This window comes from Oncorhynchus masou, chromosome 9, assembly GCF_036934945.1.
Source record: "Oncorhynchus masou masou isolate Uvic2021 chromosome 9, UVic_Omas_1.1, whole genome shotgun sequence".
Lineage (NCBI taxonomy): Eukaryota > Metazoa > Chordata > Actinopteri > Salmoniformes > Salmonidae > Oncorhynchus > Oncorhynchus masou.
The window spans coordinates 34453026-34574921 of record NC_088220.1 but is presented as its reverse complement, the minus strand read 5'-3'; the positions used below and the strand labels follow the sequence as shown (position 1 = coordinate 34574921).

Genomic DNA, 121896 nt, shown 5'->3' with positions numbered 1-121896 from the left:
CATTGAGCAAGACCCATTCAAGGAAGTGACTAATTCCTCCACACACCCAGCCACAGTAAATATTTGTTCGCTGTTTAGACAAAATGTGCATGCAGGCCAACTGTAAATTGTGTAATCTTTGGAATATGTTTTGACAGGTTAGCCTATACAATGGAGCCTGAAAAATACCTGCCTTTCTCCAACTAAGCTTGTGTACATGCATAACACAAAGATATGAGGCGGTGAGATCCTTGAGGGGTGTTTTTCTGTCAAACTGGTATACCCGTAAAGGCCTAGGGATAGTGGAGTTGTATTTGAGCCAGTCCAATATTTATTTTAAACTGACAAACCAAATGCTGTACACAGTCCACAATGCGGTTGATGTCAGTTAAACATTAAAAAGGAGTTCTTGAGGACGTGTTTGAGAACACAATTTAATATGCAGGGCCTCAGCGGATCGCTTCCCGCGGTCTTGATTCAGACATCATTTATTGCATACGCAAAAGAAAGCATCGACGATTGTGGACAATATGGAAATGTGGGCCTACATAGTCAAGGATCATTGTGGGTTACTTCTGGCCAATGATCCTGGAGGTACCACCCAAAGAACTCCACAGTCTCTCTCCAGAAAAACCAGCCCCTCCCTATCCTTCTCCATCTCTCCCACACAGTCCTATACAGAGGAGAGGGAAAAAAAGACTTTCAAACAAAAAATAATGGGTCTTGTCAATATAACTGGAACCACTGGTATAGTAACGTATTGGCCATGTCAACTGTAGAAGCATAAACAATGGTATTACCACACAGAAATCTGTCCATTCTTTTAATTCATTCAATACATAATTGATTCAATTGAGTTATTAAGAAAAATAGCTTAACCGCTCGTTGAGAGAATACGCCAAACCAGGAGTGTAGGGTTGGCAGTCCTACCTTGAGCAGAGCAGCTCTTTTACAGCCACTCTCTGGCCCTCTGGTCCTTGGGGGAGACCGGTAGTGTTGATGATGTCTCTTCACAGGCCATTCTCAGCTGCTGCAGCTCTATATCCAGCGCCGTCATCTGCAGAAAGGAACACGTTCATCGACTCCTAACCCCTCGTTCAGCTGTTATACAATGAAAACAGGGTCTCACTACATCAAAGTGCGCAGTTACCAGTAATAACATGCAATTATATTCACTGACGGGAATTAAGTCGGTTTTGTGTCAATACCTTTCTAAGTAACTACATGATATAAGGGCAACTTGGTGTGAGGTGATGCCAAGAATTGGATTTTGACGATACCACAAACTCACTTGATTGGCTTCTATTGGCTCGTGCTGCCATGGATTCCAGCGATCGACCAATCCCAGCCCCTTCTCTCCGTTCTGTGACGACCCGTGGACACATCATTGACAGCAGAAAAATAAAGACTCGCAGATGAGTAAGGAAGGTAATAAAGTAAAGCTTCGTGACAAACACTGGTCCTAAGGCCACCAAGTATGACATCTGTGGCTACCTTCACTGCCCGGATGTTCTCTGCCAGCGAAACTGAAGGAAGTACATTATTATTCAGTAGCAGATGAAATGTCCTCTCTGCATTCCATTCTATGTGGAACAGAAAGGTGTCTCTTCAAATCGCCACACGTAACCTTTTGTTATGTGCTTCAGTGCCCACTACTAATTACTGCAGAATGGGTCTGACTAGCTCTTGGGTTACCAAAATGAGGATTGGTACAAGGGCTCCTGCAGGTTCTGTACGTGGAATAGTTGAGTTGCTTTAACTTGGTATAATATGAACTGGAGTCATTTTGGATTACAGTCAACTCCTGATGTATGCAACTTTAACGCACTAAAACGGAGTTTGCACTTATCTGAAGTGTACTAATCAGAAGTCGATTGTGGGCCAAAGTTAACATGAGACAAAGCCAGTTTGACTATGTGAACACTTGCTAAAGTCTGCAGTTTGTATCTATGTTGAACTTAGCAGACACGGGGCCTGTGAAACGCAATAAGAACAAGCAGACACAGAACACAGGAAAATCTGGGACTCTGATGACGGCAACGGAAAACCTCATGACAGGGTCATTATCCCATTTCCTCATAATTTGAGTGAGAGTGTAAGAGAGAGTGAGAGAGAGAGAGAGAGAGAGAGAGAGAGAGAGGGAAAGAGAGGGAAAGAGAGTCTAAGTGAGCAGGAAATGTCCAGCTCCCCTCAATCAAGAAGGATTGTCTGTGCCAGTGTGGAGTCACGCAAGGTGGCATCAGCCAGACTCGGGCAGAAGTACATGGTTTTGGGAACATACCGCTCAGTTGCAACCAATAAAATGAGGGCACGCACAGCCAAACTGGAGGGGGAAATGAGTTCGGTACGCTCCAAGAATAAGCATTTGAAGTGCTGGTATTGCTCGGTATGAATGTAATAACATTATGTAACACCTATTTCTGAGTAAGCATTGTGTACTTGGAAGTGAAAAGAACAAAGGAAAAATAACTTTCATTACCTCTGTCTAAACTTAGTTTGCTATTGTAACCAACTGGTCCTTTATAATGACATTGTCAAAACCCTGCTCTCTGATTGGTCCCTTCATAATGACATCATTATAACCCTGCTGTCTATTGCCCCCTTCATAAGGACATTATCCTATTCTCTGATTGGTCCCGTCATAAATATATCGTCACCACCCTTTTCTCTTGATTGGTCCCTTCACAATGACATTGTCATATCGGTGAGAGAAAGTGTCTCGACCTGCAGTATTCCAACAATGTCTTCCCAGTCTGCATATCCCATGAAACCATGTTTATGAATCCGCAGGGACCAAGGCAGTAAAAGGCAGTGGACCACAAGCTCAGGGTCAGAGAAAAATAGTCTGGGATAGGGATTAGTGTAAGCCAGAGGTCAAACCTCCTCACCGGTGTCCAACAATAAAACAAGAACATGTCAGAGTCCTCTGACGACAACAACGAGTGTTACATGAACAAATGGAAGCTGCTCTTGGGCTTTGTGGCTGTAACAAGTTCGCTGTTGCGAAAGGTTGTTAGTGTATACATTGTCAGATTTGAGCACAGCTGCTAGAGAAGAGGCTCTCCAGATTCCCCCCTGTCCCCCCTCACAGACCAGAAGCAGAGACTGTCCAGCATGATCTTTTATCTGTAGTATTCTAAGACAGTGAATCCTCAGGAATCCACAGTCTATATAAAACTCATAGGTATGTCTATAGCTTGTCTATACTGCATGTGTTAGCGTGATACTGGATAGTGGCGCATGTAGCACAGTAAACTGTAAAAAAAATGATGAGCATCCTAGCTTAAAAAAAAGGTTCTCGGATTGCATGAAGGGGAAATTTGTACTTTTTCAACTTTAATAAAGTGATATTTTAACATTACTTATAATAAGCCAATGTGCTGGGAGTGTAATAAAAACCATGGCTTAATCATTTCCAAGGTAAAAAAAAGAAATGACGCTAGTTCAATTATATAGCATTTTTATATGTTCTAATGAATTCAACGGAGTATGTTGGGGAAAAGAAAAGTTTGGGAACTGTTGAAGTGGGATTTGGAAGAGAGCTATGTTTGAAAGAACATCACTACCATATGTTAGGTTGCCTCCATGTGATATGGTTCTGTAGGAAAGGACTCAAATAGGCAGCTACCTGGTTCTCTTCCTTTATTATCTGTAGGCCAGGCTTAGAGGGCGGCACCTCACGGCTCTTAAGTCTTAAGTCCACAGACACATCCTTCCCTTGTACCCTCTCCTCTTCATCTTCCTCCATCTCATACGCGGCACTCTCCTCCCTCAACCCCTCCGACTTTTTGGAATCTTCCACATCCGTTTCCCAAGCGCTCCTAAAACACAAACAGATGTGTTTAGCAAAAATTGGACAGACAAACCCCTGCTTCTTGTTATAAGGCTGACTGTTTCTCTGTTCTGGAAGTTCTCAGCACTCGACGCTGCCAAGAGTGAAAACACAGACGGGAAACTTCCCCTTGAGCTCAAGATAAAAGTCCAGATACTAATTCAATCCCAAATCCACTCCTACCCCCTTTACCCTTATGAAGACCGTAAGGGTTGCATAAGCGCAAGGCAGCAATATGGAGAAAATTCCACCTAAGCGATCACAGAGCAAAGTGGAACCATATATTTTATATCCATCTGATCCTTTCAGAGCTACAAGTGAGGGGGGGGGGTCATTACCCAAAGGCTGAGGGGTGTCGTCTCCCTGTGGCAAGGTCTCCTTGTTGAAGCAGCTCCTCCCGCTCAGTCTCCAGTGCTGCTATGCGAGCCCTGAGCAGGCGTCCGTCACTCTCCATCAGGGAGGCCCGCTCCTCCGCAGCCCCAGGCCTCCGTCTGAGAGACGCCACCTCCTGTAGCAGGGACTCATTTATCTGCAGAGCATCAGCCAAACGAGTGGTGTTACGGAAAATATTGAATAGCCTTATTGCGGCATTCTTATGATAGAGGAAACCGTTACTATATGATTGGTAAAACAGGGACTATTATCTACTAGTTGACAAAACACATGACTAATTGAAAACTGAAGGGTTATCAAATAATGCCTGGGTTAGATACTACTGAGATACACGTCCGGCTCTGCAAGATTACATGTACAAAGGAACAGCCTGCATTCATTTTGGGTCTAAATCCCTGTACCAGTTTAGTTGGTCTGGTCTTCCATGATTCTACCTGCTTGCTGCCATGTAGCTCTGCCTGTGTGGCCAGTGTGTTTCTGTGGGTCTCCTGGAGGCTGGAGCGTGCCTGGTACAGCTGGGAGTGAAGGGCTGTTATCTGGGCCTCCCTCTTCTGCTCCATCAGCTGCTGCTGGGCCCTGGACTCCTGCAGCAGACGCTCAAGGTTGTCTCGCTCCTGAAAACACCAATTTTTTGGGTGATGGCCAAGCACAGCAGAGTCAACCTCCCAGAACTTTTTTCCCTCAACTCAAGGTGTTTACAATGCGTGTCAGGTTTGTCATGTTATTAGTTTGAAAGGATTAAATACGGAGTGCTTTACTTTCAGAAGTTGTCCTTTGTCCACTGCTTGAGCAATAAGCTGAGAGGTAATACTCTGGTCCTCCCTCTGACACTGTGGGTGAACGGTACAGAATAATTTCTCCTGATTGACAGACAGAGGTCAAACTGATAGATTGAAAGACAACTCATTTCAGTAGACATACGTCTTTCATACTGGGCAACTTTCATTTTGCCACTGGAGGACTAGTTTCCTATGATTATCAAGGGCTTACAGGAGTCAAGCTGTGTTGTTGGGGTGAGGGTCCATTCCTGTAGAGACACTTTCCCCTAGAACAGAGAACCTGGTCCAATTGGGCGCTAATGATCTCTGAGTCCATCTCTAGCCTGCCCACTCTGAGGACATGAGACAGAAAAGTCTTGAGCAAAACACAAAAAGAGAAAACCAAAACATTATCCACTGCATTGACCAACAAGCACCTTCTTAATTACCTTGTGTAAAGGTCACCATATGGTGGGATGTAGATGTTCTCTGATAACAGACTGGGATAGAGATTTACTGGTCGACTGATCTGCCCAAGATTCAAAACAAGTATCTGTGGGGGAGGCCATTAACAAATATGGGTCAAACCATGGCACAGGTTATAGCACAGTGACCTTGTGAGAAAGGAAACCCACTCAGCTAGGTCTTTACTCAGATGTCATTAGCCTAAATTCCCTTCCTTTAGAATCCGTTTGGAGAAAAAAATAAAAATATGGAAAGTGTCATCAGTCGTCTTGAGGGATGCAGCCTACATTAACTACAACACAGGTGGCAGTAGCAGCTGTCTATTACCTGGGGTAGTTTATGTGGGCTCCCTGGGCCCATTCTCTGGAGCATTCTGACCCTCTGTTCCTGCAGTGCATTTTGGACCTGAGCCAGACTGACATCCAGATCTCTCCTCCGCTGCTCAGAGTCCAGGAAGGCCCGATGGTCAACCGTCCCAGGTTGGGAGAGTCGATGCCAGCCAGGTATCATATCGTCCACGGGGTCTGTTAGTGGAAAAGACTTCTGCCACTGTTACCAACCTGCGTCTCAACCGCCATATCACTGCCAGTGACTCAATTATACATTGTGAAACAGGGCTTACATTCACAGCTAACCACAAACCATTAGGTCACAATGGAGCACTGAAAGTGGCAGATAACAGATAGTATTTGTACATGGACTCATTGTTTGCACAGTAATAGGAGCAATGTTTCCAAGCCACATGAAATGGCTGACATGTTCACGACAACATACAGGTAATAGCTTCAAGCTGGTTGTCACAACTCATAACTGCATGAGTGAAACGATTGCAAAGATTTAGTAGTAACCTCACCTGGACAGAGGTGTTGTTTTTCTTCATTAAGCAAATGTAGACCAGCAGTTGGCTTGTCTTTCTTTTAAAAAAGGTCTTGAGGGTTACTCTGCTTGCTCCTGCACCCTTGTCCCGTCCGGTAACCCATGGATACGCTCCACCCATTGCACTGTGCAGATGAGACTACTGGCCAGAGGCCACACTGATCATTAACCGAGAGGACACTTAAGAGTTTAGCTGGCTGACCTAATGTTTGTACAAAAAGAATAATCAAATCCAGGAATAGGTTTAATCTGTATCTGGGAAACCACTGCTTAGTGTTCTGACCCAAGTTAATGAATGAGAAGACATTTACTTAAATCAAAAGATTTTAATTACCTAAACATGAGTTTCATCTTCACCAACATTCTCACAAACCAGGAAATGTAATTTTGAATTAAATTGTTATGACAGCAAAAGACATACAAAGACACATGCATTTGTAGAAATCACAAGCACACGTTGAATCATAATGGAAAACATGAAAAGTAAAAAGATAGAAGCCTTACAGATTAGCCAGCTAACTATTGTAAAACAAACCGAATTCACACTTGGCATATATAATGCTGGCTTTCTCAACAAAGGCCATTGTCTTTGGGAGAAACAAACCTGGCTTCAGCCAACCTATAAAAGACACTGGTTTTCAACGTTGAAAATGAATCTTTAGGTGGATTGAGAGAAGTATATAATGCTATGCACTGCACATAATGCAGCCCTGACTCTGCCTTTCCTTAGGCTTATTCAATGTGGCAAATACTCCCCATTTCGAGTATAGAAATGTGTAGCATAGAGCTGACAAACCTCTATTTGCTATGTACATTGTGCTCATTCTATATGAAGGATTTCTATTTGCAACGTTTCATCGTAGTTGAATAAGCCTGTGATGTGGCTTTCTTGACCGAGCCCAAAGACCCTATAGTTCAGCATCTTGGGAAACACTTTTGGGGAACAGCTAGGGAATTACTGACTTAGCTTTAGCGGTTAATGTACACCCATATCTCCTACTAATGTTTCAAAGTTGACCAATTCATTGATATTTTCAAGTTTATTTGGGTAAGGCAAAAATGTCTGTCATTTTACAGATTCTTCAAGGGCTGATTGCCATTCCTCTTCTGACAGAATTAAGAAGCGAACATGGAAGCCTAAGTATGGACAGACAATCACTCTGTTATATCTAGTCTCCAGTCAGAAATCGCAATGGCTTTTCCTCCCTCAATAAGATTAACTGTACATGTGCAATGCCATGCCTCATAATGCAATCTTGTGTAGTTTTCAATGTATATGAGGAACAAATGTAAATGAACCCCCCCCCCCAGACTTAAAAAAAATAATAATTACAACACCAGACACTCGTGATAGACAACAGCGCAGTATCATTTTACCTCAGGGTACACAATCACAACACCACCAGGCAATACATTCAGGTGCCTTTTTTCCAACTAAGGAGAGGCCTCCTTACAGGCTGCCTTGAATGGTGGTCTTCACAGGGAAGGGAGCTTCAGCAGAGACACTTTTCACATAGTTTAAAATACTCAACAAAAAAAACACAAAAACTATATGATGCAAAATGCATCATACTGGCTGTATTTCAAAAGTTATGCATCTTGAAAACTTGATTGCTGACATGCAATACATTTTCGGACTATATCAACAATAGACTAACGAAAAACAAATACCCACATATTTTCCTTTAAGGACCCTTAGCAGTGAGAATTAGAATGCCTAACGTAAATATCATGGGATTTGGCCGTTTCAACTATTTGTTTTTGGAATTCTAGGCCCTTTGGGGTAAGTTCAAAATCTTGATGGAACATCAGTACAAAAATCCTTTAAGATTGGTTTTGTTAAGAAAACCAAAGTGATTTCGTTTGTTATTGACCTCCGAATTGCAGAGTTCCATCTTTGGCCTGACCTCCTGCGATTTGATTGGTTGAAACTCTGCTCAGCAGAGGCATTAAAAAGGATTAGCAAGAAATCCCCCAGAAGTGACAAAACACATTATTTGAGAGTCCCTGATGCATAGGACAATCAATTAGACATTTCAATTAGACAAAATGGCTCACAAAAGACTTGGTCTCAGCAGCCGTCTCCAGACAGAGAGACTGGGGGCCATATCAGCCTGAAACCACCCCGGATGTCAACTCTCATTCCATTAAGGATCATATGATGGAAACGCTGGAATCCCAGTTCAATTCACCATCGGATGTGCAAAGACCGAAAATAAAGGGAATATTGGGGAACATGTTTGTTTGCTGATTAGATCAGTCATTCTCTATGGACCAAAGAGTCCAGGGCATAATATTATTTATAGTGTCAAGGCACATTTGGTTACAGCATCCACCACAGTGGCAAATTGGTTGTCAAGGCTGTTCAGGTTTTAATTGGTTTGCAGAGTCATTTTTTCCCCCACGTCCACAGTGATTTTGGTGTATAATTGATCCTTCTCCACTTTGACCACTTTGTACGACAGGGTTTTTATGCCATCTTTGTTCATGGTCTCCTTGGTGTGGGCGATGCGGTCGAACCTGGAAAGAAAAAATACAGCTCAACCACAATTCAATGACGTGGTTTAAGACCCAAGTTTTTTTTATTTGGTTAAGGTGAAGCCTATGGCAAACATCTCCTTCTGGATTTCACAAAAAACGTTGCTTGTTATACACTATTTGATTAAACGCTACTCAAGAAATCTAACCACGGCAATCAAACAAATCAAAGTGCTACTGAAAAGTAATCCGCCACACAGTCTAGCTAACTGCCGCCGCTGATCAATAGATAATCAATAGCCCTGATGGATCAGTGAAGCCTAGTGTGATAATGACCACATTTATTGTTATGGATGTTGAGGCTTCTATTGCACGTCAATGTTAGCCTAGGCTTCTATTGCACGTCAATGTTTGCCTAGGCTTCTATTGCACGTCAATGTTTGCCTAGGCTTCTATTGCACGTCAATGTTTGCCTAGGCTTCTATTGCACGTCAATGTTTGCCTAGGCTTCTATTGCACGTCAATGTTTGCCTAGGCTTCTATTGCACGTCAATGTTTGCCTAGGCTTCTATTGCACGTCAATGTTTGCCTAGGCTTCTATTGCACGTCAATGTTTGTCCAGGCTTCTATTGCACGTCAATGTTTGTCCAGGCTTCTATTGCACGTCAATGTTTGCCCAGGCTTCTATTGCACGTCAATGTTTTCCCAGGCTTCTATTACACGTCAATGCCTTCAGAGGTTTTTATTGCAGTGTTTGCTTCTGTACAGAGAAGAATGGCCGAGCTGACCAAGTCATCCAGTGTTCGTGAGAAATGACATCAAGGGAAACAGTAGTGAGTGACTGGATCCTTGTGTGACGAGGGCAAGGAGAGCCTGGGGAGTGTTTAACTGTGCACACCTTTTGTTTCCTCTCTTCTGCTCTCCTTTACAGATCTGATAGAGCTGGATAAGTGAAACCAATATAGCTGAAACTAGGTGGACCTAGAGATGTGCAACTTTCTCTTTCAAGGCGTTTCGATGTGATACAGGAACGATGTGTTTAAGTTTGAAACAATTCGGTTTGATTAGATAATTATTCGATGCACTATCATGTGTTGCATAAACACATTCCATTCTAAATTAAAATCTGTTGCTCATGAGCTGGGCCTCTGCGCGCGCGCGCTCATGAGCTGGGCCTCTGCGCGCGCGCGTGTGTAAATTAAATGTGTCTATGGTGTACGTACTATGTAGGCACCTCAGCTGAGCCATGGGGGAGACTAGTAGGGAATAAAAAGTTTAAGATACAAGTGAACCCCAACCCGATCCAAATGTAGGCTACTGATATTGCCTGGGGTTGTCCGGCATGCAAAATGACTTGCCGACCTCTAGTTGACAGTCATTGATCTACATGGCCGATTAATTAGGGCTGATTTCAAGTTTTCATAACAATCGGTAAACTGCATTTTTGGATGCCGATTATATTGCATTCCTCGAGGAAACTGGGTGGCAGGCTGACCACCTGTTAAGCGAGTGCAGCAAGGAGCCAAGGTAAGTTGCTAGCTAGCATTAAAAGTATCTTATAAAAAAACATCTTCACATAATCACTAGTTAACCTAGAAATATCAACCATGTGTAGTTAACTAGCTTGTCCTGCGTTGCATATAGTCAATGCGGTGCCTGTTAATTTATCATCGAATCACAGCCTACTTTGGCAAATGGGTCATGATTTAACAAATGCTCATTGGCAAAAAAAGCACAATTGCTGCAGTAATGTACCTAACCCATAAACATCAATGCCTTTCTTAAAATCAATACATAGAAGTATATATTTTTACACCTGCATATTTAGTTAAAATAAATTCCTGTTAGCAGGCAATATTAACTAGGGAAATTATGTCACTTCTCTTGCGTTCATTGTATGCAGACTCAGGGTACATGTAACAGTTTGGGCCGCCTGGCTCGCTGCGAACTAATTTGCCAGAATTTTACATAATTCTGACATAACATTGAAGATTGCACAATGTAAACAGCAATATTTAGACTTAGGGTTGCCACCCGTTCAATAAAATACGGAACGATTCCGTATTTCACATAAAGAATAAATGTTTTGTTTTTGAAATTATAGTTTCCGGATTTTACCATATTAATGACTTAAGGCTCGTATTTGTGTTTATTATATTATAATAAAGTCTATGATTTGATATTTGATAGAGCAGTCTGACTGAGCGGTGGTAGGCAGCAGCAGGCTCGTAAGCATTCATTCAAACTTTACTGCGTTTGCCATCAACTCTTAGCAATGGTTGAAACACAGCGCTGTTTATGACTTCAAGCCTATAAACTCCTGAGATCAGGCTGGCAATACTAAAGTGCCTATTAGGACATCCAATAGTCAAAGGTATATGAAATACAAATGGTATAGAGAGAAATAGTCGACACGTCATAATTTCTATAATAACTACAACCTAAAAGTCCTTAACTGTAAATATTGAATAACTGGGAATATTGAACCACCAGCTTTCATATGTTCTGAGCAAGGAACTTAAACATTAGCTTTTTTACATGACACATACTGCACTTTTAGTTTCTTCTCCAACACTGTTTTTGCATTATTTAAACCAAATTGAGCATGTTTCATTATTTATTTGAGACTAAATTGATTTTATGTATTATATTAAGTTAAAAAATAAAGGTGTTCTTTGTTCATTCAGTATTGCTGTAATTCTCATTATTACAAATATATATAAAAAATATATATAATAAATTGGCAGATTAATCAGTATCGGCTTTTTTTGGTCCTACAATAAACCGGTATCAGTGTTGAAAACTCATAGTTGGTCGACCTCTACTGTCAACACAGAAGCATGCAGTTCGACACTGAAGGAGAGGACGTATCAGTCCCAAAAGGTGATTTTGGAAGAGAGACAGAATGTAGGCCTAACATGAACTTAACATTTTAGTGACCCGTAAACGCTTGAGTCGATTTCTTTTTGACCGATACATGCTACATTTGGATCGGTTTTGGAATCCACGGAACGAGGCACTTGTATCTTAAACGTTTGAAAAAAACATCTGGGACCAGTGCGTATCGTTGAATCAGTACATCCCTTGGTGGACCCATTGCTTACTCCTATTAAATCCAATTTGTCTCGATTCATGCGAAAGCGAGTGAGCAAACCCAGAGAGGGTACCATTATACATGGAAATGCTCTCCCTGAGAGCAGGAGTTGGAATCTCACCTCTGGGGGTTGTCTTCGTTCCCACCATCCCGGTTGTGGCGGATCATCCTGCATTTCCCCACGGCTCCGCTGGGCCGTGAGATGGTCATCCCCTTGGAGTTCAGCCTGTTAAAACACAGCCGAAGCCGGAGTCAGAACACCAGTCTAACTAAAACACTGTGGGACGCAGTTACAACAGCTTCTACACCTGGGAGAAAATCTGCACATTTTTCTTACACCAGTGAAATAAACCTAAAAAAAGGTAAAGGAAAATGTAGGATAGATGTGAAAGGGAGTAAAACAGGTTATTTGGTTTCCATTCAGTTGCCTCTGTGCAAGAGATGCAAATAGTGCACTATTGCCTAACTCAATAGGTGTAACCAGAGAGGAAGAGTCAAAGTGAGAGGGTTTACTCTGCCTAGAATCTATCCACGTTAAGCAGATCATTCATCATTAAGCAAGTGAGGAGTTTTTGTATTAGGGGGGGGCAATGAGTGTCAAATTATATTAGAAGATAAAACTGAATTGCTATTTTGATACATGAGGCTTATTTCATCTAATAGAAGTTTTGTAATGCTTAGGTTGATATGAGTGCACTGATAAGTGTGATGCATGTGACATCCTGGCAACTTTGAGAAAATAAAATAGGCTTCTCATCATTATATCCAGAATCTCTGGTGTAACTACACTGGAAATTGATTGTTTGTGTTGCATGGTTCAGGGTCACAGCTGATAAAAGCTTCCAGAGCACAGTGAATAACTGAGTATGTCTGGAAACATCCTGTCTGCTATTGTTTACAGTATCCCTTTCAAAATGGATATGGTGACTTATCAAGCAAGCACTCCAAAGAGCTCAAAAACAGCAACATCTTAACACCTTGTGCTGTTGGGCATTCATCAGTATGTGTGGAGTTCATCTATAATTCACTTCTGGAGACAGTGTTCAGTTTGGCTGGTCTATAGTGAAGCTATTGGGTTACTCATGTCTCAAATGCAGAAGTTAGAGGCACAGTACACGTTATGTTGAGAGAATTTCATCCCAAAACCGTCCCTTTGATATTTTAAATACACATACATACATTTAAATACATTATTCAATAAATAGACTTGCTTAAGTGCCAAAATTCAGCATCATTTGACATGTCCCTCGTTTTCACCATCACTGTAAGGCCCTAGTTCGTGTTGCTTTGACATTATTTTAAGGCCTGTTATAAACTCTAATATTGTGAAACAATACATTTTTTAAAAACATTTTATTCTAAAGAAACATTGAATATCTAAGTGTCAAATTATAGTGTGAAAAAAAAAATTGCTCTACTGGTTACTGGACCCCACTTCCTCCTCCATAGTCAGAAAACAGAACAGCAAATAGTCCAATGCTCACAGCATTGCTGCCTCAAGCTAAACTGAATAGCATTTCAGCCATTCTGACAGCCGACCTTTGAAGGCAGTGCTGCTCATGTCAGCACGTTGATAGTCTAGAGGCAGGCTATTCGAAACACATGACTCAAGACAAATAAGGTATACAAGTTACATTCAAATGCCAAACTCCTTCCAATCTTTACAACACTGCTTTCTGCATTAGTGATTTAAAATGCTTGTTTGTCTAACTGATAGAGGTAAGGAGAAACAAGCCTTTGTGCATTTAATAAGAAGAAACTAAATAATACAGGATTCATTTGGCAAGTGACACTTTATATATAGCCTCTTTTTTGCCTGATTCTTGACTACTCCTTTATAGAGCCTGGTTTTGATCAGTCACGTGAAAAATAAGGGGGAAAAAGCCTTAGTAACAACTGTGTGCTGTTGGCATCGTTCATAAACTGGAGAAAGAGAGATAGCTGGAGGGGGTGTGTGTTCCGGGAGTGTCTCAGACAGGACACATCCTCACAAATGACAAGTTTGTTTGGGTGTCCCATCTGCTTGTGAAAGCGCCTCGGCTGAAATGGATGCTAACAGGATACTCACTGATGCATCATTTCCTTCAAGTGCAAATGGTGGTAGTGGCATACAAGGGCACCCTTGGGGGCATGTTGGAACAATGCAAAAAGTAGGGCTAGAAACAACGACGCACACCCCGTGTAACAGGGTTTGAACATGTGATGGCGTTTCAACATTGCGCACTCAAGAAAATATTTTAATGTGAAACCTTGGCTATCACTTTACCCAATAAATATGAATGATCTGATTTTTACATGGAGTCCTCCTATGGGCCACAGACATTTGTCTGAGAGTGGCTGTGCGGACTCTGACCTGTTGAAAATGTCATCGTCCTCTCCTCCCCAGCCCCAGTAGTTGTTGGGGAAGCCGTTGATCTTGAGGAATTGCTCCTTGCTCATTGACGACACGCCTCCGAAGTACTGGTTGTACGGCAATCTGAGAGCAAGAGAGATGTAGAGAGAGAGAGAGAGAGAGAGCGGAAAGAGAAAAATAAATGGAGAACCTTGAATTTGTTTATTAGAGTTTAAACTAGGCTTGGGCAGTATATCGTATACTGGGATATTTGGATAGAACTTTCAGTGAAAGTCATTGTTTTTTTTGATTCAATAGTGATCAGGGATGTGCAACTATAGTTTTTCCATTCATAGAAAAATACATTAGAGCAACACATTCGGCAGATAATGGCTTCAATTTTATCAGATGACAACAGAAGTGCAACGCTATTTGATTGGCAGCCACACAAGTAAATGAGCTTTTAAATGAAAAAGCAAGGTCGTTGTTGTTGTTGATGATGATGATGATGATGCACGGCCATCATATTTCTAAAGTTTAGGCCTATCATAAAAATAATGTAGCCAGCTACATTTTCTAATATTTTGCTTAAAGCTAATCTTGCATTTTACCAGAGAAAATTAGGCTGGCTACACCGAGATAAGTACCGGGGAGAAAAGAAGCGTGGTCTGCTGATAGAATGCCCTTCGTGAATTCTCATTCGAGTTTAGAAGTGCAACTGAAGCACAAAATGTGTCTGATGGGGAGCATAAATTACAATAAGTAGTATTTTAGATCTGCAGGTTATAAAACGCAACAAGAAATTAAATTTATGCTTTTAATCTTTGTTTCCTGTGTGAAAAAAAAGTGGGTAAATGACTCTAACAGAAACCTTTCAGTGCATTACGTTCTAGGAAAGAGGAAGTATCTGCCTAACAAATGAGGTGCAGCAGAAAAACCCTCCTCCTCAGTTTCTTATCACTGCCTTCTGCAAGTTACATGCTGGCTCTCTGTACAGTGTACTGTAGGGAAACATTGAGCCAAGAGACTGAAGCACCCTGGTTTAGCCTTGCCTCACTTGCCTGTTTATTTTGGACACCGAATTAGCCTTGGCTATCATGACATTCTTTAAATCCCATTGCTAACATTGGAAAGGTCAGCACAATTAAGAAAATCAACAAAATCAAATTCATGGTGGGACTTAGTCACCGAACAAATGACCCAACAATGGAAGCTTGGCGTCTTTCCTGGAGCCGGATTTCCCTGCCAAAATCCTGTTGGATATTGAATCCAGATGCTTGGTGAGCTGCATGCCCTTCAAGGAACATGACACACAGTATACAAGCTGTTGTCTGTGCAACAAAGGGAAAGGTTTGGTGAGAGTATGCCCATAAAAACCCAGTTACAAGCCGAGAGACCTGTACTATGACCTGCAACACAGGAGGAAGGCAGCACTAGGACGTCACATCTGGGGTCAGCTTACTTTACCAATCTAAATCTTACATCAGAAGCAGGCAACAGAGCCAAACTGACAGTAGATCAGCGCCTAGCCAAGCATAAGGTCTACAGCTGTGTAGGCCCAGAGTTGTGAAGCACAACAGAAGAGAAGCTCCCAAATCCTTTTATCAACCACGCAGACAAAGATAGGGAGGAGCTCTGTGATGCGTGACTGTCTGACATGTCACGGTGTTACACATGTAGAGCAACAGCTAAACCCATCTAGAGTTTGCTCTACTGGTCCACTTCCTCCTCCACGGTCAGAAAACAAAGCAGCCAACTGAACACTGTGTGACACTAGGCTAAACTGATGAGTATTTAAGCGATTCTGACAGCAGACCTCTGAAGCCAGTGAGCACATTGTAAGTGATGAAGCAGGCTATTCAAAAAAACAGGACTCCAGGCAAATAAGGTCCCAATGAGGGACAGTTTACTACGAAATAAAATGATATGCTAATTGCTTTCCAATCTTTCCAACACCACCTTCTGCATTAGCAATAAAAATGCTTGCTTGTCTTACTGTCAGAGGTACGAAGAAACAAGCCTTTGTTCATTTAAATAAGAATATATTAAATAAAATTCCTTTGGCAAGTGACACTTTATAGGTGGCCTGCTGTTTTACAGAACCTGGTTTTGATCAGTCACGTGAACAATAAGGAAGAAGGAAACCCTTAGTAACAACTGTCACCTGTGCTGCTGGCATCATCCACCTCCCCGGGAACATGGCAGTACTGACCCCATCACTAAGCACTGCTTACTGTAAACGTCTACACAGCTACAGAGGTAAAGACAGCCAGAACCGGAAACTCAACAACGAAAGATGACAAAGTCCATAGAACCCACAGGTGCTCTTTAAGCTTTTATGTGGGCACTCCCGTCCGTGTGTGTGTGTGTGAACGCTCATTCATGTCGGTACTATGGGCAGTGAACTGGAGAGAGACAAAGACAATTCCAGGGCTATCCGTTGGAGTGTTGGCTTACCTGAAGCCAAACTTGTCCATGGAAACAGACAGGTGCCTGGGCTGGCTGAAGCACCTGTAGGTGTTGCGGTCATCCATGGGGATGAGGTCCACGTCACTGAACACAAAGCAGCCGTAGTCGTACTCCTTCAGGGCCTCCGAGTAGCCAACGTTGAGGAGCTTGGCACGGTTAAAGACTTCATCACCGTCCTAGAGAGTGTGAATGGAGGGAATGTGGGGTTAGAATTGGAAGGTGAATCGTGTAGAAAGAAAATACTTATTGTTGAGTGTCTAGGACAAGGGTAGGAAACCATGGTCCTCATTGGTTGTTTGGCCACCCATTTCTCAAGGGACTAAAGCGCACACCAGAACTAAGGCTAAACTGAAGCATCCAGGGGGCTATCTATTATATAATGCGATGGACAATGCATACGTGTCAGAAACAGTACCAGACCTTGTTTAAATGAAAATTTTGGCGCATACAATACAGTACTTAGAATCGTTTGTCTTTGATGACGTTGTGTTGGCATCTTGTTGTTTGCTGGAAAACCTGTGTTTACCTTGAATGAGTAGAGGAACCTCTTAAAGAAGAAGTTACAGGTCTGTGAGAGCCAGAAATCTTGCTTGTTTGTAGGTGACCAAATACTTATTTTCCACCATAATTAGTAAATAAATTCATAAAAAAATCCTACAATGCGATTTTCTCCCCCTCATTTTGTCTGTCATAGTTGAAGTGTACCTATGATGAAAATTACAGGCCTCTCATCTTTTTAAGTGGGAGAACTTGCACAATTGGTGGCTGACTAAATACTTTTTTGCTCCACTGTATTTACTACAGTACTTATCTGTAGCATTTACAACAAGCAGTAAGTACTACACATGATCAAGGGATACTACAGTGTATAGTATACTAGAGTTTACCATATAATTCAATAGTAAGTACCGTAGTATTTGTTCATGTGGGTGAGTGTCTTTTTTCCCCTCTTCTCAGGCTGAAAAAAAGGCAAGGTTACCAGGGCTGATGTAGTTCGACTGGGATGATTCTCGGTGTCCTTTGGCAAAAGAACGGGAGCATCGTGTTCTGTCTCAGTGTGCCTTCAATGTGGGCGAAGTGCCTCTCAAAGGACAAGTCTCATATGTCAATGGCTTGATCTGATGGTCCTCCAGAAAATGTCTGCTTGAATACCCATAGAACCAAAACTGGCTAAAATATTCACCCAAAAAAATGGGGCAGATGAAACCTCCTAATAACATGACCCCAGTCCTTGTTTCGATTGCACCAAATAAAAGCGTGGCTAGTGTTCTTAAAATTTTATTTAAAAAATACAAGACAACTCACTTAAACAGAGCAGGAAAACCAGAACGAGGGTGTGTGATGCCAAGAAGCAGCACAGTTAATGTAATCTGGACAGGAGTCCCGACAATTGAATGAATGTTCAGTAAGTAGAACTTTGTTGTCAGTCACATGTCATGTTACACATTGTGGCGATAAAAGAGACCGTCATATGATGCCTGATTAAAATAAACTTTGAGACATTGCTATGGTCTGAAATAAACATCCGCTAAGGAGGTCTATGAGTGTGTTGCTCTTGGGAGTGTGTTTCCCCTCCACCAAGTGATGCATCCCACTCTCCTACAGTGCATGACAGCATCATCTGCATACAGGGCGTGGATCATTTGCAATGACAGAAAGAAGCAAGTGTAGAAGATTTCAGAAGTACATGTGACCAAAATAGATTTCTCTCAGTCAGTAATAAGAGAAAGAGACAGAAAGAGAAATGAAGCACACATTACCAGTAGAACCCCTCAGCCCATGGGGTCACGCAATTGGCCAGAGCAAGCAGGGGACAATTTTCTCCTCTTCCAGCGACCACAGCCATTGGCCAGATACGCCTGACATGCAAAAGGGGGAGGCGTTTTGAGCAAGGGGGCAGGGAAACGAGGAAGAAGAAAAAAAGGAAACAAAAGAGGAAAGGATAGGAGAAACAGAAAAGAGAAACAGAAAGATTGAGTAGAATTCCAACAAAGACCCAATAATTGTGTTTAACAGCATTGAAGAGCCCTTTAGCAATAGCTAGGTGACTCGACTTCGGAAAACGTCAGATTGACTCATTAGTATAATAGCAGCCATTAAAGCTACTTTTCTTTGCAGTGGACACCACCATGTCAAGCCTGACATCTTGAACCAATTTACTACTTGTGTTGGAGACAAGAGTATACTCTAAAAAATAAAATAAAAAATAATTATATATTCAAATAGAACCATGTATTTGCTCAGTATGACGTTCGAGGTGGGGCGTTCAGTCTACACTACAACATGTTGGTTGACACACTTTACCTGTTGGTGGGTGGGAGGCAACAAGTCCTGGCATGAGATGTGAACAAAGAGTCAATTAGGCCTTCAAGCTGAAAAACAGTACTGGCCTCCCAAGAGCCAATAATACCTACATCTGCAAAGAATCATGTAATTCAATGGATCATTAAACTACACCAAATAGGAACAGATTTAATCTACAATATGGTCCTATATGACCGTATTAACTTTGGCTTGTCAATAAATGTTCAAAAGTGACTTTGGTTTATCCCAGACAGCATTGATGACTTGAAGGATATTGAGAAGGATAGACAATCGGTCTCCTACGTTCAGGCCAGCCTTTGTGTGAAATGGGATTAGATGACCCAATAACTAATACATTTTCACATTGTCAACTCCGGGCTGTGCAGTGGTATTCATATTCCAGGTTGTCCTTTTACCAGATTGATTTACAAATACCCTTGAGGTCAACTCCAGTATTCACATAGTAAATCCCCATACCTGTGAGAATATAGTCTAACACTTTCAATGAGAGCACACACACACTCCCACACTGAAATCGTGAAAAAAAAAAAAAAAAAAACTTTCTGCCCATCTGTGGCCTCATGTTTCTACTGAGGCATAGCCGTCGGAAGTAGGGGTGCTGCTAAATCTCAACAACCAAAAAAGTACTCCTGTATGAGTGGAGAAAAATACTGATGTGGTTTAAGCATTTTTGTAGACTTAGAACATCCAATTTAGTTGTTTTTCTATAAAGGTTTTCTACAAAAACTGTGAAAGCAAAAAAAAAAAAAAAAAAAGTTAATCACTTACGCTAAAAAAGTAATTGATTTTAGAGGGCCCTATAGTGGCACCACTCAGGCTAATGATTGACACTGATAACAACCAAACAAACCAGGCCAGTTTGTAGCTATTATAGTAGTCTGACTGACTGAGCCAACTTGTGGCACTAAGTGCTTATCATGATCACTACTCTATGGTAAACTTGTCAGTCTTTAATCAAAAGTGTTGGCTAGTAGCCATCTAGATACTTCTCTGTGGAGACAAACTGATTAGAGGCAACATGATATTCACCATGTTGAACCAAGAGCCTGTAAAACTAGTGTAGAACTGTGCTTTGTTGATGAAAAAAACATTTAAAAAAACAGACTTGATATCACCTGAGCAGGTAACTACACACGTTAAACAATAATGCTAAAAGTAAAACATTAAAATTGATAGTTCCATATCAGAATATTATTTTTTTGTTAGTTAGCTGTACCTGCACCAAAATTACACTTTTTTATCCCATAATAGCTTGTTCTCAAATAGGGATCCAATTTGTTTTCAGAGCTTTCATTACCATGATTGATCAAAACTCATTTTTCCTCGTGGCTCTCTCTTCTCTCTGCAGCAGACAGCAGACAGAGCAATAGAAATCACAGTATCAAATCGCGATACGTACAGAAGCGCAATACATATCGTATCAGCGCCGAAGTCTCATGATATCATATCATGAGGTCCCTGGCAATTCCCAGACATACTAAACTAGACCTATATGATCACAAAATGGCCCGAATTAGGCCTACTGACTGTTTTTCGATCTAGAAAAGACAGGAAGTGTGTCTAGGCCAGGTTCCCCAAATGTTTTGCATGAAAGTTGAAGTACAACCCTTGTTGAATTCTTCCTTTAGTTATCTGTAACCAACTCTATACCTTGTGGTACATCAAAGAAAGAGTGTTCCATTACTCCAATAAAGGATCTTGATGAAAAGAAACATGAAAGGATAAAAAGAGCCTTCCAGACCGGGCTATTCTCGCAGGTCTTTCAAGTGACAGAGATAGACAGTGTGGCTTTCAGCGTTTTCTGCGTCACGTCCATTTGTGTTCGGTGATAGTCTCTTGGTTGTGCAAACACCATGAATAAATAAAGGAAACGGACAAAGAACATGGACAAAGAACAGACGACGAGACAAATGCTGGCACTACGTTTTAAGATCTGATTTCTTCCCATAAATACGGGAACACAAAGGACTTCTGCAAATTGTAGGAGTTCTTAAACAGGAGGGAGGCATCAGTTACTTGGATGCTAGCCTTACTCTTTCTCTTGACTGGAAAGCAAGAAATTCCTTCACTGAAAACGAGAGACACGTCAAACCTTTGACAGACTGGGAGAATAAAATATATATATATATATATATATATATTTTAAAGGGACTAAAAAGCTTCTCTGACAAGCAACACAAGGTTGAATCTGACTGAAGTTCGCTGTCCCAGAAGAGTTAGGCTACTCAATAAGCACACAAATCTACCAGCACGTCTCAACGAGCCAAGTCACTTGGCAGCTGCCATTACAGCCTGTAATTTGGGGGCTTGATGCCCTTTTGTTTTTACACAGCCTACCCATTCTGCTTAAAAGCGTAAAACCCAAATAAAATATGGCGAAAGTACCTGTGATGTACGGTACCAGTAAACTCCAGCTAGCCTATATTTGAAATATACAGAGCACCTTTGTTTATTTCTTGCAGTAAGACAGGCTAATTTAAAAAAAAAGGGCACTGCCTGCCTACACTGAGACATGCTCCACTGGTTAAAACCTTTTAACCTGCGTTTCCCACTACTCCATCCTGCTGTATGCAGACAAGAGAGCAGACGGGGGCCGGCTGGGAGGGACCCACCTGGTTGATGACATAGACGCCATAGTCCAACTGCTGGCGCTGAAGGATGGGGTGGAGGTAGTAGAGCCAGAACTTGAGGTGCTCGTCGCGGTTGCGGAAAGGGATGATGATGGCCACCTTCTGGAAGGCCACGCAGTCTTTGGGCTTGAAGCGCCCCCCATTCTTAAGATTGGGGTTTTCCTTCCTTACCACGTCCAGGCTGACTGGGTTGGAGAACTCAATTCGCAGTGGGCCAACTGGACGAGAACGAGAGAGGAGAGGTCATACATTTTTGTCAGGGCTCCATATCGACAATAGCCCTGATAATTGATGATTCGGTAGAGCCAATGGAAATAGCATGTCAAATCTAAAACTCCATTGGTCCCAGGCCTCCCACAGTGAACTTCACTACTTTCATTAAAATCTGCTTTCTCTGCCCTCAGATTTAGCCTCACATTGAAGTGTTTCACCATTTGCTTTTCAGGACAACAAGTAGAACACAAAGTAATTTGATAAACAGTTATTGACAAATGTCAAAAAACAAATAAGGTCCACTAAAAAAACAAAAAAACATTTATAATACTATAAGTACAGAAATTGGAGGGAAATTAATATCCAACTCGTCAGTGACAACTGTGTGGAGGTTGGAGTTTGCGACAGCAACTAAGTAATTTTATTATAGACACTGTCCTGGGATTCCTATGATCTTCTATGTAAGAGAACCTCTTACCTTCTAACGACTCGTGCAGTTTGTGAGCGCCACACAGCAAAACAGGTTACATGTGCTAGTTTGAAAAGCTGAAACTCTCACATAGATGGGATTTGTCTATTTCTTCTGCATCCGCTGAAACCAACCATACGTCTGTGTGATTCACGGGGACTGAGATAGAGACGTGTTTGTGAGGCCAGGATGTGTTTTTGGGAGCCGCCCGTGTCTCAAAGTCCGCTCTAGCTCAGCCACAGTTAAGCAGTCTGTAGCTCAAACAGACAATGTTTAAAATCATATCGTAGGACTAATATAGGTTGGGCAGGTTTATACTATAAGAAGGAAATCTAGCCGAGCTATCCATTCTCCTGACAATGTCTTCTGAACTGTTTTATTATTAAAAGCTGCAATATGTAACTTTTTGGGTGACCTGACCAAATTCACATAGAAAAGAGTGTTATAGATCTGTCACTCATTGAAAGCAAGTCTAAGAAGCTGTATATGTGTTCTATGTGCTCCATTTCTATGTGACCCATTCTCAAGTTTTGTTTTTGTGGCTTTTACTTCCAGTTTTATGCCCCAGCTTCACACAACTGAAAATACAATACCTCTGGTTATGCAAAATATATTTCAAAGCAGTTTAGATGGTACAATAATTCTCTACACCAGTGGTTCCAAAACTTGTTATATTCCCGTACCCCTTCAAACATTCAACCTCCAGCTGCGTACCCCCTCTTCTAGCACCAGGATCAGCACAATCTCAAATGTTGTTTTTGCCATCATTGTAAGCCTGCCACACACACTATATGATAAATTTATTAAACATAAGAATGAGTGTGTTGTCACAACCCAGCTAGTGGGAAGTGACAAAGAGCTCTTATAGGACCAGGGAACAAATAATAATATAATAATGATGCTCTTTATTTAGCCATCTTACATATAAAACATAATTTGTTCATCACAAATTGTGAATAACTCATCACAGGTTAATGAGAAGAGTGTGCTTGTTATGCACATACCTCTGCAATGTTGGGTTGTATTGGAGAGTCTCAGTCTTACATCCCTTCCCACACAGTTTGTAGTTAGTTTTCATGCTAGTGAGGGCCGAGAAACCACTCTCACATAGGTACGTGGTTGCAAAGTGCATCAGTGTCTTAACAGCGCGATTTGCCAAGGCAAGAAACTCTTGAGCATAGCCCTATACGGAAATCTGGCAGTGGCTTCTAATAAAATTCAATTTTCACAGAACCGGTTGTTGCAATTTTGATGAGGCTCTCCTGTTCAGATAACGGTAAGTGGACCTGTAAATCCTAGACACAGATCATTCAGGCAAGAAAAAACATCACCCAGACAGGCTAGTCATCATGCAAGCAATCAGACAAGTGAAAATGGTCAGTAAAAAACTAAGCTTTTCTCTCAATTTAAAAAAGAAACGTGCCAATACTTTGCCCCTTGATAACCAGTGCAGTATGCTGTAAAAGCGTTACATGGTCGCTGGCCAGATCATTGCATAATGCAGAAAATACACATGCGTTCAGGGGCCTTGCTTTAACAAAATTAACCATTTTCACTGTAGTGTCCAAAACATCTTTCAAGCCGTCAGGCATTCCCTTGGCAGAAAGTGCCTCTCGGTGGATGCTGCAGTTTACCCAAGTGGCGTCGGGAGCAACTGCTTGCATGCGCGTTAACACTCCACTATGTCTCCCTGTCATGGCTTTTGCACCATCAGTACAGATACCAACACATCTTGACCACCAAAGTCCATTTGATGACACAAAGCTGTCCAGTACTTTAAAAAATGTCCTCTCATGTTATCCTGGTTTCCAGAAGAGGATGTCTTCCTTAATTGACCTCCCATAAACATATACCAGGAGCTGTGCCAGGCCCGCGATGTCTGTGACTCATCCAGCTGTAACGCATAGAATTCACTGGTTTGTATGCGAAGCAGTAATTGTTTCAAAAGAAGAGGGCACAACAAAGCCTATTCCTCCTCAGGAAACTAAAAAGATTTGGCATGGGTCCTGAGATCCTTAAAAAGGTTCTAATGCTGCAACAGGCATCACTGCCTGGTACGGCAATTGCTCGACCTCCGACCGCAAGGCACTACAGAGGGTAGTGCGTACGACCCAGTACATCACTGGGGCTAAGCTGCCTGCCATCCAGGACCTCTACACCAGGCGGTGTCAGAGGAAGGCCCTAAAAATTGCCAAAGACTCCAGCCACCCCAGTCATAGACTGTTCTCTCTACTACCGCATGGCAAGCGGTACCAGAGTGCCAAGTCTAGGACAAACAGTTTTTACCCCCAAGCCATAAGACGCCTGAACAAGTAATCAAATGGCTACCCAGACTATTTGCATTGTGTGCCCCCCCAACCCCTTTTTTTACGCTGCTGCTACTCTCTGTTTATCATATATGCAAAGTCAATTTAACTATACATTTATGTACATACTACCTCAATTGGCCCAAACAGCCAGTGCTCCCGCATATTGGCTAACCAGGCTATCTGCATTGTGTCCCGCCACCCACCAACTCCTCTTTTACGCTACTGCTACACTCTGTCCATCATATATATGCAGTCACTTTAACCATGTCTACATGTACATACTACCTCAATCAGCCTGACTAACCGGTGTCTGTATGTAGCCTCACTACTTTTATATTCTTTCTTTGGCCTCCTCTCCTTCCAGTTCTCTGCTGCCAATGACTGGAACGAACTACAAAAATCTCTGAAACTGGAAACACTTATCTCCCTCACTAGCTTTAAGCACCAACTGTCAGAGCAGCTCACAGATTACTGCACATAGCCCACCTATAATTTAGCCCAAACAACTACCTCTTTCCATACTGTATTTTATTTATTTATTTTGCTCCTTTGCACCCCATTATTTTTATTTCTACTTTGCACATTCTTCCATTGCAAATCTCCCATTCCAGTGTTTTACTTGCTATATTGTATTTACTTTGCCACCATGGCCTTTTTTTGCCTTTACCTCCCTTATCTCACCTCATTTGCTCACATCGTATATAGACTTGTTCATACTGTATTATTGACTGTATGTTTGTTTTACTCCATGTGTAACTCTGTGTTGTTGTATGTGTCGAACTGCTTTGCTTTATCTTGGCCAGGTCGCAATTGTAAATGAGAACTTGTTCTCAACTTGCCTACCTGGTTAAATAAAGGTGAAATAAAAAATAAAAATAAAATAGACTCGCTGCTGTTATTTTTCACTGTTGTTTTTATTTCTTTACTTACCTATTGTTCACCTAATACCTTTTTTGCACTATTGGTTAGAGCCTGTAAGTAAGCATTTCACTGTAAGGTCTACTACACCAGTTGTATTCAACACGTGACAAATAAACGAGGCTACTCAGGCGAGAAAAAAAAAACCTCACCCAAATGTATAGCCCAGTTGGAAAATATAAAATGTACCGTTTGAAAATGTGAATAATTAAAATGTTTATTATTATTTGGCATACCCCCGATGGCATTGCATACCCCAGTTTGGGAATACCTGCTCTACACTATACTTGCTTGTTTTGTCAAACAAACTGAAATTAGGTGAACTATTAGAATGTTAGCAACCAGGAAATGGCAGAGTGATTTCTGCATAGTATAACTTTAAAAGACACAATAGTATGGCTCCTACATGCCAGTGACTTACACAAATGGGTAAGTACTTAGCAACAGTAGGTAAAATTACAACTGCCATACAAAAAAAGAAAAGATCATACTACATATATGAAATAGTTTACTTAGTGTTGTTTTCTGTAATGTGACCATGAGATTGACGTTCCTAAACCCCAAGACCGCATTGCTTTTCAATTCAATCTCCAAGACTGCTGAGGGCCGAACGAGCGCACCACTGTTATCCACAGACTCCCACCTCTGGAGCAGTCAGGGTTTTGTGGCAGAAGGATAGATCAGCTAGGGTCACAGCTGCATAAACATAACTTTTTTGAAATCTGAGTTAAAGGAGAAGGACACTGAACAACATCAATAAACCGGTGTGGAAATAAGATAAAACAAACCATGAATTCAAGAGCACTTGCAGTAGATCTATGCTTTGCATTAATAATGCATGAGTGGGGCTATAGATAGATAGGCCTATTGTATAAATAAGTTAAATATCCTACAGGGTAAGCGGTCATAAAATAACTGGTGGCTATGCACTCATCTATACTTTGAACTTGTAGTTTACATTAGGTTAGAGAATTAATGGACATGTAATCCAAGCTCTTTATTAATTCCTTATAAGAACATATGAATGATTGTGCCTGACAGACATGGCTAACAACTTGTATAATTGTTTGCTGATAAGAGACTTTGGCAAGACTGCCAACCAATCATCATACAATGCACCATTGATTAAGCTATGTTGATTAAATATGTATGTTGTTCGTTTTGGCAACATATCAGCTAACGTTACTTACCAAGCAGTGGCGATGTGTCAGGACATTTTCCAAGCTCTTTGGTGATTGTAGTCACGTTGTCTACAGAAAAGTGGTTCGTTTCAAACGCGTCCGGTACTGTGTCCTTTGATGCAGTTTGGTCGTGCTTCGCAAATGCAAAACGAAAATCTAACGACCTCACGTAAAAAATGAAAGTGACCGAAATATGGAAAAAACATAGAAGGACGACCAACTTGCAGGTCCTATGGAGAACACTGAAATTCACTGAATCCCGCATCTTTAACTTGCTATGTTAAATTATATGGTTAAACAAATCTAAAGTAGGTAACGTTAGCAAGTTATTTACTTGTTAACGTTACGAAGTTACAACACCATACCCAATGTCCGAGGATATCCCCTGTCAACTAACTAGCTAATTTACTAGATGCTAGCTGATGGTAAAAAAAACACATTTCCGCTCGAAACAACTTCAACATAACCTTAGTTATATCCTTGCACTTCCGTCGTATTCCGTCCAATAAAGAAGTTGTCTTGTTGTAAAAGCCTCCCTCAAGTTACTATCACAACGGTCCCAAATTTCTTAAACGATTTAGCTAACTATCAGGCGTTATCACTAGCTAGTAGCTAACAGTACAGCAGCGAATAATTACATAGAGCAGCAAGTCCGCGAAAGGCAAGATTCTCTGAATAATCCGTTTCCCATTTGCCAAATTGACTTCTACTAAACTCAATTACACACATATATCCGATGGTATTAAAGCTAGTGTATTTAAAATATGATCTTCCAGGACTAACGATGTAACTTCAGAGTTGTACAAATTCGAAAAAATAAAGTAATCCCTCTGACAGACATTTCCCTAACAAAAATTGTCGTCTAGTTCTAGAGGCATCTTCTTCATCTTCTTTAAAGTTTTATGGCAGACTACACCAATTGATGTATTGCCGCCACCTACTGTACCGGGTGTAACAAAAATACATTCCATTGCGAGAAGGAGGGGGACCCAGGATAATACTAAATAAATCAAACAACCATCCCACTCCTTCAGTCACATTCAAATCACATCCCTACACAGGCTCTGGTGCCTGTGAGAATGGAGTATTAATCGACTGTATTCCTTGTATGCCCCTGCAAAATAACTCCCAAAAAATGTTCAGCCACACACACAATGCCTATTTTCTTAGATTTCCTCTCCGTTTGCGCTGTAAAGTTAATATCCAAAGTAATAAACGCTACAAAGTCCACCTTGTGAACATGCAACATGTCAGTATCCCTCTGTTGACAAGGAATATCATCTTGTGTCTCTAGTCCTATTACCATTACTTCTTCAACTTCACTCCTTTCTTCCGCTCTTCTCAACGCCTCCAGATAGGAGACATTCCGAACAGCCCTTATTCTTGACACCTTCGTCTCCTTCACCCTAACTTCAGAAATTCGGGTGCATGTTCACCACCACAATTGCAGCATTTAGGCTCAGCTATCATATAATACTTCTCCCGTCTACATACACTTGACACATGACCAAATAATTTACATTTATCAAACCACATGGCTTTGGGCATGAAGGCTCTCACAGGGAATCTCATATATAACCCAAATACACGTCAGAAGGGAGAGACACTCCATCTACCATGTGGCTCTGTCGTTGTGCACCAACCACTTGATCCAATTCTTCACGTACATACAGTGCATTCGCCACTTTTTCACATTTTGTTACATGTTCTAAAATGGATTGAATTGTTTTTTCCCACTCATAAATCTACACACAATACCTCATAATGACAAAGCAAAAACAGGATTTTATCATTTTTTATTTATTTATTAGAAATAAACTGAAATATCACATTTATGTAAGTATTCAGACACTCAGCACTTAGTTGAAGCACCTTTGGCAGCTATTACAGCCTCTAGTTTTTGGGGGTATGATGCTACAAGCTTGGCACACCTGTATTTGGGAAGTTTTTCCCATTCTTCTCTGCAGATCCTCTCAAGCTCTGTCAGGTTGGATGGGGAGTGTCGCTGCACAACTATTTTCAGGTCTCTCCAGAGATGTTCGATCAGGGTTCAAGTCTGGGCTCTGGCAGTGCCAGTCAGAAGACGTTCAGAGACTTGTCCCAAAGCCACTCCTGCGTTGTCTTGGCTGTGTGCTTATGGTCGTTGTCTTGTTGGAAGGTTCATCTTTCCCTCGATTCTGACAAGTCTTCCAGTCCCTGCCGCTGAAAAACATCCCCACAACAGGATGCTGCCACCACCATGCTTCACCGTAGGGATGGTGCCAGGTTTCCTCCAGACGTGACGCTTGGCATTCAATCTTGGTTTCATCAGACCAGAGACTCTGGTTTCTCATGGTCTGAGAGTCCTTTAGGTGCCTTTTGGCAAACTCCTAGCGGGTGGTCATGTGCCTTTTACTGAGGAGTAGCTTCCGTTTGGCCACTCTACCATAAAGACCTGATTTGTGGAGTGCTGTGCTTCCACAGAGGAACGCTGGAGCTCTGTCAGTGAACATTGGGTTCTTGGTCACCTCCCTGACAAAGGCCCTTCTCCCCCAATTGCTCAGTTCGTCCAGGTGGCCAGCTCTAGGAAGAGTCTTGGAGGTTCCAAACTTCTTCCATTTAAGAGTGATGGATGCCACTGTGTTCTTGATGACCTTCAACGTTGCAGAAATATTTTGGTACCCTTTCCCAGATCTGTGCCTCGATACAATCATGTCTCTAAGGACGATTCTTCTTTGGTATCATTGCGTTTGCACATTGTGTTTGTGCATGCTGCCACCTACTGTGTTCAATCACGTTACCTTTTGTAAGACCATTTTTTTTTAAATTGCACTACAAACAGACATCTATACACTCCCATTACATACCACCAACTAAGCCTCCATCTATATACCTGTATTACGTACCACCAACTAACACCTATATACCACTATTACATACCACCAACAAACCCTCTACCTATATACCACTATTACATATAGATATAATAATGGCGCCGGAGGGTTTGATGCCATTTTACAAGTTACTAACCAATTGTGCTATTTTGTGTATTTTTTCACATTGTTTGTAACTTATTTTGACCATGATGTTGCTAATACCATCTCTTATGACCAAAAAGAGCCTCTGGATATCAGAACAGCGATTACTCAGCTCGAACTGAACAAAGTTTGCATCAGACTATTTAATGAATCTGACGCAAAGGATATACTGTTTCTCCAAGACCAGGCCCTAATCCTTGTCATTCACATGAAGAAAAGACGGAGATACAGGGGGCGCAGATCAGTGTGTAACCTGCCTCTGCCATCCATTCTATTGTCCAACCTGCAATCACTGGAAAATAAACTGGATAAGCTCCGTTTGAGACTATAATACCAACGAGACAGTAAAAACTGTAATATCTTATGTTTCACCGAGTCATGGCTGAACGACGACACGGGTAATATACAGTTGGCTGTGTTTTCCGTGCATCGGCAGGACAGAACAGCTACATCCGGTAAGACGAAGGGTGGTAGAGTGCGTCTATTTGTCAATAACAGCTGGTGCGTGATGTCTAATATTAAGGAAGTGTTGAGGTATTGCTCGCCTGAGTACGTAATGATAAGCTGTAGACCACACTATCTATATTTTTCGTAGCCATATATTTACCACCACAAACCGATGCTGGCACTAAGACCGCACTGAACAGGCTGCATGAGCAAACAAGAAAATGCCTATCCAGAAGTGGCGCTCCTTGTGGCCGGGTACTTAAATGCAGGCAAACTTAAATCCATTTTAGCTCATTTCGACCAGCATGTCACATGTGCAACCAGAGGGAAAAAAAACAACCTCTACACCACCTTTACTCCACACACAAAGACGCATACAAAGCTCTCCCTCGCCCTCCATTTGGCAAATCTGACTATAATTATATCCTCTGATTCCTGCTTAAAAGCAAAAACTAAAGCAGGAAGTACCAGTGACACGCTCAATACAGAAGTAGTCAGATGACGCGGATGCTACGCTACAGGACTGTTTTGCTAACACAGACTGGAAAAAGTTCCGACATTCATCCAATGGCATTAAGGAGTATACCACCTCAGTCACCGGCTTCATCAATAAGTGCAACAACGACGTCATCCCCACATTGACCGTACGTACATATCCCAACCAGAAGCCATGGATTACAGGCAACATCTGTACCGAACTAAACGCTAGAGCTGCTGCTTTCAAGGAGCGGAACACTAATCTGGACGCATTTAAGAAATCCCGCTATGACCTCAGATGAACCATCAAACAGGCAAAGCGTCAATACAGGACTAAGATTGAGTCCTACTACACCGGGTCTGACACACGTCGGATGTGGCAGGGCTTGCAAACTATTAAACTTAAAGTGAAACCCAGCCACAAGCTGCCCAGTGACGCGAGCCTACCAGACGGGCTAAATTCCTTTTATGCTCGCTTCGAGGCAGGCAACACTGAAGCATGCATGAGTGCACCAGCTGTTCCAGACAACTGTGTGATCACGCTCTTCGTAGCCGATGTGAGCAAGACAATTAAAAAGGTCATCATTCACAAGGACGCGGGGCCAGATGGATTACCAGGACGTGAACTCCGACCATGCGCAGACCAACTGACAAGTGTCTTCACTGACATTTTCAACCTCTCCCTGACTGAGTACATAAAACCTACATGTTTCAAGCAGACCACCATAGTCCCCGTGCCCAAGAAAGCGAAGGTATCCTGCCTAAATGACTACCGTCCCGTAGCACTCACGTTGGTTGCCATGAAGTGCTTTGAAAGGCTGGTCATGTCTCACATCAACATCATCATCCCGGAAACCCTTGACCCACTCCAATTCGCATTCCGCCCCAACAGATCCACAGATGACTCAATCTCAATCGTACTACCTGGACTTCTTGACGGGCCGCCCCCAGGTGGAAAGGGTAGGTAACAACACATCCGCCATGCTAATCCTCAACACGTGGGCCTTCAGGGGTGCGTGCCCAGCCCCCTCCTGTACTCCTTGTTCACTCACGACTGCATGGCTGAGCCCGACTCCAACACCATCATTAAGTTTGCTGATGACACAACAGTGGTAGGCCTGATCATCCACATCAATGAGACAGCCTATCGGGAGGTCAGAGACCTGGCAGTGTGGTGCCATGACAACAACCTCTCCCTAAACATGAGCAAGACAAAGGAGTTGATCATGGACTACAGGAAAAGGAGGGCAGAAGACACTCCCATTCATATCAACAATGGCACAACAATGACTTTTCCCCCTCAGGAGACTGAAAAGATTTGGCATGGGTCCCCAGATCCTCAAACAATTCTACAGCTGCACCATCAAGAGCATCATGACCAGTTGCATCACCGCCTGGTATGGCAACTGCTCGGCATCCGACCATAAGCCGCTACAGAGGGTAGTGCATACAGCCCAGTACATCGCTGGGGCAAAGCTTCTTGCCATCTAGGACTTATATACTAGGCAGTGTAAGAGGTAGGCCAAATTTTTTTTTAAAGACTCCAGTCACCCAAGTCATAGACTGTTCTATCTGATACCACATGGCAAGCGGTATCGGAGCACCAAGTCTTGGTGTCATTTTCGTTGGATATAGAGGAGACCAAGGCGCAGTGTGATGAGAATACATTCTTCTTTTAATAAACGAAGAACACTTAACAAACTATACAAAACAACAAAACGAACATGAAGCTATATAACATAAGTGCTGACAGGCAACTAACTATACATAGACAATAACCCACAAAATACCCAATGAATATGGCTACCTAAATATGGTCCCCAATCAGAGACAACGATAAACAGCTGCCTCTGATGGAGAACCAATCTAGGCAAACATAGACATATAAACCCCTAGACATACAAAACCCCTAGACATACAAGGGAGTGTCTGGGTGGGCATCTAACTTTGGTGGCGGCTCTGGCTCTGGACGCCGCCCCCCTTATTTACATTGAGCCCTCCGTCCTTGTAGCACTGACCCGTGGATCATCGCCGGAGGATCATTACTCCGGATCATCGCTGGCGACCCGGACTGGGGACCGTCACTGAATGGATCATCAACGGACGCTCTGGACTGGGTACTGTCGCCGGAAACTCTGGACTGGGTACTGTCGCCGGACGCTCTGGACTGGGTACTGTCGCCGGACGCTCTGGACTGGGTACTGTCGCCGGACGCTCTGGACTGGGTACTGTCGCCGGACGCTCTGGACTGGGTACTGTCGCCGGACGCTCTGGACTGCAGAGGCGCACTGTAGGCCTGGTGCGTGGTGCCAGCATTGATGGTACCGGGCTGGTGACACACACCTCAGGGCGAGTGTGAGGAGCAGGAACAGGGCGTACATTGGACCGTGGAGACGCATTGGAGATCGAGAACATAGAGCTAGCTCAATACATCCTGGCTGGATGACCATGCGCATCTCTGCATAACACGGTGCTTGACCAGTTACACGCTCCCCACGGTAAGCACGAGGAGTTGGCTCAGGTCTCCTACCTGACTCTGCCAATCTCCTCGTGTGCCCCCCAAAAAAGAAATATTGGGGCTGCCTCTCGGGCTTCCGTGCTAGCCGTGTCTCCTCATATCGTCGCTGTTCCTCCACCTACTTCCATGGCAGGGTCTTGTCCCCTGCCATTACCTCCTCCCAGGTCCAGGATGTCCTCCACTCCTCTTTCGCCCAGGTCCAAGATGTCCACTCCTCTTTGGCACGCTGCTTGGTCCTTCTTTGGTGGGTTATTCTGTCACGTTCGTCGTATAGAGGAGACCTTCTTTTAATAAACAAAGAACACTTAACAAACTATACAAAACAAACGTGAAGCTGACAGGCAACTATACGTAGACAATAACCCACAAAATACCCAATGAATATGGCTACCTAAATATGGTCCTCAATCAGAGACAACGATAAACAGCTGCCACTGATTGAGAACAAATCCAGGCAACCATAGACACATAAAACCCTCGACATACAAAAACCTTTTCACACCCTGACCTAACCAAAATAATAAAGAAAACAAAGATAACTAAGTTCAGGGCGTGACACTAGGTCCAAAAGGCTCCTTAACAGCTTCTACCCACATTTGTTTTTACACTGCTGCTACTTGCTGTTTATTATCTATGCAGTCACTTTACCCCTACCCACAGTACATGTACAAATTACCTTGACTAACCTAAAGCCTCGCACATTCACTCAGTACCGGTTCCCCCTGTATATATCCTCATTTTATTGTGTTACTTAAAAATAAAAATGTCTTTAGTTTATTTAGTAAATATTTTCTTAACTATATTTTCTTAAAACTGCATTGTTGGTTAAGGGCTTGTAAGTATTCATTTCACAGTAAGATCTACACCTGTTTTATTCGGAGCATGCGACAAATACAATTTGATTTCATTTGACATACTACCAGCTAACGTCTATATACCACTATTACATTCCACCAACTAACCCTATTTCATAACAATAAAAATGACCACACCATTCCACTACTTTTACCCTAACTGATCCTACACCAGGCCAATGGCCTGGGAGGAAGGGACTCTTTTGTTCAACACACCTTGTTGTAACCCTTCTGCGGTAAAACTTAGTACACCCAAGTACTTCTCTGCAGCTGCCACCACAACATATATTTTCTGTGATTCACTTTCAATTTCTGAGGTACAGCTGATGGCAATTAATGCTAAGAAACTAACCTTACTGAAGCACAAATTTGTATCACTTTGTATTGGCCTGGGCCTACCACTCACCCTTGACCTATCATACTCTACTCTCTTCACTGCCTCATCATACGACCCTGTCAATCTTAACCTGTCTCTCTTGCACGGGACACTTCTGATCCCCAGCAACATGGGCACTAAGACAATTGACACTCACTGTTTTTTCCACCGATACTACTCATTCATTTGTCCCATGCCTTCCTGCACACTTCTCACATTTCGGAATCTCCCTCCTTCACACTGCTGCAACATGAACATAAGCTTGACATTTGAGATGATGGCGCAGACAGAGATGAGCTCTTCGTGTCACGCGATTAGCGACCATACCTGTGACTTGCTATGCTCTCCGGAGCAGGGCGCCTTTGAAGGGAATGATTACTGGGGTGGCACTCAGTGTTGAGGTGGAAAAACTGAAATAGAAAATTCCCGGTGTCTGTGACCGCTGCTGTTTGTTGCGTCGCAGACCAAAACTTTCCGGCACCGACAGAGATGGCTGCCTTACTTCGCGTTCCCCATACTCCTATTCATTCCTTTACGCGTGTGTGTACAAGGTAGTTGTTGTGATGGTCGGAACTAGAAGCGCAAGAATTTCGCTACACTCGCATTAACATCCGCTAACCATGTGTATGTGACAAATACAATTTGATTTTATTTGATACAGTTGAAGTCAAAGGTTTACATACAACTTAGTCAAAAACATTTAAATTCCGTTTTTCACAATTCCTGACATTTAATCCGAGTAAAAATGTCCTGTTTTACGTCAGTTAGGATCACCACTTTATTTTAAGAATGTGAAATGTCAGAATAATAGTAGAGAGAATTATTTATTTCAGCTTTTATTTCTTTCATCACATTCCCAGTGGGTCAGAAGTTTACATACACTCAAATAGTATTTGGTAGCATTGCCTTTAAATTGTTAAACTTGGGTCAAACATTTCGGGTACCTTCCACAAGCTATCTACAATAAATTGTGTGGATTTTGGCCCATTCCTCCTGACAGAGATGGTGTAACTCAGTAAGGTTTGTAGGCTTCCTTGCTCACACACGCTTATTCAGTTCTGCCCACAAATGTTCTACAGGACTGAGGTCAGGGCTTTGTGATGGCCACTCCAATACCATGACTTTGTTGTCCTTAAGCCATTTTGCCACAACTTTGGAAGTATGCTTGGGGTCATTGTCCATTTGGAAGACCCATTTGCGACCAAGCTTTAACTTCCTGACCGATGTCTTGAGATGTTGCTTCAATATATCCAAATAATTTTCCATCCTCATGATGCCATCTATTTTGTGAAGTGCACCAGTTCCTCCTGCAGCAAAGCACCCCCACAACATGATGCTGCAACCCCCGTACTTCATGGTTGGGATGGTGTTCTTTGGCATGCAAGCCTCCCCCTTTTTCCTCCAAACATAACGATGGTCATTATGACCAAACAGTTCTATTTTGTTTCATCAGACCAGAGGAAATTTCTCCAAAAAGTACAATCTTTGTGCCCATGTGCAGTTGCAAACCATAGTCTGGCTTTTTTATGGTGGTTTTGGAGCAGTGTCTTCTTCCTTGCTGAGCGGCCTTTCAGGTTATGTCGATATAGGACTCGTTTTACTGTGGATATAGATACTTTTCTACCCGTTTCCTCCAGCATCTTCACAAGATCCTTTGCTGTTGTTCTGGGATTGATTTGCACTTTTTCGCACCAAAGTACGTTCATCTCTGGGAGACAGAACGGCTCTCCTTCCTGAGCGGTATGACGGCTGCGTGGTCCCATGGTGTTTATACTTGCGTACTATTGTTTGTACAGATGAACGTGGTACTTTCAGGCATTTGGAAATGGCTCCCAAGGATGAACCAGACTTGTGAAGGTCTACAATTTATTTTCTGAGGTCTTGGCTGATTTCTTTTGATTTTCCCATAATGTCAGGTAAAGAGGCACTGAGTTTGAAGGTAGACCTTGAAATACATCCAGAGGTACACCTCCAATTGACTCAAATTATGTCAATTAGCCTAACAGATTATTCTAAAGCCATGACATAATTTTCTGTAATTTTCCAAGCTGTTAAAAGGTACAGTCAACTTAGTGTATGTAAACTTCTGATCCACTGGAATTGTGATACAAGTTAAATAATCTGTCTGTAAACATTTGTTGGAAAAATTACTTGTGTCATGCACAAAGTAGATGTCCTAACCAACTTGACAAAACTATAGTTTGTTAACAAGAAATTTGTGGAGTGAGTTATAATGTCTCCAACCTAAGTGTATGTAAACTTCCGACTTCAACTGTACATACCCCAACCAGAAGACATAGAATACAGGCAACATCTGCACTGAGCTAAAGGGTAGAGCTGTCGCTTTCAAGGAGCGGGACTCTAACCTGGAAGCTTATAAGAAACCCCACTTTGCCCTCAGACGAACCATTAAACAGGCAAAGCGTCAATATAGGACTAAGATCAAATCGTACTAAACCGGCTCCAATGCTCGTCCGATTTTAGTTTTTTTTTCACCTTTATTTAACCAGGTAAGCTAGTTGAGAACAAGTTCTCATTTACAACTGCGACATGGCCATGGTAAAGCAAAGCAGTGTGACAGAAACAACAACACAGAGTTACACATGGAATAAACAAGTGTACTGTCAATAACACAATAGAAAAAAAGAAAGATTATATACAGTGTGCAAATGGCATGAGGAGGTAAGGCAACAAATAGGCCATAGCAGCAAAGTAATTACAATTTAGCAGATTAACACTGGAGTGATAGATGAGCAGATGATGGTGTGTAAGTAGTGATACTGGTGTGCAAAAGAGCAGCAAAGTAAATAAAAACAATATGGGGATGAGGTAGGTAGATTGGGTGGGCTATTTACAGATGGACTATGTACAGCTGCAGCGATCGGTTAGCTGCTCAGATAGCGGATGTTTAAAGTTAGTGAGGGAAATGTCAGTCTCCAGCTTCAGCGATTTTTGCATTTGTTCCAGTCACTGGCAGCAGAGTACTGGAAGGAAAGACGGCCAAAGTAGCTGTTGGCTTTGGGGATGACCAGTAAGATATACCTACTGGAGCGCATGCTACGGGTGGGTGTTGTTATTGTGACCAGTGAGCTGAGATAAGGCGGAGCTTTATCTAGCATAGACTTATAGATGACCTGGAGCCAGTGAGTCTGGCGACGAATATGTAGTGAGGGCCAGCTGACTAGAGCATACAGGTTGCAGTGGTGGGTGGTATAAGGCGCTTTGATAACAAAATGGATGGCACTGTGATAGACTGCATCCAATTTGCTGAGTAGAGTAATGGAAGCTATTTTATAGATGACATCGCCGAAGTCGAGGATCGGTAGGATAGTCAGTTTTACTAGGGTAAGTTTGGAGTTAAGGAGGCTTTTTTTGCAAAATAAAAAGCAGATTCTAGATTTGATTTTGGATTGGATATGTTTGATATGAGTCTGGAAGGAGAGTTTACAGTCTAGCCAGACACCTAGGTATTTGTAGTTGTCCACGTATTCTAGGTCAGAACCGTCCAGAGTAGTGATGCTAGTCGGGCGGGCGGGTGCGGGCAGCGAACAGTTGAATAGCATGCATTTGGTTTTGCTAGCATTTAAGAGCAGTTCAATGCAACAGAAGAGGTGTTGTATGGCATTGGAGCTCGTTTGGAGGTTAGTTAACACAGTGTCCAAAGAAGGGCCAGATGTATACAGAATTGTGTCGTCTGCGTAGAGGTGGATCAGGGAATCACACGCAGCAAGAGCGACATTGTTGATATATACAGAGAAAAGAGTCGGCCCGAGAATTGAACCCTGTGGTACCCCCATAGAAACTGCCAAAGGTCCGGACAACAGGCTCTCCGATTTTACACACTGAACTCTATCTGCGAAGTAGTTGGTGAACCAGGCGAGGCAATCATTTGAGAAACCAAGGCTATTGAGTCTGCCGATAAGAATACGGTGATTAACAGAGTCTAAAGCCTTGACCAGGTCGATGAAGATGGCTGCACAGTATTGTCTTTTATCGATGGCGGTTATGATATTGTTTAGTACCTTGAGCATGGCTGAGGTGCACCCATGACCAGCTCAGAAACCGGATTGCACAGCGGAGAAGGTACGGTGGGATTCGAAATGGTCAGTGATCTGTTTATTAACTTGGCTTTCAAAGACTTTAGAAAGGCAGGGCAGGATGGATATAGGTCTGTAACAGTTTGGGTCTAGAGTGTCACCCCCTTTGAAGAGGGGGATGTAAGTCGCTCTGGATAAGAGCGTCTGCTAAATGACTTAAATGTAATGTAAATGTAATGACCGCGGCAGCTTTCCAATCTTTAGGGATCTCGGACGAAACGAAAGGGAGCTTGAACAGACTGGTAGTAGGGGTTGCAACAATGGCGGTGGATAGGCCCTGTGGCAGGGCTTGCAAACTTTTACAGACTACAAAAGGAAGCACAGCCGAGCGCTGCCCAGTGACACGAGCCTACCAGACGAGCTAAATTACTGCTATGCCTGCTTCGAGGCAAGTAACACTGAAACATGCATGAGAGCATCAGCTGTTCCAGACAACTGTGTGATCATGCTCTCTGCAGTCGATGTGAGTAACACTTTTAAACGGGTCAACATTCACAAGGCTGCAGGGCCAGACGGATTACCAGGATGTGTACTCCAAGCATGCGCTGACCAACTGGCAAGTGTCTTCACTGACATTTTCAAACTCTTCCTTTCAAAGACTCCAGCCACCCTAGTGCCCCCGCACATTGACTCTCTACCGGTACCCCCTGTATATAGCCTAGCTATTGTTATTTTACTGCTGCTCTTTAATTATTTGTTAATTTCTTATTTTTTTAGATGTTTTTCTTAAAACTGCATTGTTGGTTAAGGGCTTGTAAGTAAGCATTTCACTGTAAGGTCTACACCTTTTGTATTCGGCGCATGTGACAACTACAATTTGATTTGATTTGACCACATGTAATTTATTCTCACTCTTGTCAGGTTCTGAGCCATCAGGGACAGCAGAATGTGATTTGGGCCTTCTTCCTCAACACACATCTTCCCACTCCACTCGGCTCTTCTTCTTCCTCGCTGACCATTACCACGTCTATCCATTCACCTCACTCTTGCCCTGCCTTCATCAGCTGTATTCCTTGCAGAGCACGCACTGATGGTGTTTCTCCAAAACCCAACTTCTGTTCCTTAGCCCAATTTACATGTCTGGCTATTTCTGGACTCTCCATTCTTCCCTTACTGCTAATCAAGTGGCATCTTGCAGGTGAGCAACAGGGAGTAGTATTCTTGCTGTGTTCAAAACAATTGGGAACTGGAAACTGGGAACTGTGAAATCTCCATCTTCCGACTTCAGTGTGTCCAAGACAACTGGGAACTCTGAAAAACGAGCTCTGACTGGGAAAAATATTTTGAACAGTCATCCAACTCAGAATTCCAAGTCAGGAACTCTGGTCTCTTTCTAGAGCTGCCACTTTCTGACCTGAATATAGATCACTGACGTTATGATTTGACCTCTTATTTTTCAAAGTTCCCAGTTATCTTGAAAGCACCATTAGCCCTCTGAAGAAGAGTGTGTACATGTAGTTAGGTGACAGGTATAAAAACATCTGCTTGTAATTGCTACTGGTTGGGTTGGTATCGCTTGACCCTTGGACTGACTGAAGTTGGTCTATCTTTACATGTTCTTTTCTCTTTGACAGAAGCACATAATATACAACTATGATATTCAATTGTCAGTGTAAAAGAATAGCAAAATATGGTAGGAAATATTAAAAGGCCAGTGCAGTCAAAATTCCATTGAGGCAGTGTCCCCATGTCAAATATAACGCACAAATGCCACCGAGTGGCAGACGACAATAAAACTATAAAATCCATTGACTTTAAAAAATAAAATGTTTAACTTTTGTATTGAACACAATACAAAAAAGGGAAGTAAACTTAATGTAGCCAGGGGTATTACAAGAACATTTACATTTGTCATAAAGTATTTTGGTGCTTAATGCTTTTTTGTTTTTACATTTACCAATGATTTCAACATAATGTTTCAGTTCCATCTTCAATAAATTAGGGTTTTTTGTTCTCTGCATACTTCACCTTATGAATAAAGAATCTTTCAAGAAAATAAACAAATGAACTATGAACATTTTATCGGGGTTCATATCAGTTGGGTCAAAATCTAACAAAATATCAGAATCTTCAAAATGAACATTTAAAAGTGATTTCTCCTATAACTTAAAGTCTTCGATCTCAATCCAAAATCTGTCCATTGGTTTGTGATACATTTTGTCCATGATAATTACATTTTGTGTTAGCAAAAACATATGCTTTTTATCTGATGACTGAATAATTCAATCATGACCAGAGGGTTTGTGTCAATTACATTCTTTTACAGGCTCACTCCCCCAAGGAAACTACGTATGCATCTGGTGTAATTCGTGACCTGCAGGCCTTGTGTTGCTAATAACACTTTCATCAAGATGAAAAGCTGTCTTAATTTTCAACAGACCCACAACTACACATTTGCACAGACCCAATTTCAAAAGTGAAGGCATGTGTATGCTCAGACTTCCTGGCATGGTGCACAAGGCTTTGGCCCCAACAGACGAAAGTGAGTTTTTGTGCAACAGTACACTGTGGACTAGAGAATGCAGTCTTGTGTGGGTTTCTTCCATGTTATACTTTTCTTTTGCATTTTGGCCTGGTAGATCCTTTGACATAACTTAACTGCCTTGCTCAGGGGCAGAACAGAATATTTTTACCTTGTCAGCTCGGGGATTCAATCCAGCAACATTTCGTTTACTGGCCCAACGCTCTAATTATATCATATTGGTATGGAAATAATTCAATCAAACCTATATTGCGGGACTTACGCAACAACTCTTTCCCCATGTTCAGTGTGGGCTATCCCCAGTATACCTGATAATGAAACACTGAAACATGTCAATTAAGATCCTTACTTTTTTATTGGCAAGACACTGATCTACTAACTACACATTCTTAATGTATATATTACACATAATCTAAACAATGTTTCAGGACAGTTTTGAGGAAATAACCAGTCCAGCCAATATTAAAAACACTAATGATTTATTCATAAATCGTTGTACTTTGACTTGTTAAATGTTATTTATATTTAATTCTAATGTTACATGTTTGTATTATTGAGATGTATATAGCAGTAGACACTTTGTAACTAGTTTTTCTCCTCAGTGTAATTGTATTTTTTTCATAAGAGAAATAAAACATTTTGCAAAATGATAATAACTCACATAATAATGCACATATTTATTAGAAGAACGTACAACAAGATTGCTTTGTTTGACCAATTGGACATTGTAATTTGGAACGAAGACGCCCCGGGTGTATGCCGCGTTCAAAACAACTGCGAACTCGGAAATCTCTGACTTCCGACTTCAGTGCGTTCAAGACAAAAATTGTTTTGAACGGTCATTCAACTCGGAGTTCCAAGTCGGGTACTCCGGCCTTTTTCTCGAGCTCCGATTTGCCGACCTGATGATCACTGAAGTCATGATTTTACATCGTTTTTCCCTGAAGTTCCCAGATGTCTTGAAAGCACCAAGAAACACCACAGAAGCTCGCGCTGACGTCAGCCAGCCTTCCCTGCGAACAGACGGAGCCAAGGGTGATGTGTAGGAATGTACAGAAACTTCTTCCTTGAACAGTTTGTCTACTAGTACTTCGATAATATTGACCGAATACCGACAGGGAGTGGACACATATATACGGTAAGTTGTATGTAACCAATTAACATATTAACTGCCTATTGTTTTGAATTTGTTAAACAAGCTAACTTTGACGAACAGTTTTGAAAATGGAGGCATTGTGGGGGTTGCTCATTGGGGTTGCTGAAAGGGAGAGGCGCTGTCCAGGGCTGATTTCAGCACGGAGATCAGGACCATGGCTAACACACGCTGTTCTAAACTTTCGAAGTGTTTACACGCCTAACTTTATTTATGATAGGATTCGTTTTTTAAATAAAACTTAATAACATAAACATTATTTCTAAATTGTTCAAGATTATAGAAGTTAACGTTGTATTGTTCGGAGTTTGCGCCTCCGCAAAACTAGTTTTCCGAGTTAAGTTTTGAGGGGCCTTGCTGGACAGCGACATTCTCTGCCTCTGTCGTAGCAAGCTTACATAGCGATATGTGGAATACTATTGTTGATAAAAGTTTGTTTTTTAGCTACAATCGATTAATTTGTTAACCATATGAAATATCATTTTTCTCCATACCCTAACCGGTACTGCAACTTTTTACTTGTATTGTTGAGGTGTAGTTCTAGGTCTGGTGGATAGGCTATAACTCAGAAATTGTATTTTTAGTCATCGTATTCTCTTTAGATTAGTTTGATACCAGCATGTTACAAAGTATGTCTACTCTACACAGTTTTGTGCTTAGAAAGTAAATATATGTCAAATATGTTTAGTAAATATTACCATTTAGGTCTATATTTTTTGTTTGGCGTGGAGATCAAACAACCCAGTGCACAATTGTATTTTTGTATTTCCAGTTCTTATTTTCTCTTCATACTAGTTCGAATGTAGGACAAGCTACTGTAGTTGTTGGGCGCTGTCGACAAAGTTGGTGGTGCTGTTTCAAAATGGCCGAACACACATTTCTGTGCATGCAAACACAGGCCTAGGAGACTGGATTTTACCAAAGCACTGTGTCAAAGTAAAAGTAGGTCCACAATGAAGTTATGAAACATACATTTTGAAGTGGTGGTATATTCTTGTTCGTTTTGTGTTACATTTTTATATATATTTATGATTTTTTTTTTCTTTATTACATTTAATAAAGATAAATATAATTTCTTACAAATGAAGAATACATACAACATTGTAATCGGTTATATAGTCACATACCAGTACATCACATCAATATGCACAGCAGACCGCATGAAGACAAGGAATCAATGCGATGAAGGTGTACTGTAATTGTGTTGGTTTAGCATACTTTCCTTATCTATTCTGACACTTGTTTTGAGGACATTTGTGATTTCTTTATTGGATGCACCATTCCTGGATTATCATAAAAACATCCTGTGCTATGAATTCCAAATAACTGATTCAGAGAAGGTACAATGACATGGTTGGTAGTAGCTTGGACAACTTGCAAGCCATATCATTTTAATGAGTTGGGACCAAGTGTATGTAACTTGAGTTGTCTGGTCTTTTGAAGGTCTATTAAAACGCAAACTCTCTTTGACTACTACTACTACTAACATTTTAGTCCTTAAAATTAAAACATATCTTAATTGAATTGTTTTGATCCATGACCTCCGGTTCTGCTCTCATCACCCACAGCAACAGCCCTGTCAGCATGGCTTCTCAGACGGTGTATCCAATGGGATTGGTCATGTTCTCCACCTCAGTTAGCATGTCCATGGTGGAGGATGCCCAGGGGTTGGCTGAGCTTCCACACAACGAGCTGCCGGCCCCGCAGCTGGTCATGCTCGCCAACGTAGCCTGTGAAAACCCAGCAGAAGGGAAGGAGATGATGGAGCTTCAAACCGTTGGCAGCTACTCTGATAGTGAAGACGAGAACATCATCAGATACAGTTACGATAGCCATGAGAGAGAGATGTGTATTGTAGAATACCCAGAGTCTCCACGGGCTGCCCTTTCCCAGGTTGAGGCGATAGATGAGGAGGAAGAAGGGATTGACCTGTCCAAACCCTCTGACCAGAGCCCTTTTAGCCCTTCCACCCCTACCATCCCTTCTACACCTCTGGGCATGATTGTGGAGTCAGCTAAGAAGAAGAAACCCTTCTTCTGTAAACCCTGCAACTACCAGGCCCAGTGCGAGGAGGAGTTTGTAACCCACATCCAAATCCACAGCGCCAATAGGATGATCGCAGTGAAACGCATGGTGGGGGACAAGGCACGGGTGAAAGAGACGTCGGCGGGACTAGATCAAGAGGCGCAGAGCGGTGATGGTGGGGCCAACAACAAAGGGCTGATCCGCTGTGAACGCTGCGGCTACAACACCAACCGCTACGACCATTACATGGCTCACCTCAAGCACCACGAGAAGGAGGGCGACGACCAGAGGGTATACAAATGCACCATCTGCACATATACCACCGTCAGCCAGTACCACTGGAAAAAGCACCTCAGGAACCATTTCCCCAGTAAGCTCTTCACCTGCAACCAGTGCAGCTATTTCTCGGACCGTAAGAACAACTACGTACAGCATATCCGCACTCACACAGGTATGTCAAATATAACCTTTTCACTCCAAGTATGCACTTAATGGTCAAAGTATGATTTTTTTTTTTTACTTTATAGCTAACTCTGTTTTTTCTACTTTAGGGGAGCGTCCTTTTCGATGTCCGTACTGTGAGTACTCAAGCTCCCAGAAGACCCATCTTACCAGGCATATGAGAACACACTCGGGTGAGTGTCTAACACAGGCTACATGACAAAGAAGCCTGACCATACATCTTTCTATTATGTGACACAAATAGGATTGATTGTGCATAGATATAGGTCTCTGTTTTGGTTTCCTCTCATAGTCAACTTTTTCTCCTTATGTTGCATTCGCTGGAGCAGATGGTTTTGGATAAGAACGGTAAAGTGGTTTGCAATACGTGCTGTGAGATGCCTAGTGTTCGACTTGTAATTGTTGCTTGTCTCTCCGTATTGTGGTCCATCTTCCCTGCATGAAATGTGTGCCAGTGTTCCCATTGATGTTAACAGCAGTTACAATGTCTCTAAACTGACCATTTTCCACATTGCTTTTCTTGGCAGGTGAAAGGCCTTTCAAATGTGACCGCTGCAACTACCTGGCTGCCAATCAGCATGAGGTGACACGCCATTCCAGACAGGTTCACAATGGACCCAAGCCCCTGTGCTGCCCCCACTGCCCATACAAGACGGCTGACCGAAGCAACTACAAAAAGCATGTGGAGCTCCACCTCAACCCGCGTCAGTTCCTTTGCCCTGTCTGCAAGTATGCTGCTTCCAAGAAGTGTAACCTACAATATCACATCAAGTCTCGACACCCTGGCTGCCCACAGATCGCAATGGATGTGTCAAAGGTCAAGCTGCGTGTCAAAAAACCTGATTCTGATGAATTCACAGATGAGTACACCATGGTGAATGGAATAGCAAAGTTTGAGCTGTCAGCAATTGATGGTGATGAGGGACCAGAGATCTCTGGAGCTGATAAACAATCAAGCCCTATCAATCTGTCGACCAAGAGCAGCAAACCTAGCCCTGTTCAAGCAGTAGAAAGCATGGCAACGGACAAGACCCCCAAGAAATGTGACAACGCTCCTGTCAAAGAGACCAAGAAGAGCAGCAAAACTAGCCCTGTTCAAGCAGTAGAAAGCATGGCAACAGACAAGACCCCCAAGAAATGTGACAACTCTCCTGTCAAAGAGACCAAGAAGAGCAGCAAAACTAGCCCTGTTCAAGCAGTAGAAAGCATGGCAACGGACAAGACCCCCAAGAAATGTGACAACGCTCCTGTCAAAGAGACCAAGAAGAGCAGCAAAACTAGCCCTGTTCAAGCAGTAGAAAGCATGGCAACAGACAAGACCCCCAAGAAATGTGACAACTCTCCTGTCAAAGAGACCAAGAAGAGTAGCAAAACTAGCCCTGTTCAAGCAGTAGAAAGCATGGCAACGGACAAGACCCCCAAGAAATGTGACATCTCCTCTGTCAAAGAGATACCTAAAAAGTCAAAGGACAAGGCAGAGAAAAAGGTAACACTGAAACGCAAGAGTACAGAGATGAACAGTGAGAATACAAAGCAGAATGTTACCCTGAAGGAGACAGCAGTTGTGGTTGAAATAGCAGGCAATAAAGTTAAGAGAGGTTCCAAAAAACAGATGACTGGGAAAACAAGTGTTCAGGATAAGACCGAAATAAAGGAAAAAGTTCAAAGGGCGGGTTTGGAAGAGGACAGTGTTGAGAAAGACAAATCAGTCAAGGAGAGGTTAGAGAAAGACATGCTAGAGAGGGAGAATATGGAGAAAGCGAAGGAGGAAAACAAGAGGCTGGAGGAGGAGAAAAAAGAGCAGCTGAAGACACTGAAGAATGAGAAAGAAGGAAAAGAGAACAAAAATGCAATAAAATCTCAGAAGAGTACTTCCAGAAAAATTGAGAAAGTGGTTGAAAAGACTGTTGAAAAAGCTCCCCAAGTCTGGAAGCACCAGTGAAAAAACAAGGAGAGAAGAGCAAGACAAAGCCAGTGAAGAGAAAAACTACAGAGGCCTTGGACTTATCAATGAAAGAATCTCCTGATGAGTCCTGCACCAACATTAAGGCCAAACGGTTGAAAATCAAGACTGCTGACAAGTTGCAATCAAAAGCCAGTACCCCCCGAAGCAAAACTACTGAGCCTTGCCCAGCGTCCGAACAGAAGGACCCAGGAAACCAGATGATATACTCTTCTGTAGTGAAAAAGCTGAAAAAGAGCAACAAGAAAAAAGCAAGCCCTGGAGAGACCGAGGCTTTCAGTGAGAACAAGGTGTGTTCCATCATTGAGAACCCCTTCAGCCCCCCTGAAAGCAAAACATGTCCTGCCACAGAGCTTCAGCCAACAGTTGTACAGGAAGAGCAGCAGGCATCTGACCAGGAGACTGTCCCTGGTCTGGATACATCTACTGGGCAGAGCCCTGCAGAAGAACGGCTCAGTAATGGGGAAAACAATCTTGCACTGCTAAATGTATCCCCAACCAAGGACACAACCCCACGGGCTGAGCAGGCTGAGGTCGCCGACAAAGCAGAGGAAACTCCTACTCCTGAAGGCTTCAGCAGCGCCGACGAGTCCCCATCTCCCATAGAAAGTGACGTCTCTCACGATTTCAGGCAGGCACAGGGAGAACCATCAACACCAACAACACCCTCCCTAGAGCTCCCTAGGCCAAGACGAAAGCCTACTGAAACCGAGGAGGACGAGGGCATCCACAGCCATGACGGAGGAAGTGAGATCAGTGACAGCGCCTCGGAGGGCAGTGACGATTCAGGGCTCAACGGGCTGGCGGCAGCCGCTGGTAAACTGGTGAATGACCCTGAAACTCCCACAGAAGAGATTCCGACTCCAACTGAACTCAAGAGTCACATGTGCGTCTTCTGTGACCGTAGCTTCCCCTTGGAGGCGGAGTTCCGTCGGCACCTGAATCGGCACCTGGTGAATGTGTATTATCTTTGACAATGCATCCAAGCCGGACAAGTGAGTGCCTGCAGAGCAGGGAGCTTTGATTCCAGCTGTGTATTTTGCTTGACCCTCTCCCCCTGTTATAAAACATATGTATAGTTGTCTGTGTCAACATATTAACAGTAGATATTCAGTTACCTTGCATTAGTGCTCATGGTTACTGCTGTATAAAATATGAATATTCTATGGTATGCCTAAAACTATCTGACCGTCTTTGTAATACCAGCTTCAGGCAGACTAGTTCATTTGATAATTGGTGTCTGGGCTTTCATATATTGGTTCCCAGACCATTTGACTATAAATTCTACAGTTCTTGTTTTCAAACATAAATAATAGAGGATATACGAGTTGATGCCATGTGAGGTCCAAAATCTAATATTCATGGTTTGGCATTTGGCTGAGAAATTATGAAAATATGGGATACATTTTTTTTTGCTTCTAAATCTCGTATGGTTATGCAACTATCTAAAAGCTAACCAATCTGTAATAGCATGGTATATACAAGTAACTGCCAAAATAAAGGTGTTGGGCCACCATAAGCTGCTATAACAGCTTCAATGCGTTTTGGCATAGATTCTACAACTGCCTGGAACTCTATTGGAGGGATGGGATGCCATTCTTCCACGAGAAATTCCATCATTTGGTGTTTTTTTTGATGGTGGTGAAAAAATGTTCTCTCAGATAACATTCCACAATCTCCCATAAGTATTTATTTGGGTTGAGATCTGGTGACTGAGACAAAAACACTTTAAACCCCCTATGCTGCTTTGATACCCCTCTTTCAAAGTCACTGAGATCTCTTCTAGCCATGGTAGCCAAAATAAGGGGCAACTGGGCATTTTTATACATGACCCTAAACATGATGGCATGTGGATTGCTTAATTAACTCAGGAATCACACTTGTGTGGAAGCACCTGCTTTCAATATACTTTGTGTCTCTCATTTACTCGAGTGTTTCCTTTATTTTGGCAGTTACCTGGATTTTGCAAAAGTGGTTGCTATTCAAGAAATCGCTACACCTTTTTTTTTAGTTCACAATCCGGTTGAGTTTTCTACAGAAGAACCCACCAAGAGATGAGTTGTAGCCCTTGTTTTAATCCATCAGCCCTGTTGAAGAACAACCGTAAATCGATTATGAAAGGAAGTGTTACACTTTTTCAATGAAGAACCAAAGAAACCCTAGGGAGACTAGATTAGAAGGACCCAGGTGGTCCATGCCAAATAACCCAGAGAATAATGGGGCTCTCACTCCTATTGTGTGAGTCCACTCCAGTGAAGCGACCTGTCTCCGAAATGGGGACGAGGACTACATGTTCAAAGTCCACCATTTTGGGAGCACTTGACAACTACTTTGATTTCTTTATTTTATTGATAACATCAATAGATAAAAAAACAACAACATTGTATATATCTTATCAATCTGTACAATGGACTAACTAATCTCTTCATTGCAAAAACCTTCTAGGTGATAATTGCCATGACTCTTAGTCGAATTGATGAAATATGAAATGGGGCGAGGTTTCTTTGGGTTCATCTGGCACAAGTGTGTATAGAATTGTTTCTTGCGTTAATGTTTGAATTATGTTGTCACTTTTTGTATATCCAATTTCATTTAGTCATACAAAAAGAAAACTCGTACTACTCATTAACAAATGCACAACTAATGTGGGAGGTAGGGTGTTACTGGCCCTTGAAATTTGTAGGCCTGTAGAACTTAAGATCAGGATGAAAAGGATACGATGTTGCTATCACTGAGAGAATGGACTGCTAACATTGAAAACAAGTTGTGAAATGGATGTTTGTGCACATATCTGAAACTTTGCCATTATCAGTTTTGTGTTTGATTTCAGAAAATGTCCAAAGATTATTATTTTTTTTTACAGTTGAGCCTGTGAAGATACACCAGTAGTTCTACATTCTTTTTTGCCTTCGACAATCATTATTTTCTGGTTTTGTTTTGATGTTTTTGCATATTAACAGTGTAGCTTTGTTAATTGAGTCACATTTTCCTACTGTAAGATGTCTGATTTCAATGATGTTATACTGTCTAACTTTATAACCATTCCCTGGAAGTTTAGGTGTAACTGCTTGATTACTCTGCAGATCGAACCCATCAACTTGATTTCTGCAGTTATCACCCCACTCATCTGTTTTACAGAATTGGGCCTCCAAAGCGTAGCCTGTTTGTGCCATCAGTGATATACTTCTTTCATCTGCATCTAGTTGTGTTCTGTTGAGGTGATTGGTAGACTTAGCTAATAAAAATGCCATGTATACCTTTAGTAAATTCAGTGCAATATTGTGTTTTGGGTATGATGCCAAAGTGAGAAGGTATAGAAATTTAAAGACTTATGTTTTGAGTTTGACTATTGGAAGGCATAGAATAGTACCAGGATTCCCTGGAAAACTGGTCGAATTTAGCCCGATGCACTCTTATCTAGACGGTTAGATTCCGTGTCACTGTAAATTCTTTTTGTTTGTTCACTTCCTGTATTGTGCTTTTTAGTTGATGGGAAAAGTTGTTCCTTCTTTGTAACCATTTTTCATTCACATAATGTGTAATCATATGTACCGTAAAACGTCAATTAAATGCAGTCTCAAATAGCCGCCTGTCCCTTTTAATATTTACGAGGTTACCATGGACACAGCTCTGATATTCCCAGTCATGTGCATTTAAACATTTTTGAATTCAGTCATTGTTAGCCATGGTGCTACCAAAAATAAAACACAATATAAAATCCATGGTGCTGAAGCACAAAATCAGGGGTGTATGATAGGCAGCCTTTGCAAGTCTGATCTGCGATGGATTTGTTATGTTTATACTGGTCGCAAACAGTGTGGATGTCTTTTCAACAAAAGCTGTTATTAAGCTATTAGGGAAATAGAAGCCTGGCTTTAATAAGCGGGCCATTAATTAAATAAATTAACGCCCGGGCCATTAAAGTTTTAGCCTATACCCGTAATTTATTGTTTTCAGTTAGTGAAGAAATGTACTATTTTTCAATTCAATAAATGCCAACTAACTTTAACACCTTCACCAAAGTGGGGAGTTATTGGACATTGTCCAAGACTTTGAAAACAATTGGCTGTTTAAAACCTTTTTGTGCATTTAAACAAACATCCTTTACCATTTTCTGCTCTACATTTCTAAATGAAAAGTTGTTGGTGCGTGATTCCTTTCCATTTCTAACATTTTCTGCAGTTACTAATACGTTTAAAAAGTATATTACGTTTCAAAATACTTCAAAAAAAGTGATTCACTAAAAAGGTTCCTGACCTGCTGTCTAAATGGAAAGGAAACAATGTAAATTGAAGCACAAGTCTACACATCGATAAACAAATACAACTGTTTATATGTAGGTTATTTATAATCGTTACATTTACAGACAATTTTACAAAACCCAGAGATGGAAAACAAAATCCATAATGGAAAGTGCTGTATCACGAATAAATATCCAGTACCAAAAGCCTCTTGACATGAAAACCCTTGTTGCTCCATAGAGAGGTTGTTACACACTTCATTTTTTCTTCTTCACCTTGAGCCTCTCTGCTCCTTTGTAGGACAGGCTGGTGTCCACCAGGGCCTGGGGTTTCCTGGTCTTATAAGCAACAGACTTCTTGATGCGCTCTCCCTTCAGGTTAACGATGTTGGGGAGTAGAGGTGGACTCCTCAGGGAGAGCCCTGCACCCACTGGAGCATGGGCACGCAGCAGGAGACTGTTCCCCTCCACTCCTGTCACTGCCACCCATCCTAAGAATATAATTTAAAAAATAAAAAGTCGGTAGCACTAGACTTTTGAAGAATACCAACCCTGAAACGTTTGGGTCGGCTGGTTGATCAATTTGTAATTATGTGTGTATTACCTGCAGAGGAAAACTTGATATCAGCACTGGCTTTCTGATAACCCTGCCCCTTCAGCTCAAAATCTTGGGAGACAAGAGGGGGGAATTCCTTCATGCGTTCTTCTCCACCCATTGGTACCTATCCACACAGAGTTCTTCATGTTGATAACATTATTTGTAAACTTGTTTGTAGTACCATTTCAGAAAGAGCTTTTATGTCCTTAACGGAGTTAAGTATGCAGCATCAACTTACTCCCAGCATGATTTGACCAGCATGCTTCTGGTAAATGCTGTCAGCCTTGTCCAGACTGGTGATGTGAATCGGGACCCGGTTGGAAGCAATGACTGAGAACCAGCAGGACTTCTCACCCTGGGAAATGAAGATTACCTCTCAGTCAAAGACAGAAGTGTGCACCACTGTTTCGATGTCACAGTTGAGCATGGTTATTTGTTATTAGGATCCCCATTAGCTGTTGCAGTAGCTACTCTTCCTGGGGTCCACACAAAACATGAAAGTGACATAATACGTAACATGAATAGACAAGAACAGCTCAAGGACATAAGCAACAATGAAAGGCATTCACCTGAAGGTAATCAATTCGGCCTAGAGCTCCCAGGAATAGCGACATTCCAGGTTTCAACACAAATGTCCTGGGCACGATGGCTTGTGTGGGCACCACCATCTTCACCTCCTGCTCTGTCAACAGATCGAGGACCTAACAAACATGAGAGATGGGGGGATGAATGGATGGTATTGTTCTGTTCAACACTAGTTAGGGCTTGTCTTATAAGAAAACCTTTGAGTGGTTCAATGCAATAATAAACTAAACATAAATCTACTGCAATGACATGCAAGTTGGTTGACCCATAAATCTGTTCCACTGCACATCCATAAATCTGTTCCATTGTAAATGTATCCTGGCATCCCACTTGTGTAAATGATACTACCAAACGTGATGTAGTAATAGGAGAGGAATAACAAGGGACTCCTTCTCCCCCAGGGGATAAGCTAAGGATCTACTTTCATCTGCCAACTCACTAGCATCAGAAGGGAAACTTAGTCAAAGGGTATTAATTAGTCCCAAGTGTTCTCTCCTAGTGCTGGTAAACAGTTACATCATGATAACATGCTGTTTAAAGTGGATGCAGGGGTGTGTCTGAAATGGCACCCTATTCCCTATATAGTGCACAACTTTTGACCAATAGGTTGCTATTTTGGACAGATTCCAGGATTGTAATAAGTTGCATTGCAATCTATGAAATAATATGGGCAAAGTTTTAGCCTGGCACTAACAGTGGAGCCAAGAGCGAATAGGAAGTAGCTCACGTCATGCTCTTTCATGATGCCAGGGGTGTCATAGAGCCAGTGCGCATCTTTCAGTTCGTTGAGCGTCAACTCCACTTCCGGAGAAGGGTTGGAAAGAGTACAGTCTCTCTCCTCCTTGTCAATCACATCCTCTCCGTAGGCTAGACTATCAGGATCAAACTCTATCAGGCCTCTGTTGGATTCTACGATGGTACGGAACGTCCTCCCAATGCGACCTAAACCAACATAGGATTTTTAATAATTACCCTGCATTAAGAGTACAAATCTATAAGCAACAAGGCAAGCCATTGAAAACACAGAAGGCCAAGGGCTAAGCTGCATGGGTTGTCCAATTCCACCCCTTGGTACTTAGGCTACCCTGTTGGGGTTACCATCAGTCGTGTCCCCAACAGCCAACACCAATCTCTTACCCACTAGGTAGCCCTGCTTGCTGAACTGCTCTAGTCTCTTGAGCTCCTGTGGAGAGAGATCACTCTCGGTCTGCTTGGAGGAGCTCTGGAGCCTCTCGGACCTCCTGAACATGCGATACGGGGTGGGGTTGATGATGGGGAACTTCAGGAGGTTCAGGGTTGTACCTGTGGATCATATTCAATTTCAAATACAATTTCAGAATTTGTTTTCAACATTTTAGAGAGACTAGAGCCTATACACAAATGGACATACTCTGAGTGTACAAAACATTAGGAACCTTTCATTACATAGACTGACCATGTGAATCCAGGTGAAACTCTATGATCCATTATTGAGGTCAGATGTTAAATCCACTTCAGTGAGTGTAGATGAAAGAGAGGAGGCAAGTTAAAGAAGGATTTTGAAGCCTCAGAAAAAATGAGACATGGATTGTGTGTGTGTGTCATGCAGAGGGTGAACAGGCAAGACAAAATATTTAAGTGCCTTTGAATGGGTTATAGTAGTAGGTGCCAGGCGCACCCGTTTGTGTCAAGAACGGCAACGCTAAGGGGACTCCAGAGTGGTGCAGTGGTCTAAGGCACTGGATCGCAGTTCTAGAGGCATCACTACAGACCCGGGTTCGATCCCAGGCTGTATCACACCCGGGCTGTATCACACCCAGCCGTGATCGCGAGTCCCATCGGGCGGCACACAATTGTCTCAGCGTTGAGACAAGATTGAAATTGGGGTGAAAAAGGTGGTTAAATACAACAAAATATTTGTTAAATTAACTGCATCGCTGCTGGGGTTTTCCACGCTCAACAGTTTGCCGTGTGTATCAAGAATGGTTCCCCACCCAAAGGACATCCTGGTCTACCACCCAAAGGACATCGAGACAACTTGACACAACTGTGGGAAGCATTGGAGTCAACATGGGCCAGCAATCCTTGTGGAATGCTTGACACCTTGTAGTCCATGCCGCAACGAATTGAGGCTGTTCTGGGGTGCAACTAAATTTTAGGAAGGTGATCCTAATGTTTGGTATACTCACTATAGGTGTTATTGGTTCAAGCTTTCCATCAATGTGACTGTAAAAGTTGTTGGAATGTTAAAGCTTTTTCAAGACTTCTGATTACAGCAGCATAGAAAGGAGAGAGTTCCATAAATAAGCTCTACAACACTCAGATGGTCTGTGTGCTATCACAAGGTCATGAACTCAACAAAATAACCTATTCAACAAGAAGCTTTTTGTTCACGGTCTTGTTTGAGTGTTTGTAATGCATCTTATAGTGGAACTTTGGGTTACAGGATGGGCAGAGCTCTATCTTACCAGGCCATGGAGATATGGTAGCTTTGTGGATCACATCTGAGGCCCTGGATTTGCAGTAGTCGGACTCCAGTAGACTGTTGAACAGTGTGGATTTCCCGGCATTGGCTGTTCCTACCAGATACACGTCTCCCTTGTACTTCCACGATCTCTGAAGACTTGAGATGAGATTTTCTATTCCGTATCCCGTTTTGGCACTGATTAGGTGGGTATCTTTGATATTATCACTGGAAATGCCTACATCAGCACAGTACATGGAAAGCTGACGTTTAATCCTTTGCAAGTAGTTTTCAGAGTCTCCAGGAAGTAAGTCCACTTTATTACCCAGAACCACTATGTGTTTGTTTTCTCCAACAAGCTCTAGCAAGTCTGGTACTATGGAGTCTGGGATGTCCAGAAGATCCACAATCAACAGTACCAATGCTTTCTCTGATTTGACCCCGCGGACTATATCCCGATATTCCTCCTTGGACATCGTGACAGTCAATGCCTTTTGGTGGTGTGTGAGCAAGTAGCAACGTTGACAAATTGCCTTTTTCAATTCATCTTCCTCTAGCAAAAGTTTATACTTCTCACTTGGAAGATAGCCTGCCACATCAGGTGCAATGCAGTGCATGACTGCGCCACAGCCGTTGCAGCAGGTGTCACTGACAGGTTCCTCCATATCTGGTGTACCATAGATTCTCAGCTGTCCTTTAAGTTTCTTTTTCTTACTTGTTTCCTTGAGAGGGAACCCTACATCATGAAACTCGATGAGAGAATCAGGGCTCACCGTCTCCAGTTTGGTGACGGTCCCATCTTTCAATGACCGCAGCTGTTGCTCCAGAGTCCTCTGCTGCTTCTCGGAGCCTGACCTCGGCGGCAACCTCTCGTCTTCTTTGGAAGTCATGGGGACAGCATTCAAATGGAGCTGACCACGAAGTTGGTCAACGTGACTATCTTCTGGCTCAATGTAGTCCATGAAAACAAATTCCTCCTCTTTTTCTGGCTCTATGGAGGCGTGTGTCCCCTGATTTTTTATTTTTTTACCCAGCTCTTGAGTTTCACTGCTTGCTCCTCTTGCAGTGATGTAAAACTTGGTCATCCATGTGCCATTCAATACAAAAGGATGTGCCTGATGGAAACCGCTACCTCCAAACACAGAAGTATACTGCCTTGGTAGAGCAGGTGATGATATCCATTTGGTCCTATGCTTTACAGATAGACATGGAACTGAAAGATGTCGAGAACATTTACAAGTAACAAGTTCACGTAACGGGACTTGCAACAATTTATACATCTTTACAAACGAATACAATTGAATCATACATTAGAAACCACAGTGTGATAACATAACCTTGAATAAAAACGCATGTGAGTCGCTGTTGCAAGAAACCATTAATATCCTGACAGGAACTTACGTATCCGGAAATGCCGTTTATTTACGTTTACAACTATTAAGATTCGACATATAATATAATAAAACATATTGTTTGTTAGAAAACCATTGATCATAATAGCTAATATTAGATCAGAGTAGTAAATATATTTAGTTAAGACCAATTTCTTGCACATTAAAATAATAACTTTGGTATAGGAAGTGACGTTCAGGCTTGACCATAGATATTTTATTTTGTGTGTTCATTTAGCAAAGTGTGTAACGTTAGACAGCGTTGAATCAGACACTGTTGATGATTTAAAGTCGGTTTCTGCTTATTTATGCGAACACGAGAGGGAATCAGCAGTAACCATGTATGACCAAGATGAAGGTTTGTTGGTATTTCAGCCATTTGAGTCGAATGCGTTATTTTTTTACATAATGTAGTTAGCTAGCTTGCTGCTAGCTATCTAGTTAGCATACAGGCTAATATGCGCATCACCAAGAATAGATAGCTACAGTAGCTAACAAGCATACTAGTGCAATGTAGCTTGCGAGGTTAACTAATTGGCAAGTTAATTAGTTGGCTGGTTTCACCAGACTAAACACCTCGCTATAATCACACCTTCAACTAGGTCTACTTATATGAAAATCACATCATGTCATGTTGAATAAACAAAGTTAGCAAGTCTTTGAGGTCTGCAGATTTAAAATACCTTTCTTTGTGTCTATCAGTTGTTGTGCTGTAGGAAACTCCATGAACTAGTTAGGGCCTTGGCTAATGTTATGTCACTGCGTCTATATGCACTTCTTTGATGTCTTTTCTGTGATCTGTTATCCAAATTCTGTGATCTCAGATATCCAATACGATGAGGATGAGGATGAAATCACCCCCGATTTATGGCAGGAAGCTTGCTGGATTGTTATCAGGTAAAATTATGCTCTTACCTATTATCTCTCCTATTTTTGTTGTATCCTCATGGAGCATACACTATACAGTTTGCTTTTGTTCAAATAATACTATCCTCTCTGATGCGCCTTACAGTTCCTATTTTGATGAGAAGGGCCTGGTGCGACAGCAGCTGGACTCCTTTGACGAGTTCATCCAGATGTCTGTGCAGAGGATCGTGGAGGATGCCCCGCCCATTGACCTGCAGGCTGAGGCCCAGCACACCTCTGGTGAGGTGGAGGATCCGGTGAGAGACAGACAGGCGCTTTCAGATATCCTGCTTTATGTATTGCCTCTCTCTATGAGGGCACTTACTAATGCCTTGTTAACGCTCCCCTTTTGTTGCTCTACAGCCACGCTACTTGCTGAAGTTTGAGCAGATCTACCTTTCAAAACCCACTCATTGGGAAAGAGATGGAGCCCCGTCGCCTATGATGCCCAACGAAGCCAGACTCAGGAACCTTACGTAAGTTTGCTCATTTGGGGCCATACTTTTATCACAATAAATCTCCCTTGCATATCATTTGCAACCTTCAGTGCTGCCAGTGCCAACTAGGGCCACATCTGTATTATACAGGTACTCTGCTCCACTGTACGTGGACATCACCAAGACCATCATCAAGGAGGGTGAGGACCAGCTGCAGACCCAGCACCAGAAGACCTTCATCGGCAAGATCCCGATCATGCTGCGCTCCACCTACTGCCTGCTCAGCGGCCTGACAGACCGTGATCTGTGCGAGCTCAACGAGTGCCCACTGGACCCCGGGGGCTACTTCATCATCAATGGGTCAGAGAAGGTAAAAGGAGAAAGAAAGTAGAGGGTGGACTTCAGGGCAGATTCCTGTCTTTAGTCTTATGTTTCAATCAGGGTTGAGGAGTAACATATTATGAAAGAAATATAATCTGTTATGTTACCAGAAAAAAAATATTGTAATCAGATGACAGATACTTAAAAAAAATGTGCTTTTAGTAATTCAGAAAATATGTTTGTGTAAAAAATCTTTGACACCTTCCTGTTTTGAATGATATTCAAATCAGCATTGAAAAAAGGTGCAAGTTTAGGTTTGTTCTGCCTGAGTGAGTCTGACCACAAGTCAAAGACCACTATAATGCCACACTAAATGATTTTGAAGGATCACAAGAGAAAGGCAAGAATAGGCTTCTGTAAGCTATAGTGCCTTCAGAAAGTATTCACACCCCTTGACATTTTTCCACATTTTCTTGTGTTATAGCCTGAATTGAAAATTGATTAAATTGAGATTTTGTGTCACTGGCCTACACACAATACCCCATAATGTCAATGTGGAATTATGTTTTTAGAAATGTTTACAAAATAATTAAAAATCAAAAGCTGAAATTAGTCTTAAGTATTCAACCCCTTTTGTTATGGCAAGCCTAAATAAGTTCAAGACAAAACGGGTGCTTAAGTTGCATGGACTCTGTTTGCAATTGTAGTGTTTATCATGATTTACTTCATCTCTGTACCACACACATACAATTAATTTATCTGTAAGTCAAGCAGGGAATTTCAAACACTGATTCAACCACAGAGACCAGGGAGGTTTTCCAGTACCTTACTAAGACGGGCACCTATTGGTAGATGAAAATAAAAAGCAGACATTCAATTTCCCTTTGAGCATGGTGACGTTATTTATTATGCTTTTGATCAATACACTCAGTTACTACTGAGTAATAGAACTGAGTAATAGAACTGAGGATGGATCAACAACATTATAGTTACTTTACAATACTAACTTAATTGACAGAGTGAAAAGAAGGAAGCCTGTACAGAATACAAATATTCCAAAACATGCATCCTGTTTGCATCCAGGCACTAAAGCAAATCTGCAAAAAATGTGGCTAAGAAATTAACCTTATGTCCTGTTTGGGGCAAATCCAACACATCATGGAGTACCATTCTTAAAATGTTCAAGTATGGTGGTGGATGCATCATGTTGCTTGTCATCGGTATGGATGGTTATGCTTGTCTTCAGCAAGGACGAGGGAGTTTTTTGGTGGGGGATAAAAATAAACTGAATAGAGCTAAGCACAGGCAAATGCTGGTTGTCTGCTTGCCAACAGACACTGGGAGAAAAATTCACCCTTCAGCAGGACAATAGCCTAAAATGCAAGGCCAAATATACTCTGGAATTTCTTAACAAGATAACATTGAATGTTCCTGAGTGGCCTAGTTACAGTTTGGACTCAACTAGGCATGCAAATCTATGACAAGACTTGAAACAATGATCGACAACCAACTTGACAGAGCTTGGAGAATTTTTTTTTAATTTTTTTAAATCTGCAAATCTTGCACAATCCAGATGTGAAAAGCTCTTTGAGACTTACCCAGAAAGACTCACAGCTGTAATAGCTGCTAAAGGTGATTCTAACATGTAATGATCAGGGGTGTGAATACTTGTGTACATGAGATTTCTGTTTCATTTTCAATAGATTTCATAAGATTCTTAAAAACAATTTTATTTTTGTATTTCAGGCTGTAACACAACAAAATGTGGAATAAGTTGAGGGCTTAATACTTTCTGAAGGCACTGTATCTCTTTAAATGGTCCTACTGCTGTATGAAATTTAAAGATGATCCAATTTGAATAAATGCTTTGCGGTAAGGACGACAGCAGTGATGTAGCCTACAAAATCATAAACAGAGTAGGTTAATAAGTCCTTCGTTTTTGGTTATGCTCAGGTAAAACAGTTTGGCTAATCTGTATTTCTATATTTACAAGTCCTATTCTTGAAGATCAAGGTGTATTAAATGAATTGGAATGACTAGAAATCTGACAGACTTTGGTTTTTAATGTAAAGATCTAGCCTAATCGTATTATTATCTGTGCTAGCAAGCAATGGGTTAGAAGAAGCCTACATAACCAACCAATAAAGTAACATACAACCTCCATTTATGGCCAGCTATGTAAACTCTAACACTGATTTATCCTGCAGTAGATGTCGTTCAATTGGTAATATTCATTTTTGTCTTCTAATGCATCTTAAGGGGAAAGTCATCTGAAAGTAATCAGATTGTTACTGAGTTTAGGTAATCCAAAAGATATGTTACTGATTACAGTTTTGGACAGGTAACTAGTAAACTGTAACAGATTACATTAAGAAAGGAACCTAGCCAACCCTGGTTTTAATGAGTGAGCACTAACACAAGCTTTTGCAATTGGGCTATTGATAGGAATTTCCTTGTTTGGTTTGCAGGTCCTGATCGCCCAGGAGAAGATGGCCACGAACACAGTGTACGTCTTCGCCAAGAAGGACTCAAAGTATGCGTACACAGGGGAGTGCCGCTCCTGCCTGGAAAACTCCTCGCGCCCCACCAGCTCCATCTGGGTCAGCATGATGGCCAGGGGAGGACAGGTGAGAAACATATATACCTCGTCCTAAATTTACTGGCAAATTTGCTACCGTCCCAGATATTTACATGTCAACATTTTGTTTTGTTTCTTTTTCTCCCAGGGGGTGAAGAAAAGTGCCATTGGTCAGAGGATCGTGTCCACTCTGCCCTACATCAGGCAGGAGGTGCCCATCATCATAGTGTTCCGAGCCCTGGGCTTTGTGTCCGACAGAGACATCCTGGAGCACATCATCTACGACTTTGACGACCCTGAGATGATGGAGATGGTAAATCTCCATCATCTCTAGATACATCTCTAGATACAGGAAACACACCACACACACACACACACACACACACACTACTTATCTGACGTGCTGTGCTGTGCTCCACCAGGTCAAACCATCCCTGGACGAGGCCTTTGTGATCCAGGAGCAGAACGTGGCGCTGAACTTTATCGGCTCTCGTGGTGCCAAGCCCGGTGTCACCAAGGAGAGGAGGATTAAGTACGCCAAAGAGGTGCTGCAGAAGGAGGTGCTCCCCCACGTCGGAGTCAGTGACTTCTGTGAGACCAAGAAGGCCTATTTCTTAGGGTGAGTATTTATTATGTTATATTAATGTAATGACCATGGAGCAGGCATTCCCAATCTGTTCCATTCCCGGGGACCACCAAATCACTTCAATAAGCTCTCGAAGGCAAAATATTTTAGGGACAGATTGCAATTTATTGGGGGGAGGGGTAGTCCAAAATAGGTAAGGTTGGCCAAATGTTTTTCTCCTAGTTAATTTTTGCTCTTTTACAGGTTTTACTATATAATGTCTTCCATTCTATCCACATTTCTTCATCTGCTTGCATGCACCCCTATATCAAGGTGTTGTGTCACTTCCTTTATGAACTACGCTTTTCCATGTGCTAACTTTTACTGTTGCAAAGGTCAATACAGTCTAACGGTCTCTCCTGCCCTCTATCCACCATTTATAGTGACATTAGTGGTAGGTGGATCATTTGTCCAGCTCTGCAACAGGCTAACGAGCAATTATACCACATATAAAAGCATTCAAAGCTGTGTCAATGTTTAAATATGAATCCACAAGAATAAATAGTATTAGCAGATAGGCAACGGACAGACCAGGTGCATCATTCAGTGGTGGGAAAAAGTACCCAATTTTCATACGGGAGTAAAAATACCTTAATAGAAAATGACTCGAGTAAATTCACCCAGTAAAATACTACTTGAGTAAAAGTCTAAAAGTATTTTGTTTTATATGTACTTAAGTATCAAAAGTCTAAATCATTTCAGAATCCTTATATTAAGCAAACCAGATGGCACAATGCCAGGGGCGCACTCAAACAATCCGATATATACAAACCATGCATTTGTGTTTTAGTGAGTCCTCCAGACCAGAGACAGTAGGGATGTTTTCCGTGCGTGAATTGGACCATTTTTCTGTCCTGCTAACAAAGCGTTCAAAATGTAAAGAGTACTTTTGGGTGACAGGGAAAATGTATGGATTCAAAGATTATTTTCTTTAGGATAGTAGAAGTTGTCAAATTTAAATAGTAAAGTACAGATACCCCAAAAAATGACTAAGTAGTACATTACAGTATTTTTTACTTAATAAGTACTTTACACCATTGGCATCATTGCATGAAAGAAAAGTGATGACATTAAACACACAACTAAGAACGCTCCCCTGTTGATCTTGTTTAGGGACAATACAATTATCTTACCAAGACTAGCCTACAACACCACAATGCAATGAATAATTGCATTATTGTTCTCAAGTGAGTAAAAAATCTACTCTAGGCTGCAGTGAAAATGTCATTTGAATAACAGTGCAAAAGCTGTGTGATTCAAATGTTTAATCACATTTGGATCAGTTGTTGGTCTACTCTCAACAGTTTATAAGGTCTAGAAAGGCCCAGGAGCAGGCCGGTCTGGCTGTATTTTTACTTCTGTTGCTGAATGTGCTCTCTGTAGATCATCCTTCTCCCAAGTCGTCCTACAATAATGTGGCCACATACGTCGGGAGTTTACATACACTTAGGTTGGAGTCATTAAAACTTGTTTTTCAACCACTCCACAAATGTCTTATTAACAAACTATAGTTTTGGCAAGTCGGTTAGGACATCTACTTTGTGCATGACACAAGTAATCTTTCCAACAATTGTTTACAGACAAATTATTTCACTTATAACATTTACATTTAAGTCATTTAGCAGACGCTCTTATCCAGAGCGACTTACAAATTGGTGAATTCACCTTCTGACATCCAGTGGAACAGCCACTTTACAATAGTGCATCTAAATCATTAAGGGGGGGGGGTGAGAAGGATTACTTATCCTATCCTAGGTATTCCTTGAAGAGGTGGGGTTTCAGGTGTCTCCGGAAGGTGGTGATTGACTCCGCTGTCCTGGCGTCGTGAGGGAGTTTGTTCCACCATTGGGGGGCCAGAGCAGCGAACAGTTTTGACTGGGCTGAGCGGGAACTGTACTTCCTCAATGGTAGGGAGGCGAGCAGGCCAGAGGTGGATGAACGCAGTGCCCTTGCTTGGGTGTAGGGCCTGATCAGAGCCTGGAGGTACTGCGGTGCCGTTCCCCTCACAGCTCCGTAGGCAAGCACCATGGTCTTGTAGCGGATGCGAGCTTCAACTGGAAGCCAGTGGAGAGAGCGGAGGAGCGGGGTGACGTGAGAGAACTTGGGAAGGTTGAACACCAGACGGGCTGCGGCGTTCTGGATGAGTTGTAGGGGTTTAATGGCACAGGCAGGGAGCCCAGCCAACAGCGAGTTGCAGTAATCCAGACGGGAGATGACAAGTGCCTGGATTAGGACCTGCGCCGCTTCCTGTGTGAGGCAGGGTCGTACTCTGCGGATGTTGTAGAGCATGAACCTACAGGAACGGGCCACCGCCATGATGTTGGTTGAGAACGACAGGGTGTTGTCCAGGATCACGCCAAGGTTCTTAGCGCTCTGGGAGGAGGACACAATGGAGTTGTCAACCGTGATGGCGAGATCATGGAACGGGCAGTCCTTCCCCGGGAGGAAGAGCAGCTCCGTCTTGCCGAGGTTCAGCTTGAGGTGGTGATCCGTCATCCACACTGATATCTCTGCCAGACATGCAGAGATGCGATTCGCCACCTGGTCATCAGAAGGGGGAAAGGAGAAGATTAATTGTGTGTCGTCTGCATAGCAATGATAGGAGAGACCATGTGAGGTTATGACAGAGCCAAGTGACTTGGTGTATAGCGAGAATAGGAGAGGGCCTAGAACAGAGCCCTGGGGGACACCAGTGGTGAGAGCGCGTGGCGAGGAGACAGATTCTCGCCACGCCACCTGGTAGGAGCGACCTGTCAGGTAGGACGCAATCCAAGCGTGGGCCGCGCCGGAGATGCCCAACTCGGAGAGGGTGGAGAGGAGGATCTGATGGTTCACAGTATCGAAGGCAGCCGATAGGTCTAGAAGGATGAGAGCAGAGGAGAGAGAGTTAGCTTTAGCAGTGCGGAGCGCCTCCGTGATACAGAGAAGAGCAGTCTCAGTTGAATGACTAGTCTTGAAACCTGACTGATTTGGATCAAGAAGGTCATTCTGAGAGAGACAGCGGGAGAGCTGGCCAAGGACGGCACGTTCAAGAGTTTTGGAGAGAAAAGAAAGAAGGGATACTGGTCTGTAGTTGTTGACATCGGAGGGATCGAGTGTAGGTTTTTTCAGAAGGGGTGCAACTCTCGCTCTCTTGAAGACGGAAGGGACGTAGCCAGCGGTCAGGGATGAGTTGATGAGCGAGGTGAGGTAAGGGAGAAGGTCCCCGGAAATGGTCTGGAGAAGAGAGGAGGGGATAGGGTCAAGCGGGCAGGTTGTTGGGCGGCCGGCCGTCACAAGAAGCGAGATTTCATCTGGAGAGAGAGGGGAGAAAGAGGTCAGAGCACAGGGTAGGGCAGTGTGAGCAGAACCAGCGGTGTCGTTTGACTTAGCAAACGAGGATCGGATGTCGTCGACCTTCTTTTCAAAATGGTTGACGAAGTCATCTGCAGAGAGGGAGGAGGGGGGGGGGGGGAGGAGGATTCAGGAGGGAGGAGAAGGTGGCAAAGAGCTTCCTAGGGTTAGAGGCAGATGCTTGGAATTTAGAGTGGTAGAAAGTGGCTTTAGCAGCAGAGACAGAGGAGGAAAATGTAGAGAGGAGGGAGTGAAAGGATGCCAGGTCCGCAGGGAGGCGAGTTTTCCTCCATTTCCGCTCGGCTGCCCGGAGCTCTGTTCTGTGAGCTCGCAATGAGTCATCGAGCCACGGAGCGGGAGGGGAGGACCGAGCCGGCCTGGAGGATAGGGGACATAGAGAGTCAAAGGATGCAGAAAGGGAAGAGAGGAGGCAGAATCAGGAGAAAGGTTGGAGAAGGTATGAGCAGAGGGAAGAGATGATAGGATGGAAGAGGAGAGAGTAGCGGGGGAGAGAGAGCGAAGGTTGGGACGGCGCGATACCATCCGAGTAGGGGCAGTGTGGGAAGTGTTGGATGAGAGCGAGAGGGAAAAGGATACAAGGTAGTGGTCGGAGACTTGGAGGGGAGTTGCAATGAGGTTAGTGGAAGAACAGCATCTAGTAAAGATGAGGTCGAGCGTATTGCCTGCCTTGTGAGTAGGGGGGAAGGTGAGAGGGTGAGGTCAAAAGAGGAGAGGAGTGGAAAGAAGGAGGCAGAGAGGAATGAGTCAAAGGTAGACGTGGGGAGGTTAAAGTCGCCCAGGACTGTGAGAGGTGAGCCGTCCTCAGGAAAGGAGCTTATCAAGGCATCAAGCTCATTGATGAACTCTCCGAGGGAACCTGGAGGGCGATAAATGATAACGATGTTAAGCTTGAAAGGGCTGGTAACTGTGACAGCATGGAATTCAAAGGAGGCGATAGATAGATGGGTAAGGGGAGAGAGAGAGAATGACCACTTGGGAGAGATGAGGATCCCGGTGCCACCACCCCGCTGACCAGAAGCTCTCGGGGTGTGCGAGAACACGTGGGCGGACGAAGAGAGAGCAGTAGGAGTAGCAGTGTTATCTGTGGTGATCCATGTTTCCGTCAGTGCCAGGAAGTCGAGGGACTGGAGGGAGGCATAGGCTGAGATGAACTCTGCCTTGTTGGCCGCAGATCGGCAGTTCCAGAGGCTACCGGAGACCAGGAACTCCACGTGGGTCGTGCGCGCTGGGACCACCAGATTAGGGTGGCCGCGGCCACGCGGTGTGGAGCGTTTGTATGGTCTGTGCAGAGAGGAGAGAACAGGGATAGATAGACACATAGTTGACAGGGTACAGAAGAGGCTACGCTAATGCAAAGGAGATTGGAATGACAAGTGGACTACACGTCTCGAATGTTCAGAAAGTTAAGCTTACGTAGCAAGAATCTTATTGACTAAAATGATTGAAATGATACAGTACTGCTGGAGTAGGCTAGCTGGTAGTGGCTGCGATGTTGACACTACACTAATCAAGTCGTTCCGTCGAGTGTAATAGTTTCTACAGTGCTGCTATTCGGGGGCTAGCTGGCTAGCTAGCAGGTTGATTGCGTTACGTTACCTTAAAAGAACGACAATAGCTGGCTAGCTAACCTAGAAAATCGGTCTAGGCTACACAATTGTCTTAGATACAAAGACGGCTATGTAGCTAGCTGACACTACGCTAATCGAGTCGTTCAGTTGAGTGTAATAGTTTCTACAGTGCTAGTGGACAGTGGATGTTAGCTAGCTGCTTAGCTAGCTGCTGGGCAGATAATTCACTGTATCACAATTCCAGTGGGTCAGAAATGTACATACACTAAGTTGACTGTGACTTTAAACAGCTTGGAAAAATCCAGAAAATGATGTCATGGCTTTAGAAGCTTCTGATAGGATAATTGACATAATTTGAGTCAATTGGAGGTGTACTTCTGGATGTATTTCAAGGCCTACCTTCAAACTCAGTGCCTCTTTGCTTGACATCATGGGGAAATCAGCCAAGAATTGTAGACCTCAGCAAGTCTGGTTCATCCTTGGGAGCAATTTCCGAATGCCTGAAGGTACCACGTTCATCTGTACAAACAATAGTACGCAAGTATAAACACCATGGGACCACACAGCCGTCATACTGCTCAGGTAAGGAGGTGCGTACTGTCTCCTAGAGATGAACGTACTTTGGTGCGACAAGTTCAAATCAATCCCAGAACAACAGCAAAGGACCTTGTGAAGATGCTGGAGGAAACGGGTACAAAGTATCTATATCCACAGTAAAACAAGTCCTATATCGACATAACCTGAAAGGCCGCTGAGCAAGGAAGAAGCCACTGCTCCAAAACCGCCATAAAAAGCCAGACTACGGTTTGCAACTGCATATAAGGACAAAGATCGTACTTTTTGAAGAAATGTACTCTGGTCTGATGAAACAAATAGAACCATTTGGCCATAATGACCATCGTTATGTTTTGAGGAATAAGGGGGAGGCTTGCAAGCCGAAGAACACCATCCCAACCGTGAAGCAAGGGGGTGGCAGCATCATGTTGTGGGGATGCTTTGCTGCAGGAGGGACTGGTGCACTTCACAAAATAGATGGCATCATGAGGTAGGAAAATGATGTGGATATATTGAAGCAACATCTCAAGCCATCAGTAAGAAAGTTAAAGCTTGGTCGCAAATGGGTCTTCCAAATAGACAATGACCCCAAGCATACTTTCAAAGTTGTGGCAAAATGGCTTAAGGACAACAAAGTCATGGTATTGGAGTGGCCATCACAAAGCCCTGACCTCAATCCCATAGAAAATCTGTGGGCAGAACTGAAAAAGCGTGTGTGAGCAAGAAGGCCTACAACCCTGACTCAGTTAAACCAGCTCTGGGCCAAAATTCACCCAACTTATTGTGGGAAGCTTGTGGAAGGCTACCTGAAACGTTTGACCCAAGTTAAACAATTTTAAAGACAATGCTACCAAATACTAATTGAGTGTATGTAAACTTCTGACCCACTGGGAATGTGAAATAAAAGCTGAAATAAATCATTCTCTCTACTATTATTCTGACATTTCACATTTTTTAAATAAAGTGATGATCCTAACTGACCAAAGACAGGGAATGTTTACTAGGATTAAATGTCAGGAATTGTGTAAAATTGAGTTTAAATGTATTTGGCTAAGGTGTATGTGAACTTTAGATTTCAACTGTATGCTCCCGGCAGGCCTAGTTATTCAGGAATCTTAACACATGTTCGGCCTCCTCTCCAAGCCTAGTGGCCATTCCTCGCGCACCTAGAACCGAAAGCTTCACTATGGCGGAAATATTTATCATTTCACTTTTTAAAATGTGTTACCTTTTTTGTATGTGGCATTAACACAACCAGTCACAATGTTTTAATCTGATTAGGCTACTTCAAAAGTCTCCTGTAGGAATGCGCAGATTCATCCAAAATATAATCCCAGCATCTGCAAAATGGCTTGACATTAACCAGGTTTCCAACCAACATTTTTTATGCAGTAAAGTAGCCTACATGTTGGATAAAAAAATGCATGACAGATTAAATAAATTATGATGATCTTCACAGGTTAGAATTTCAGTGATGAGGCTCCTTTCAATAAATATGGAGGGTCTTATTCTGGTGGCTTGATAAGTGATGCTTGGCTGCCATTTGACAAATAGAAATAATCTTGCATTTATGTCTATAATAATCTAATGTAGTAGGATATACCTGCACTGTATCTGCAACCTGTTGGCTAGCGTGCATGTACCAATACCAGAGTGGTATTCTACCATCAGTAGAGTTGAAAATGCCATGGAAACCCATTTAACTTTTTTTAATCAGTACATGGGGAATTTCGTCTCAAAGTATTTTTTATGTGCACCACGTGTTTAGGCACATACTTTTATCTGCAACAAGTAAATTTGATGAAACCGCAACTCTGGGATGGGAAAATGTACAAGGGTTTTCCCTCCAGAGCGCTCAAGACCTCAGACTGGGGTGAAGGTTCACCTTCCATCAGGACAACGACCCTAAGCACACAGCCAACAAGACAATGCAGGAGTGGCTTCGGGACAAGTCTCTGAATGTCATTGAGTGGCCCAGCTGGAGCCTGGACTTAAAACCGATCTAACATCTCTGGAGAGACTTGAAAATAGCTGTGCAGCCATGTTCCCCATCCAACCTGACAGAGCTTGAGAGGATCTGCAGAGAAGAATGGGACATGGATGTGTTTTCTGTTGAGATTGACGTAGTCTATTTATTGTGGTGTTGAAAACACAAACCATGATATTGAAGTGCTCGTATTCGTATGTTTTGTTTATTGGTTGTTTGGCGCATTGGCACAGAAACCTGTTGGTGGGAAAAAATGTTGCATATATTTTATATAATTATAAATATGCCGTAAAAATGTTGAAAATCTGATTCCACTCTAGCTGATCACTGTCTGCAAGCGGCTCTGATCGTGAAGTAATGAAACCAGCAGGGAGAGTGCGATCATCTGTGGTGGTCGGCGAATCTTCTGGCCAGCAGCCCTGCATGTCATCGAACTGTGCCACAAAAGCATGCTGAAGTGGCGAAGTCGATATCCAGTTATTGTTATTTGTGGTCTAAAACATTATTTTGAGTTAATTCTAAATTCTATGATGGGGGGGTGTTCAATTTATTTGACAGTACAAGGGGAGGGTTACCCCCCCCCCCATTATTACAGATGTATGTCTGTTAAACGGTTTGCATTGTGAAAAGTAATATCAAATTGTATATAACACTGAAATATGAAACTTTTTTATTTTATTACAAACTTTGTTGACCACAGGTTGAAACCACTGCCATAGAGATTGTGTAACTCACCATCTTTATGTAATTCTATGGTTATGACGGCGTTCTGTTACTTCATGCAATGGTCTTTATGTTGTTGCTGGACGTATCGATGTGACTCGGTGGTGTATCTGTGTCTGTTTGCAGGTACATGGTCCACAGACTCCTATTAGCGGCCCTGGGCAGAAGAGAGCTGGACGACAGGGATCACTATGGCAACAAGAGACTAGACTTGGCTGGGCCGCTGTTGGCTTTCCTGTTCCGTGGGTAAGTCCTAAAGAAACACATCTATAAAATGTCTAGAATCTTTCATTTCAGATGTAATGCAACTGAGCATTTGGTGAATATGTATGGAAGCTTTTTTTTTATTTGTTCGGACCCATTTAGAATGTTCAAGAACCTGCTGAAAGAGATCCGCATCTACGCCCAAAAGTTCATTGACCGCGGGAAGGACTTCAACCTGGAGTTGGCCATCAAGACACGAATCATCTCCGACGGCCTGAAGTACTCTCTGGCCACGGGGAACTGGGGTGACGTCAAGAAGGCCCATCAGGCCAGAGCTGGAGTGTCCCAGGTAACACAGGGCAGAAAACATCTGCTACACATCCCTATATAGTTACAGCTTAGTTTTCCGTTATGCTGCGAAAAGATGATTTTGTTTGTCGTCATTAAAAATGACAACATTCCTCTTCTGTTTTTAGGTGCTGAACCGCTTGACCTTCGCCTCCACCCTCTCTCACCTTCGTCGTGTGAACTCTCCCATCGGTAGGGACGGCAAGCTAGCCAAGCCCCGGCAGCTTCACAACACGCTGTGGGGCATGGTGTGCCCTGCTGAGACCCCGGAGGTATGCCCAATACCACTCCAAATCACATTTTATGTTCCTTATGAAGGGGGTCAGTTGTTGTATGATGACAAATTGTAATGTTACCCACAAGGAGCTAAGCTCTCACTTCCAATTGACATTGAAAGTGTTGTCCCTGCTTATTTTGTCCCCCATTTTTATGTCCCCTCCCTGTCTTATTTCCCAGGGTCATGCTGTAGGCCTAGTGAAGAACCTGGCCCTCATGGCCTACATCTCTGTGGGCTCCCAGCCCTCTCCCATCCTGGAGTTCTTGGAGGAGTGGAGCATGGAGAACCTGGAGGAGATCTCACCGGCAGCCATTGCGGAGTGAGTCCAGCAGATGGCAGCACACTGCTCTTTATTAATGCAGAGAAACATTGTCATGTCTCTGAAAAGTTTGTCAACCCATTTTATCTGCATTTTATGTTTTCCATGAATTCTAACCTAACAGTGCCACAAAGATCTTTGTCAATGGCTGTTGGGTGGGCATACACAAGGACCCAGAGCAGCTGATGAACACACTGAGGAAACTGAGGAGGCAGATGGACATCATTGTGTCGGAGGTAAGTGAGATAAAAATTTTTTTTCAGATTTTCAGGACTTTTCTGACATTTTTATTATTAAATTAACCTACACATAAAAACCCAATATCCCCTTTTTCAGGTGTTCTATTTTCTCATACACTATTACCTGTTTTCTAGGTGTCCATGATCAGAGACATCCGAGAGAGGGAGATCCGCATCTACACGGACGCCGGGAGGATCTGTCGTCCTCTGCTGATCGTAGAGAAGCAAAAGCTGCTGCTGAAAAGGAGACACATCGACCAGCTGAAGGAGAGGGAGTACAACAACTACAGTTGGCAGGACCTGGTGGCCAGCGGCGTGGTGGAGTACATCGACACCCTGGAGGAGGAGACTGTAATGCTGGCCATGACCCCTGATGACCTCCAGGAGAAGGGCGTGGCTTACTGTTCTACATACAGCCACTGTGAGATCCACCCCTCCATGATCCTGGGAGTCTGTGCTTCCATCATCCCCTTCCCCGATCACAACCAGGTACAGCAACACAAAAAAAAGTGCTCCTAAAATAGGTTTTCTTATTGGGGCTGATTTGAATAGATGCAATGGCAAGAGACTGTTAATATCTATGCTATGAAACATCCTAAATTAAGATTTTTATCCATCCATTTGAACTGTCAATCAATGAATACACCCCCCCCCCCCCATACACCTTTTCCCATGTAGTCTCCCAGAAACACATACCAATCTGCTATGGGTAAGCAAGCCATGGGTGTGTACATCACCAACTTCCATGTGCGGATGGACACCCTGGCCCACGTGCTCTACTACCCCCAAAAACCCTTAGTCACCACCCGCTCTATGGAGTACCTGCGTTTCAGAGAGCTCCCTGCAGGTGAGAGCTGGAGCACTGCAGAATTGGCAGCCAATTACACTTTTTTAACTCTGACCTAAAAATGTCTGCCGTTTTTCTAGTTCTGGCTCATCCTCCATTTGTGCTTGGTTTAGGTATCAACTCGATTGTGGCTATTGCGGCGTACACTGGCTACAACCAGGAGGACTCTGTCATCATGAACCGCTCTGCGGTGGACCGTGGATTCTTCAGGTTTGCGCTGTGATTTGAAGACCTGCACTTTGCTGTGAAAATGACTTAAGACAAAATGTGTAAATAAGTGTTTTTATTTCAGGTCTGTGTTCTACCGCTCCTACAAAGAGCAGGAGTCAAAGAAAGGCTTCGATCAGGAGGAAATCTTTGAAAAACCCTCACGCGAAACCTGTTCGGGTACGTCCTAGGCATCTTAAAAATGTAAAGGAGTCAGCCATTAAACCAGAGCCTATTTCCATCATCTCATACATTTTCCATCTGCAACTTCTATTAAATTGGCATTCATACAAAGAGAATTTCTCATTGAACAACCCAATGGTCCTCCCCTTCCCCAGGCATGAGGCATGCCATTTACGACAAGCTGGACGACGACGGCTTGATAGCTCCCGGAGTGCGTGTTTCCGGCGAGGACGTCATCATCGGCAAGACGGTGACCCTGCCGGAGAACGACGATGAGCTGGACAGCACCAACCGGCGCTACACCAAGAGGGACTGCAGCACCTTCCTCCGCACCAGCGAGACGGGCATCGTGGACCAAGTCATGGTCACCCTCAACCAGGAGGGCTACAAGTTCTGCAAGATTAGGGTGTGTCCTGAGTCCTCTAGATTTTCCCAGTAGTGACATTTTGACAACGCGGGTAGTAAGCTGTAAAAATGTAAAAACAAACATGGTAACAAATTACTCCTGTTGACAGCTCTACTTCTCATTTGTCAAGTTTAGGGTAGGCAGGAATTACATCCACAGTAGGGGCAGGTTTGAATTAACCATGACTTGAGTTTCACAAGCAGAATTGTGTGTGTGTGTATAACCTTTATTTAACTTGGCAAGTCAGTTAAGAACAAATTATTTACAATGACGACCTACCAGGGAACAGTGGGTTAAATGCCTTGTTCAAGGGCAGAACGACAGATATTTACCATGTCAGCTTGGGGATTCAATCCAGCAATTATTATTGGCCCAACGTTTCTAACCACTAGGCTACCTGCCCCCCCCCCCCCCCCCCATTGCTTCCATAGAAACAACAAGGCAAAGAAGCCAAATCAGAGTTGTTGACAGATTGACTAAATAAAACATGTACTCCACTGACGGAATATTGCACCCTCTATCCTTACTTCACAGTTAGAAACACCCAGCGTTTTGCTACACCTGCAAATAACATCTGCTGTATGTGACAAATAAAGTTAGATTTGAAGGTTATGAGGCCTCCTTACACATGCTACTCAGCTGCCTACTTGGATTTAACTTGACTCCATTTCTTTTTTTTCTTGCCAGGTTCGCTCTGTTCGTATCCCCCAGATCGGTGACAAGTTTGCCAGTCGACACGGGCAGAAGGGTACCTGTGGTATTCAGTACAGACAGGAGGTGAAGTATTAGACATGTTCCTCATGCCTCGTCTACCGACTCCTCACTAGACTACACAGTGTGTCATTGAGCCAGGCTGTCTGGTCAATTGTCTAGAGACGTATTGTGTTTAGACTGAACATAAATACAAAACAAAGGTCTCTTCACAGGAAATGCTAAGCAACATCCCAGAAGGAGTATGTACTATAAAACTGATTTGAAATATAACATGGAAGAATGTGCCACGTTCCTGTCAGAGGATATGCCTGAGATGAACTGGTTCCGAAAATTTGAACCCACGTGCAGAAGTCAACTATGTCCATTGTTTCCGATGCTTTCCGCAGGACATGCCCTTCACTTGCGAGGGAATTACCCCAGACATCATCATCAACCCCCACGCCATCCCCTCTCGTATGACAGTCGGCCATTTGATTGAGTGCCTGCAAGGCAAGGTACTGTCGCCTGTCTGACTCCTCCACCCACTTCAACTTTTACTCCCTTTTACGAGACCTCTTAATGTGACCGTAAACTGATAATAAGTAAATTAGAACTTTTACAAATGACAAAGGTCTGCAAGGATTTGTTAAACTAGGCGTCATGTAAATTAAGTGTTGCGGATGGCAGTTATCTTGTAGCAACGTTTCCACCTTCCCGCCCTCCTTTCACCTTGTAGGTTTCAGCCAACAAAGGGGAGATTGGTGACGCCACGCCTTTCAACGATGCGGTCAATGTGCAGAAAGTCTCCAACCTGCTGTCTGAATACGGATATCACCTGAGGGGCAACGAGGTCAGGACGTCAGCCTCCTTTACCATTCACATCCTACTTTTCTATAGTAGTTACTTGACACTAGTCTGTCGAGATTCCAATTGACTGGCTTCATCTTTCCCCTCTAGGTGTTGTACAACGGCTTCACCGGCCGTAAGATTACCTCTCAGATCTTCCTCGGGCCCACATACTACCAGCGCCTGAAGCACATGGTGGACGATAAGATCCACTCTCGGGCCCGAGGCCCAGTCCAGATCCTCAACAGACAGCCCATGGAGGGCAGATCACGGTAAGAAGACTAATAATTATTTAACGTCTTGACTTTTTCCCCTTTATGGCACTATGTGAGTGCGCTGGGTATGCATATCTGAGCTCGTATTCATAAAGCGACATTTTAAGTAGGAGCTGATCTATGATCAGTTCTGTCTTTTTAGATGATAATAAAAGCACTAGATCCTCGATCAGATGCTTTGTTAATACAGGCCCTGATTTTGGCCCACTTTACTAACCATGCTGTCATCTGTCCACCCAGTGACGGAGGTCTTCGTTTTGGGGAGATGGAGCGCGATTGTCAGATAGCCCACGGCGCGGCTCAGTTCCTGCGTGAGAGGCTGTTCGAGGCGTCCGACCCCTACCAGGTCCACGTCTGCAACCTATGTGGCCTCATGGCCATCGCCAACACCCGCACGCACACCTACGAGTGCAGGGGCTGTCGGAACAAAACACAGGTACGTGTCAACACCACCACCAGTGTCCCTGTTATCCCTGTTTTTATTTTATTTGTTTATTTCATTTCACATTTATTTAACATGGTTTATGCTTATGTCGGCCTATTAATTTGTTGTTACTACCTTTAATTACAGTAACCATGCCAATTCTGATTCTAACTACAATACATTATAGTGAAATGTGTCCTATAGTTAGTGTTCAAAAATAACTAGCCTATAAAAAATCTTAACTCTGGGCCTCTAGCCTTAGTTTTGTTTCTGAAGATTTATTGATTAAGATAATGTACAATGTAACCTTTTCAGATCTCCCTGGTCAGAATGCCGTACGCCTGCAAGCTGCTCTTCCAGGAGCTCATGTCCATGAGTATCGCCCCTCGTATGATGACCAGTTAGGAGCACTACCGAGCCCCTTCTCGAGTCGACGGGAATTCAATTATGTGTGGAAGGAATGTCGAGTACATCACTTATCTCTACAGTGGGAGAGCTGGAGAAACAGGAGACTAAAACTAAAAGCAACAGTCAACTTGTTTTGATGCTAATGGTCAGGCTTGTGTTTTTGTCTGCAAAAGTATTTTTGTTGTGATATCACAGTTTTGGAAAAGAAGGAAGATCGTCTGTTATTTTTGTAAAACTAAAATAAATGTTTATTAATGTGCTGTCACACTGTATTTTTTTTAATTCTGTGTTTTGTAGCTAGCTTGATCTGGATTTGAAAAACTGAGTTATATTTTTGTCACACTTTAAAAAGCTCTGTGCATAACTCTTGATCATGTAATATCAAAATAACCACAAGTCAATTTTTGTATTTATTAGTGATGTACAGCACCTGTCACACAGTAATAACATCTAGTGTTAGTAAACCATACACCAACGTGAATACAGCAAATTCATACATACAGCTTAAGTCTGGGGGAAACTAGAAACATTTGGTAAAAGCAATGTCCGCTAGCCTCTTCATTGGAGTTGCGGACTTTTAGCACCGAAAGTGGATCTCTACATTCCATCATAAATCCTCCTTTTTCTACACCATTTCATACTTGTCGGTTACTCAATATGCCCTACAGTACATCCCCAGACATCTGCCAAAGTTTGGAGTGGTAGCTAAACCCGTAGTATGCGAGTACTGGGATTATATGAATGCAAGAGTGTTCTGAGTTTGGTTTTCCTTCCTCTAATTCCTGATCACTCACTCCACACAATGGCTTTTGCAAAGGCATGTCTTTATGGCTTGTCAAGCATCATGTCAAGGGAAAGAATGATTTGTGTACTTTTCAAAAAATAACCTTGGTACATTTAGAAATAAAAATATAATTTCAAATGTAAGATTTATTCAAATTCATGTGTTTTTTCACGACAATTTTAGTAAAGGGTAATTGTTTTATGCCTGGGTGTCTGTTTCTGCCTTGCCCACAGGGCCAAACTACCGCATTTGTGGCCCCCGGGAACCGGCCTCCATTTTTTTGGGGTAGTCCGTTAGCTTCATGACAAAATGTGCAGGAAGTTAACAGAACATGTTGCAGTTTTTAAAGTTCCTGCAATTATACACTTTTTGCCATGGGGAAGGGATTATTTTGCTGTTTTATAGCTTTTATTCACATTTTGCCATGAGGCTGAGAGAAAATGTTGCATTTTTAAAGCTAATTTCATGCAATTCTACACATTTTGCTATCATATGCTAATAGAAAAACTATAGGCCAGGGGGCACGCACCCGTTCGGTAATCTGTTCCTGCTTGGCCAACTAGTGATGGTCTTGCAATGTATTATTTTTGCTAGAATTAAAAAAGATGGAATAGTAAGAGTGAAGCATGCACATGCAATTAGTGTGTGTGCACATACACAGTGTACATAACATTAGGAACACCTGCTTGTTCCATGACAGACTGACCAGGTGAGAGCTATAATCACTTATTAAATCCATGTCAATCAGTGTTAATGAAGGGGAGGAGACTGGTTAAAGAAGGATTTTTTTTTGTTTTGTGTATGTGTGCCATTCAGAAGGTGAATGGGCAAGACAAAATATTTAAGTGCCTTTGAACAGGGTGGGGTCGTAGGTGCCAGGCACACTAGTTTGAGTGCGTCAAGAACAGCAATGCCGCTGGGTTTGTCACGCTCAACAGTTTCCCGTGTGTATCAAGAATGGTCCACCACCCAAATGACACCCAGCAAGTTTGACACAACTGTGAGAAGCATTGGAGTCAATGTGGGCCAGCATCCTTGTGGAAGGCTTTTGACACCTCATAGAGGTCATGACCCAACAAATTGAATCTGTTCTGAGGGCAAAAAGGGATACAACTCAACATTAGGAAGGTGTTCCTAATGTTTTGTACACTGTGTACTTATTGATGAATTACTTGTGTGTGATGTCAGTGACAAGAAATGTGTGTGAGAGGCCTAGATGACTCTTGTGGATTACTGTCTACAATACAGTGTACTGAATATCACTGAAAACTGACTTGTTACAAGTCCTGTGTGGCTCAGTTGATAGAGCATGGTGCTTGTAATTCTAGGGTTGTGGGTTTGATTCAGATGGGGGACCGGTATGATTATTCTTTTTGTTCTTTTTCTTTTTTTTTTACATATGCGCTCACCACTGAAAGTTTCTCTGGATAAGAGTGTCTGCTAAATGACTAAAATATTTAACACATATTTAACAAATGGCAACGTTCTCAAATATAAATCTGATGGATCTCTGGGATGCTAATGGTGGCTGTTGGTCCTCTTTCTTAGTCATTGTACAGGTCTACTGGTGGGATGGAAGGGGCTTCTCCCTCTCCTGATCCTGCCAGGAGTCGCCACTGAGACTACTGTGCTGAGATGCCTTACAGCTCATCATCCTTGGCCACTGGAAGAGAGACACACAGGTAAGAGCACAATGACACATTGGGTAAGTGGATTTCTAGGGTAATCGTCCTTAACTGGTCCTATTTATGACCAATGATAGGAGAGACCTATGTGTTATATGTGAATCTGGGGGAGACCTGAAGACTTTGATCTGTTTCCATCAGATTTGTATCCCATATCTAGCCCTGATTCCTTTTTTAGATCACTGGTAATGAAGAAGTGCTTAGATCTTGCAGGACGGAGAGCGTCCCTTGTTTTGAATAGTGTCCATTATCACAGATCACCAGGGTTGGAAAAACACCTAAAAGTAGAGCTTTCCTTTTGATATGAATGCCGTTCTCACTTAAACATCCAAGTTCTTTCCCCTGGAGCGCAGATGTATAGGCAGTGCAGTGAGTGCATCTGTCAACGCTCGCACAAAGTTACACACCCAGTAACACGCGCTGCCTTGTCGAAGGCAACCATCGAGCCCTGTCAAGAGAGCAGCCAGGTGATGTGGATCAAGCTAAGTATGCACTCCTAAACATGTCAGGACAGAATGGTAACCACGGGCTAGCGGGCTTGAATTCCAAACAAGTAACACATACTGTACATACACACCCTTTGATTTGCCCTTTGAATACCTACATTTGCCCTTTGTATGTGGTAAATATCCCCCTTTGCCATATTGTGTGGGTCTATAGATTTAACATGAAACTGAGTAGAAATAGCAGTGAAATAGAAAAGGATGTGCTGGGTACCTTTCTTGACAGGGATGTCATCGATGGACTCCACCACATGAATGGTGCCCACCGCTGAGGCCTCTCCCTTGGCGTTGACAGCGTGGCACTCATACGAGCCCGCCTCTTCCTTGGTGAGCGGCGAGATCTGAAAAGCATGGTGGCGGCGGTTATCGCCTTATCTGATTTTATCAGAACACGCAAGGCAACACAAACACAGCCTCAACTCTTCCTCCCAGCCAAGCTCGGCTCATTTCGACAGAGGAAGGGTGCCATTTCAATTGGAAAGAAGCGTTCTGGATTGTTTTACGGCTGTCTGACTGCTGCCCAGTGCCGGCTTCCACCTGTGTAGGTCTTTATATACTTCTCACAGGTACAAACATATCTTGGAAGATGGCCAATGAGCAGAAATTATATGAAGAAATTGAATGAATGTGATGTTTGACAGCAGGGGAGCAGAATACTGCGAGGGAAACAGGGAGGGATGGGTAGATAGATCTAACCACTGAACAGGGCCCACCAATGTTTTCTGCTCATTTACTCAGACATGGAGGAAGGAGTTGCATGTGTATTAAACTCTCTGTTATGTAGAGGATCTGAACAGAACAAGTCATTGGGTAACAAGTTCATGGACAACTTTGGAATGTGCCTCAAGTAATATTATCCATAAATAAAGTAATATAATGTCAGGTATCGAATACATAACTCTTCCATCCTTTGCTGAATTTCTACCTTTACTACCTCTGTGTGGGCCTTGAGGTATTTGACTGATTTGTTTCTGTGGGACGACCCACAAATCTGTATGATAGCTTAAATCCTTTGTACTAACAGTGTTTCAAGTCGAGGTCTGATTTCACTATTACTGAAACAGGACCCAGGTGGTAAATACAAAGATCCAGTCCATCTAAAAAACTGGAGACCCCTTACACTGCAGTGTTGTGACGCAAAAATCTTAGCAAAATGCATAGAATTTAAACTGTATTTTGTCAGATATTATTCATCCTAATCAGACAGACATATACTAGAAAGAGTATAGAAAACTATGAAAAATCTGGGAAACCAGGCCTGGTATTCATAGCTGACCTTGAAAAGGCCTTTGATAAAGTACGACTGAAATGTATATATAAATGCCTGCACTATTTTAATTTTGGAGAATCTCTTATAGAATGGCTTAAAGTTATGTTTACTAACCCCAGGTGTAAAATTGTAAATAATGCTACTTCTCAAAAAGTACAAAATTGTCAAGAGGAGTAAAACAAGGTTGTCCACTATTGGCATATCTATTTATTATGGCCATCGAAATGTTGGCTATTAAAATCAGATCCAACAATAATATCAATGGGCTAGAAATCCAGGGCTTAAAAATAAACATGTCACTGTACGCTGACATTTCCTGTTGTCTTTTAACCCTCCTGTTTTGTTTGTTTCATGTTAATTATGTTTTCCCAGTCCAAAATTACCGGCCCATTATAGCTGATTATAAATCCATAATAATACATATATTATCACCTAATGTTGTCTTAGATATTTTTATCAACTTCAGTTCTTGTGGACATTACAAGTTTTGAACTTCTATTTGCTATTTATGGCCTGTAGGCCTCATTGACCTGAGCTCATACAACTAATTTTTGAGTAAAAAAAACAATGTATGGATTACTTTTACTATAACAAATACTCAGATTAAACATATTGTGCTATTTATCACAGACTGCTTATGTTTAAAAGGACATTTGTTTTGAAAACATTGCACATTTTTAAATAGTGGCAGGATTTTATGTCATCAACCTGGTGTATCTCGTATCATTTTCAGTCGACAACCAACCTCTCCTCTCAGTTGGGGATGAAGATAAGGACAAATTCCCATTTTTTGACAGGAATGTAACAACAACCTCAGGAGGGCCCTCTTCCTCATCACTGGATTGTTCCACATCGGTTGTCTCTTGGTCTGGATCATATTCTGTGTTGTCTTCAACTTCTGACACTTCCTCCTCTAATGCATCATCACTGTCAGTTTCCTGGCCTCTCTCCACCTCATGATTAAGAGCCTCACATACAGTATATCATTATGGTCATTGTGCTGCCATAGAATGAATTGTGAGCAAGGCCTCAAAAAAGCTTTATATACCAGAGCTGCGAGGAAAGTTCTATATATTATTGAAACAATGTTGCGATTGTTTGTAAGACTGCCAACAGGTGTGGTTATATTCCCCAGTTATATTTGGGAAATGTTCCCGTGGGTGTTGTCATGGAAGCCAAGTAGGGGAGTGAGGTGTGTGTGTGTGTGCTCAAACACACATGCGTCTGGGAGAGGAAGTGTGTCCATCCGATGAATAGGCATGTGGCTTAACTCAATTTTATACACTAGTTGTAGTCTCACCCATTAATTTCTAATGACTGGTCATTTTTGACCGGGAACACCACAAATGTACACGAGTTAAATAGAACACCCCAAATTTTATGAAAATCATCCAAATGTACTTTCTGTGGACAGGGCCTTAATCACAATCAGATTAAATTAACTACAGTCGTTGCCAAAAGTTTTGAGAAAGACACGAATATTAATTTTCACAAAGTCTGCTGCCTCAGTTTGTATGATGGCAATTTGCATATACTCCAGAATGTTATGAAGAGTTATCAGATGAATTGCAAAGTCCCTCTTTGCCATGCAAATGAACTGAATCCTCAAAAAACATTTCCACTGCATTTCAGCCCTGCCACAAAAGGACCAGCTGACATCATGTCTGTGATTCTCTCGTTAACACCGGTGTTAGTGTTGACGAGGACAAGGCTGGAGATCACTCTGTCATGCTGATTGAGTTTGAATAACAGACTGGAAGCTTCAAAAGGAGGGTGGTGCTTGGAATCATTGTTCTTCCTCTGACAACCATGGTTACCTGCAAGGAAACACATGCTGTCATCTTTGCTTTGCACAAAAAAGGGCTTCACAGGCAAGGATATTGCTGCCATTTATCAGATCATCAAGAACTTCAAGGAGAGCGGTTCAATTGTTGTGAAGAAGGCTTCAGGGCGCCCAAGAAAGTCCAGCAAGCGCCAGGACCGTCTCCTAAAGCTTGCTCTGGAATGGCAGCAGGCGGGTGTGAGTGCATCTGCACGCACAGTGAGGCAAAGACTTTTGGACGATGGCCTGGTGTCAAAAAGGGCAGCAAAGAAGCCACTTCTCTCCAGGAAAAACATCAGGTACAGGGATTGGACTGCTGAGAACTAGGGTAAAGTCCTTTTCTCCGATGAATCCGCTTTCCGATTGTTTGGGGCATCCGTAAAAAAGCTTGTCTGGAGAAGACAAGGTGAGCGCTACCATCAGTCCTGTGTCATGCCAACAGTAAAGCATCCTGAGACCTTTCATGTGTGGGGTTGCTTCTCAGCCAAGATAGTGGGCTCACTCACAAGTTTGCCTAAGAACACAGCCATGAATAAAGAATGGTACCAACACATCCTCCGAGAGCAACTTCTCCCAACCATCCAGGAACAGTTAGAACAGTCTATTTCTGGAAAGATCACCTTGATTAAAACTTCTTAGGGCTGCAATCCCGTTAATGGGATTGATATGACAACGGCCAGTGAAAGTGCAGAGCGCCCAATTCAAACAACAGAAATCTCATAATTACAATTCCTCAAACATACACGTATCTTATACCATTTTAAAGGTAATCTTGTTATTAACCCCACCAAAGTGTCCGATTTCAAATAGGTTTTAAAGCGAAAGCATCACAAACGATTATGTTAGGTCACCGCTTAGTCACAGAAAAATTCAGCCATTTTTCCAGCCAAAGACAGGAGTCACAAAAAGCACAAATAGAGATAAAATTAATCACTAACCTTTGATGATCTTCATCAGATGACACTCATAGGACTTCATGTTACAAAATACATGTATGTTTTGTTCGATAAAGTGCATATTAGAGGTCGACCGATTATGATTTTTCAATGCCGATACCGATTATTGGAGGACAAAAAAAGCCGATTCCGATTAACCGGACAATTTTTAAAATGTATTTGTAATAATGACAATTACAACAATACTGAATGAACACTTATTTTAACTTAATATAATACATCAATAAAATCAATTTAGCCTCAAATAAATAATGAAAGATGTTCAATTTGGTTTAAATAATGCAAAAACAAAGTGTTGGAAAAGTGCAATATGTGCCGTGTAAGAAAGCTCAGGTTTAAGTTCCTTGCTCAGAACATGAGAACATATGAAAGCTGGTGGTTCCTTTTAACATGAGTCTTCAATATTCCCAGGTAAGAAGTTTTAGGTTGTAGTTATTATAGGAATTATAGGACTATTTCTCTCTATACCATTTGTATTTCATATACCTTTGACTATTGGATGTTATTATAGGCACTTTAGTATTGCCAGTGTAACAGTATAGCTTCGGTACCTCTCCTCGCTCCTACCTGGGCTTGAACCAGGAACACAATGACAACAGCCACACTCGAAGCAGCGTTACCCATGCAGAGCAAGGGGAACAACTACTCCACTAACTAGCTAGCCATTTCACATCACATCATTACACCAGCCTAATCTCGGGAGTTGATAGGCTTGAAGTCATAAACAGCAGAGCTGCTGGCAAAACGCACGAAAGTGCTGTTTGAATGAATGCTTATGAGCCTGCTGGTGCCTACCATCGCTCAGTCAGACTGCTCTATCAAATCATAGACTTAATTATGATATAATAACACACAGAAATATGAGCCTTAGGTAATTAATATGGTCAAATCCGGAAACTATCATCTCGAAAACAAGACATTTATTCTTTCAGTGAAATACGGAACCGTTCCGTATTTTATCTAATGGGTGGCATCAATCAGTCGAAATATTCCTGTTACAAAACCTTCAATGCTATGTCATAATTACGTACAATTCTGGCAAATTAGTTCGCAATGAGCCAGGCGGCCCAAACTGTTGCATATACCCTGACTCTGCCTGCAATGAACGCAAGAGAAGTGACACAATTTCACCTGGTTCATATTGCCTGCTAACCTGGATTTATTTTAGCTAAATATGCAGGTTTAAAAATATATACTTCTGTGTATTGATTTTAAGAAAGGCATTGGTGTTTATGGTTAGGTACACGTTGGAGCAACGACAGTCCTTTTTCGCGAATGCGCACTGTGTCAATTATATGCAACGCAGGACACACTAGATAAACTAGTAATATCATCAACCATGTGTAGTTATAACTAGTGATTATGATTGATTAAGTTTAATGCTAGCTAGCAACTTACCTTTGCTTCTTACTGCATTCGCGTAACAGGCGGGCTGCTCATTACGCGGGTGGTTAGAGTGTTGGACTAGTTAACTGTAAGGTTGCAAGATTGAATCCCTGAGCTGGCAAGGTAAAAATCTGTCGTCCTGCCCCTGAACAAGGCAGTTAACCCACTGTTCCTAGGCCATCATTGAAAATAAGAATGTGTTCTTAACTGACTTGCCTAGTTAAATAAAGATTAAATAAAGGTGTAAAAAAAACAAAAAAAACAATCGGCGTCCAAAATTACCGATTTCCGATTGTTATGAAAACTTGAAATCGGCCCTAATTAATCGGCCATTCCGATTAAATCGGTCGACCTCTAATATTTATATAAAAAAATCTCAGTATACATTGGCGTGTTATGTTCACTAGTTCCAAAAGCATTCAGTGATATTGAAGAGAGCCACATCAGTTTACAGAAATACTCATTATAAATGTTGATGAAAATACAAGGAAATATAGATAAACTTCTCCTTAATGCAACCAGTGTCAGATTTCAAAAAAGCTTTACGGAAAAAGCAAACCATGCAATAATCTGAGAACGGTGCTCAGAAAACAAATAGATATATCCGCCATGTTGGAGTCAAAAGAAATCAGAAATAACATTATAAATATTCACTTACCTTTGATGATGATCATCAGAATGCACTCCCAGGAATCCCAGTTCCACATTAAATGTTTGATTTGTTTGATAATGTCCATCATTTATGTCCAAATAGCTACTTTTGTTAGCGCATTTGGTAAACAAATCCAAAGTCACGAAGCGCGTTCACCAGTTGCAGACGAAATGTCAAAAAGTTCCATTACTGTCCGTAGAAACATGTCAAACGATGTCTGGAATCAATCTTTAGAATGTTTTTAACATAAAACATCAATAATATTCCAACCGGAGAATTCCTGTCTTCAGAAAAGCAAAGGAGCGCGAGCTACCTCTCATGTGAAATGCACGTGACCAGCGCATGACTGCTGGCAGACTTCTGACTCAATCGGCCCCACTTCACAGTAGAATCCTCAAACAAGTTTCTAAAGACGGAAATGCAACATAACCAATATTCCACTGTGTATTCAATAGGGGCTGAGTTGAAAATCGACCAACCTCAGATTTCCCACTTCCTGTTTGGATTTCTTCTCAGGTGTTTGCCTGCCATATGAGTTCTGTTATACTCACAGACATCATTCAAACAGTTTTAGAAACTTCAGAATGCTTTCTATCCAAATCTAATAATAATATGCTTATATTAACAACTGGGACTGAGGAGCAGGCAGTTTACTCTGGGCACCTTTTCATCCAAGCTACTCAATACTGCCCCTGCAGCCATAAGAAGTTAATTATTTAGTGATATCCCAGTTTACCTATATACTTATGGCCCTGCCTACACCCAAAGACTTCTTTTATTATTTATTATATGAGCAATAAATATTTCCCTTTATTTGGAACCGCAAGCCAGACAAAATTAAATAGGAAAATGAAATAATCTCCAAAATATCACTATTTTCAAAACAAACAATAGACAGCTGGTTGAGATTTCAGTTCAGGAAAGTCAGAACAAATATTACGGTTAAACTAAAATATACAGATTTTTTTTTTTTTTTTTTTAACACAACGATCTTTGTAAAATATATCATAAATATGACTGGTTGAGTTATGTCACACATGCAGTTAACAAAAAGAGCAGACATTTCCTTTTTTTATCTAAAATGACAACCAACTGATTGCAGCATTACTGTAAAAATGGAGGAGGCAAAGGTAAGGAGGGGGAGAAGGTAAGGAACGTGTCTGTTGGCCCTTTATTAAAGACCAAAATTGGACAGACAATTGTGATAAATGAAGGTTACCATTGTAATTTAAGGACCAAAACATTTACAGCTGCGCCATACAGGTTGCAAAATAGTTGGAAGGATATTTTTGATGTATGGCACATGGTTTTTGAACTGATATACAAAATGACACCAGATTCGGAATAAACTAGAGTTTTTCAATTTAAATTATTATACAAAATTCTTGCAACCAATAGAATGTTATATATGGGGGGGTATACAACCATCCCAGCTCTGTAGATTTGGCTGCGAAGAGAATAATTAGATCACTTGTTTTGGGACTGCCCATATGTAGCTTGTTTTTGGTCGCAGGTTCAGAAATGGCTGAAAGTTTGCAACATTTACTTAGAAATAGCACTGGCTGGGTGATTTGACAAGTCAATTGATCAATATAATAATACTCTTAGCAAAGGTGTTTATCTTTAATTTACAATCTGTGGAAACTATGAGAGGGGTTGAGGGTAGCTGAAGGCTGGGACTAATGTAAAATATACTGTCCGTGAAATGTATTTAGTATGGATAAGCTGGCTGGCAGTGGAGGCCATTAGTTTACTCCAATTAGGGTAGGGGTGTCAGGCTTACATAAAAAAAAAAATATATATATATATATATATATATATATATATATATACACAGTATATATGGGGGATTGGAAATGATGCAGACAATTACTTTGATAGAAACCACAATCTAGCTGCAATGTTAAAGCTGATCTACCCCCTAAAAAATAAAATACAAACATGACAAAAAGTAGTGTGTATCTGTGTGTTAATGTGTGTGTGGGGGGGCTGGTTGGACTCACCAAGACCCAGCCGGTGACCTCATGTTTCTCAGGTCCTCCACGGGTCTGAATGGCCAGGTTGTCTCTGTCTCCTGGAAGCAGCTCCATTCTCTGTTTTCCGCTGGTGACCTGGGAAAACAACCATTAACTTAATAACTAACTAATCGAATCAACCCATTTAAAAGCATGCTGTGTGTGTGTGCAGCTGTGAGACTGAAAACATTCAACGCGTCAGCACAAGAGACAACTGGCTAAATCAAATGTTATTTCATTTAATCGACGATCACATTCTCTTTATATGACCTAAGCTCAGACTCCGACATCTACAGCTATAAAAACACATGATATAAGAAAATAAAATAAAGGCTCATCTGGGAAATCAGTGGGACATAAGAAAGACACAGCAGAGAGACATAAGAAAGTATTGAAACGGAAAGATGGATGTAACACATATAGAGTTAGAAAAGGGAGGGTATATTAAATGAACATTTTGAAGTTTATCAGTAAACTACCAGAATTTTGGTATCTTTCAAGGATTTTATGTAATCTATCACAAGACATCTAGTGGCCCTTTTGGATACTTCAGATTATCACAGGTGTCTGTAATTATCTCTGGCCCTCGGTGTGGCCTAATCACATGTAAAATATCTGAAATAATTAAATAAGATTTTAAAATTTATAAAAATACAGTGACAGCTGTAAAACATGATCCTAAATACAAACCATCAAGTTAGTGAATACTATTGGTGTTTTAATGAGGGTTTCAGCATGAAATATCCTTTATATTTATAGGTAATGTTGGCGGATGAATGGCACGACAATGGGTCTCAGGATCTTGTCACGTCATATCTGTGCATTCAAATTGCCATCGATAAAATGCAATTGTGTTCATTCTCCATAGCTTATGCCTGCCCATACCATAACCCCACTGCCACCATGGGGCACTCTGTTCACAATGTTGACATCAGCAAATCACTCGCCCACACAACGCCATACATGCCATCTGCCCGGTACATTTGAAACCGGGAATTGTTCGTGAAGAGCACACTTCTCCAGCATCCCAGTGGCCATCAAAGGTGAGCATTTGCCCACTGAAGTTGGTTACGATGCCGAGCAGCAGTCAGGTCAAGACCTTGGTGAGGACCACAAGCACACAGATGAGCTTCCCTGAGATGGTTTCTGACATTTTGTGCAAACCCACAGTTTCATCAGCTGTCCGGGTGACTGGTCTCAGAAGATCCCGCAGGTGAAGAAGCCGGATTATGGAGGTCCTGGGCTGGTGTGGTAACCCTTGGTCTGCAGTTGTGAGGCCAGTTGGACGTACTGCAAAATTCTCTAAAATGACGTTAGAGGTGGCTTATGGTAGAGAAATTAACATTACATTTTCTGGCAACAGCTCTGGTGGACATTCCTGCAGTCAGCATGTCAATTGCACGCTCCCTCCAAACTTGAGACATCTGTGGCATTGTGTTGTGTGACAAAACTGCACATTTTAGAGAGGTCATTTATTGTCCGCAGCACAAGGTGCACCTGTGTAATGAGCATGCTGTTAAATCAGCTTCTTGATATGCCACACCTGTCAGGTGGATGGAGTATCTTGGCAAAGGAGAAATGCTTGCTAACAGGGCTGTATACAAATTTGTGCACAACATTTGAGAGAAATAAGCTTTTTGTGCATATGGGACATGTACGGGATATTTTATTTCAGTTTATGAAACATGAGACTAATACTTTACATGTTGCATTTTATATTTTTTGTTCAGTGTAAATGGGTCAGATTTAACAGGTCAAGGCAAATCTCAGATCTAAGGGTACAGTTTGAACAAAGCAACATTCTGTTTAGCTGAGAGAGTGGTAGTTTGGGCTAATTGACTCAATAAAACAATGCTTACAACATCAAGTTATATAAATGTAATCTCTCTCTCTCAGTGCAGGGATACTTGTTTTGTCCCATCTTGATTAAATATCTGTTTTCATATTAAATCCTATATAGAGTGTTCTCTTGCTCTATTTTGAGAGTAAGCAAACAGTGGGTTAACTTCCTTGTCTGTCCAGGAATGATGAGTTGTGTTCTCCACATTGACTTCTTGCATCCTGGCTTTCCATGGCCCTGTTCGTCTCCCCTCTCTTACCCTTTTCTTACATATTTTCTCAACCTCATTCTGAATTATCCTCATTAACTTTAGTATTTTTAGTCTCTGTGAAACCAATGGGAATTTCATGCTTCTTTACTTTTTTTCATGAAGAATGTTCAGAATGTTAGACGCTGACCGTGTGTATGAGTAAAGCCTTGACTGTAAAGATCAGATAATATTTAAGGATTTCCCCTCAAACCTCTCATGTCCTGTGCTATTGTGTCAGTGTGTGGTTAACAATAGCATGCTTCATATCCTCTATTTTCACATCTCTTTCGTCCATTGTGTCCTCAAATGCAGAGCCAAAATCAACAATCAGTGGAAGGGGACGTATGAATAACTTGACATAGGAAAAGACATTAACGACCTACCATATGTACAGTTCTTTGGACCATCATACGAAACTACATATGGGAATGTTTCTAAAAACAAAAGATACCCATATAGAAATACTTTTCTCAAAGCATGGAGCGATTAAAAAAATAATAATAATTGTACCACACCTGAGAAAAGTGTGGATTCAAAAGTCCTAGAGACCTCACAATTGAACCTTCTGGTACCTTCTTCCAGGTGATCACGGGGGTGGGGATTCCAATGGCCTCGCAGCTCAGGTACACCTGGGAGCCTGTGACATTGTAGACCTCACCAGGGGCCGTCACAATGACAGGTGCTGTGGAGGAGAAGAAAAAAGCGAGACAATTGAGTGGATTTATCTCCTTCAAATCAACCTGTAATGCTTATCTTTTAACTTGGGCGGAATCAGAGATAGCTCTGCTGTAAATCCACTGGGACTAGCTGGTACAGGTCGGAAATTGTCAAAGCAACAATATCCTAACAGAGATGTTCTGATTGATATGTGATAAATGTATTATATAAATTAACAGATAGCATCTCCAGTCAATTTAGTCATCCAGAAAGGAATGAATGTGCCATTTATTTTTTAGGTTAGTACAGTAAGTGAAGGAGTTGATGTAACATGGACCATAATGAGTTTAGAATTAATTCTGTTAGTGAGGAATTTAGTGAAATATTAAGCATACTTTCTCCCTTTAGTTTTCTCATGCCAGTCAGAATAAGTTAAAAAGTAACTCTGTTTGGTTTCTCAATACGAACACTGAACATTACTGTCATTGCCTTTCAAACATTGGGACAAGTTTTACGCGGATTTGCACAAATGTACAAATATTATTTAATCTGATAAACAAAACTTCTATTAACGTGCTTGGCTCAAACCAAATTTTCTGTTTTTATGGATCAAGAAAATGTGTGCATTTACAGTTTAAGTCGGAAGTTTACATACACCTTAGCCAAAAACATTTAAACTCAGTTTTTCACAATTCCTGACATATAATCCTAGTAAAGATTCCCTGTTTTAGGTCAGTTAGGATCATCACTTTATTTTAAGAATGTGAAATGTCAAAATAATAGTAGAGAGAATGATTTATTTCAGCTTTTATTTCTTTCATCACATTCCCAGTGGGTCAGATGTTTACATACATTCAATTAGAATTTGGTTTGAAATGGTTTAACCTGGGTCAAATGTTTCAGATAGCCTTCCACAAGCTTCCCACAATAAGTTTGGTGAATTTTGGCCCATTCCTCCTGACAGAGCTGGAGTAATCGAGTCAGGTTTGTAGGACTCCTTGCTCGCACACACTTTTTTCAGTTCTGCCCACAAATGTTCCATGGGATTGAGGTCAGGGCTTTGTGACGGCCACTCCAATACCTTCTCCAGAAAGTATGATCTTTGTCCCCATGTGCAGTTGCAAACCGCAGTCTAGATTTTTTATGGCGGCTTTGGAGCAGTGGCTTTTCCTTGCCGAGCGGCCTTTCAGGTTATGTCAATATAGGACTTGTTTTACTATGGATATAGATACTTTTGTACCTGTTTCCTCCAGCATCTTCACAAGGTCCTTTGCTGTTGTTTTGGGATTGATTTGTACTTTTCGCACCAAAGTATGTTCATCTCTAGGAGACATAACTTGTCTCCTTCCTGAGCGGTATGAAGGCTACGTGGTCCCATGGTGTTTATACTTGCGTACTATTGTTTGTACAGGTGAACGTGGTACCTTCAGGTGTTTGCAAATTGCTCCCAAAGATGAACCAGACTTGTGGAGGTTTACAATTTTTTTCAGAGTGATTTCTTTTGATTTTCCCATGATGTCAAGCAAAGAGGCATTGAGTTTGAAGGTAGGCCTTGAAAGATATCCACAGGTACACCTCCAATTGACTCAAATGACGTCAATTAGCCTATCAGAAGCTTTTAAAGCCATGACATTTTCAGGAATTTTCCAAGCTGTTTAAAAGCACAGTCAACTTAGTGTATTTAAACTTCTGACCCACTGGAATAATCTGTCTGGAAACAATTGTTGGAAAAATGACTTGTGTCATGCACAAGGTTGATGCCCTAACCGACTTGCCAAAACTATAGTTTGTAAACAAGACATTTGTGGAGTGGTTGAAAAACAAGTTTTAATGACTCCAACATAAAAGTGTATGTAAACTTCCGACTTTAACTGTACATAACTTCACACTTCTGACACATAATACTTTGCGTGTGGGGCACAAGTGGGGACAGAAGTGTAGCTTTACTGAAATCTTATTTTAGTTGTGAAGACTAGGCTTTGAATGACAGGGGTTGCAAAGTGAATGCCTCCTTAGGATAATATTACGATGCCACATGCCTATGGAAGATTGAATAGGGTTGTCTTCTCAATACTCCAACCCAAGGAACGGATATGATCACGACTATAATAAATAAGCACTGTCTCATATATTGGAGGTAGAGGCCCCTGTTATTTTGAGTTCCGGGGGAAATTTACTGTTACCAGTTAAGTATGGTCAACAAAATCCTCCCCTGAAATAGGCCTAGCTAATAGACCCTGAGAAAACAAGAACAACATGGAGTGGAGAGAGGAATGGTGGCCTTGAACCTAACGTAGTGCTATCTTTGACCTCTCGGCGAGCCTTAAGGGCGCAGCGAAAGTTGCTCTCTGACCTTGCCCTGTTGGATATGGGCAAATTAGTCTGGGGCTTTTCGCGTGTGGTATGACTTTTTTTTCTGCCAGGCAGCGTTTTTTTTCTTCTTCACGTCCCCGAACCCTTTCGCCTGCCTAATCCAAAACCAGCACGCAGTTATAATTAATCATGTAAAGGTTCACTGAACTAAACACTGAAGCCAACGGGCTTTGCTGTAAACCAACAGCGCCTGTCTGTGTGTATGTAGGCGAGGCGCTGCTGTTTGATTGACGGCCATTCTCCTTTACAAAATGTAAAATCCCTCCCTGGGAGGGTGGAATTTCAGACATGTCTGTTCAGGGCCGTGGAGGGTGGCACCCCAGAGTGGAGACAATGGCTTTCAGCTTATTCAGTGGCTGTCTTTAGTTAACTCTGGTTATTTTGCAAGGGTTATAGAGGTAGACCTTGTCCACACCCCGTTGACAGTGCCACAAATTTTCCATATTTCTCAGCCAGTTCTTCTATCCAGTAACTTGAGAGCACTCATATCTCGGCATGGGTCCCAAGACAAATCAGTGCATTGTGGCAGTGATGTCCAATAATGTAAATTGATGGTGCATTGGACAATAGTCAAATCAATATAACTTAGAATCAGTTCATGCAAGGCAAACATTGACAATAGATGAGATACCAGCAGTGATTAATACATTACCATAATTTACAGTAAGTTAATGGTTAATTAGCCTCCACAATAAATCTTAACGTTGTTTATTATAACTAAATTACTGAGAAAGAAGAAACATGAGTCAATATGAAAGTGAACCATCACACCAAAATATAATATTTTAGGCACCTTGGTGAACTATTGGCTATCAGGCTAAAATGTATTTGAGCGAGATCCGAATTATTTTAGTGCAATACACAAAATATTAGTGTTTCCAAATAGACAGAATTCAATTTCCACTATAATAGAAGTGTCCCCCATTCTCACCTGTTGCGCATTTTCCTTTATTCAAGACTTTTATTTCAGGCTTCTCCTCGTTCACCGCTTTCAGGCTGGCAACTTTCAAGTCGCAGCCAGTTTTATAGGTCACTCCATCGGAGCCACACACTTCGTATTTGGTCTTGCAGGCGCAAACTCCGAGCTTTGTCTTCTTGTTCTTGTCGCTCTTAACGCACTCCAGTCCAGAGGCGCAACGCTTGGCTGTGGTTCCGCGCCCCCTGCATGGCTCCCCCTCTCCAGCCGCGCAAAGTGAACAACAACCGCAGGAGTCGAAAATCGTGCCAGACTTGCAGCCCACCTCTGGGAGAGCGTCGCACAGACTGGGTTCACAAGCGCCACAACTGCGCGGCACTCGGTCCGCAAATGCGGACGTAAGTGACAACGATAAGACCACAGCGAAAAACACTAACATGTTGCTTGCTGAGATTACAGTTGCGGTTCTGCATGTGTATCAGACTTACAATGTGAAGCACTGTACAGTTATCAGCGATTTTGTTGAAGATCAACCACGCCCCTAAACTCCATCTTTGATTTCCATGTCTCCATCGAAGTTAAGGTCTAAGTCCCCATTATACATTTACTTACTTTGCAATTAACCAAATGCCTCAGTTAATACAAAATGTTTTATTTTACTGATGTAACTTAACTCAATTACTTAAACTTTGAGCACATCTGATATCATCAATTTCTGGATCATAAAATTCACAAAATAACACACCTACATATGCAATTTACACTGGAAGTTCAAAGTACAAATGTAGTATCCATTGATCATCCATGACTGTGGTCGTTATCTTAAATACGTACATTTCTTGCATGTCATTTGCCAGTTAGTCTTCAATCACAACACCAAGTTATCCTGGGTAGAACAGGGAGTGGTTACCTTTCAAAGTAAACCTGCATGTACATGCTACAGTATATACCAGTCACAAACAGATCTTGACACTGACTTGGTTTGTCAGATATGGACATGTTGGAAACTCCATGTCCACAAGGTCTGATTCTCTCTGATGGACCGTGGTCCACTCTAGATCTTAGTTTAGTGGTCACCAACCCTGGTCCTGGAGAAATACATGGTGTACAGTGCAGGTGTTTGTTCCAACCCAGCGCTAACACACCTAATTCTTCAACTCATCATGAAGATTGACTGAATCAGGGGAAGGGGCTATGGCATTGACATGATTGGGGGCTACAGTCTCTTTCTCTACTATCACATGGAAAACCTCTTTCACTTGATGTATTTGGACACAAAGGAAGAAGCGATGTCCCTGTAAGGCGTGTCCGAGTCGGAGCGCGTGGAGGGGATGCGGCACAGCCCCGGAAGCGAGGCGAGCGCAGGAGCAGGTTGTGGCCCAGTCCCACACAACTGGAGCTTAGCCAGTACAGAGCCATGGACTGGGGAAGAAAGAGGAAGGGAGAAAGAGAGCGTTCAGCAGAGACAAATAAGCAAAGTTGAATTCCATTGCATAGCCGTAAAATTTAATTCAACCGAAAGCTTTAGAAAATGAGGTGCATACGGTTAGCCCTTCATAATTACATCTGAAAAAGCATTACCAAACATCACCTTACTAAAATATATCTAACTAAACCAAAGATTGTAAAGAGCTTCTGATTTTTTTCAGTCTGCCTTTGCAGCATTTCACAAGGCCTACTCTCACGTGGACCAGTGCGTTTTGGGTTCCTCTTCTGCAGTTTCTTATGCAACTAGGATGGTGCTCCGAGGGAGACACAACAAAAATTACGCTCCAGATTATCGAATCAGATTGAGGGGGGGCTAGATTGGGAGGCTGCATCAGTGTATCTGGGAAAGATAGGAACAAGAGAGGGCTTTCAAAGCCAGATGGGGGTCTTCAGGGACAAACAGGGTTTGTCTGTGGCAACATCTGCCCAACTGTAGAGTGTACAGAGTGTGTATGTGTCTTTTGCAGTGTCCCAGATAAGCGAGACGTCCTGTGCATGGGTCTGTGGACTTGGTGGAACTATCACCAAAGTCGGGGAGAAAACATCCTCAGTGTTTTTTCTGCTATCACCATTTAGGTGGCCTCCTAAACAAAGTGTTCGTCTCATCCATCCCTTATGTAATGTGATGGGTGGATAGGCGCACGGGGCAATGGAGGTTATGCCTGTCTGGGCAAGAGGGAGACAGAGGTGTGGCTGAAGTCTTTTGTTTCAGCGCTAGTGGGAGGGTGTTGCCATAGGGATGTCTAGTGAAATGTGCTAGCTGTCTTAATTTACAGGGGGAAAGTGATGTGGCATGTTTAACAGCTTTTGTGAGGACATGTTGTTGAAGGACAAATGGTTTGTGGTTGCGTGTGCTGACACATACAAGCATGCAGACACACACACACACACACACACACACACACACACACACACACACACACACACACACACTTACGGAGGGCACGGTGGCAGCTATGGGTATCATCAACAGAGAGATCCCTCTGATAAAGTTGGTCACATACTTCTGGAACTTGGACGCTTCCATCCTCCGCAGAGCAAATACCTGACAACAAAAAATAAACTAGACTGAAGGGAAACATTCGCGGTGAAAATCTCAACATTCTCATTGCAACTGGGAAATGAATTCTGGTTTTTAATATATATTCACGGGTCAGCGAGGGATGCAGAATGACCAATCTCTCAATGTATTTGTCACATGCTGTGTAGACTAACAGTGAAACGCTTAAAGGGATACTTCGGGATTTTGACAATGAACAGCGCTACTTCCCCATAGTCAGATTAACTCATGGGGACCATTTTTATGTTTCTGCATCCAGTATGAAAGAAGTTAGGTAGTTTCGCAAGCCAATGCTAACTAGTGTTAGCGCAATGGCTAGATGTCTATGGGATCTACTAGCTTGCTAGCAGTTACCATAGACTTCGTCATTGCACTAATGCTAGTCAGCAACTTCCTTCTTGCTGGACACCGAGACATAAAACTGGTATCCACATTTCATCTGACTCTGGGGAAGTAGATAAAGGGCTTCATGGCCAAAATCCTGAAGTATCGCTTTAAATCAAAAACAGATGTGACTATCACAAAACTAGTCCGAACCAAGCGAGCAACTCACATCACTATCTTTTTTGCGTCCCAGTAGATAATCTACGATAGTATGTTCTGTCCTAGCCTACATTTGAGTATTTCATTACACCAAAACCTGACACTCCACTCCACCCCCTGAAATCTATTGTGAGTTGAACACAGGTCTATCTGAAAGTGTGTTAGGTGAGGAGTGTCCTCTTGTAAAAACTGCCACAGGGTCTGAATACCAGGTGGATCAAAGCATTCATCTAAAAGGTTTCCCTGTTGTGTGTAATGGAAGTGTTGCTCAAGCCGGGTGTGTTAGTTCACCAGGGCCTCACCTCTGTGATGAGCAGGTTGATGAGGCCCAGAGAGACGGGCATGATCCAGGTAGAGTCAGGCAATGTCAGGTCGGAGAACCATAGAGTTCCCCCTACTGCCAGCTCTGTCTGCAACGCTGAAAACAAAAATCATATGAAATATTCCATTCTAAACCTAAAGCAAAATAAATGTTATTATGTAGCTTGTAGAAGATAAAACAGACGATTGTGATTCAAGTCCGTGGTGAGTGTGGAGGTTTACCGGTGGCAGCATCAGACACCCCCAGGCTCAGGTTACGCAGGGCCAGGGAGAGGCATACCCACATGGGCAGCTGCACCCATACCAGCACACTGGCCTTGAAGGGGTGGCAGTTATCCCTCACGTACAGCTCAGACACATCCTCTTCAGGTTCTTCTTGAATTGGTATCTAATGGGACACAAAAGGAACCCAAATGCCAGGCCATTAAGGAAGTTCCATTTTTAAAGTCACTACTTTTAAAACCTCATAGCTGACTTTGGAAACCTGATACAGTGTAATATCAGTTGAACAACATGGAACTTTCCCATAGAAGTTCTAAAAAGTTAACTGTCATACACCATTACATTGACAGATAAGACCAAGAGAGCACTTTTCTTCGAAGAAAATCTCAAACTGCATGGAAGTGTGTTGTTTTGGTTAATATTTATAGACTGTGGTTTCAGAGTTGGTGCCAAGCTCCCAGAGGAAGCCCTCCAGGAGCCCAGGTCAAAGGTAATTTATTCACCGGCAGTGTTTTTCCGTCCAGCCCTTCTCTTTGGCCCGCACCGAGATCTCGTAGCGCAGCCTCTTAGCCAGCTCCGCTATCTCCACTTGCAGGGCTTCAACCTAGCTGGAGGCAAAGAGGAGCATGGGGGTTAACTTTGATTCAACATGGACTCCCCCTGAAATGTAGCCAAAAGTTCTAAATTACACAGTCCACATTAGTAACCCAAAACTGGACATGGGTCGTAGAGGGAATTAGGCTGGCCAGGGAGCCTGGTCACGTAGGACCACTCTCTGAGTTATGACAAAACATTCAACCCGACTGCTCCTTTAAAAAAAAATCAAGTTCTCAAAATCCTCCAACAGTCTGGGACCTTGATGTATTCCAGCCAAATATCAAAGTCAAAAAGCTGTTTTTCTCATGATGACTCATCATGGAGGACATTCATAGGCTTGAGTAGAATGCTGCTGCGTGTGTGTGTGAGGCCTGTGGGAGCGATATGCTGACCCTTGCTCTCACACAGTGGGAGAGAGAGCAGCACTGGGGAGGGGAAGAAAGGTAGGACGACGACACTGGGGGAAGAAACAACCGACAGCTGAGGAGGAGTGGGAAAGAATGCTTAATAAAGGCCAAGGGCTTAGCAATGTTTGCACAGTCACAGAGAAACATTGGCGGACTTTAAATTGCCTGTCGTAGTCGCCCAGAATGTGTGTAAACATCTTCAAGTTTCAAGTGCAATAGTGAATAAGCAGCAGAGAACATCTTCCCATTGTGACTATATCATGTTCCACAGCCCACTTGTTTCACACAACAATATGGATGAGAACTTCAAATCCTGTTTCTGTACATTTACATATCAAATTGTTAAGCAAATTATACATTACTCCAGTGGTGCATCTCAACAGTCTAACATAGCTTCCTCATCTCTTTTCCTTGACCTGCACCCATATGTATTTACAAAATAGGTGAAACCAATGGCCGACGCTTCCTGGATATTCGCTTTCAACTTGCCAGTTTCTTGCACATCTGTGCAGACGAAGGAAATAAGACGAGGAAGAACGCCACTTGACTTTAGACTATAGAGATGCACCCAAGGATTTCTCAATCTCAACTCTGCCCGTTAGGACCAGTGTGGGCTGAAAGAAAAAAAAACACTACAATATAATGCTTGGTTCTTGATGCAACACAGACCTTTGCTATGATGACCGCCTGGTAGGCTCCAAGTGGCAGTGTGACAACTGTCCTCAGGGCCACAGTGGTGCATACGATACTGGCCCACCATGGTAGACCTGTGGTCTGATGGACAGAGATCAGTAGCTGCTCAGTCAGATGGACAGGAGTAGAGTCTGCTAGGTTCTCATACCAGCCTGTACCACTGGTTGTAGATGCTGGTCTACATGGCTGAAAGCATAAAGTTGATTTGAGAGGCAGACTTAGACGGAGGCGTGGTAATGTGGCCACCCGAAGAGGGACGTGGCTGTGGTATGTTTTGTGGTGGTCACAGGCAAAGGGAGCGTGGGAGATGCTTCGAATGGGAGGTCTGGGTGACAGGTGGCTGATTTGATGTAATATCCACAGTGAGCCAGGTCTCACGTTCACGGTCATCTTCAGACACAGCATTGTCACAAATCTGTAGAGGAGAGGACAATTTTTAAGACGTAGGCATGGGCAAAATAAGTTGCACAGTAGTATGTAAATCAATCACCATTGGCACATTTTGATTTAGCCTAGCTAGCAGCAATGACTGGCCCTTCTGTAAGGGAGACATACACGCCACCTAGCTAGCTAGCTACACAGGCAACAAGGTCAATGGACATTGGAACTTTTTTGCTTTGCAGTAACTTTTCCATTACTTTAGGGCAGGTATTCCCAAACTGGGGTACGGAATGCCATCTATACATTTGGGTAAGGTTTTTTTCTCGCCCGAGTAGCCTCGCCCCACTGCCAAAAATAAAATTAAACCATCTAGTGCTCAGCGAAATAACAACACAATGTCAAATACAGGTAGCCTCAGTCAAATAATTAACATCCAATCACATTAACCGTTACTCTCTTGCGGGATTTCCACTAACGGTCCTTATGTAGCCAAATGCAGTTGCTGCTCATTCCGTTTGCTTAAAAATGTATTTGAAAAAAAAGTAAGGCCCACGTCCATAGAGACACATACCAGCTCTACTGGTAGTACTGCTACTACCAGCAGTACTACACCTGTACCTGTCGACGACAAGTCGTTCTGCTTCCACGAGCACATTCAATACTAGCATCAGTAATTCTACATTTGTTGTTAGCCTAGCTAGCATGGACACTGACAGTTGTGAATCTGATGCAACTGAAGAGCTACTTCTCCCTTACCCGGGAAAGCACCGAACAGACGGGGACGTTGGACCATCGAAGAGGCACAAATATGATGAGAACTACATTGATTTAGGGTTCACTTATATTGGGAGTAGTGCTTTTCCTCAGCCACAGTGTGTTATATGTGCAAAAGTACTAATTCACAACTCGATGAAACCTTCACTCTTGCGCAGACATTTAAAAACAAAACATGCCAATTTGGAAAATAAGCCACGGGAGTTTTTTGATCAAGAATTAAGATGAGTTTTGAGTGGTAAGACATGTATAAAAGCAACAAATACCATTAATAAGAAGAGGCTAGAAGCGCCTTATATGGTGAGCTACCGAGTGGCTAGGACAGACAAGCCCCATGTTATTGTGGAGGACTTAATTCTTCCTGCTGCCACGGATATGGTTGGGACAATGCTGTGGGAAAAGGAAGAAAAAAAAACTATACAGACAATGCCTTCATCAAACAACACTGTTTCATGATGCATCAGTGACATGGCAGGAAATGTTTTGAAACAATTCACATATAAGCCAGTGAATTATATGCGTTACAGCTGGAAGAGTCAACAGACGTGACGGGCCTGGCACAGCTCCTGGTATGTCCGTTAACGTTTATAGGGTGGTCAATTAAGGAAGACATCCTCTTCTGCAAACCACTGGAAAACAGGAGAGCATATTTTTAAAGTACTGGACAGCTTTGTGTCATCAAATGGACTTTGGTGGTCAAGATGTGTTGGTGTCTGTACTGATGGCGCAAAAGCCATGACAGGACGACCTAGTGGAGGGGGAACTCGCATGCAAGCAGTTGCTCCCGACGCCACTTGGGTAAACTGCAGCATCCACCGAGAGGCTCTTGCTGCCAAGGGAATGCTTGGCAGTTTGAAATACTATATTCAATGTGCGGGACAAAATTTAAGGCTATGATTAAGAAGTTGGAGCTCTTCTCTGTCTGCTTTCACAAGGACAACACACAGGTTTTATATGTATGATTTTTTGTGTGCAAATAAACTCAAGCTTACGGACAATGTCAAATGTGATATAGCAGGCCTCCCGAGTGCATCGCAGTGCTAGCTGTGCCACTAGAGATTCTGGGTTCGAGTCCAGGCTCTGTCGCAGCCAGACGTGACCGGGAGACCCATTCCTCCGACACATTGGTGCGCCTGGCTTCTGGATTAAGTGGCCATTGTGTCAAGAAGCAGTGCGGCTTGGTTGGGTTGTGTTTCGGAGGACGCATGGTTCTCGACTTTTGCCTCTCCCGAGTCCGTACGAGAGTTGCAGCGATGAGACAAGACTATAACTACCAATTGGATACCACGAAATTGGGGAGAAAAATGTGTAATTTAAAAAAATGAAAATTGTGATATAGCGAAGCACCGAAATGAGTTTGGTGCACAATTACGCAGGTCCTTTCCCGAAACGGATGACACAAACAACTGGATTCGCTATCCACCTACCAATATCTGAACAAGAGAGCCTCATCGAAATTGCAACAAGCGGTTCTGTGAAAATTTAATTTAATTAGAAGTAACTGGCAGATTTCTTGATTGGGCTGTGCTCATAGTATCCTGCCTTGGCAAATCATACTGTTAAGACACTGATGCCCTTTGCAACCATGTACTTGTGAGAGTGGATTCTCAGCCCTCACTAGCATGAAAACTAAATACAGGCACAGACTGTGTGTGGAAAATTATTTAAGACTGAGACTTTCTCCAATACAACATTGCAGAGATATGTGCATCCTTTCAAGCACACCCTTCTCATTAACCTGTGGAGAGTTCTTCACAATTTTCGACGAACAAATAAGATTTTATATGTAAGATGGCTAAATAATGAACAAAATGATTGATTATTGTATTATTATTTGTGCCCTGGTCCTATAAGAGCTCTTTGTCACATCCCACGAGCCGGGTTGTAACAAAAACTCACACTCAATCTTACGTTTAATAAATGTATCGTATAGTGTGTGTGGCAGGCATACAATGATGTAAAAAAAAAACATTTGACAGTGCACTGACCCTGGTGCTAGAGGTGGTACGCAGCTGGAGGTTGAATGTTTGAAGGGGTACGAGCTATAAAACGTTTTGGAACCACTGCTTTAGGGGAATAGGAACGACTCAAGAACGCTGTTGTAAGCGAGCAGCAAGGTTACCTTACAACTAAAACCTCTTTGTAGCTAGTACATCATGTACTGTACTAGCCCTTGATCATGACTCTCAGTTCCATTACACATGAGAGTCACTGGACGACGGCGTCTTCTGTATGGGGGAGCCGCTCGGTCTGAACATTAACACGCATCACTTGCGTTACGGTTTCGGAAGCATAAGGACCTTCTGTGTCTTATCTGATAATGATAATCAATAAAAAAAAGGTTACATTGATACACACCTTTATAGGGTTAGTGAATTCCCACACAGACATATGTTAGTGTTTATTGAAAACCTCCCTTAGCCGAGTTGCTAACAACCGGGTGCAGGGATACAGCTAATTCAACATAGCTTCCTTTTCCGCTGAAGTGGGAACTCTGCTCAGGCATATTTTAAAGCCTGCTACGTTAGGTTAACCAGAGAGGAAGACGCGAGGGACAACTGGGGCCAAAATCTCTTCTCCAGCAGGTGGTGTTTTTTTCATGTTTTTCACTCACCAAGCAAGGAGTTTTGGTATAGAGCTCAATAAGAGTGTTGAAATTGGTTAACAAAATGTTTTTTTTTTTTTTTTGCTTCGTGTGGCATATTTGATCGAGTATTAGGTTCGTAATGATTAGGTTGTTACAAGTGTACTGAAAAGAGTACCCACTTCATATCAGTTGTCACTGGTCCCCACAGTCATAAGCCAGTCACAGCCAAAGCCAATTTCTACAATTTTAAACCTAACCACACAGCTAGCCTTTAATGAATGTTTACGATAGCCAATTTCAAATGTGTGTTTGTGGGAACTAGCGGAAAAAGTTGTACCTTTTGTTCACACGCATATCTGCCCTCTCATCGGCTAGAATGGTAACACCTGATCTTGTCCCCCTACCGACTGCCTTTCCTTTTTGAAGACGTTTCTTTTCATTGTTAGAGCGACAACTAGAGTATCTGGTCAATATGATGGATTGTGGGTTAACGAAATTATAAACTAGGTGGTTCGAGCCCTGAATGCTGATTGGCTGACAGTCGTGTTAAATCAGACCTCACCTTGGTGTATCTTGCATAAGAACAGTCCTTAGCAGTGGTACATTGGCCATATACCACAACCCCAGTGCCTTCTTGCTTAAATATACACTACCTGTACGTATTACCTATCTGCGTCTCCTAACACCTACCTGTGTGTAAACTTTAAGAGCTATGCCAAAAAACGTGTTGTCACTGAAAAATACATTTGGCTGCAACTGTTAACGGTGTACAGTATGTTTATTTTGCATTCGTGAAGTTATGTTGATGTGATCAGAACGTAAAGGGATTTATGTTTCTAGAACACTACCGCAATTGAGAATCAATCGATTCATGTTTAGATGGCGTATTTGACTGTTTTGGTTTCCAGAGCCAATTCACCTTTAAACATGATGTAAGGTCATTGGATCATAAGGAATAACGTTAGGCTCCTTTAGTCCATTGTGGGGCTTGTACTGCACATAAGCTATCTAATGTGAATCGATTCTCAATTGCGACATGGTTCTAGAAACAAAGCGTTTTACTTTTATCACATTAATCTTATACACTAATCAAAATACACTTACTGGACACTTAACGGGCTTTATCACAGTTGCAGTTGACACCTTTTCATGGACAACGCTTTCTGGCGGCCTTCAGGTACACACAGGTGTTTGGAGCATGTTAGATAGCTAATTCATAAGCACAGGTGGTCCATCTGTCTTCCATAAACACGGGCTGCAACATGGAGATATGCCCATGTAGGAATCCTAACCTTATAAAAGGTGTGTATCAATTGAACGTTTTGTTTTTTGAAAATTGTTTCTCGCTGATATGGAAGATAAAGGTCCTCATGCTTCCAAAACAGCAACGCAAGCGATGCGAGTTAAATGTTCGGACAGAGAGACGGGGCTTTTAACAAAACATCCCGTACAGAAGACACCTTCGTCCAATGACTCTTGTGTAATGGAACTACGAGTCATGAGGCTAGTCAGTGACATGCAATTTGCTAGTTAAAGCATGTAGTTCGGACAAAATAATACATTCTCACCTTCGTTCCACTTGCAGAAACTAATATTTAAACGTCTGTCCCAAATCTATACATTACAATGCCGCACGCTAAATCTAGTATTTATTTATGATTTCACCTCCAGCTGCCAAACGTGTCGAGGAAATATGACGTTTGGAAAACAGTTAATACGTCTGTGAGAGGCTAGAGCATTAGCACCACCTTGTGGAGAAAAATATGTATGCCCTGAAACCTGCAATTGATCATGAAGGAATGCGTATTTAACATTTTTTTTTTAACCTTTATTTAACTAGGCAAGTCAGTTAACAACAAATTATTATTTATAATGATAACGTTGCCCGTTAATGTATTATGATACTTAGGCTATATTTATTTTGTATTTATTATGGATCCCCATTAGCTACTTTTCCTGGGGTCCAGCAAAACTTAAGGCAGTTTATACAATTTTTTAAATATTACAATACATTCACAGATTTCACAACACACTGTGTGCCCTCAGGCCCTTACTCCAGAACTACCACATATCTACAGTACAAAATCCATGTGTATAGTGTGTATGTTATCGTGTGTGTATGGATGTGCTTGTGCCTATGTTTGTGTTGCTTCACAGCCCCCACTGTTCCGTAAGGTGTTTTTTGTTGTTGTCTGTTTTTTTCAATCTAATTGTACTGCCTGCATGAGTTACTTGATGTGGAATAGTCTATGGCTCTATGTCATGGCTCTACATAGTCATGGCTCTATTTAGTACTGTGCACCTTCCATAATCTGTTCCAGACTTGTGGACTGTGAAGAGACCTCTTGTGGCATGTCTCGTGGGGTATGCATGGGTGTCCGAGCTGTGCGCCAGTAGTTCAAACAGACAGCTTGGTGCATTCAACAATACAAGTAGTGATGAAGTCAATCTCTCCTCCACTTTGAGCCAGGAGAGATTGACATGCATATTATTAATATTAGCTCTCTATGTACATCCAAGGGCCAGCCGTGCTGCCATGTTCTGAACCAATTGCAATTTTCCTGAGTCCTTTTTTTTGTGGGACCTGATCACACGACTGAACAGTAGTCCAGGTGCGACAAAACTAGGGCCTGTAGGATCTGCCTTGTTGAAAGTGCTGTTAAGAAGGTAGAGCAGTGCTTTATTATGGACATACTTCTCCCCATCTTAGCTACTGTTGTTTTGACCATGACCATTTACAATCCAGGGTTACTTCAAGCATTTTAGTCACCTCAACTTGCTCAAGTTCAACATTATTTATTACAAGATTTAGTTGAGGTTTAGTTAGGGTTTAGTGAATGATTTTTCCCAAATACAATGCTTTTAGTTTTTGAAATATTTAGGAATAACTTATTCCTAGCCACCCACTCTAAAACTAACTGCAACTATTTGTTAAGTGTTGCAGTCATTTCAGTCACTGTAGTAGCTGACTTATTGTGTTGAGTCATCCACATACATAGACACTCTGGCTTTACTCAAAGCCAGTGGCAATTCATTAGTAAAGATTGAAAAAAGTAATGGGCCTTGACAGCTGCCTTGGCGAAATCCTGATTCTTCCTGGATTATGTTGGAGAAGCATACATTTTTTAAAAACACCCTCTGTCTTCTTTTAGACAGGTAACTCTTTATCCACAATATAGCAAGGGGTGTAAAGCCGTAACACATACGTTATGCCAGCAGCAGACAATGATCGATAATGTCCAAGAGCGCACTGAAGTCTAACAAAACAGCCCCCACAATCTTTTTAATCATCAATTTCTCTCATCCAATCATCAGTCATTTGTGTAAGTGCCGTGCTTGTTGAATGTCCTTCTCTATAACCATGCTGGAAGTTTGTAGTCAATTGGTTTACTGTAAAATAGGATTGTATCTGGTCAAAGACAATTTTTGCCAGAAGTCTACTAATGGTTGGTAACAGGCTGATTGGTTGGCTATTTGAGCCAGTAAAGGGGGCTTTACTATTCTTTGGTAGCGGAATGACTTTTGCTTCCCACCAACACTGGGGGCACACACATTCTAGTAGGCTTAAATAGAAAATATGGCAAATAGGAGGGGCAATATCGTTCACTATTATCCTCAGTCATTTTCCATCCAAGTTACCAGACCCCGGTGGCTTGTCATTGTTGATTGACAACAATATTTTCACCTCTTCCACACTAACTTTACGGAATTCAAAATTACAATGCTTGTCTTTCATAATTTGGTCAGATATACTTGGATGTGTAGTGTCAGCATTTGTTGCTGGCATGTCATGCCTAAGTTTGCTATTCTTGCTAATCAGGGTGAGCTTCACACAGTGGACATCCTCCTGGTGCACACTGGCTTAGTGCTAACAGTATAAATCTGGTTCATAGGCACAGGATGACTGCATACAATAGCTGAAGGATCAGTAGAGGCATTCAGGGCAGTTAAAGGGACATAGATTAGGTTACTTACATTGTGTCTACTGACGCCCCTGGTGTAATGTACATTTGCTGAATCATTATGACAACTCTGCGTCACAATGGTAGGGATTAGCTGAGCTGGGCTTGGTTCATTGATAAGTCATTGTCTCAACGCAGCCTTATAATGCTGTGAAAGGATCCAGGATCCCAAATGATTTGGGTGGATCCCATCCTCCTTATAAAACGTGTTTTGTTTCCAAAATCTATTGGAATCTAATAAGTGGGACCGTGGGTGCAATCCTTGGCCATACGAGTGAACCCACTTGGCACAGATGTCAATTCAATGTCTATTCCACATTGGTCAATGTGTTTTCCTGTAAATGACGTGGAAACAACGCTGATTCTACAAGTGTGTGCCCAGTGGGTCTTTTTCTCGTGCAAGGTTCTGCACACGGTGTACTGTAGAAGGATATTGAAATAAACTTGGCTCATGTTTTTACTTTTAACAATGAATTGTCACCAACACAAAACACAGCCTGGACAGGTAAAGGTTTGCTTTTAAGAATTACACTAAGAATTTAGAAAAGTACATTTTTCCAATATTCTTTGAACATGTTAAATGCATTTTCCTTCCCTGCTGCACATGATTCCTCGTTGGCAGAGAAGCGGGCAGCTGTCGGTGGTGATGTGGGTGGGCGTTTCCGTGGCACTGGCCTGTGTCGTCCTATCCCTGATCACTACCCTGTGGTGTCGCTTTGTCAGCCTCAAACGCCATGGAGGACGACCACGGCAACAGGATATGCAATTCCACAGAAAACAAGACATGGGTTTGACTTTGAACTATTGGTGTTTATAAGTAAAGCTTTATTTGTGATCCATTCATAACATTGTCTCTTGGCTTGCAAGGACATCCAAATGCCAGCATTTCATTTTGGTAGTACAAAAATGAACCAAAGAAAGACAAACATTAGAAATCATAACATTTCATTTGAATAGATTTAAAATATCTCATGTAGAACTCTCATCAGTTCCAGACTGTAACAGCAGAGCTCTTGTCTCTATGACATGATGCATGAGTCATTTTAGTCTCAGCTTGAGTTTGGTCTGTAATTTGTGGCATGAATTTTACTTGAATAGTGGTATATCTACCCAACGGTGGATTTGAACAGCATCATTCCACTTGGTTTGTTGTTGTAACTAAACTAGGTTCTTCAAGAAAAAATAATATTTTTTCCTGTTATACAAGTTTGAAAGGGTATTTTAATTCAAAATCACCTTGCAATTATTTGCTCTAATTTCATTCAAATATCTAAATACAATCTGGCCCTTTCTTCAAAAATATATCACTAAACCATACTGGAAGTACAATGCATTTTACATTAACATTTTATTTTGTATCCCAGTAGGCTAGCCTTACAGAACTGCCCACATGGTGTACAGACTTCAAAGCTGTGTTAAACCAGGAACTTCCCTCACGAGCCAATTAAATACAACAACCCTCCAGAAAAAGTGTGTTGTGATTGGTTCACCAAAGACATCACGACCCCCGTGCCTTCCTGCTAGCAGCCGCACGCCTACTGTTGATGGCCTTGGTGCTGGCCCTCAGTTTCCTCAGACGCAGCTGTCGTAGCCTCAGCTGCAGGTCTTTGGGGAGCTTGCCTCCCTTGGCCAGGATCTCCTTCAGCCTCTGTTTGGGGGTCTTGGTGAGGCGGAAGTCACATATGGTGGGGTAATGCTCGTACATCACACGGCACATACGTGTGGATGGGTTGTAGCCCTCGGCACTCACCGTGACCTCGTACTCGCCCGGGTTTAGCAGGCGCCAATAGTCCCCGTCAGCAACTGCAGGAGAGGCAGGACACAAAATGGCTACTGGTTAGTGGTAGGCTTCTCTGGCCTACACCTTTCGTAACATATTCCTGCAGTGCCCTCTAGGTGCAATTTTACGACATAATTTTGAGGTTTTCTTGAATCATTTACTGATGTGAATTGTTTTTGCATGTGAGGAGGGAGAAAGCCCACCTGATCTAATATGGTGGTCGATGTCATCCACTTTGATTATGGCATCTGCAATGCCAGCCTCTGTGTCTTTGTCTCTGATCACACCCTTGAGTCCTCTGTGGACCTTCAATACAAAGCAAAAATCTAGAGATCAACAACACCATCATGCTGTGTTTAAACTGTATTAGACATTATTGATGGACGGACCTGCTCCATGTAGATCAGTAAAGACTCTTTGTTGTTCTCCCACTCGATGGGCAGCTCACTGGCATGGGGGAACTTATCACAGGACAACTCCACTGTCACATCGAAGCAGTTGGTGTGTAGATAGCTGAAATCATTCATGCCTGGAATAGATTTCAGGGAAATAATCAAGAATGTAAATCTTAAAATGGTACTTGAAATGACAGTACAATACCCTGCTTTTCAAAGACAATGATGAGATGAACAAGATCACAAAATGGATGACCATAAAAGCGGTGGAATTCTCACTTCCTTGGACCGTGTGCCAGTTGGCTCCATTGATGATGTTGTTGTAGCGTTGGAAGTTTTCATTGTGACAAGGCCGGCGGTCTGGATTTGACATGACCTGGTTGGTGCTGGCATAGACCGTGGCCAGCCAGCGGAAGAAACTATTGTCCGGTGTAGGGGTGTCATCGTGAGGTGCCCAGTCTTCAGTCCTGTCGAAGGGGTAGGTGACCACCAGTTCACCCCCGTGGAGGTTGGCACTTAATACGAACGGGATGTTCTGCATCCAGTTAATGACAGCACGCGTCTCTAAGGCCACCTATTGGATATAGGTCAATGCCACAGGAATAATACATTCAAACATTATAGTGAAGTACAACAATTGAAATGGTTTATATTCTATGTGGGATAGTTTTGACATTCTCAAGGATATTGCTACATGACAAATCAAGAGCTTGATTGTATAAGGTTACACAGTACAGTGCCTTGCGAAAGTATTCGGCCCCCTTGAACTTTGCGACCTTTTGCCACATTTCAGGCTTCAAACATAAAGATATAAAACTGTATTTTTTTGTGAAGAATCAACAACAAGTGGGACACAATCATGAAGTGGAACGACATTTATTGGATATTTCAAACTTTTTTAACAAATACAAAAACTGAAAAATTATTCAGCCCCCTTAAGTTAATACTTTGTAGCGCCACCTTTTGCTGTGATTACAGCTGTAAGTCGCTTGGGGTATGTCTATCAGTTTTGCACATCGAGAGACTGAAATTTTTTCCCATTCCTCCTTGCAAAACAGCTCGAGCTCAGTGAGGTTGGATGGAGAGCATTTGTGAACAGCAGTTTTCAGTTCTTTCCACAGATTCTCGATTGGATTCAGGTCTGGACTTTGACTTGGCCATTCTAACACCTGGATATGTTTATTTTTGAACCATTCCATTGTAGATTTTGCTTTATGTTTTGGATCATTGTCTTGTTGGAAGACAAATCTCCGTCCCAGTCTCAGGTCTTTTGCAGACTCCATCAGGTTTTCTTCCAGAATGGTCCTGTATTTGGCTCCATCCATCTTCCCATCAATTTTAACCATCTTCCCTGTCCCTGCTGAAGAAAAGCAGGCCCAAACCATGATGCTGCCACCACCGTGTTTGACAGTGGGGATGGTGTGTTGCTTTTACGCCAAACATAACGTTTTGCATTGTTGCCAAAAAATTCAATTTTGGTTTCATCTGACCAGAGCACCTTCTTCCACATGTTTGGTGTGTCTCCCAGGTGGCTTGTGGCAAACTTTAAACAACACTTTTATGGATATCTTTAAGAAATGGCTTTCTTCTTGCCACTCTTTCATAAAGGCCAGATGTGTACAATATACGACTGATTGTTGTCCTATGGACAGAGTCTCCCACCTCAGCTGTAGATCTCTGCAGTTCATCCAGAGTGATCATGGGCCTCTTGGCTGCATCTCTGATCAGTCTTCTCCTTGTATGAGCTGAAAGTTTAGAGGGAAGGCCAGGTCTTGGTAGATTTGCAGTGGTCTGATACTCCTTCCATTTCAATATTATCGCTTGCACAGTGCTCCTTGGGATGTTTAAAGCTTGGGAAATCTTTTTGTATCCAAATCCGGCTTTAAACTTCTTCACAACAGTATCTCGGACTTGCCTGGTGTGTTCCTTGTTCTTCATGATGCTCTCTGCGCTTTTAACGGACCTCTGAGACTATCACAGTGCAGGTGCATTTATACGGAGACTTGATTACACACAGGTGGATTGTATTTATCATCATTAGTCATTTAGGTCAACATTGGATCATTCAGAGATCCTCACTGAACTTCTGGAGAGAGTTTGCTGCACTGAAAGTAAAGGGGCTGAATAATTTTGCACGCCCAATTTTTCAGTTTTTGATTTGTTAAAAAAGTTTGAAATATCCAATAAATGTTGTTCCACTTCATGATTGTGTCCCACTTGTTGGTGATTCTTCACAAAAAAATACAGTTTTATATCTTTATGTTTGAAGCCTGAAATGTGGCAAAAGGTCACAAAGTTCAAGGGGGCCGAATACTTTCGCATGGCACTGTATGTGCATTTTTGTCAAAATTGAATTATTGACATAGCCTTGTTCTGTTCAATGTTCTTTACCTATATAGTACTCTAAATACGGCAATTCATGTTTCGTTCAAAAGAATACCATTTAAATCATTGAGGGTTCCGAACTTTAAAGCCAATTATTGCAGAATCATCTTTTTGCAGATAGATTTAAGAAAATGTTTACATTCTTGATTTTCCCCAATTCTCTAACACAATATCATAGAGTGGATACTATTTGGTGATTTAAAGAATGCATGTGAATTCTAAATGTCAACTTACAAAGGCGTCCTCTGAGGTATAGTACTCTGGTATGGGGATGTAGTGGTTGATGAGTTTGGACTTATCATTATTTTGGAAGTCAAATTCAATAGCATCCCACATGACTTTGTTCAGGTCAGCAAAGTTGTGGTTCATGTCGATGCCCTGGTAGCTATAGCGACCGAGCGCCCACCCCGCCAACTCGGAACCCTGGGATGAGAGAAGGGTCAGAGGTCAACATGGGCCTCTTTGAATGGTTAAAGTATATTTGACCAGTAATGTTGAGCATTAAAAGATACTCTCAGTAATAACAGTATAATATATTATATTACAACAAAACATGTTATAACATGTGTTCTGAGACCTTCTTGAAGGCCATTTCATAACCATCGGGGTTCATGGATGGCAGCAAGTGGATGCGTGTCTCCTTGACCAGCCGGACGATGCGTTGGTTTCCCAGTTTGTACTCCTGACAGATATACTGCATCAGGTTGAGCAGCAGCTCCCGGCCCAGGGCTTCATTCCCATGCATGCCAGCCACATAGCGGAACTCTGGCTCGCCTGCAGAGGGAGACAAAGCACATATGTAAACACAGCATAGCAGTGGACACAAAAGTTGTTATGACCAATGATTTATGTATGCACTAGATGACTGATAGGTGGCGCTGTGTTGAAGCCACCTGGCCTCCATCTTGGCACTCCCCCAATGTTGAAATAGATCTCCTACGGTGTAGTGCCAATATGGCCGACCAGTGGCTTCAAAGTCTATCAATGGCCAAAACATAGCAATCCAGGGTTAATATACAGTACATCATTGGTTGTGACCATTAGGTTAGAAGCTATTATTCCATGCTGCTCTAGTTTACCCTTATATAATCCACTGGCAGACAGTTCTGATATCCAGCACATCCTCCCTAGATAGCTTTGTGGTTTTTGACCACTTCCCTTGAGCCACTTCCCATGAGTCAAGGAACAACGTTTCCAGGGCGGGCCCAAAGAGATATGGCTGGGTGTAAATTCAATCAACAAGCATTTAAAACGGTGGCTTTTACCTGGCAAACATAACAAAACACTGGTGTGATTGGACTGAATCTAACTTAACGACCTGGTGCAGACTTAATCATTTATTTGAAAAATTATGATTTGCTTGGGAGATTACTCTCGGCTTTGGAGGAGCACAAGCCACGTTTGCTCCTAATGCTTAAGGGGCTTCTGTAGGTTCCGAGTGCAATGTTCCCGAGGACGTTTTTTTAACCTCCCCTTTCTAACTCACACCACACAAACCACCCATTCAAATCATAGTTAGATCTAAATAAGAAAATACAAATCTCAAATCTCATGACAACGATTAGAATTCTGTCCCTAGATGACCAATGAAGTCAAAGCTACTAACTGGATCTCTGAGATACTGTAAGACTAAAAAATATGCTTCCACTGGGCACAGACATTAATGCAAAGTCTATTCCACGTTGGTTTAAAACTGTGTTCTCATAACACAGCGGGAATGGATATGGAGTCATGGTTACTGTTCCGGTTGAAATAAGGCCCCTAGTCTTAACCACAGAATGAATGCATTGTTGATAGAAAACACCTGTCCAGAGAGTCTGAATGGCTCAGGTCCTGACTGCGTCAAAGCATGTAAAACACAGAGTACATTCTTTGGAGAACAAGCACCTCAGACACCCTCCCATAAACTATTTACATTTCTGTCTTCTCCTTTAGGTTGATCTTGCCTGTATTTTTTTTTCACAGCCATGAAATGAATTGTACGGTCAGTTTTTACAGTATCCGTGCATCACACCTAAAGCCTTGTGTCACAGCAAAACATTTGGGGTTTGATAAAATAGGAAAGCACCCCCCCCCCCCCCCCAAAAAAGAAACAAAGCACATCACCATGAACCCACTGACTGTGAGTTCACATTGTACATACTGGCACATGGGATGAAAAGGCAAAGGACTTTGCCAGTGGAAAATTTAAACTAGTCTGGCTTATCCTCTGCCAGGAGGATAAGGTTAACAACAGAATTAGGTCAAGTTGGACAGACAAAAAACATTCAACGCTTTTATTCTCTTCAAAAAAACAAGCCAATATTCTAAATTGTGATTTTAAGACTAGTCACCCCGTTTGAAAACGGCTTCTCCTTATTTTCCAGTGCACAGGCAAACCAGTTCTCTGTCTATGGCATTCCTGGCTCCCTCTCCCATTATGAGTTCTGGCGGCAAGGGGTATTAGTGGTTGCCAGAGCTGGTAGACCGGCTCAATGGGCGCCGAGCGTGGTCAATGAGTCCAAAGCAAACACTTTAGACATGTCAGAGTGAACAAGGGTTGACTCCAGTCTCTGAGAGCATACTGTACAAAGTACTATAGCAGTGGCATTGCAGATAAGTTCCAACCTGGACTTTACATAGTAAATGTAAATCCAGGACACTCCAATTAGTATGATATGTTACATTTGGTATGATATGTGTTAATTTGTGGATGTCTGTCATCCTTTTCCTATGATATGTTACGAATTACAATTCGTATGATACACTATATATACAAAAGTATGAGGACACACCTTCAAATTAGTGGATTCCGCTATTTCATCCACACCCGTTGCTGACAGGAGTATAAAATCGAGCACACATCCATGCAATCTTCATAAAGTGGTATAAAGCTCGCCGCCATTGGACTCTTGAGCAGTGGAAACACGTTCCCTAGAGTGATGAATCACGCTTAACCGTCTGGCAGACAAATCTGGGTTTGGCAGATGCCAGGAGAGCGCTACCTACCCCAATGCATAGTGCCAACTAAAGTTTGGTGCAGGAGGAATAATGGTCTGGTGCTGTTTTTCATGGTTCGGGCTAAGCAAAAGTTTGGGGAAGGCCCTTTCCTGTTTCAGCATGATAATGCCCCTGTGCACAAAGCGAGGCCCATACAGAAATGGTTTGTCGAGATCAGTGTGGAAGAACTTGACTGGCCTGCACAAAGCCCTGACCTCAACCCATCGAACACCTTTGGGATGAATTGGAACGCTGATTGATAGCCAGGCCTAATTGACCAACATCAGCACCCAACCTCGCTAAAGCTCTTGTGGCTGAAAGGAAGCAAGTCTCTGCAGCAATGTTCCAACATCTAGTGGCAAGCCTTCCCAGAAGAGTGGAGGTTGTTATAGCAGCAAAGGGGGGGACCAACTCCATATTAATGCCCATGATTTTTGGAATGAGATGTTCGACGAGCAGGTGTCCACATACTTTTGGTCATGTAGTGTATGTTGTGAATTGCAATTCGTACAATATTTTATGAATTAGCAAAACGTATGACAGGTTACGAATTACAATTTGTTGTCGCTAACGTTAGCTAGGTGGCTAGTTGGCTGGCGCTAATGCTACGGGTTACGTTTTAGGGGAAGGGTTAGCTAACATACATATGTAGTTGCAAAGATGCTATAATGCAAAAGTTGTCCGTGATGAAATTTGAACATGCAACCTTTGGCTTGCTAGACATTCGAGTTATACACCCACCCACCCAACTTTATTATTTTTTAAGTAACCTTCTGTCTTATGTAACCATACTAAACATATCATTCTAATTTGAGTGTCCCTGATTTACATTTAATTTGTTACGTCTAGTCTATGAGGCCAGGCTGTAAGCTATGTAGCATTACCTTATGCTAAAACTTCATAACGTGTAATAGGCCTATATCTACTCACCCAGCTCATGCTTTCCAGGGTGGTCGGAGATCTCCATGACGTACATCTTGAGACCCATGTGACTTTTCCCAATGCTGTAGATGTGTGTGATGTCAGGGCAGGCCTCGGTCACTGATTTCATGAGCTGAGGAGGGACAGAGTTATGGTGTTGTCTGGTTGGGTATAAGACTTCCATTCCTGTGGGACCCCCAGTGTATGCACATATTTGGGAGGAATATATATTTTTGCATCTGGGGGGTCCACCAGGAATGGATTGAGTTACACTGCCTTATGACGGTTAAGTGTGACTGAGAAGGATGCATCAGTATGTACAGTACAGTTTGTCTACAACTGTCTACAAAGTCTTGGTTTAGTTTGCTGAGCACATGGGGGGAAGTGCGGTATGTGTAGTGCGGTGTGTGTAGTGCGGTGTGTATAGTGTGGTGTGTGTAGTGCGGTATGTGTAGTGCGGTGTGTGTAGTGCGGTATGTGAAGTGCGATGTGTGTAGTGCTGTATGTTTATTGCAGTATGTGTGGTGCGGTGTGTGTAGTGCGGTGTGTGTAGTGCGGTGTGTGTAGTGAGGTGTGTGTAGTGCGGTATATGTAGTGCGGGTATGTGTAGTGCGGTGTGTGTAGTGCGGTATGTGTAGTGCGGTATGTGTAGTGCGGTGTGTGTAGTGCGGTATGTGTAGTGCGGTGTGTGTAGTGCGGTGTGTGTGTATGTGTAGTGCGGTATGTGTAGTGCGGTATGTGTAATGTGGTATGTGTAGTGCGGTGCGTGTGTATGTGTAGTGCGATATGTGTAGTGCGGTGTGTGTAGTGTGGTATGTGTAGTGTGGTGTGTGTAGTGCTGTGTGTGTAGTGCGGTATGTGTAGTGCGGTATGTGTAGTGCGGTGTGTGTAGTGCGGTATGTGTAGTGCGGTATGTGTAGTGCGGTGTGTGTAGTGCGGTGTGTGTGTATGTGTAGTGCGGTATGTGTAGTGCGGTATGTGTAATGTGGTATGTGTAGTGTGGTATGTGTAGTGCGGTATGTGTAGTGTGGTATGTGTAGTGTGGTATGTTTATTGCGGTATGTGTAGTGCGGTATGTGTAGTGCGGTGTGTGTAGTGCGGTATGTGTAGTCGGTGTGTGTAGTGCGGTGTGTGTGTATGTGTAGTGCGGTATGTGTAGTGCGGTGTGTGTAGTGCGGTGTGTGTAGTGCGGTATGTGTAGTGCGGTGTGTGTGTATGTGTAGTGCGGTATGTGTAGTGCGGTATGTGTAATGTGGTATGTGTAGTGCGGTGCGTGTGTATGTGTAGTGCGGTGTGTGTAGTGCGATATGTGTAGTGCGGTGTGTGTAGTGCGGTATGTGTAGTGTGGTGTGTGTAGTGCTGTGTGTGTAGTGCGGTATGTGTAGTGCGGTGTGTTTGTATGTGTGGACACGAGCCTAATGTTACATCCTACCGGTCAGACTCACCTCAAGCTCTTTACTGAGCAGTAGTGGCAGTGTAGTGAGGAGAAGAAAAAAACACTAATAATATTTGTTTTTTGGTGAGACTGGGGGAGGAAGCTCCAACCAGAAACCCTCTGCTTCCAGGACAGACTCAGTCAAGCGCCAGAGAGTAGATTGAAGTGAATGGAGGAAGTTTCTATGCTAACTGTTGCATGCCATGTCCCTGCTGCTGTGTTCATAATTCACAACATCACAAAATCTGAGCCAGCGTAGGATTTTTTTAAATGAGAAATTGTATTATTTTCTATGTCACTCTTGTGTAGTTCTAAAATATGGCGAATCAGTTGTTTGGAATGATAATGATAATGCTCTCAGACACAAGCAACCCATTCGAAACCTCTCGCGACCCAAATTTCCCACACCACCAGTTGAGAGTTGCTGCTATATTCTTATTGGTGGAAGAGTTGTTGGAAGTTGTTGTTGGAAGAGAACAGGATATAGTTGCGTTGATGTATGGCTGTGAAGGTGAGTGCCCATAGCCTATGGGTGAGTGCTGAAGGTCTCCACTTCAGCACTTACTTTCCTCATCTCCTTGTAGTTGTGGTGTCTGAAGTCCAGCTTGTCTTTGGTGCCTTGCTCTGTCTGCTGCCAAGCGTAGATGTTGTTAGGATCTACAGGAGGGGCAAGACGCAACATAATGGAAATGCAATGACATTTGAATGCTGTTGAGGTTATGGTTCCTGTGTCTTAATCTAGTGTTGGGAGGATGTTGTGATGATGGCGGTGGACAAACCTGGTAGGGTACAGCCCAGAACCTCAGCTCTCAGACAGATAGTTCCGTTCTCGTACCAGCTCTGTGGATTGATACGGATGTAGCGCGCCACTGTGGCCGACTCATTAAATAGGGCCAACACTGGAGTTTCAGTATCCTGGTTCCCCTCAAATACCTAGAGTACAGGAAAAAGCCAATAGTGGAGATAGGTCATGCTCTATGAAGAGATGACTTCATATTCAATGAAGTATTTATTTATTGTTTCTCGAATTGCAGACTGCATCTTTAATAGATGATACAATTACTTCCAATTTTGCAGTTTCCGTCTCTCTGCCAGTCACATTTTCACTCTACCTCTTTGCCAAACCAGTGACACAGACTGGTAACTAGATGGTGCAATCTGCCACAGTGTGCCCATAGAGAGTAAGGCTTGTGGGTTGGCAAGGTTGGCAAGGTTGGCACAGTGGAGTCAGCTTTGGCCAGGGCAAACTGTCAGCGCCATGGTCAGCTTGCCAACAGGCAGTGGAATGTCATTGGTCAATGATGTCAGAGCACGGTAGATATGAATACCTCACTGGACCACATAATGATTTATTTTATTTTAAAATTATTTTATTTTTTAATTATTTATTTTTTAATTGAACCTTTATTTAACTTGGCAAGTCATTTAAGAACAAATTCTTATTTACAATGACGGCCAAATCCGGACGACGCTGGACCAATTGTGGCCCGCCCAATGGCACTCCCAATCACGGCCGGATGTGATACAGCAACTTTACAATTGGGTAATGAGGAATAAAGTAGTAAGCTATTCAAGATATAAAAATGGGTGGAATATCTGAATTTTGCAGTGAAAGTAACATTTTAATGTATTGTACGGAATCAACTCACTGCCTCTTTAGTCCCATTCATAGCTGGCTGCCAGACCAGAGTGTCATTACTGAACTGGACCTTGTAGGTGAGTATGAAGTCCCAACTGTTAGGAAAGACAGGCGCAACTATTTAGCAATGTCCATACGACATTTACAATACATACAATTCATTGCTATGGCTACATCACTGCACAATGGGGGCTTGGTGAACATGTGCCGTGACCTCCACTGACCTCCAGATTGAGCTGCGTCCCTGCAGGATGACCCCGGTGAAGCGCGTGGGGCGCCGGGCATCCACCTCCAGCCACTGTTTCTTATCCTCATACTGGGCGCACCAGGCCCCGTCATAGATGTCCCCGTCCTCGATACCCGACTACCCAGACAAACAGATTTGATTTACAAAGTGCATTTTACAAATCTAAACACAAGCTGGAGAGGTGATTACCACAGAATAATGCATGGATGAAAAATGTTAAGAATGGCAGTAACATTTGTTGTGTTTGCTAACAGTGGTGAGAGACCCGTAGACTAGGTCTTGGTCTCACCTGGATATTGAGTCGACCGCGGTGAGGTCCAAGTCCCCGGCGCTTGTAGGACGAGGCCCGCAGCTGTGGGTCCTTCACCCTCAGAGACTCCAGCCCCAGCGGAGGGCACTCTGACAGTCACGTAAGGAGAACAAGGTCACCGAGGAGAACAAGGTCACTCACACACACGTCAAATATTGACTTGCAGAGAAGAAATGGATCTAACGTGTAAGAAAGCTGTCCATGAACATGACATGTCCCATGGGAATGCCTTGACAGGAGCCATAGTAGAAGGGAGATTGAGAGACTGTCCACTGGGCACAGATGTCAATTCAACATCTATTCCAAGATGGTGGAAACAACGTTGATTCAACCAGTGAGTGTCCAGTGGGTGCATACAGGCGCAATTCTCTAAGGTATTTGAGCATGAAAGAGAGTGAGAGGGAAAGCGATGAAGAGATGCAGAAGCGTGCAGGAAAGAGAGACTTCCTGCGTTTCCATGCGAGGAACAGACAGGCGCTCATTGTCTGAGGAGCTAAGCCTGGTCGACTGGTCCTCTAAACACTAGTTCCTGTGTTAGGGCTGTGAGTGGTCTCTCTTAAAACCCTAATACCCTTTTGCCTTAGAGGCCTGCAGGATCTCTCCACGGGGGTCATTGTGACAGAGAGCATTGCTCTGCTCCAAGAGCTAATTGTTTAAAACTACTCAAACTTTGTTGAGAGTAGTCTGCCAAGTAAAGTAGGCAACTGATCTACTGAACTAGTGAAGTGATGCCAAAGACATTAACCTCATGTCAACAATGGTTTAGTCGTTTTTATGAAAATTGTGTTTTTACTCCTATACTATTTGTGTTAGGAGAATTGGCAAACACAAGGAGTCAATGATTTCTTAGAGCTATCCTATTCAGTTTACATCCTATTTAGAGCATAGGAAACATTGTATAATCTTTATGCATTAAATCATGCCTAACCTCAACAATTTGTATAGTTTCTTCAGTGGCACCAGTTGAAGAGAGACAATTTTCCGAATGCAGTTTAGATACTACAGCAAACTATCCAGTGGCCTTTGGGGTTACTCATCATCATTTTACCAGTACATTAGTCATGATGAAAAACAGCTTGGCAGATCAGCCAACCTACAACATGAATATTTAAAACATTAGACTCCCTTTTTCTGAGGAAAAACTGGGGAAACTCATAACTTCCCCCTGCTTTGGGGCCTCACGGTCCCCCTGCTTTGGGGCCTCACGGTCCCTCTGCTTTGGGGCCTTACGGTCCCTCTGCCGCATTACACACAAACTTCCTATTTGGCTCGGCTCCTGATTCAAGGTATATCTCTCCATCTGGCCCCTGTAATTCCAGTTCTCTTTCCGCCACATTTCCAACCAGATCAGGGGCACCAGCCCCCCCCCCCACACACACCACACACACAGGGAGGGGCTTCCATGCAGCACTGAGCAGTAATGAGAGAGAGGGAGAGCGCGAGAGAGAGAGAGAGAGAGAGAGAGAGAGAGAGGATAGGCAGGAAATACTACAGAAGACTAGTGTCAGTTGCTGGAGAACAAAAGCACGACAACTATTTAAGCAAGGGAATGTTTTGTTTTGCTCTACTACTGCCAGTGCTGTAGCTACTCTGTCATCAAGCAACGCTGCCAATGTCAGTTGTCTGTCATTTATGCATTTCAAAAGTTGAAATGAAAATGTACCATGCGTTGTACACGGTAAGGAAAAAGAGTGCTGCACAGTATACAGTATGTTGTCTATTAGGCATCTACCCATTCTCATACTGTGCATGTCACTCAGGGAAGTTCCCCCATACATACGTCCCACTGGCTTCACCTGGCAGCGAAGGGCGCCCAATGATTTTGGGTTTGCTTTTTTTTACAACCTTGGGCTTGCGCTTCTTAGGTAGGACTTTGGCTTTCTTGACTTTCTTCCATATCCTTTTAGGCTTCTTTACTGCCTTTACACTCCTGGTGGACCACTTGGCTACAAAAGGCAAACCGTCTCATCAACAAAGACGCATATTGTCAAATGTGAAAGTATGATGTGCGTCATAAGGACGACACAACACATTCTCAGGCTATGCAGATATGGTGTCTTGGTACTGAATGTAGATTGCTGACTCAGCCAGTTTAACTCTGGGGTTTTCTGATGATCTGTGTCTACAAAACAGCTGGTACCCATCACAACCTGATAACCCCCAAGCTAAACACTTGTAGAACCAACCCCCTGGACTTGGTTTCCAAGACCACAGAACTGCAGCATAGATATAACAACCCCCTGTAACTGGTGTTTTCCCTGCCTTGCACTCCACAGTTGTTATTTATCCCATTCGTTTGCAAATGTGTGTTTTCAGAGTTGTTTTTTGATGGACATGGTCTAAATGATTTCAATGTAAGATATTAAAGATAAATATGTAGATGCTTTTTAACCAATAGGCTGCAGCCCAAGGCTGAAATACCACATTTGGGGCCCTGGGGAAAACCTTTTTTTTGGAGGGGGGGGGGATTGCTAATTTCCCACATTTTGACATTGGACAGAGAGAAATGTGTTGTTTTTAAAGCTCATCTCATACTATTCATATTTTGCTATGAGGACGAGAGAAACTGTTGCAATTGTAAGGCAAACTTCCTGAAATTCTACACACTTTGGCATTGCTTATGACCCCAACCCCCCTGAAGGTTGGGGACTTGGGGCACGTGCCCTGTGAGCCCGTTCTGTAATCTGGCCCTGACTGTGTCTTTTTCCAGACATTTCACACATTTACTTGATGCAGAAGTGAGATGTCAGATATCTGCCAAAAGAATTACACTTGAAAGACACATGAGATAATTTATTAAAAATGTCTGTAATATCTACAACAATGTCAAGCCTATGTCTATAATAACACATCACATAATGCATAATATTGTTTCAATATTTAATTTAGCAGTTGACCTGCAGTTTACATCCGCAAATACATTTCAATGCTGCTCACCAAATTCGAGTGGTTCATCCTCAGGTTCTTTGTTCCATACTCTTTTTTCCACTTTCTTGTCGATTCCCTCATTTAGGTCTTCTGTGTTGAAACTATAGTTAGCGGCGGTGGTCGTTTTCGGTGGTCTAGTAGTAGTTGTCAGTACCTTTGAAGTCGTTGTGGATGTCAACCTTACCGCTGGTGCGTTGGTGCTTTTATTGCTCTGGGTAGTACTTGGTTTAGTTGTAGAATCTCGTCTCTCAGTCGGAGTAACAGTTGTAGTTGCATTATAATCCACAGACCTCACTGTAGTTGTGCCATTGCCAGATGAAACGAGACCATATGATCCACATATCAAACACGACAAAACAAAGGTAAAGTACAGGGATTGTGCCATAACTGTCCCTTCAGACATTCTGGATGAATATTGACAATTTAAACGTCCCCCATTCCACACGAAGGTCCACCCATAGACTTACATAATACGGGTCCCGTGCACAATCCGTTGCGCTTGCAGAAGTAACGGGACCGCTGCCCATAAATGTTCTGTGTCCAGAACATTTATAAAAGCTTCACAATAAGAGCCCTCATTTGACAGTTTAAAAAGGTACACATGTAAAAGATATCATCACAAGGCTGTAGTTATTATTAAAGGAGGGAACTGTAAACTATGTCTATGTCAGTCCTATTGAATAATTGGCCTGTCGAACAGCCTACTTTCTGAATCATAGCTCTACAAATATTTTCATATTATTACAACGATTCTAATTATTTGCAATATTATAATGTTACGATAAGGAGGCTAATGAGCGTTTAGCTTTGTGACGTGCTTGTGATTACTAAACAGAACAGAGTACCGCTAAAGTCCGAAATATTGATGTCGATGTGCTTCCATCTAGTGGTCAAAGTTGAGTATTACAACCACCAAATTCAAGAATAACTTTCATTTTGAATGTAGAAGATAAACGTAGAACATTGCTTCACTTGCTCAGACTGAGCATGCGGGGACTGGCATGGCAATGATTGCTAAAACTTAAGTTAATACAATTATTAAGTGTGCATTTATTGTCTATGTTTTGGTTGGGATATCTAAAGAGAGCTGGGACAAATGTCAGATGTATCAAACTGGTGATTATAACTCCTAGAAATGCTAAATTAAAGGCTTACTGTCTTACTTGTCATGTATCTGTAAAACCGTACATGGAATCCATGTGGATTGTTTATTGCGATCAACCGAATCATTAACATTGTAGGGCTTTGATTTAAAATGACGTTCTGTAAATGGGATAAAACGTGTTAGGGAAGATATAGTCACTAGATGGCGCCAGTGACCAGATTTTGAGCTGAACATTTGGAGTGCCATAGTAGAGACCAAATAATATGTTTTTTTTGCTATTATTGACATTTTAAATAGTCTTGTCTAATTCATGTATTATATTTATAATAAGCAACAAAGCTTTTGGTAGCTGTCTTCTCTAATTTATCTACATTTTGTGGAATGATGAAATATAATTGTACGTAATTGTCATCAGTGATTGATTACCGTTTTGATAAATGATTGGGGTAGGAAATAATTATTCGATTTTTAAATCATTATTTTTTTTTTAAACATGGTGGGCATATATGATGCCACCTATGTTATTTCTTGGTGGATAACAACATTTTACACCTGCCTTACTATTGTATTGCAGCAGCTTACTTTACTTAATGGAACATTCTTTCACAGCTCTCCTTTTATTTTATTTCTCTCTGTCAACCTGTAAGGAATTATAAATTGATGTTTCTGCATTATGCATTGACGTTTTGTTAGGACAATGTTCATTTGCCCAAACATTTGAGGAGACTTTCCAGTCCCCCTAAGTTATGCATACTATATTCAAATGAGTCACGTTGCAGGTTTTCCAGTGTACATTCAGGTTCCGCCCCACTTATTCTCTTCCGGGAAAATGAATTCATCACACGCAGGTAATTGGACCTCTGTTAGTTGGATCTCGTCCCCAACATCCTGCTGTGTCCTTTTAGACCTGGTGTAGTAGTGTTAATGCCTTTAACTTTGAAACACTGGACCTAAGCAATGATATGAGAGCATGCCCAGAGACATCACATAACAGAAATTGGGAATGCTGCTAACTTTTTGTGACTTGACCAAATACACTGTATGTTTTA

General features: G+C 42.4%; 7 protein-coding genes and 1 pseudogene across 12 annotated transcripts; 2 read left to right on the top strand and 6 right to left on the bottom strand.

Moving 5' to 3' along the window:
• Window positions 1–238: 238 nt before the first annotated feature.
• On the bottom strand, window positions 239–6495 carry LOC135545924 (uncharacterized). Of its 5 annotated transcripts, XM_064973910.1 has the most exons (11): window positions 6281–6495; window positions 5755–5951; window positions 5412–5515; window positions 5195–5315; window positions 4963–5064; window positions 4639–4818; window positions 4150–4340; window positions 3608–3800; window positions 1271–1342; window positions 910–1036; window positions 239–652 (listed from the first exon to the last, which is right to left on the bottom strand). In XM_064973910.1, exons 2-10 carry the CDS (start codon window positions 5935–5937, stop codon window positions 929–931), a joined length of 1254 nt encoding a protein of 417 aa, XP_064829982.1. In that variant the 5' UTR covers window positions 5938–5951; window positions 6281–6495; the 3' UTR covers window positions 239–652; window positions 910–928. The 5 variants fall into 5 exon arrangements, with proteins under 5 accessions (XP_064829982.1, XP_064829981.1, XP_064829983.1 ...); XM_064973909.1 differs by having other exon boundaries at window positions 5755–6495; XM_064973911.1 differs by having other exon boundaries at window positions 4963–5034; window positions 5755–6495.
• Window positions 6496–7607: 1112 nt separating this feature from the next.
• On the bottom strand, window positions 7608–27560 carry LOC135545923 (beta-1,4-galactosyltransferase 1-like). Its single transcript, XM_064973908.1, has 6 exons — window positions 26731–27560; window positions 21614–21849; window positions 16665–16852; window positions 14229–14351; window positions 11997–12101; window positions 7608–8823 (listed from the first exon to the last, which is right to left on the bottom strand). Exons 1-6 carry the CDS (start codon window positions 26984–26986, stop codon window positions 8676–8678), a joined length of 1056 nt encoding a protein of 351 aa, XP_064829980.1. The 5' UTR covers window positions 26987–27560; the 3' UTR covers window positions 7608–8675.
• A 14262-nt stretch (window positions 27561–41822) lies between these two features.
• On the top strand, window positions 41823–50174 carry LOC135545921 (RE1-silencing transcription factor-like; annotated as a pseudogene).
• Window positions 50175–50510: 336 nt separating this feature from the next.
• Window positions 50511–55844, bottom strand: noa1 (nitric oxide associated 1). Its single transcript, XM_064973906.1, has 7 exons — window positions 54463–55844; window positions 53153–53317; window positions 52743–52957; window positions 52000–52131; window positions 51669–51785; window positions 51437–51554; window positions 50511–51323 (listed from the first exon to the last, which is right to left on the bottom strand). Exons 1-7 carry the CDS (start codon window positions 55763–55765, stop codon window positions 51091–51093), a joined length of 2283 nt encoding a protein of 760 aa, XP_064829978.1. The 5' UTR covers window positions 55766–55844; the 3' UTR covers window positions 50511–51090.
• Window positions 55845–56073: 229 nt separating this feature from the next.
• Window positions 56074–74844, top strand: polr2b (RNA polymerase II subunit B). Its single transcript, XM_064973902.1, has 24 exons — window positions 56074–56207; window positions 56674–56746; window positions 56862–57012; window positions 57119–57231; window positions 57343–57562; window positions 59982–60140; window positions 60240–60404; window positions 60514–60710; window positions 69030–69149; window positions 69270–69456; window positions 69584–69727; window positions 69912–70051; window positions 70176–70287; window positions 70426–70779; window positions 70969–71137; window positions 71251–71347; window positions 71430–71524; window positions 71683–71933; window positions 72621–72710; window positions 73034–73141; window positions 73363–73476; window positions 73584–73744; window positions 73988–74183; window positions 74487–74844. Exons 1-24 carry the CDS (start codon window positions 56189–56191, stop codon window positions 74574–74576), a joined length of 3525 nt encoding a protein of 1174 aa, XP_064829974.1. The 5' UTR covers window positions 56074–56188; the 3' UTR covers window positions 74577–74844.
• Window positions 74845–74976: 132 nt separating this feature from the next.
• On the bottom strand, window positions 74977–92191 carry igfbp7 (insulin-like growth factor binding protein 7). Of its 2 annotated transcripts, none has more exons than XM_064973904.1 (5): window positions 91704–92191; window positions 88258–88424; window positions 85641–85748; window positions 77766–77892; window positions 74977–77026 (listed from the first exon to the last, which is right to left on the bottom strand). In XM_064973904.1, exons 1-5 carry the CDS (start codon window positions 92125–92127, stop codon window positions 77004–77006), a joined length of 849 nt encoding a protein of 282 aa, XP_064829976.1. In that variant the 5' UTR covers window positions 92128–92191; the 3' UTR covers window positions 74977–77003. The 2 variants fall into 2 exon arrangements, with proteins under 2 accessions (XP_064829976.1, XP_064829977.1); XM_064973905.1 differs by having other exon boundaries at window positions 88315–88424.
• A 133-nt stretch (window positions 92192–92324) lies between these two features.
• On the bottom strand, window positions 92325–102461 carry LOC135545919 (cytochrome c oxidase assembly protein COX18, mitochondrial). Its single transcript, XM_064973903.1, is given in 9 exon segments — window positions 92325–93032; window positions 93035–93110; window positions 94114–94221; window positions 95082–95197; window positions 95323–95460; window positions 95463–95488; window positions 95826–95926; window positions 96996–97434; window positions 102330–102461. Coding segments are annotated over 8 exon segments (1083 nt in total). The 5' UTR covers window positions 97425–97434; window positions 102330–102461; the 3' UTR covers window positions 92325–92943.
• Window positions 102462–105527: 3066 nt separating this feature from the next.
• cpxm1b (carboxypeptidase X (M14 family), member 1b) lies at window positions 105528–120238 on the bottom strand. Its single transcript, XM_064973901.1, has 13 exons — window positions 119752–120238; window positions 116794–116903; window positions 116482–116621; window positions 116268–116352; window positions 115398–115551; window positions 115184–115275; window positions 113193–113316; window positions 109861–110057; window positions 109518–109706; window positions 107178–107472; window positions 106893–107032; window positions 106707–106809; window positions 105528–106526 (listed from the first exon to the last, which is right to left on the bottom strand). Exons 1-13 carry the CDS (start codon window positions 120143–120145, stop codon window positions 106222–106224), a joined length of 2328 nt encoding a protein of 775 aa, XP_064829973.1. The 5' UTR covers window positions 120146–120238; the 3' UTR covers window positions 105528–106221.
• Window positions 120239–121896: the final 1658 nt, after the last annotated feature.

What these genes read in the sequence shown, in the direction of transcription:
- LOC135545924 (XM_064973909.1), bottom strand. Translation starts at nt 5,937, where the DNA reads ATGATACCTGGCTGGCATCGACTCTCCCAACCTGGGACGGTTGACCAT. An exon ending in TATGGTGACCTTTACACAAG is followed by an intron (nt 5,316 to 5,411) that starts GTAATTAAGAAG and finishes TCATGTCCTCAG; the next exon opens with AGTGGGCAGGCTAGAGATGG. An exon ending in CGACACCCCTCAGCCTTTGG is followed by an intron (nt 3,801 to 4,149) that starts GTAATGACCCCC and finishes TTTGTGTTTTAG; the next exon opens with GAGCGCTTGGGAAACGGATG.
- LOC135545923 (XM_064973908.1), bottom strand. Translation starts at nt 26,986, where the DNA reads ATGCGGGATTCAGTGAATTTCAGTGTTCTCCATAGGACCTGCAAGTTG. An exon ending in ATGGACAAGTTTGGCTTCAG is followed by an intron (nt 14,352 to 16,664) that starts GTAAGCCAACAC and finishes TCTTGCTCTCAG; the next exon opens with ATTGCCGTACAACCAGTACT. An exon ending in GACGATGACATTTTCAACAG is followed by an intron (nt 12,102 to 14,228) that starts GTCAGAGTCCGC and finishes GTGTTTTAACAG; the next exon opens with GCTGAACTCCAAGGGGATGA.
- noa1 (XM_064973906.1), bottom strand. Translation starts at nt 55,765, where the DNA reads ATGATTCAATTGTATTCGTTTGTAAAGATGTATAAATTGTTGCAAGTC. An exon ending in GCATCATGAAAGAGCATGAC is followed by an intron (nt 52,132 to 52,742) that starts GTGAGCTACTTC and finishes CATGTTTGTTAG; the next exon opens with GTCCTCGATCTGTTGACAGA. An exon ending in CTGGTCAAATCATGCTGGGA is followed by an intron (nt 51,555 to 51,668) that starts GTAAGTTGATGC and finishes CTGTGTGGATAG; the next exon opens with GTACCAATGGGTGGAGAAGA.
- polr2b (XM_064973902.1), top strand. An exon ending in GCTTGCTGGATTGTTATCAG is followed by an intron (nt 56,747 to 56,861) that starts GTAAAATTATGC and finishes TGCGCCTTACAG; the next exon opens with TTCCTATTTTGATGAGAAGG. An exon ending in CCAGAGCTGGAGTGTCCCAG is followed by an intron (nt 69,457 to 69,583) that starts GTAACACAGGGC and finishes TTCTGTTTTTAG; the next exon opens with GTGCTGAACCGCTTGACCTT.
- igfbp7 (XM_064973904.1), bottom strand. Translation starts at nt 92,127, where the DNA reads ATGTTAGTGTTTTTCGCTGTGGTCTTATCGTTGTCACTTACGTCCGCA. An exon ending in TAAAGGAAAATGCGCAACAG is followed by an intron (nt 88,425 to 91,703) that starts GTGAGAATGGGG and finishes TCTCCTCCACAG; the next exon opens with CACCTGTCATTGTGACGGCC. An exon ending in TGACATCCCTGTCAAGAAAG is followed by an intron (nt 77,027 to 77,765) that starts GTACCCAGCACA and finishes TCTCTCTTCCAG; the next exon opens with TGGCCAAGGATGATGAGCTG.
- cpxm1b (XM_064973901.1), bottom strand. Translation starts at nt 120,145, where the DNA reads ATGTCTGAAGGGACAGTTATGGCACAATCCCTGTACTTTACCTTTGTT. An exon ending in TGAATGGGACTAAAGAGGCA is followed by an intron (nt 115,552 to 116,267) that starts GTGAGTTGATTC and finishes CCTGTACTCTAG; the next exon opens with GTATTTGAGGGGAACCAGGA. An exon ending in ATACCTCAGAGGACGCCTTT is followed by an intron (nt 107,473 to 109,517) that starts GTAAGTTGACAT and finishes TATATCCAATAG; the next exon opens with GTGGCCTTAGAGACGCGTGC.